Below are 137,906 nucleotides of genomic sequence, written 5' to 3'. Positions count from 1 at the left end.
TCTGCTCTTGCTTGCTCTTCTTTTATACCAATATGGAAGCCCTCCAAAACCTTTTCCTTCTTGTCTTCCTGATTGATACTTATCCCCTTTATGGTATATTTTATAAAGCTTTTTAGCATGTGTATCATCATAGTATGATGTTTGTATTAGAAATTGTCTATTTTTTTTTAGTGTACAGTATTTTTCCCTATAGCAGTTATTTTGCTGTAGTTTGAAAAATAAAAATATATGAGAAAGAACAGGCTAATATAAACAGTGTTTGTTTTACTCAGAGCTTAAATATGGCACCCTTGGAGAACCAGCCTTTCCCACCTGAGCACTGCATGCCTGGTATTGAGTTGGGCTATGGCTGTCTTTAGGCAAGGGGCTAGATCCTCAACTAGGGCTGAGGAGCACTTTGTGGAGTTGAACGGGAGGAGGGTACAGACATGCCCTTGGGGCGTCCCTGCATGAGGCTAGTCTAGCACAGGTTAGTATACCCCCAAAAGGTATAAAGAATGCTGAGGCAAAAAGCAGCCCTGGCTACCCTTGCCAGGCATGCCCCTGTTGGCAACCTGTACAGGGGTCACACAGGAGCCAATATGATGGTTCTACACCTCCAAGCATCCTGGTATTCAGGGAAAATCTCACACATGCTGGAGCCACCAAGCTTAAGGCTGCTTGTGCCAGTGGAGCATCAAAAGCACATGGCATATGGCCCCAAACTGGGGCCCAAGATGTCCTGTTCTGCTTTGCTATTGACTGAACACATAATTCCGTGTAACTGGTGAAGACAAGAATCCTATCACCTAACTTTTTTCAATATTTCTACTGTTAATTAAAGCACACACAGCATGAGATAAAAGTGCTTATTAAAACTTTCCTTGTTTTCTACATGTTTAGTCAAGATACATTAATTGTTTTTTGTTTTCACCTTTGCTTTCAAAATAATAGGCCAAAATCTGCCTTCTGTTACACACATGCACGCACTTACTTCAGTGGAACTGTATGTGTGCATAGTATCACAGAGTAGAAATTAGCTAATTTAGGGCCCAGCCCAATTACCATTGAATTTAACTGAAAGACTGTCACTGATTTTGATATGGATTGGATCAGGTCCTTAAGAATTTCAAATGGGATGTCTGACAGCGAAATGGGTCATTGGAAACAGCCTACTGTGAACATAGGCTTGATGATTCTCAATCAATGGGGGTGGGTGGGTGGTATTAAGGAAAAATCTATTCATAAGTAAATTATTCTTTGTTCTTTAAAGCACTCAATTTGGCTGGTTGATCTACACAGGAACATAAGACATAGGACCTGAAAGGATCTCCTGGGTCATCAACTTCAGCACCCTGCTATCATACCAACCCCATCATATAATCCCATTCATAGATTTAACAAGCTCCATTTTAAGACTACTTAGATTATTTGCCCCCACTTCCCCAACTCCTCTGATGGTTAGAAACCTTCTCATTCCCAGCCTAAGTGTAATCATGGCCAGTCTATACCCATTTGTTCTTGTGTCAACATTGTCCTTTAGCTTAAATAGCACAGCCCCCTCCCTGGTGTTTACCCCCTGATATATTTATTGAGAGCAACCGTATTCCCTCATAGCCTTCATTTTGCTAGGGTAATTAACCCAAGCTCTTCCACTGTCCTCTCATAAAATAGGCACTCCATTGTCCTGATCATCCTAGCAGTCATTCTCTGCACCTGATCCAGTTTGAATTCATCTTTCCTGAACACAGGTGACCAAAACTGTATATAGTATTCCAAATGAGTTCTTACCAGTGCTTTGTACAGTAATACTTCCCTACATCTACAGGAAATACTTCTCCTGATACATTCTAGGATTGCATTCGCTTGTCTATTTATTTATTTATTTATTTTAAACAGCTGCACCACACTGTTGCCTCACAGTCATTCTGAGTTCTACTAATACACCCAGGTCTTTGTGGTCCTCGGTTTTATAACTGAGTACCACTCTATTGTACTCAATGAGCCCCTGGCTTACAGCAGAAGTTCTTATTGTTAGTCCCTTAATGCATGACCTTGCAGTTTGGACTATTAAATTAAATTTAATTTCTATTACTCCAGTCCTATAGGTCATCAGATTTGACCTATATAATATTCTGCTCCTCCTCTGTATTGTCATCTTAACACTGCTCTTTATTTTAGTAAAGTTTCTCTGCAGTGATGAGCAGATTTTTTCTCCCTGAAAAGTCCAAACCAATAGCCCTAATACTATTTCACAAGTATGAACTGGTGTCAGTACTTATATATGAGTAGAGCCCTACCAAATTCACAGCCATGAAAAATGTGTCACAGACCATAAAATCTGGTCTCCTCCCCATGATATCTGGTCTTTTGTGTGCTTTTACCCTATACTATACAGATTTCATGGGGGTGACCAGCATTTCTCAAATTGGGGGTCCTGACTCAAAAAGGAGTTGCACGGGGGTTGCAACGTTATTTTAGAGTGGTCACAGTATTGCCACCTTCACTTCTACGCTGCCTTCAGTGCTTGGTGACAGGAAAGTGGTGGGCTGTTGGCCAGGGGCCCAGCTCTGAAGAAAGCACCTCGCCAGTAGCAGTGCAGAAATAAGGGTGGCAATACTACACCATGCCATCCTTACTTCTGTGCTGCTGCTGGCGGCAGCTCGGCCTTCAGAGCTGGGCTCCCAACCAGCAGCAGCCACCGCTCTCCAGCTGCCCAGCTCTGAAGGCAGCACTGCGGTCAGCAGCAATACAGAAGTAAGGATAGCAATACCGCAACCCCCCTTACAATAACCTTGCGACCCCCACACAAATCCTTTTTGGGTCAGGACCCTACTATCACAACACTGTGAAATTTCACATTTAAATAGCTGAAATCATGAAATGTAATTGACCAAAATGGACTGTGAATTTGGTAGAGCCCTACATATGAGGTACTTTTGCATCTCTGCATTTGAAACACAAGTACACTTCTAAATTAGCCAAAGAGTAGGAACACAGGCCTTTTGCACTGTTTCAATGGTGCTCCCCATAGACATTTGGTTATTCCTCTGTTGCCCTACACCATCCCCGCACGCCCAGTGAAAGGTATATTTGCAGCGTGGATGGACCATATTCTGCACCAATGATCCTGACCAGTAACAGTCCCTAAGAGGTCATTACAAGTTAATGGTCACCATGACTTTTGCCAGTGACTGAAATAACCCCCAGCTGCCTCTGGCTGAGCGCACGGGCTGCCCAAGGGATAAGGGAGCAAAACAGATTGGATGCAGGGATGGGGTTTATATTTATATTTCTATCAGTTCTGTGGTCTGTTGAAGCCATTATCTGATGCTTCAGATGTAGCTAAACATGTACTGCTATACAGTGGGGGAGGTAGGAAGTGGAGAACAGAGATTCCTTCCTGTCCCCTGTAGGTAATCAGATGGCACTGTGAAGCAGGAAATTTATTTACCCTTAGCTGGCAGAACTATATATCAGTAATTGGGCTAAAACTCTTAACCATGACAAGTGAAGCGTTCATAATAATGTGGCATTATATGCATTTTGAGGTACACTAACACTCCCATCATTTACTAATCTCTGGAAATGAATCTAATGCTGTAAACTTGGGAATGGGTGGGGGATCTTCTTCACCTTCTTCTTCTTTCAACTTCAAATCTTTTGTCCCTGCACTGGCATCGGATAATATCAAATTCTTCAGTGTTTGTGTGTGCACAAATGGCATTGAATCACAACGATAGATAATGCGAGTAAATCTTTTCTCCAGATGATTTACAGGTTACAGACATGCCTCCATCTTTATTATTAAAATTGAAAACAGATTAAACTGGGCTGATTAACTGAGACTTCAAACCCTGAGGCTCATTCTATCAAAAGGGGGTCCTTGACAAAGCCCTCCTCTTCGTAGCCTCCCACTGCATTCACTTGCAAATCAGTGTATGCCTGGCAAAGCCTGCACTCCCCCCAGCCCCAAACCTTCTCATGTTGAGCACTGCGGCTCCATCAGCAGCAATATCTCTCTGTGTGAGGGACGTTTCTTATTAATCATGGGCACTGAATGGAAACCAATCAGATAGAGAGTCCCTTTGGCTTCAGCTCCCTGCCTGCCTGAGTTAAAAGTGATTCTGGGAGAGAGGGAGCCCCAGTTAGATGCAAGTACATCCAGCAGTGGAGATACTGTAACAGGCAGCAGAGGGAAAGCAGGCAGAGAAGCAGCACTGAGCAGTGCATCACAGAGCCAAGCTAGATTCACTTTACATTGGTGAATAAGGTAAGAGGATGAACTTATTTTAGCCTTGGAATTACTGGCAGCTAAAAGTGGAAACTTTCCTTTAAAAGAAGTTGTTCAAAGCATTAGTAATCCTTGTTACCTTTTCTGTTCAGGTTTGGTTTATTTTATTTTCTGGAATAAGGGGGGAGGGGGTGGGATTTTAAGATGTTGTTATAAAAAAATATTGTAATAGACTACTGAAAGTTGAAACAAAAAACTTGCAATGCCTGGTTAATTTCCTTGAATATTATAATATATTCATAGAGACTGCTTTATGTATATTAGGAAGCTTTATGCTATTATACAGTGTCAACATACAGTAAGTTCTATTTTATTTGCATTTTAACAGTATATCCTAACATTTTTATGCAGGGTATTCTCTCTCCTGTTCTGAGTGTTAGCTGCAATCCCCTCTATCTTTGACTTCTATTTTTATTGAAAGGTTATAGTCAGAATTCACTGTAGATAAAAGGATAAACAAGTAGCAAATTTTAGCCATTGATTTGAGTGAGAAAAATCCCTATCTCTATAGAACAAAAAATCCATATTGTATGTGTAGTTGATACAGCAGAAAAAATGAGTCAGTTAAAATGACTGTTAGCATAAGGTTCAGGGACCTGGAGAGGTAAAGGTAATGCTCCTTGGGATATTCTGAGCAGCAAGTCAAAGACAGCCAGCTTAAAGTATAAGGCTACTTCCAGAAGTGCTAACTGCCTAGCCAACATGATATTTAGAAACAGCAAACTGGATAGAAACCAAGGCAGAAAGAATGAACGGCACAGTTGATATTTTGACTTCAAAGTAACCTGCAGAATGCAATTATCTAATAAACAACATTTTTTACACATACAAGAAACATGCAATCACATCAATTCAATTTCAGTGAGCATACAAGTCTCAAACAAAGAATGATGAATACTAATGTTAAGGAAATCAATATTCCTTGCAATAATGTAGTAGTGTGAATACTGTAGCAATGTGCATACTGTACCAATGTATCCTCTTGCAGACAGTTGAAAATAATGAGTCAGGATAATAGAATAGGAGCTCGGTTAGGGTAATTTCCTTTTGCAGCAGACAAGTTTACAACCAGGAGTCCAATCCTGCTCCTAGTAAAGTCAGTAGCAAAACTGCAGTTGACTTTAATATGAGCAAGTTCATGCCCCAGAGCAATGTACTTTAGTTCAAGTTTCTTATGACACAGGTAAGCCATGCACTTAAAATAGCTTAGCTAGTAGGGTCAAACATCTTCCTTATTAATGATACTGGTCATAATAGTGGAGTTTGTTGAGGACAGGTGGTGGGGTTTTTTCGCCCCTATAAAGGATATTAATTAAATTTTAAACATGAATAGATATACAATTAAACATTTAGACCTTGTGCTTTACATTTTGTTGTGGCTATTTAGAACCCCAGCAGGGGCACTATAGTAAATGTAATAAATGTGCATTTGCTGCTATACATGGAGATATGGCATTTCAATATATGGTACTGCCATGTGGATTTACAATCTAGTAGTTTGGATTCAAGGTGGGATTACATAACATATTGCCACCTACTGTAATGTTTTATTAGCAATAATATAAGACTTTTACATAAACAGGCATGTTATGCAGTCAAACAATTATAACAAAAGCATGTCCCTTAAAAGATGAATAATGTTAATCTTAAATGAAAAAGCATGTCTGTTTTATTTAGTATTGTAAACCACCAAAGTTATACCCATTATAGTTGTCACATCTCTGTTTTTCTCTTGATATGTTTGGACTAGACAAATATTATTTCAATAATCACAGTTAACTGTTATACATTTGGGTGCATGAAGGGATAACACCTATTATTATTTTGATAAAGGCTACAATAGGGATATTAATAAAATGCAATGTGTATTATATAGGTACAAAAAGAAGCAGAAAGACAAAATACAGTGTGGCAATATAATATCCTAGTCTCTGTACATTTTATGTTAAGACTCCTTCATGTTTTCTGTATAGAAGCTTTATAACTTGCATGGTGAATTGGCCATTATGAATAAAGACCAAAATTCCAGATATCCAGATTTCAGGATAACAGCTCATTTATAGAGGTGTGCATATTCTTTTCGTCTGAATGCTTGTCAACAAGGATGTTAGTTATGTTGGGCTGGCAGAAATACTCTGTGATAATTAGATCAACCAATGAGAATAATTTAGTTCCCCAATTTAGGTGCCAAATAGAAAGTAATTACTTAACTGAGACCACATTCATAAGGCTATGAATAAAACCAAACAACTTACTATTAACATCTGATTGTGTCTGGAAATCTTTGAAAATTGAAATGGTTTCTGAAAACCTAGCCAGCCACTAGGTCACAAGTATTCAGCTGGCAAAAACTGTATGATGTGGGTATGGTAAATAATATGGTTCAAAATTTCCTCTGAAGATCAGTTTGTTCAGGAGATGAAATGTGGTAGATTAATTTCAGTTCCATCTGATGAATACTGCCAACAACCTGGCATGATATGACCCTTAAAGGCACATTATTTCTGGTATTTTGCTTTGATTTTAGGAGGACACAAAAGATGTAGCAGCTGTTTTAAAATACAGAACGGCTATCCTGTCTTTATTTCTTCCTAATCAAGCTTCTGCCAAGTGCTCAGTGATGTGGCAGGTCCTTATTGGAAATGAACACTCTGTTATGTTCAAAGAGTCATCGTGTAAAAATTCTCACAGTTCATGAAGAAATCTTGTGCTCATGGAAAATCAGCTGAACAAGCCTGGAATTGGGATAGTATTGTATTAATTCCCCATTTCCTCAGTGTGTACTATTTAACTGTAGGATGCTACTGAAACAAAAACCTACACAAAGACGTTTCTACTCTCATCAGAGTGCCTTCTGAATTTCTAGGGCTTGCAGCAGGTGATATATGCAAAATAGTATCTCGAGTAGCACAAATATTTGAACATGAATAGGGATGTCTGAATGGAAGCCGACTGCATTTTGTGTGTGTGAGTTTATGAAAAGTAATTTTGGGAAACTAAAACCCAGATTCCCTCAAAAGGAAGAAATAAAGTGAAGGGAAATGACTCACAAATCTGAACAAACAGAATACCAGGAGAAGCAATCATTCCTTTCACATTTAAACAAATATCAAATTGATAGCAAATTTTGCTATAGGATAAAAATAACAGATTATTGTGTTGTCTTTCAGGGATTGATTGTGGTAAAAAGATCTATAACTTAAAGTCCTCTCACATTAGAAGCCCACTATATTTTTGTCTCGAGTGACTAAACAAGAAAGTACCATTTTGATCAGATGACTGTTCATGTCAATCCTAGTGGACCTAAGCTCTGCTCCTTGGAATTCCATGGAATTTAATGAGAATTTTATCGCTGACTTCAATAAAGGGAGGATAAGGACCATAGAAAATACTACGTATATATAGGTACAGCTTAGAAGAAAGTTCAAGACTGAGAAAGTGCTAGAGACAAATAATTGTTCAATCCTGTATGGAAAGGAGTGGCATGTCTCATTTGCTAATAATAATAGGGAGGAAGAATTATTCAGTGTTTATGACACTAGCCTAAGATTTGGGAAATCCAGGCTCAGTTCCCTGCTCTGCCACAGACTTCCTGTGACAGTTCGGGCAAGTTTCTGTGCCTCAATTCCCCATCTGTACAATGGGGATAGTGGCATTTTTCTACTCAAAGAGCTGTTGTGAGAATAAATACCTTACAGATTGTGACGTGCATTGAGATCTATTAGTGAAAAATACTTTATTATAGTGACTTAACTCTTATGTAGCACTTTTCATCCGTGTATCTCAAGGGGCCTGACAAAACAAGAGAAGTAGCGCTATCCCCATGTTGCAGGTGGGGAGACTGACACACCAGAAGCTAAACTGACTTGCTCAAGATTATACAGCAAGTCAGTGGCAGAGTTAGGAATACAAGCAGCATCTCCACTCCAATATCTTATCCATTACAACACTGCCTTTACATGATAAAAATCTGCTCTTTAATTATTATATTGTCTCTTATGAAATCTATTATTTCAAAACAATGTTTCTATAACAGCAATATGGGAATGCACAGCAACTTCCCATGCATGACACAGTATGTATTCTGAAACCCGTGGAATGCAGCTTCCTATTTAGATTTCATACATTTTGCTAACAGGGTATCTAGAATATAAGGGACAACTTGCATTTTAGACCCAATTTTCCCTGTCCCAAACATGGCATCATTGTGGCTTTGTTGTTATAAACGACTGTTTTCAAAAATGCCAAATCATAAAGACTCAAATGTGTGAGTGTACATTTGTTGGCTATTAAATGTTATCCACATTGTTCTGACCCCACAGATCTTACTCAAGGGAAGAAAAAAACCATATGTCATTGTACAGAGACCCAAATTTTCTCTCAGACACAGAAAATATTTGTAAATGGCTCATTTAAGCACCTGGAAGAAGAGCTGTTGAAGTCTGCACAGTGGTCTAACACCACTGAAAGCATCAGTGAAAGAGAAAAAAGTATGGATAATGTATCTATGTTTGTTAAAGGAAAATGAAGTCATCATTAACTATACCAGTAGACCTTCTCAATATTATTCTTAGGGGCAAATACTCAGCTGGTACAAATCATAATAGTTCCATTGAAGCCAACTGACATCAATTTACACCAGCTGAGAATCTGCCTCTCAGTATCTATGCCATCTGACAGTTTATACAGGCATATTTCATTTATCCCATTAGTTTTGGAAATTGAAAATCAATTTCACGGCTAATGAGTTGATCCAAAACCCCACATTTTCTGCTGATGAATAACACACTTTTTGGCATGTCTTAACAATAAAAAATCAGTGAGTGTGAGAGTATAAGTGTTCATAAACGCAAATTAAAAGGCATACCTTGTATCAGACTCTAAAATCTTCATATGAAATTATCAGCATGGTTAATATCTTCCATTTTCCCCCTTCCTCCATCATTCAATATGTTATTCACCTCTTGAGGAGGTGAAAGCCATTCATCCATTACATCTGATTTTAGATAAAAGACATAATGCCTAGATATTATGAAAGCAAATTGGATTATTTTAAAATCCAGCATTTTCATGTTATGATATGATCAGAAGGTGCTAGTAAACTGGTGACATATAAATTTAATGAATCAACATAATCCCAGGTCATGGGTGGAATTTGTCATTCTTATTGAGCCAAGCAATGTTCAGGCAACATCATGGGAGGAATGATTAAAAAAAAATCAAATTTAGGTGAAAGCAAGCACCAGACTAAAATGGATTTCCTTAGTATTTAACAATGCTACTTCTGTCAGACAGTGAATCTATTTACTTATTCATGCTGCTCTTCATCATAATTTGATAATGCAAATATCCCATTTGATATAATCAACACATGCTCACTTTCTTGCTTCCTTTCCTTCTCATCTACCTGTTTTGTCTGTTTATTTGAATGTGTCTTCAATGAAACCTGTGGAAATCAATCTGACCTTGCATTACCCAATAGCCTCTTGTAAAACCTGTTTTTTCAAAAGCAGGTTTCTATAATCTTATTTATCAGAAGGCAATATAGAGATTCTATCAGATTCTTCAGCACTTACTTGCAGTGAGTAGTATTTAGTAATCAGAGTAGTCCCATTGAAGACAATAGAATTACCTTTGTGAGTACACACCAGTCATTGTAAGAAAGAGTTGCAGAATCTGGCTGTTTAAAATGACCTCTGACTGATGATAATAATGCACGATCCTGTCACATGGAGTTATAATAAATATCATATTGTGGAAGATATTTCCCCCCTTTTTTTCAATGTCTGAAATAGGTCTAACCTTTATTTCCCTATGCAAAATAAAATAAATAAATAATCCACAAATTATATGGGCCTGAAGGAAATAATCAGTGTTAGACATTAATGTTTATTTCTGATCCTTTTTTTATTATATTCATTATTATTATTATTTAGAATCTATATTGTGGTAGTGCGTAGGAGCCCAAGTCAAGGAGCAAGACACTATTGTGCTAGGCACAAAGCCAAAAGATGGTCCTCTGTCCCAAAGAGTTTACAATCTATGTGACACACCTCATGTTTCATGTCTAAAACACATTTCTGGATGACATTTATATCTTTCTGTAGACGGCAGTGTGGCCCAGTGGATTCCCAACCTTGTCACTGCCTTACTCTAACCCCATCCCTGCAGTTAAATTTCCTCATCTGTAAAATGAAGGTAATGATATTTACTTCTTTTGTAAAACAATTTGAGCTCTATAGGCATAGCATGTTAGAAAGAGCTAGATATCTATTTATTATTATTATTATTATTAACAAGACAAGGAACATACATCACTTTAAAACAGTGGTTCTCAAACATTTTCATAGCATGATTCACATTTTAATACAGAGATTGCTTCAGGCATCACCTACCCTTTCATTCACAATCCCCCAGGTACCTCCTTCCTATCCATGGTATCATAACATCCCTGCGGCAAACATGCAACTGTCAACATGTCAAAGGAATATTAACAAAAGTATTAAATATACTTTTAGCTGACTTTTATTATAATTTAGAATCTAGAAATAAGGATAGGGAGCACCGGCCACATGTGAGCAGGCAACTTTCTGCAAAGCACCTGCAAGTGCTCCATGACCCACCAGAGAACAAGAGATCACAGTTTGAGAACTTCTGCTTTAATGTGATTATTCAGTAATGGCAAAAGTGTCCCTGGGGGTTGCAAGGTTGATGAGAAGGGGTTTGTCAACACCACACATTCATTATTTATTTGGAATTCAACACAATAAAAGGATGCTTGTCTCGGCTTCTAAGCACCCTTTGCCATTAATTAAAATATTAATGAACATTAGTGCAAATATGCCATTCAAGAATCATTACAAAACCTAACAAGCACTACATTCTGTCTTGCCTCACCATATACCAGGGTTTCTCAAACAGGGGTCGCCGCTTGTGTAGGAAAAGCCCTTGGCGGGCCGGGCCGGTGTATTTACCTGCCCCGTCCGCAGGTCCATCCGCGGCATCTCCGCTTCCAGCAGCTCCCATTGTCCCAGAGCAGCGATCGATCCGTGACCAGTGGGAGCTGCGATCGGCCGGACCTGCGGATGGGGCAGGTAAACACACCAGCCTGGCCTGCCAGGGGCTTTCCCTACACAAGCGGTGACCCCTGTTTGAGAAACCCTGCCATATACCCTACACCACATCATAATCACCAGTCTACACACACATTAGTGAATTATCCTTTCCCATCTGGAGATCAATGATTAAGCCCAAATTATGGCACATCCTAATAACTAGTGAGCATTAGCACATTATCAAAGTGCCACACAATTTGATGTAATTCTTAGAAAGATGAATCTAGGTAAATAATGGCTCATTAGTGGGCTATCAAAGTTGCTATAAATCAGGACTGAAATACCTTGGCATTCGAGTGCAAACCCTGCCAACATTGTCTCTAGTCACTGCTACTTTCCCCTTTTACAAAAAACGAATTAATGGCCACATTTGAATGCAAATATGTCCCAAATAAAAGCCTACACACTAGTTAGCAGCTCCATATTGCATATGCCACTCAATTTTTTTGTGGCTAGATGGACACACCAATTCTAGATAACAATAGTTTTCCCTGAAACCCATTGATTTTTAAATGATTTGTTTGAAAATTACTTGTAGGTTGAAATGTACCCAATGGCTCTCCAGATATTCCATTGTGCTCTAACACAGGTTATCGGCTATCTTTAACTCCTTGCAAAGCTGCTCAAAAATGGCTGATAGCACTATGTTAGTGTTGCTCTCAAGTTATAAAGACAAAATTTGTACTGTAATGACCCTAAACACTTCCTTGCAGATGGAAAACAGTGACAGAGGCATCTGCATGTTTTTTAAATTCTTAACCAAGAGCAGTATTTATGCTCAAAGTTTACATTTTGTCTGGGACTGAATTAAGGCATAGGCACTATAGGCCCAAGCCTAAAGTCCGATTTCTTATGATGAAAAATGAGAGTCTTGTCTTTCTTTCTTTCTTTTTTTGTAAATTACTTGCTTCATGGTTTTGAAGAAACACTTGAAAAATATGAAACAAGTGTAACCAATGCAGTAACATCTGCTTAGACTGCAGACAGCCTGATACAATAGCTCTGAGAAGCGTGAACTGACGCACATATCTCAATAGGGTGTTATCTCCAAGATCTACTGCCCTGGAGGGCCATGCCAGCACTGTCCCTGCAGGGAACTCTACACGGAGCAGGAGGAGAAGAGCGCATTGGTTATTTCTTCACCCACCGAAACATATACATCCAGGCTACTTCAGTAAATAATAAGAGGCCCACCTCTTCCATTCACAAGAGGAGGAAGGGGCCCTGGTACCTCTCCTAAAGAGACAGGAGAGTACCATGCCACTGTCTCCTTAGAGTACCTTCGCACTGCCACTCCGAGGGTATGAGAGCAGCTCTGCAGGGGTGAAGCCACAGGAGACCTCAAATTGTCATGTGCCTATGGTCCTGGATTACCTTAATCCAGCCCTGATTTCGGTGCAGTACTATGGAATGCTGCACCATTGCAGGGGCTAAGTGATCCACTGTTGAAAGCTTAACAGCTACACAGTTTGCCCACACAGTGTTTGCATCAGTAGTGCCTGAGCCTCTGCTTTGTAAAGTATGAAAGCTGCTATATAAAACATTCTATTAAGGGATATAAGTAGGGGGAGATTGCTGCAGTAATGGAAAATAAATGAGCCACATAAATTTTCTGCTCCCCTCACCTCAAGTTGATTAGCACAAATTAAATTTCATGCTAGTCAGCCAGAGCAGTTAGTAGGAAAGAAATCAATCCTGAACTTCCGGTGACTGTGGTAAAAATATGTTTGTAATGTATGCATGGCATGTAAACCATGCATGTACTTGCATCATAATCCACTGGCATGACAAAATCCCTATGGAATATATCCTAGCCAGGATCAGACTATGGTGAGATGGCTAGATGTTTTGGGCTAAGGGAAAAATCTGCTGGCTACCTCAGGTGTGCAGCCTTGAGCAGCAAGCCCAGACTAATAAATATCAAAGAGGAAATCCCAGGGGAATAGCTACTCTGCACACACTATCAGTGCAAAAGGAGAAAGTTTAAAAGATTAATAAAACAATTTGTTAGTAATAATACTTAATAATACTCTTATATAGCACTTTTTATCAGTAAATCTCAAAGCCCTTTACAAAGAAGGTCAGGATTATGATCCCCATTTCATACATGAGGAAATTGTGTCCCTAAGAGCACCTCAATGCCAGATGATACTGTTGTCATGATATTTACCCCAAAGATGGTATGTAATATATCATGTATAAATAATAACTCTCTGATTATTAATATTCTTGTGTGATGTATGTATGGTTAACCCATAAAAATCTTTACAGATGTGCTGGAAATATGAGACTAAAATGTTTTTAAACCTGGCACTTTGCGGGGGGGAGGGGGCTGATAGTCAGATTTTCTCCAGCCAAATAAAAGAGGCCAATACCTCAGAAGAATACATTTTAAAGGTTTACTGGACTAGAGAGAGAGAGAGAGATCACAAACCCCTAGAACAAGGGTTCCCAAATTTGGTTGACGGTTTGTTCAGAGAAAGCCCCTGGCAGGCTGCAAGACACGTTTTTTACCTGAGCATCCGCAGGTACGGCCGCTCGCAGCTCCCAGTGGCGCACGGTTTGCTGTTCCCGGCCAGACGGAGCTGTGGGAAGGGGCGTAGGCTGGGCCACTGCTTCCCGCAGTTCCTATTGGCCGGGAATGGTGAACTGCAGCCACTGGGAGCCACAAGCGGCCGTACCTGTGGGCACTCAGTTAAACAAAGCTTTTCGCGGCTTGACAGAGGCTTACCCAGAATAAGCCGTGAACCAAGTTTGGGAACCCCTACCCTAGAGTTAACTACCTCTTGAGGAAACAAAGAAATCAGCACTATCATTCTGTAAGGGTGGATCCTGGCTGGAATAGCCAGCCATGCTGGAGAAGCTGCTGTAAGTAGAGAAGCCATCTTGAACAAGAACTAGAGCCGATTAAGTTAAGTTTTAATCTTAGAAGCACATTTTAGTTTCGTTTGTTTGTAACCATTTTTATTTTTATTCTTTCTACATGGTATCACTTAATCCTATGCCCTTTTGTTAATAAACTTGTTTTACTTTTACGATAAACCACTTGGTGTTTTGTTTGAAGTGGAGGGTTTGTGAATCCCAGCTAATAAACTGCTGTGTACAGTCTCTTTAAGGGTGCTGCAAATTTGATAAAGTTTTGCGAGAGAGGCTGAGTACTGCAAACAGATGTCTGGGAAATTTGTGAATTAGAGTTCCCTGACTGTTACCTGCTAGGAAAGGTTTGGATGGGCAGAGTCCTGAAGAGTTTGCTGGCAAGGCAGACAAGATGGTGTCTTAGGGAACTGATACATAGTTTAGCAACAGCAAAGCTGGCACTTGCTGGGGTGGTAACACAGTGGCTCACAGATCTGGGAATCACTATCACAGAAACTGAGGCACAGAGAGGCAACTTGCCCCCCAAAATATAGTAGACCAAGTGCTAGAGCTAGGAATAGAACCCAGTCTTCTGGCAGTCCAGTGCTGTATCCATTATGCCATACTGCTTGGTCAATAATTGGATTGAATATACCCTGACTCATCACGGCCAGGACATCATCTACTCCAACCAATAGGTTAGTTCTGAATCTTCTATTTCTTGGAGAGGTACCAGTGACTCAGGCTCACTCTAAAGAACAATGATGCAGTATGGATATACCTGAAAAGTTTCAGAGATAAGCATCCATTAATTCTCCAATCTCATATCATCTCTGCCAAACAACAGGTGTTTGCTAAACCCCTATCTGAAGAAGAGTGAATTCCTTCCACTTCATTTCCTCGAGGGGCCAGTCAGGCAACCTGGTCTCTTCTTGGGGTGAATGACAAATCTACTGCCTACACCTTGGTGCACCCAGAGCCAGAAATGTCTGTGTTATTTTCTACTGAAATGCCCTTTTAAAATTTGAATGCAAGTGTTAGCAAATGACCAAGACAATCTCTAATATTTTGGTGGTCCTGGGCAGAAAGGAGGGAGTATAGTAACCCATGCAAAGTTGTTTTTTTTTATAATGTATTTTATTTTTCTCTGACTCCTCTCAATTAATTGCAATTAGATTTTTCTGTGTAATAAAAACAAGGCAGGTGACATTAATTGTGTTCCTATTTGGCAAACGTTTCCATCACAAAACACACCACTGGACTGTGGGAATATCAGCAGAGATCAATACACAAATAGACCTGCTAAAACTGGTCCACAGAGATCAAGATTGAGACATGATGAATAGTGTAGGAAGCTACGAAAGCTGGTATCTGTGCTATACTATATCTCATTCTCTGGGTAAATAGAGGATTATAGGCATTAATAATAAAAAGCTATTCACTACCATCTGCATTTACCAACAGTTATTTTCTTATGTGCAGCTAAAAGACAAACACACATTCCTCAGTCAAAGATACAAAAAATATTTGAATGAATACAGAAGGCAGAAACCCCCCTGAAAATGAGAATCCTTCATAAGTGGTAATTAGAATTGTGCACATATATGCACCCACCTCACACGTCCTCAAAGCCCCTTTTTTCTTGCACACGTGGAAAAACCAAAAGGGATGCCTTCAGTAGTTTCACAGAAAGTAAATTTGTTTATGATTCCACCCCAATTTTTCAGTCTTCTACACAAAAGAAGATTGTCATTTCTATAAGCAAATAAAAAGGAGCAATTTTTGCTTTGAAAAACAGTGACAATTCTGTAAATATGGCAAAAATTCTCCTTGGGGGAATTGTAGCATATATAAAACTCCATAATTATTTCAAAGGTAGAATCTCATTATTTCTTACTGTAAATCACTGTGCCTGATAGTGGAAATGATTTCACCTATTACCATATTCATGAAATCTAGCAAAAGCTCCTAAAGCCCTTGCTTATGTCTTTTAAAATTCAGTGAACAACAATTGTTGGTTTTCATTGCTCCATCGCTCATCACCTTTTTGTGAGCAGATGTTCATTGTTCATCTGCTTAATATTCTCTAAAACTACTTGTAAAACTAATCCAAACAAAATTCATACAAAAAAAATATGCACAGGTTAAACAGAAGTGCATCCATACATTAAAAAACCCATTAAATTAAAATGTCAAAGAGGAGAATAAATTGACATAAGAGTGAAGAGTAATGCTCCCTATAGACCATACACTGTACTCAGTTTCTCACAGGATGGGTCCTTTGTATACACTGGGAAGGGAACACATCACCCCAAAGAAGTGTTGAGGTCCAGGAACAATGTCATATCCCTGTCCTTCGGCTGACCCCACAGCAGTCCACATACACAATGAGGAGCAGTCTGCACCCCCCCACACACACACACATCCAGTCAATACATTTCCTAAATATTGTGCCATTTAGGAACAGGCACATATGAGTTATAAAGCCTAGTTTGTAAAAATAGTGACATGTTAGCAATGTAAAACATAACTACAGCATCTGCTATTAAATCTGTGCTGAGAGATGGAGGTGGGTGGGGTAGGACCACCAGGTGTTTTGTGCTGGTTATAAAGAGCATGGTTTGTCAAAGTGTAGATTAGCAAGCTTCTACCATGTTGCATTTATCCCCACTGAGAATAACTGGCTGGTGAAAAATAATATTACTCTAATCCTCTAATATCAAAAGCATTGCCCTTTCTTGAAATCAAAAGTAATTGACTTTTATACATTGGGAAATAAAGCCAGAGAGCCCTTTTCTGCTAGAATGGTGTAAATGGTGTAGAGAAAACAAAAGTAAAATTTTAGGAATTTGCATCAGAGAGAAACTGCTAGTAACTGGGATTATCATTATCAAGTGTTAAGTGAATATAAAAATGCACAGTGAGAACACTTGGTTTTACTGCTCAGAGTATGGTAACAGCCTGCATTAGGGATTAAAATTTGTGAAAAATTGTAGGTGATTAAATGTATACTGCAGGTCTTACCTCATATAATCAAAATATAAATAATAAACTAGAACAATTCAAAGATTTGTTTTACTAAATCAGTTGCACCAAAGACACACAGTAGATTTGTTTAAAACATGAGGAAATCCCAGGTATTACTCCCCAAAGGAGGAAAAAATAATCTAGTTACATCAAAAGACCAAATTCTTCAGTCGTAAGTATATTTGGTGAATTTAAAGTTATTAAGTCAGTCAGTGAAATAAATGACTAGGGTCATGTAACAGTGGATAATAGGGAAAAAAATTGTCTGCATACAAAGAAGCAAAATAGCACCAAAAAGCATTTGCAGCTTTCAACAGAGGAAAGCGTCCAAAAGTTTCAGGTAAAGCACATTTGCTATGCAATAAGAGTTACAATGTGAAGATAAACACTGATAAGCTATTGTTCAAAATGTATTTGCTTATTTCCTCCCCCAAAATGTGGAGAACTAGAATTTCTCAAAACGATGATACCTGAGGGATAGCTGGAGGTAAAGATAGAAATAAAAATTTCTAGTTATGATCAGCATCATTTCATATTAGCTTAATGGTTGTTGATAATGTAATTTTAAAAATAATTAAATTAACTTCCACGCAGCATATGGAAAGGAATGCACACCTCATCCATGAAGGTCATTTGGGTGTGGGCATATGCAAGAGAGAACCAGAGGAATACATTAATGAGTTCATATGAACAAACAGATTGCAGATATGTCTATGAAATATTCAGTATGTCACATATTGATCACAACAGTTTAAAGGACTTTTATATCTTCACCAAGTACCATAAAGCCTTTGTGTTGAGATTTTCTTAATGAAACAATGATTCATCATATGAAATGTATCTCTGTGATGCAGGATTTCTGATAAAGTGCTTTCAGATCATGATCCTCAAATAGATGATGCAGAAAAGCTATTACAACTGGACAGCAAACCCATTTGCCTCTTGGGATGTGAATAACCCAGTGAGAATATGACAAAGAGGCAAGCAGGGATCTTCACAAATACTGCTCAAAGAATATTCTTCTGGTCTGCAGATGAAAAGCAACCACCTAAAGGACATACAAGTCACTTTGACCATGTTACCCCTCTCTTTAAATTCCTCCACTGGCGCCTCCTTTTCTGCTGCATCAAACATAACCTAATTGTTTTCACTTTCAAGGCCCTTCAGTGTCATACTCCCTCTCACCTCTCGTTCACTATCCAGTTATCAACGATTGCCTCTGATTGTACCTATGATGTCAGCCTCCATTGCCACTTGTTAAATTTTCAAATAAGTACCTTGATGCTTTCTCCCATGATGTCTCACAAGTTTGGGACGTGTTTCCCATAAACATCCACAAAGCTACCTCATTAATGATCTTGAAATCCTTTCTCAAAACTCTCCTTTGCCATAAAGCCTACATAAGAACATAAGAACTGCCATGCTGGGTCAGACCAAAGGTCCATCTAGCCAAGTATCCTGTCTTCCGACAGCGGCCAATGCCAGGTACCCCAGAGGGAACGAACAAGTAATCATCAAGTGATCCATTTCCTGCTGCTCATTCCCATTTTCTGGAAAACAGAGGCTAGAGACACCATCCCTGCCCATCCTGGCTAATAGCCATTGATGGATCTATCTTCCATGAATTTATCTAGTTCTTATAGTCTTGGCCTTCACAACATCCTCTGGCAAAGAGGATCACAGGTTTACTGTGTGTTGTGTGAAGAAATAATTATTTTTGTTTGTTTTAAACCTGCTGTCTATTAATTCCATTTGGTGACCCCTAGTTCTTGCGTTATGAGAAGGAGTAAATAACACTTCCTTATTTACTTTGTACACACCAGTCATGATTTTATAGACCTCAATCATATCCCCACCTAACTCGTCTCTTTTCCAAGCTGAAAAGTCCCAGTCTTATTAATCTCTCCTCATACAGAAGTCGTTCCACACCCTTAAGCACTTTTGTTGTCCTTTTCTGAATCTTTTCCAATTCCAATATATCTTTTTGGAGATGGAGCAACCACATCTGCATGCAGTATTCAAGATGTGGGCGTACCACAGATTTATGTAGAGGCAATATGATATTTTCTGTCTTATTATCATTCCTTTCTTAATCATTCCCAACATTCTGTTCACTTTTTTGACTGCCACTGCACATTGAGTGGATGTTTTCAGAGAACTATCCACAATGACTTAAATATCTCTTTCTTGAGTAGGAACAGATAATTCAGACACCATCATTTTATATGTATAGTTGGGATTATGTTTTCCAATGTGCATTACTTTGCATTTATCAATATGGAATTTCATCTGCCATGTTGTTGCTCACTCACCCAGTATTGAGAGATCCTTTTATAGCTCTTTGCAGTCTTCTGGGGACTTAACTATCTTGAGAAGTTTTATATCATCTGCAAATTTTACCACCTCACTATTTACCCCTTATTCCAGATCATTTATGACTATGTTGAATAGGACTGGGCCCGGTACAGATCCTGCGGGACACCACTATTTACCTTTCTCCATTTTGAAAACTGACCGCTTATTCCTACCCTTTGTTTCCTATCTTTTAACCAGTTACCAATCCATGAGAAGAACTTCCTGCTTATCCCATGACAGCTTACTTTGCTTAAGAGCCTTTGGTGAGGGATCTGGTCAAGGGCTTTCTGAAAACCTAAGTACAGTATATCCACTGGATCCCCTTGTCCATGTGCTTGTTGACCACCTCAAAGAATTCTAGTATTTTAGTGAGGCGTGATTTCCCTTTACAAAAATCCTGTTGACTCTTCCCCAACAAATTATGTCCATCTATGTGTCTGACCATTTTGTTCTTTACAGTTAATTCAGTGATGTAATCCACTCTATAGTGGTAAAATAATCAGGAGACCTTCCACATGGAGGGTCAGATTGTCCCCTCTCAGGATAAAGGGCAGAGGAATGAGCCCAGTAAGGGAAATTTCTGTAAGTATTTCCTCATGGGGATCCCTCACATTGTCCTTTGGGGAAGAGGGGCACGAGTTCTGTCTTCACCTAAGAAAAGGGTGGGGGTCCCCAGCATAAACCTTGTGCATCTGTGGGAAGCCATGACCATCAATGTAAAGGCCATGTGTTTCTACACTGGTATGGGCTTCCAGCAGGGATCTCCCACCTCCCTGGCAGTGAAGCTCCACCTTCAGGGACTCTTCCTAGGCTGTAGAAACCTCCCCCTAAAAGTGAAACGTAGTAAAACTATGGGCGGGGGACGCTAATATCTTTTTTTTCAGGTGAGGTACACACATGACTAGAGGACTGACAACATGCGTCACCACTCCCAACCTCATCCCATCAACTCCTCCCCCTCCAACAATGCATATCCCAGACATTCATTAAGGGTTTCACTAGTTTCCACGTAAAAAGAAGATATGCATGTGAAGGCCCCCCTCTTCATATGGATCTAGTGGGGTATGAGCCAACTCAGAGAGATGAATGGCATTGATGGATGTGGTCAGCTTGCTCTTCTGATTTTTAAGAGGGGACTCAATATTGTATCATGTTAATATTAGAGTTGCTCATTCTGCAATAGTCTTTCTTCTGGTAACTTGGCCTTCTGGCCAGGTCCCCATTTAGCCCACCACTTCTGGGGTTAGAGAGTCCAACAAGACCACTGTCCAAATGCCATCTCCAGAAAGTGGTAAGCCAAACTCTGTGCCAGTGGCTGGTAGGGGAACCCAGGTCCACCTGCTGTACTTGATTCTGGCCCAGGAACCCAATGAGCCAGCAGTCCTCTTCTGCTCAGTGCCTGTCTCTCTTGTTGTGTCCCTGGGCTCCTGACTACCCAGAATCTCTCCTGAGAATGTAGTGTTGGTAGGAAGCTTCATAACTTCAAAAACAGACTCCAATATGAAGCTACAGAACTGGAATTAATTTGCAAACTGGATACCATCAGATTAGGCCTGAATAAAGACTGGGAATGTTTGGGTTATTACAAAACCTAAACCTAATTTCCCCAATACTAATTTATCCTTACTGTTACTCACACCTTCTTGTCAACTGTCTGTAATGGGCCACTCTCTTACCACTTCAAAAGTTATTTTTCCTCCCTTGGTATCCTGCTGTTAATTTATTTATCTTGTTAGATTGACTTCACACTTGGTAAAGCAACCCCCATCTTTTCATATATTTTTACTTGCTCCTGTATTTTCCACTCCATGCATCTGATGAAGTGGGTTCTAGCCCATGAAAGCTTATGCCCAAATAAATGTGTTAGTCTCTAAGCTGCAACACGGACTCCTCGTTGTTTGTCTGTGTACTGTTGTTTTTACCAAACACATGGTTCAGCACCACAGAAGACCTTTAAAATGATATGTAAATATATTGTAAGAGAATCAGGAATGGGTGATGTACAAACCAGCCAGAGTTTGCTTCTCAAATAAATTTTTAAACCAAACCTATATTGTAATTCATCAGTTTTCAGAAGGGGAAACCAAACGTCCAATTGACAACTCAGGGGTCCATCCTGTCACCACCCCCTCTTTTGTCAAAAGTTGCAAGATACCTCTTCTTATCTATAGGGGTATTCTGGAGGTCACTGAAAGTAGGAGTAGCTTTTGGAAGAGAACAAAGGGAATCTTCTGAAGAAGTTAGGAAAGTACTATACATCTATCTACTTCTCTATTGTATTCCTAAAAGGCAGACACCTTTGTTTACTGGCATCCCAACTGAAAGAACAATCCTGGCTCATGTTTGGTAAATTTCTCAGAGTGTGGGTAGAGATTTGTGGATACAATTTGCCTCAAAGTAAAGTCTCACTTTACAAATAATAATACTTGATACTTCTGTAGCACCTTCCCTCCAAAAAAATCTAACAGTGCTCTGGAAATATATATATATTATATATATATATATATATTTGGCCCACAAACACCACCACCTCTTGTATTATTTTTCTCCATTTCATAGAAGGGGAACTGAGGCAGAAAGAGACAAAGTGACTTTTTCAAAGTCACATAAGAGGAGTCTGGCAGAGTCCAGAAAACCAGAAAGAGCTCCTGACTCCCAGTCCTCTGTCTTATAACAAGATAACGGCTATTTTTTCCTTTCATTGAAGTGTGCTTGACATTCAATGTGACTTTTTCACACAATTCTAGTTAAAACCACTAGATCAATGAACTGGTTAAATTATTAGTACTGTGTTGTTTGTGTATATAAATACATAAGAACAAAAACTTCAAAGCAAAATGAATGTTTACACTGAAAATACAATGAAAACAGTATGCAAGTATACAGGCACAAAATTGAAAAATAAAGCATAATGCTATGGCTCCCCCTTTTGGATGGCAGATATCTAGTATTTATTTGTAAGAAAACTCCATATATTCTCAGCACCAAAACATTATACAAGCATCTAAGTTTTCCTGAGATACTATTTAACGACTGTGGAAGACAGAGTGAATAAAACGTGTTTTTTATAACAGTTTCTTGTAAAATGTAATCATAATGCACACAGAATTTGGGCACTGAATAAAAATAGACATGCTTTTGCCACTTAGTGTTTTGACTACATTTTCCATGAAATGTTTTAAAATATTAGTGCATGGTAGCAACTGTAAAAACTGAAAAGTAACAGATCCTATTTTTGCAACGAGGTCCGTGTTGTATTTCAAAATAAGAGTATCAAGGGAATATATATGGGGAAACATTTTTCACTAACTTACCTTTCAGACCAATATATATAAATCTATTAAAAAAGGCAAATTTTCTCCCTCTCTTAATATTTTGTCTTTATCTACATCACTAAAACATAAATCAACTGTAGATTTTTGGGGGTGACGGGAAGGGGGCGAATACAAGTTTGATAAAATGTGGCCAGATCCAAAGGCCCCTGAAAGTTTCAAAGAGTTTTGAGTCAGTCCCTTGAAGAATTACATTAAAAGACTGCTTGCTACTTAGCACGAATACTTATTATTGTAAAATAAATTGCCATTGAGATTGGAAAAAAAGTCAAAATGAAGTTAGAACTTAATAATTTAAACTAAGGGCCAATTTCTGGTCTCAGTGAAGTAAGAATCCAAGCTCCCATTTACCTCAAGTCTTCACCCTAATATTGTGACAGAACTACCAAAGCATGGAAATAAAAGGGCCTATATTTGATCCTTAACTTGCATTTTGGTTTCCTAGGCTTTGCAGCACACTACCAGACTCTTGCAATAAATATCTAAACACAGTTCTACATTTAAGATGGTTCACTAGATTCAGTTTTCTAAATTTCCAACTTTCTAGTGCTGTGTATCAACTAGGAATGTGAATTTTTTTGGCAAAAATTTTATATGAAAAATTTGACCTTGTTTCTCATCAAAAGTTTTAACCAGCCTGAGTGTCAACTAAAATATTGGTGTTACTTTCTCTTTGAACTTTTCCACTTCTGCTTTCGGATTATTCTTATAGAAAATGTGTGCATGTACATAAAAAGACACATTTTCTCTACAGCATGTTAAAAGGCTTGTGTAGCACCCTTTATTATCCAGACGTTAGACCATACTACTGCTCCACTGAACATTTAAAGGTCATATTATTAAAGAATGTTATAGATTTATATCTTTTACTTTTACAACATTACATCATTATGATTATGTCACTATATCATTACCTTCACTTTATTGCATTAATAATTCACGAAACGTTATCCAACAGGGCAATAACATTTCAATATACTTTATTATTTATTACTAATTATTTAATAGTAATATTTATTACAAAATGTCATGTTATCCACTATTGTGATCAGGCAGCTTAAGGTATTTTCTCTGCCATGAACAGCTGCCTTTAGTTAGTTCACTCAAGTCCTTAGCCCTCAGCCTGGAGACTCCTATTTAGGAACAATTAACGCTCTTTTGGGACAGCTGCAGTAAAAGCATTTCAATAGCTTCTACTGCTTAACCCCTGCCTGAAATCATTATATTCTATAGTGACATCACGATTTGATGCAGTAGAAATGGTTAGGATGTCAGACGATGGGGACATCAACCAGGTACTGCACATAAAAATATCCTTCCCACGGAAAGCAAGGAAAGAGATAATCTGCCTTAACATAATTGTCTCTAGTACTTACCTATGCATTCTCCTGATACTGCTATCTCTTTGTACAGGGCTAATTACTGTATGATGTTTTAGGCCTGGTCTACACTTAAAAACTCTAGCAACCTAGACACATTGGTCAGAGGTGTGAAAAATTTCACACTCAGATCGACCTACCCCCTGGCCTACCAAGCTATCATGTCTCAGAGAGGTCGCTTAACTACACTGATGGAAAAACCCTTCATGATGTAGGAAGAGTCCATGCTATGGTGCCACAGTGGCAGCATCATAGCTGTGCCACTGTAGCACTATAGCGTAGGCATGCCCTGAGAGTAGCTAAAGGGGCCAAAACCACAGCTGAGGATTAGTGTGATGGAGCAGGATTCTGACATGATGCCTTTAACCTGCTATGCTGGTGATCGGTGGATGTGTGAATGCTCGTAGCCTGGGGGGATGCTGTGTTGTGTAAGTGCTCTTCATCACTGGTAGATCACCCTGACTTTGATCCTCTCTGGGTGAATTAAGATGGTTTTGGGTTTCAGTCATGTTGGTGAGATGGAGCAAAGCAGCTGCACTGCACTGGGGAATGTGGCCCTATGTTTTCCAAAGTGTGTCAGAGAAACCAAACAGGGTTTAATGCAGTCATTGTCTTTGTTTTTTATTGTATTTGACTCTGGAGGGCAGTGAGAGGCAGGAAGACAGATAAATCTTGAGCGACACCACTAAACTAGTGGAGGTACTCTGGATTCGTTCGGGTAAAACAGATCAGAAGTTCTATAATAGCGTAGTGGATATCAGAACCTGAGCTGGGAGTTCAGACTGAAGTACGAGAACCTTCCTCCTCTAGGTCACCAGTTCAAATCTGGCCCAGGAGGGCAATGGCCAACATTTGTTTTCAGTTGTCATGTAAAGCCTATTTGGTGGTCTAGATGAAAGAGGTAGTGGTCTTAGTCCCACTGCTAGTGAACAAATGTCCAAATCATAAAAAAGATATCAGTGCAAGTAAATGCAGTCTCAGCAGCGAGGCCAAGGATTAAATGGATAAGAAGACTGATATATTGCCTCACCCCTAGAATTAATCCCACCTGGCCAGAGTTAGAGCATAACTCTCTATACAGGTTTTTATAAGGTCATCCATCACTGTGGCATATGAGAAATTGATGGGGCAGTGTAAGAAGCTTGCACTAGTGGGACCAGTGCTATACCTATGGCTAAATAGAGACCTTCATTGTTCAGAGTTACCAATTTGGCACTTTTAGTAGGAACTAGATTAAACAAACATCTGAACTTGTATAGCTGAATTATAAAAGCTGGCAGCAGGGAGTGTGAGAAAAGCTGAAACAACCTGTACCACAGGAGTACAAGCAGTACTATTATTAACACTGTGATAAGGATTTGCTGAGGTACTGTAATTTTCTTTTATGAACTACTGTCGGTGATAGTTGTAGGCTATTACAAGTTTTCCTCTTTATAACTCGCTTTTAACAAAGCAAAGAAAATGCACAAGTTATCAAAACAATTATTACGAAGATGATTTAATTCACATTTGAATATGGAAGGCAGTTATGATAAAGATTCATTCTGGACAAACATGAGGACACACAAAATCTCAACCTCATATTTATATTGACATTGCCTACACTATTGCTGTAAGTGTCAATAAGTGTGTTGGGTTCTTGGAACTATAGGGCCAAATCTTCCACTTTGGCAGATGTCTATTAGAATACATGAGGCAACTGGGGACAAAGGTAGCTTTAAACACATGGGACTGCCTGAGGCCAAGTCAGCTCCAGGCACAGCTTAGAGCAACCTCATGTAAGAATTTATGGACTATGAACAAGTCATCTCTTTAACAAGCTAAATATATTGAGCTCCTTACATCTTTCATAATAAGGCAAGATTTCCATCCTTTAATCATTCTCAGGGCTCTTTTCTGATGCTTCCCTAATTTATTAAAAATATTCTTGAATTGTGGACACCAGAACTGGACACACAATTTCGGTAAAGGTGACAACAGTGTGAAATACAGACGTAATATAACCTCCTTATTCCTGCTCAAGATTACCCTGTTTATACTTCCAATAATCACATTAGCCCCTTTGACCATAATGTTGCATCAGGAGCTCATGTTCAGCTGATGATCCAACAATGATCCCTGTGTCTTTTTCAGAGTCTCTTTTTCCCAAGATACAATCCACCATCCACTAAATGCAGCCTACATTCTTTGTTCCTAGATGTATGACTTTAAATTTGGTCATACTGACAAACACATTGCTTGCTTGGGCCCAGTTTACCAAGCAACCCAGATTGCTCACTCTATATCAATGACCTGACCTCCTCATTATTTACCACTGCCCCAATATTTGTGTCATCTGCAAACTTTATCAGTAAAGATTTATTTTTTTCCAAGTCATTAATAAAAATGTTAAACAGCATAGGACCAAGAACATTTCCCATCCCACAAAGAACACACCTATTTGATGATTCCTCGTTTACAATTAAATGTTTGAGACCTGTCATTTAGTCAGCTTTTAATCCATGTAATGTATACCATGTTGATTTTGTATTAATCTGGTTTCTCAATCAAAATGTTATGTGGTCCTAAGTCCAAATGCCTTAAAGAAGTGTAAGTATGTTACATCAGCACTATTATCAACTAAACATGTAATCTCAACCAAAAAAGATGTCAAGTGAGTTTGACAAGATCTATTTTCCCCAAACCCATGCTGATTGGCATTAATTATATTACTCTCCTTTAATTCTTTATTGATTGAGTCCTTTACCAGATGTTCCATTATTTTGCTTTGGATCAATGGCAGGGTGACAGCCTATAATTACCCAGCATTCTCTGGTCACACTATATGCCAGCGGAGAAGATGGCACAGAGCCAGCTTCACCAAATCTATATCCCAGACTGGAAGGCAGGAGATAGGGGAAATCTGAAGCTGCCCTGGTAGGGCTAATTTCCTGCACATTTGTATCACCAGAATGGTATAAAGGGACTAGACTAAGGTGGGGATGAACAGGTGTCAAGATCTGGAAAACACACACACAATGAAATAAATTTAGTAACATTTTAACAACACTTGAGCTCCGAACGTACAACATTGCCATAGATGACTCTTACTGCTTCATGCACACAGGCTGACTTGGACAGACAGATCTGGAAAATAGTGCTCTGTACCTCTAGATGCTGCTCTGTTTTGTGTTCTGGCAGATAGAATGTTATGATTAGATCACTGCACAGATACAAAATTTATATCCACAATTGATCTGTGATCCGCCAACATGATCTGTGGATATCTGTGGATATAAAGCAGATATCCACAGATTTGCAAGTCTCAAGCTATGCTGTTTGTTAGGCACAAAAATGTGTTACATAATGCAGGGTATTAATATCAAAGTGCAGACAACCAGCTTATGACTGATAAGACCTGTCATGTCAAGTAAAAGTTATATTTCTAAAGAGGAAGCAATAAGAAGAGGATGGGGGAGGGAACCTCTTCTGTTGATGCAACATTTCTTTTTCCTCTTCATTCTGAAGACTGTTCTGTAAACACCATAAAGCTGTTGAATTTGTAAATAAAGTATGGTATACAAATGTTGGGCTGCCTAATTATATGATAAGAGTGAAATGTGTTCCCTGTGGAGTTTATAATCGACACCGAAAGATCAAAGGAGGACAGTCAAAAGGCCTTGCTTTAAGGGTTTAAAAGTGGTACATTTCTTATTTCCCCTCAAGTTGATGAAAAGATGACCCTGTAAAAAGGATTGCTAATGGGAGTTAAGGGTCTTTTTTAAAGAAATGAGGGCCTCCCTTCTGTGATTCAGCAGGCTGCTGCCTCAAGAACAGTTACTTTAAATTATTCTTTTTAACTTAATGTAACCCCATCTCTCACACAGCAGATCTCTGCAAAGTCTGTGTCAGTAACTACTGTGGGTTTCATTCACTAACACTCTCAGAGTGGGGTAAAACTGTGCCCTCCCACTCCTCAAAAGAGATTCACTGTTGGGAAGGGAAGATGGTGTTTTCACCGCCACACTCTTCTAGGGATTATGCCAGTGAACAGCAAGCCCTTACCCATGGGAACTATTCAGATATGAATCAGCATATCCTCCTGCCATCTTTACTCACATATGGGGCTATAGTGGCTCAGTGGAGCAGGGATTGAACTGTTGCAAGTTTCCTCCAGGTGGAGGGTTTAGCAACAAGGGTCTGAAATCTTGGATAAGCAAAAAGAAGTCAGCATATTCTATGGCTGAACCTAGCCCAGTATCTCCACCTAGAGTGTCTCAAGGACTTGTGGTATTTTTAAATATAATGCTAACTCTATCTAATTTCAATAATAAGATAAATATTTATTTTAATAACCCATTCATTATGGATTTATTTACCTATAGATGTGAATATAGACATGAATTCAATAGACTTTCTAATATTTCAACACAGTGCTGCATTCACAATAGAGGGCAAATTTTTCAAAAAAGAGTTCATCTGCCATTTAAGTACCAAAGTAAGGGGACATCTATTTAAAACAGTTCAGCAGCACATTGAGTGCTGAACTCCTTTGAAAACCTGGCCCAAAGTGTCACAATTAAAGAGTGAGCGATTCTGCTCACCTCAGAACAACATAGCACAGGTAAGACCCAGTGTCATATCCCTGCTCTGCCTGATTTCGGGCAGGAGCTTGAACCACGGTCTACCATATCCCAGCTGAGTGTCCTAACCAGCAGACTATCAGGGTCAGGACTCTCAGTCTCCCCTGTTGAAGCTCTTCCACTTTATATAACTAATTAAATAGCCCCTGGGGCAGAGAGAAGGATTGGCTCTATAGCCCAAGTTCAAGTCCCTGCATCTCACAAGGAAGAACTTAGCTATCAGGGTAGGTCTCACACTCTTAAAACATTTTTGTTTTTTGATGAATTGGCATTTTCTGAATAAAAACTTTTTGTCAGAAAATTACTGACCAGCTCTTGTCACAAAGGGTGCTACTGATGCTGATTGTTCTTAAAAATCTGGCCCTTGTTGAGGTACCTAAATAGAACAGAGCTCTTCTGAAAAGCTGGCCTCAATTGTAGGTGCTGAGCACTTGAAAATCTGGTCTTTAATTATTTGGAATCATTTGTTCATTAATCCTCTTCCCACTGAAGTAAATGGCAATATTTCCACTAACCCCACTGGGTATAACACTAGCTCATTAATACTCACCGTCTATGATAACCACCATTAAATCTATTTAAATTCTACTTTTGTGTCTCCCTAAAGCCCCCAAAGAATTCTGCTAATGCCATTAGACTTGGCTCATGTCGGCTAGGCTTCTTAGTGCACACACTTTAATTGATTATTTTCCCCCCTTTTTGTTTTCATTAGTATTTTCCCCATTCTTTATATTTTGGAGAAAAGAAAAAAAAATATATGACACACACTCCACATGAAAGCTACAAATATCTTGCTCTTTAAAAGTCATACTGATCTCAGATCTAATTCTACAGCCTTTACTCATGTTAGTAGTTTCACTGAAGACAAAGCCAGAGACTACTCACATGAGTAAGGGCTACAAAATAAGGCCCACATTGCAGTGTATCCTGAATAAAATATGTGTCCCAGCTTTGTAGGTTCTTTGAACCTTTACGAACAAGAAGTGCATCATTTTTACGTAAAGACTTAGGAGAGACATGTCTAGTGCTTCTACTGCAGATAAACATGCACTACTTTTAGTCAGTTGAGATATGATGGACCATACTTATGCATCTATATTCCATTATTTTTATCTTTTCATTTGGAAATGGAACTTTATTTCAGTGTCAACAAATGAAACAAACTATTCTGCATGCTCTGTTGTAAAGTTGCCGAAGGTTAGAATAGACGCATATCATGCTTGTGAGTGACTGTGCAGCACTAATTAAATACATTACCATGGTGATTGCTATAGTAACATTTAAATTGGCATCATTGCTAACAAATCCCTGCTATTGATCCCAGCAGGCCTTATTTCACAGTATGCTTCAAGAATCTAAATAGAATGTTTTACATTCAAAAGGCTTTAAGAAATACCATTTTTTTCAATTGCTAATGTATTAAGGAGAATTATGTCTTTCATATGAAGGTAATTCATTTACCTGGAACTCCCTTAGGACTTGATATCAGACTCATTCACTGCAGTGGAAGATTTTAATGATTTCAGGTTACTTCCACAGACCTCTCAAACAGCAAAAAGCATTCATTTTCTACCATTCAAGATCATCAGATGTAACTGGTTTGCAACCTGAGGAAAGGATGCAGGTCACAATATGTGCATTCAAGTGTTTATATGAATAGTGTGTCCTAAATAATGTCTTTAACTCATATGTAACTAAGGAAATAATGTGTTTTCCATTGTGTAAAAGAAAGGCTAGATAGACTAGATTGACTAGATGGTGAAGAAGGCCCAAGCAACAGATGCTGGATATATGCTATAATATAGTATCTGACCCAACACATTTCACAAGTTAGAAAGAAAACAAACAAAACCTTTCCTTCCAGTCTCAGTCCATGCCTCAATGCTCCTATTGAAAATCAAAGAGGGTTTTTCCATTGTTTTCAGTGGGGACAGGATTGATCCCGTCATTATAACAAATTTAACTCTACAGACAATGCATACATCTACAGTATTATCACACACAATGGAAAAAGTTAGATCCATGGTTCATTAGCTCCCAAAACACAAGCCTCTGTACCGATTGTGATGAAAGAGTTTGGCTACAGTACAAGACCTATTGCCCAGTAAGCAAGCCCAGTGAACCACTCACTAGAGGGCAGCACCACGTAGAAAGCCAGTTCACTACAGTATTAACTCCTGCCCTGATTGGAATAAAATGTGGGAGCAGACAGTCTTTCCAGTATATCCTCTGTTAAAGAATTACTGCTTAGCAGGACAGAATTCCTCACTGCAAAAATCCCTAGAGCTGCTGCCTTTAACTTTGCTCCTGGGTAGAGCCTGCTGTTGACTTCAGCCTACACACTAGCTAGCTGAGTAGGTTAGACATGTCCATTGGCCCATGGTTCTGCCTTGGAGATAGTGTGTATTGGCTGATGCCCAGTTTCTAGTGTTTTCTTGAGCATATAGTATGTGGATTTGGGAGGAATGATTATGCAATTCTAGAAGCCTTGAACTTGCAAGCAGATTCTGTTGTCAGAGATGTGAATGTATGGGGGTTCAATTAACAACATGAAAAAGCCCATATATTCCACAAATATTAAAAAGTATATTGAGAAAGACATGAAAAAATAAAGAGACAAGGTGGATGAAGCAATACATTTTATTGGATCAACTTCTGGGCCAGCTTTCAAGCTAAACAGCTTTCTTCAGCTCTGGGAAAGCTGAAGAAGAGCTCTGTGTAGCTTAAAAGCTTGTCTCTTTCACTAAATTTTTCCATTAAAAGATATTTCTTCAGCCACCTTGTCTCCTTAATATTCTGGGAACAACGTTGCTACAACAACACTGCAAACAAATGAAAAAAAAATAATTAAGCATTGTAAGTAAGACATAGCAGAAGGTAAAATGTACTCCCTAGATTTTGTCAAGAACACTTTTGTTCAAAAGTTGATCAGAAATAAATTTAATGTTGTATATTGATGTTGTTGCTTAATGAAGATACATTCAAATATGTATTTTCACTGCAGGGTATTTGGAGTTGCTCACGGAGCTAGGTGGGAAACAATTTGCCCTTCCTGAAAACATTTTTGAGATTTCAATAAATGTCCTGCTGCACATCAGGATGAAACTGAGAACTTAAAAAAATAAAAAATTGTGAAAAACAAGAGAGACCCACTCCAGACTAGCAAATAATCTGGGGGACTCAGCTGTGATGTCAGAGACTCAGACTTAAGTCTCTGCTTCAAAACAGAAAGATGAATATGGATTGCCTAGGTGAGTGCCCTATGAACTGGCCTATTGGCTAAACTGGGCTCACTTGCTGTTGTTTTGATCCCCCAAAAAAGTGCATCCTGGACCTGAGAAACCCTCCCAATTAAAGTTTCAACAATGAAACACTTCTTGCAAAGTTTTGTGGTTTCAATAAATTGGGATTTTCTGATGAGAAACAGTTTATTTGAAAAAATTCAAACCGGCTCTAATTGCTGATAACTAAAACTAAACTTAGATGAGTTTGTCATTTAAAACAAAATAAATAAACTCCATTAGATTTGAGTCAGGTGAGTGTGAATTATAAGGTAACACACTATCTATTACAGGACACATTCTTCACTTAACAAGTTGGGAATTTGCAGGTGTTAAATTAACCACAGGAGAGCTCTTCCATGGTTCTCTGAACTCAACAGGAACATACTGAGAATAACAGGAGAAAAAATGAGATATTGAATATACTTAGAGAATTCAAACAAAATATGTTCTCTAATTTATGCCAAGATCTATGTACATGCATGGTTTTATGCAAATCAGAGTTCATTCACTGTGTGCTTTAATTCTTCAATTAAAAAGAGAAATGAAGAAAATTTGAATTTTCCTGCATTATAACTATTTCTGCATAAATTAGACACCTATTAAAATGTTTTATTTTTTGTTTTAAAAACATGATGCTAGAGAGTGATAAATATTCCAAACCTTCACATCTTTCTCAGATAAATCTCTGATTGAAGTTACTAAAATACACCAAAGCTTTGATCCTGCTTCAGGATCCCTGTGCCCATGCAGAGGCTCACTGACATAAACTGGACTCCCCACAGATGCAAGGATCTATACTAGCCAGGCATGGTGAAGAATCAAGTCTTAACTTTCTAATCATTAAAGTCTCCAAATTTTCAACTGAAACTGTTTGTTGACAGAAAGTTTGTTTTCAACTACATTCATTGTTTTGTGAAAAGTGTCTACTTCCTGCAGAACATTTTACACCTGAAAAACAAAACAAACAAACAAACAAAATTATAGCTGAAAACCACAACTTTGATTCAGAATTGGTGCCACTGTGCCTCACTGCAGTTCAGGTGACTCATTCTCCTCTTTGGGGCAGGGTCCCCATCCAGACCACATCTCCCATGATGCATCATTGTCATGGAACTCTCATAATGGAGTGCAGCTGTTCAGAAAAAATAAAAACCATATAGCTGCATGGGAGTTGTAGTCCAGCTAGGGAGCCCAGCCCATGGAAGAGAATGACGCCGTGGGTCATCTGAAGGAGAACTCCCATGAGACACCTCAGTGGCATTTGTAAATCAAACATTTTGGCCATCAACTGAAAAAATTCAGCTTTTGGCCAGATTTTCAGGGTTTTCTGTGGAAAAATTAAACTAAAGTGACTTTTTCCTCTTTTTTGATGTTTCTCCATGGAGGGTGTTGGGAGAGACATTTTCAGATCAGCTTTACTCCACGTGCAAAATGACTCCAGTGAGATTTTCGGGCATAGATATCTTATAGAATTAATCTAGTAAATTTAATTCATCCCAGTTCAGGGGACCTGCAGGAGGACCTTTGCTTTATTTAGGCTCTTCTGAACAAATCCTGCATGCAGCTCTATATCACAGTAAGTCCCTTGGCAGAGGATCTTTATAAGCAAAGGCAGGATTTAGGCAGTGGGTACACAGGAGTCATGTGTATCTGTCCACTGCAAATCTTAGCTTCTCTGAAACCACTGTGCAGAGGGGGAAGGTGAGGATAGTAGGTAGGAGCAGGTAGGGGCAAAGCCAAGGTGAGCCATGTGATTGAGTAAATTGAAATCTTTGTTTCTGTGTGGCTTCTCCCTCAGCATCATAGCAGCAGCTAGGGACTGGCTCTGTGATTTAGAACCCGGCTAAACATTGTACCTAAATAACCAGAGATTGATTAAGTTTTAAGATCAAGAAACATATCACCTAATTCAATAATTATTTGTGCATGAAATCATATACTGGGGAAAAAAGAGGGAGAGAAAGGAAGATGGAGAAGACTTCAAGAGCCTGATATTAAAATTAGATTAATTTGTATGTGTGATTACCTCAGTAACAAACTTAAATCCAGTGGTTGTACAAATGATTGGCCTGTTTGCTGTGCTGGCCTTTTGTGTGTGCAGTTTTCTGATTTGCAAGCGCAGATGTGGCAACCGCATGTGCAAGTTAGGAATGCAGTTTTAACAACCAGGCTGTAAATATACTCTAACACAGTATATTGACCTAGATATGATTACAATTCACCCAGAAAGTTTTGTCCATTTCACAGGTCCTTTAAAATAGGAATACAACCTTTCAAGAGTTTTGTTCTGGTGAAACAAGAGAGACGTCAACCCTGGCAGCATCCTTGCTAAAGCCGCAAACAATGAGGACTTGCTACTACTTGTCATTTCTGTTCTGGACCTGTATGCTTCATGTGGTTCACATGACACCATCCCCCAAAAGGACTATCAAGTATTCACAAAATGGAAGGATACTGGTGTCGTCACAGGATGATGGGAAAACCCTGCACCGCAGCAAACGTGGCTGGATGTGGAATCAGTTTTTCTTGCTGGAGGAGTACACAGGTTCAGATACTCAGTATGTGGGCAAGGTAAGCTTTGCATTTAAAAGACTCCAGACAGTTGACAAATCTGACAAGTGATGCTTTGCACAGTTCTTCTTACTTGATTTCTTATATAAAACAGGTGGTCTTATTTTCTCATTAGCACTAAAGCAAAGCACACGTAATGTATTATAGTTTGAGCAAGAAGGTTAGGAACTGGGAGGCGGGATGTCGTGATGAAATGGGAACACTTCAGCCTAAACATTACTAATTCCTGGTTAGACAAACACACATTTGTGGGGGTGTTTCAATCACTGTATCATTTCAAGTCCATGTTCAGTTGTCAAGGATAAATATTACAAGAGAGAATTTCTCAATGACCGCCAATCTTTTGTTATATTTGCAATTATGCAGAGATATATTCTCCACTAGATGAACACAAAATTCCATTTGTTAATAATGAAAATTTTATCCTTGCACAGTGGAGAAACTGTATTATTAAGAATGGTGGTTGAGAAAAGAAAAGATCTTCAGCCTTTTTCCAGCAAACAAACTCTAATCTTTACTTAACGGTCTGAAAAAAAAAGTGAGCCCTCTTCCAGCTGTTAGCTCCAACAGCATCCCTGAATTCTAACTGAATCTTTGTGACTCCGAGTTGGCCTCTTGCCTTTCCTAGTGATACTTACATCAAGGAGTCTCAGATTTACAGCCTTTGCTGTGCCTCACCATCTGCCCTGATGGTCCCTGTTTTCTGGCAAGGCCTTCACAAAAACAGAAATCTCTGTCTTGGAAAACCATTTAGAAAACCAGTAAGTAGGAAACTGCAGCAAAATCTGATGTCAGTCACACAGGTATGGATACAAAGTAATTTGATTGACTTTGATAGAGTTATGAAAGTATAAATCAAGAATATCTGAGATCAGAATGCGAATCTCTCCCTTTTTAAAAAAGAAAATGTATCTATAAAGGAAGGGACAACTTTGTTGAATCTACAGCAGATGGTATGCCCATCTCACCCAGTCATGCATTCCTTCAATGCCCAAAATTCCCACTGACTTTCAGGAATGCACTGCTGGACCCGTAAAGACACACCCCATACTATGTGTTAGCCTTAAGACCTGAGATTGTTTCATGATCTGACAATGTACATAATGGCCATGATTCTGCTCTCAGTGTAAAACAGGGGTAATTCCATTTCAGTCCGTTATGTTATAAAAATGGCGTGAGAGGTGTAGCAGGCCCAAAGTGTGATAAACAGGAAAATCATCTAACTTTTTTTGTTTGTTTGGTTTTTGTTTTGTTCTTTAAACAACTCAGAGAGCAGTATCTGTTTTGAGAAAAGCCTAAGTCTCAGTTTAGTATTCTCTATCTGAATCTGATGGCAGTTAGCGAATTGTGTTACATGTGAGGAGAGAACACTTTTATTCAGACTCATGGGGACGAGTGAGTAGCAAGCATTCCTAGCCAGCACTTCTTTAATATGGACAGACACAGACTGAAGGACTCTTAGAGTAATATAATAATGTTGTACTAGAAAGAGAATGAAATGAATTCAGAAACTCTTATTATAAGTACACTTGCTAGAGGATCTGATAGCTGACAAAAATGAGCATTTATTTTGCTCTATAGTGGATTCAGTATCCATGAGAAGGTGGAAGAGTTGGTCGTAATTGTGGGGGCAGGAGGAAATAAGCAATCATCCTTATCATTCCCTATCTCTAGCAGGAGCTTTGGCTTCCACAAGGTAGCAGGATCTATCTTCAGCTCTATCTTCAGAGAATGTGTGTGTGTGTGTATGCGCTGTGACAAAGTTCCTCCTCTACCTTGGTGTGTCCTGCACTTATTGGCGGATTTGCTTGCCTCAGATTCACCGTGTGGGTTGGGAAACAGCCGAGAGACCTTCCCCTCTGGTAGAAGCCACAGTCCAGGTCAATTCCTCCTGTGTTTGATCAGGAGTTGGGAGGTTTGGGGGGAACCTGGGCCCACCCTCTACTCCGGATTCCAGCCCGGGGCCCTGTGGACTGCAGCTGTTTAGAGTGCCTCCTGGTACAGTTGCGTGACAGCTACAACTCCCTCGGCTACTTCCCTATGGACTCCTCCCAACACCTTCTTTATCCTCACCACCGGACCTTCCTCCTGATGTCTGATAATGCTTGTACTTCTCAGTCCTCCAGCAGTATGCCTACTCACTCTCAGCTTTTTGCATGCCTCTTGCTCCCGGTTTCTCACGTGCACTTCTTCTCCCTGGATCCCCCCACCCCCCCTTGGCCTGACTGGAGTGAGCTCTTTTATAGCATAAGAGGGGCCTTAATTAGAGTCAGGTGCTTAACAGCCTCACCTGACTCTTAGCAGGTTAATTGGAGTCAGGTGTTCTCATTAGCCTGGAGCAGCCCCTGCTCTGGTCACTCAGGGAACAAAAAACTGCTTATCCAGTGGCCAGTATATCTCCCTTCTACTACTCTGCTGTTCCCAGCTGGCCTGGGTCTATCACAGCGCATACACACCCATGCACATTGTACACTGTGTAGCCTTTTATCTTATTTAAAGTGAGTTTTGTAATGTGGTGTTACACTACCATGGTTTCAGCTACAGTTTCAGGCTCAACAGAGTGAAAGTCACTCTGCTTCTTGCTTCAGATTTAGAGTCTCCAGGAACACATAAAGGCCAAGGGTGGTGACCATACATTTCACAGGTATAAGGTCTAGTCTGTTTTTACAAGTTTTATTAAAGTTACAGTTAAAGTTATGATTACTCATGCACATAGAAATCCTATAAAGCCCTATGAAAAAGTTACAAATATAGTTATGCTCACATCCATAATGATATTCTTAAGATCTGATGGATGTATTGCCAACTGATCATTTGTAGAGGGACGGTTCCTACTGGAATTTTTCATAGGGAGTTCAATTTTCCTAATCTGGGCACCTTCTTTTTATAATGTGGGTCTGACTATACCTCATTAGCATTTACGCACATATTGCACCCTGCAGTTAGGGCATGCATTAGAGAAAGGTGACTGCTGGGTTTCTTGTAAGCAAAAAATTACTCTCACTGTTTTTTCTTTCCCTCTCCCCCCCCCCCCAAATATTGCCCAAATATTCTTATCTGTAAGGCCTAAAATATATAAGCTAAAATTTTACAGGCTTCAGCTTACAGGTCTTGTGTTTAGCCTTCTTTACTTAGATACGTTCTACATAATTATCCCTTCTAACTAATGATCAATCTTATACTTCTATAATCTTACAATTTAACTCTATTTAGCACACGATTATATATGACATAACGTGAGTTAATCATAACATCACACAATAAATTAACAATAAACTAAAGTCATTGGCTACAACTGCTACACTAAAGCTAAATATAGTCAAACCCATCTCTTCACACAGGCACTGCAGTGAATATATGCAAGTTATGTAACAGAATCAGAAGCCGTATTATCTGCCACATCACGTAGAGGGCATCACATCATATCACACAAGAATCAAGCCTAATCCTTCACTCACTGAAGTTAATGGGAACGTTGCTATTGACTCCAGTACGTGAAAGATGGATCCCATATTATGCAATATCGTGTGAGAGGATTCAGGACAAGAACTCTGCCAAAAGCAACAGGAGCATTAGCAGCAATATGTCACTCATAGAAGCATGACAAAAACATATGAACCCTCCTCTCCACCATCCTGTGACTAGTCAAGAGCATTCACTGCATCCTCAGTATTCAAAATCCCCTCATCCCAATCCTGCTTTTACCACTCAAAATGTATTAATTATACTGATATTTCTGTACAGCACTGTGGTTTGCCACTACCCCATACAGTCACACAGAATCTGTGTTGGTGGTGTCCTTCTTATGTCTACTTCCTAGCAAATGCATGTGGCTTAATCATACATTCTTGGCTCATGCAGACCACTTGCTACTTCAGAGCTATGAGAACCTCTCTTGTTCACTGTGTACACTGGTAACCAGGAAATATAGTTATTAATGGAACACTGTTTAATATTAACACTGCAGGGGAATCCCAAGTCATTACAGAGATCTGACAATAACTTGGTGGTTAGAACCAAGCAAGAACACAATTACTACAAGCTGTTTGTAACAATAACTATGTTAAATCTTGACTGCAGTGACAGGAAACAGGTATGAGTCAATTCAATCAACATACTTGTTCTATGTAATGTTGTTTATAGGATGGATCACAAACATAACAGTTATCCAAATTTCCCTGTCCTTAAGCCTAGTCCTGAGGCTATTAAATAAGATAATGGGTATGCTAAAAGATCATGTATGTCCTACCAATTATTATTATATTGCTTTTGTCAATGACAATGGAAAATGGTGATATGTGATAGAAAAAGAAGATCAGTAAATTCAGTTAACACACTTGGCAGATATAGAAAATATTGTTGAAAAGGATACATATGTGTCATATTTAATACAGTTGGCCAAAACCAGAGCACTGGGTAAATTAACAAGATAGGAGACACAGGCCATAGTGTATCTTTCACAAGTAGAACACATATGCCACATGCAATTATTTTGTATCAATTGACAAGAGAAAACTGAATATAAATCTTCAGAACAGTCAATATATCTGCCATGTCTCTCTCTCCCCTTTCCCACACACTTGGTCAGAAAAGGATCCATGTATTTTTTTTCAATCTGGGATCTACATATTTAGCCAAATATAACACTTGTCCATTGACAAAAAAAGAAAAGTTTAAAATGTCCTTAAAATTCTCTAGGCTCACTCCTCTCTCACTTTCTCTCCTGAGCTTCCCGTTCCTTTGCCCTTGAAAGGATCAAAGGCAGACTAAACTAACCTTTCCCTTCTCTGTATTCTTCTTCATCTCAATTATATTACGGTAGTGCCTAGGGGCTGCTGCTGAGATCTGGGCCTCATTGTACTAGGCAGTGTACAAACATATAGGGAGAGGCAGCTTTTCCCCAAAAGAATTTACAATCTAAATAGGCAAAGGTAAGGCAAGCAGAGTCACAGAGCTGATTAAAGGCTAGGCCATCCAAACTGGGAATAGAAACTTTAACATGTCACTTAAAGTGACCAGTCACACAGAATGACTAACTAGTATCTAATACCAAAATGAATAATCTCATTATTCATCTGAGTAATCCACAATCTTAAATTTATTAAATACTTGTGAATAATGAGCAAAGCTGTCAAATTCATTTGACAATTCTCAAACACAATAGTAATGAATTGTTCACAATGAGTTATTCACCCATCTATGTGTATACTTGCGATAGATTTCCTTGTAAGAATCCTAACACAAACACCTTTTGAAGCAAGGGGGTCAATCATTTTTTGTGAGTTATTGTGGGGACAATAAAAATATTGACTACAAATCACACTCATTGGGTCCACAGGTCCCAAGGTCTCCTTTGCCCTCTACAAGGAAGGACCAAATATCCCCAGAACTCAGTTCCATACCCCCACACCCTATCTATATGCAAGGGTAGAGATAGAGCAGATCCCCTGACTTCTCTGCAGGGACTATGGAAATTGCACTGCAACTATTATGAAGTCCTATATAATTTAGCAAGGATCAAATTGATAGGGTTCTATAGAATTTACTCTGAAACCTACAGAATTTAATAGAGAATCAGATCTGTTCTATAGTGGATTTTTAACCATTCTATAGAATTCCATGAGACATAAGTCTTATAGGGTAAACAAAAAGGACCTAGAGAAAGAATCTCATTCTCTATTAAATTCTAAACAACTTGTTCATAAAGAAAGTGAAATAACCAGGAGGAGAGGTGAGGCATCACCATCCGGGAAAGACTTGAGGCCCATGCAGTTTCCTCCATAAACTGCTTTGTTTCAGTCCAATGTTCAGCCTCTGCAGAGAGTAAATCCCCACTGCAGATCTCTGGATTTCCACGAGATCATATAGCTCTCACCTCAATAATATTTTCAAGTGGCTAATTATCTCCCAATAAGTATTTTTCTCTTCCAGTCCAAAGGAATATTGAGTAGGTGCAGGCACGTCATTAAGCCTCTGAAATCTAGCTCTAATTTGTGCAGCTTGGACCGGGCTACCCAAAAGGTCTGTCGAGAGCAGTTTTCTATCATTCGGGCTCACACGTAGCCTAACAACATATTGATTATAAAATGATGTACTAGTTTCTATTCTTTCTTTCACTAACTCTTTCATGATCTCGGGTAGGTTCAATGTATCTGCTGCACATATTGCTGCCAAAAGCATTCATGTGAACTTTACCCACCACCCACTACTGCCTAAGAGAAGAAGAAGATGTCTAGATTTAGCCAAATCTTCCCAGAAAACATTAAAACAAACCCCAAAGCATGCATCCAATAAAAAAAATAAAGTGCCTGTAAGGACTATATTCTTTCAGAAAAGGCAAAGCTAAGGTAAATGAAACCAGGCTATGATGAGATAGCCCGTTAGTGATAATTACCTACATTTTCTACAGGCAATACTGAATTCAGGTTCCTCAGTTTTTGGGCCGCCAACTTTACAGCCCTTAAATGGGCCTGATTTTCATAAAATTATGGGGACCCAACCTCTTAAATATCAAGCCCCTAATTAAGGAGCCTCTAGGTGGCCAAACATTCCAACAATGAAAACCACTAGTAGTTCTCTAAATTTTGTCTATTATGACTCGCTGTAGCCAAGGCAGCTGCATCCTGAGCACCACCTTGTGGCTACAGGGCACTCTGCAGTGCCTTGCTAATAACTTCTCCCTCAGGATATGTCTACACTGCCATTAGACACCTGCAACTGACCTGTGCCAGCTGACTCAGGCTCCTGCAGCTCAGCCTAAGAGGCAGTTTAACGGTGGCATAGACATTTGGGCTCAGGCTGCAGCTTGAGCTCTGAGACTCTCCCACCTCACACGATCCTAGGCCCAGGCTCCAGCCTGAGCCCAAACATCTACACAGCAATTAAACAGCTTTTTAGCCCAAGTCAGCCAGCATGGGCCAGCCGTGGGTTTTTAATTTCAATGTAGACATACCCTCAAAGGGCTCCATACATAAAGTCAGTGCAGGCTTGTCTTGTGCATTCACCACCCTTTCTCAGAATTTATTCACATAAATAAAGCTATGAAATAGAACTCAAAGTCTCAAATCAAAATCCATCAGTTTTACCCTCTTGACGGGTCACTCATGTCTGTAGGGAAACCCCATGGTGCAGGTCTTCCTGCTGGAGCCTGTTTCCTTCCAGCAGTCTCCAAGTCACCCTATTTCCAGGCCTTGTTGCATTTGGCCTTTCCTGTTTTGGCAGGCCACTCCCTGGCTGGAATCTCAAGTTTCTCACCCTGACTTCTAGACCCTCTGGTATCACAGTCATCCCTGCAGAAGCCTTTCTTACTACCTGCAATTTCCTACATTTTCATGTTCATTTCCATTTCCCTTTCCTTCCCCTCTCTCCCCCACCCTCCTCTTACTGCAGTCACATGCTGCACTTCACAGGGAATTTCCTGACTCCGCTGGGTTAGCCCCAGGCTCTCCAGCCCAGAGGCATCTTCAGTACTGTGCACAGATATAAGTTCCCTAGAAGCTGCCTATTTCTTCCCCTGATATTGGTTACCAATGTGCCAGACTTCCAGGCCACTATTCAGTTGAGCCAACACCAACGTAATCACACTTATCAAGCTTATAGTTTGGAAAATGTTTAAAGATTTAAAAACACAATTCAATCTCATGAAGACTTCCTGGTGAAAGTTCATAACATGTTTAACCTAATATGCACTACAATCCAATGGAATCTTTTTACACAGAAGTTGTCAAAAAGTTTTTAAACAATGGTTTTGTCATTGAAAAATAGCCTTTTTTCATAAAACAAAATTTCACAATTCTAAGGAAATAATTCAGGGCTTTTTTAAATTAAACCAGAAATGAAAAAAGTTACTAGTCCCCCCAGTCCTCTTCCACTGCCATCCTCCATTTTCCCCCCACCTGCAACTGAATACAACAGAACTTTTGTTTTTTTGGGGGGGGGGGTTAATGTTTTATTATTACTTTGTTTTGTTTCTGCAGTTTTCCTTTTACAACTGTGCAACCTTTCACAAGTTCCAGAATGGCCAAACAAGCAAAGTATATAACAGGCTATATTGCATGCAGTGGCAAAACAGGAAAAAGAAATAGAAGGCATGAGTGAAAGAAAAAAAGTGGGGATAAGGCAGGGGAATAGGCACAGGGGAAAAGGATGAAAATGAAAATTGTCACTGTTTTTTCATAAAAAATAAAAATGAAAACATAGTTCTATTTAAAAAGCTGCAGTACAAATATGTCTTTAAAAGTATTTGCATTTTTTCTTTTCTTTTTCAACTTGTTCTGTTTTTAAGTGAGCAGTTAGCCTCACCATAACTAGCCAGATCAATAGCCTGCTGGTAATTACCTCCCAAATGGTGCTACGCTGGAACTTGGAAATATTTAGCTTAACAACTGATAAGGAAAAAGGTAGACCATGAACAAAGGAATGTTAGTTTGCAACATTCTCCTCCTCAATTACTTTATTAGCTAAACTCAAGAAACCATGAACAGGTTTGCTCATTCGAGAATCATGATTGCTCAAGAATCTTAGAGCATATGTATTTATTTATTGACAGAGAGCTGGGTTTTCTACAGACAATACTTCATTGAAACATTTCCTGGAAGCAAGGTCTTTAAAACCACAGCTGTGCTCCAAATCTTAGAGCTTTCATTCAAAAGTGGTGGCTTTCCCTGACTGCCAGAATGGCCAGGAGTTGAAAACTAAAATCCGGATAAGAGCTGGTTGATTTTTTTTTTAAATAGAACATTTTATAAAAATTCCAATCTCTTGATAAGCACATTAAAAACAAACAATTTTTCACAAAACCAAATAAATATTATTATTATTTTGCAAAAGTAATTTTATCTACATTTCAAAAAACCTGAAAATGTTTGAAGTGGTTTAGTCCCTACCATTCATGTATTTATGCACGTTCTTAACTTCATACTCATGAGTATTCTCATTGCCTCAAAGGGACGATTCACATGCATAAAGATGAACATGTCCATTGGCTAGGGAACCAGGCTAGAATTAGGGAGACTTGAGTTCAATTTCCCGCTCTGCCACAGACTTCCTAGGTGACCTTGGGTATGTAGTTTAGTCTCTCTGTGACTCAGTTCCCTATCTGTACAATGGGGTTAATAGTGCTTCCCTACATCATCAGGATACTGTGAGGATAAATATATTAAATAGCAGGAGATGTTCAATTACTGCAGTGTTGCAAAAGTATGTCATTTAGATAGATACTTATGTGTTTGCAAGATTGGAAGCAAAGTCCACTAAACCACACATGGGAAACAAAAGAAACCCCAAAAATATTACAAAAGAAAAAAAAATGTAATTAAACAAATGTACAGCAAAAGAAAAAGAAGAAAAGAAAAGAAAAGCAGAAGACAACTCAATTGTTGCTCAACGCAGCCTCCTTCTCAAACACTTTCATATTCCCAAACAAGAGAGGGATATTTTACTTAAATTGTAAGACCCAGGCAGACACCAACTTTTTCTTATCTGTTTGTACTGCACCTAGCACAATGAGTTCCTGATCCATGGCTGGGGCTCCTGGGTACTACTGCAATAGAAATAAGAAATGATAATAATGTAAAGGTATATGTGTCTGAGAGAAACCCAGGAATATGTGTCTGTATGCACAGTTGTATAGATATCTGGGTGGTGTGGGGAAGGAAGATGTGTGTCTGATCTGGTAAGTTTTCTTAAGAATTTTGCAAGACTGATATCACTGTCTTTATCCATGTACATGATATAAACTGCACATGTAACAAACAAATTTATCATGCAATTTTGATGTCCCTCCTGTCCTCTGCCCACCACTCCATCTCCCCTGGAGCTTATTCTAATAGCCCAGGTCCCTGGGGAGCTATAGCCAGCCACCTTTAAAGAAAAAAAATCAATAAATCCCAGAAAAGTTTCCCCCTTTCCACTCAAAAAATGGTGGATTTTCCCCTAAATAATTACACTCACCAGAGGCCTCATATGGGTCATAATCTGAATTAGACCAGATTTTCTTTCCATCAAAATGCCCCAGCTTTATCACTTATTCCTGCAAGTTTAAGCCACTGAAATGAGAGTTAGACTGCGGAAATTTCCAGATGTATCATTTGCCTCTTATCAGGCACTCATATGCCATGTATAAAAAAGGGGGGCAAAAGGCATTTCCTGAGATGCTTTCCACATTGCATTATATTTAATCACATTGATTACAACACCGTAGAGATGCTGAAAGGGGGAAGCATTTTGACTGTATTGTGGTTTCCTAGTATCTGCCAATCTAGTGATAAAATGAGTGCGAAACCTATCAGAGCAAATCAATATGTAACTACCTAGAAAGGGCAATTTAACTGTCTGTATCAGCTGGTGGTATTGTGCAACTTCTTCTCTCTCCCAGGAAGGCTTTATGTATAGTCACCTTGAAGGGAAAAAAGGGGAGCTGTCAACAAGCAACTGTCAAGAATATAAAATCTTTTTCTTTGCCTCCCTGTACACGTTTGATACATCAAATCCTGTCCATTGTATGAAGCAGTGCACTAAAAACAGAAATGTAGTGAGCCTCAAAGAGTGATATGATATGTCTAGCCAATTTAACACTATACTGTACACCAATCAGCAGAGCAATCTGTAATCTCTAATCAATTCTTATAGGTATGCATTGCTACAGTCAAAGGGTTGCTTTATATGTAGACTTGGCAGATTTTTTTTTAAATAATTTTAACAGATAATATTGATATTTATTTTTAAGCTTTTTTATTGATTTAAATTTTCACAGTTATGCAACATTGTGGATTTTAAGCTTTTTATTTTTTATTTTTATTGATGTAAATTTCCACAGTAGGGGAAATTATGGAGTGAATCAGACAACAGGGGAAGTGAGACAATAATTATTTAATGACAGTAGACAAAGCTTTATAGTCATTACAACACAAACTATCAACCACACACATATAAATATATACAAAGTAAACATCCTTAAATCCAAATATAATAAATTCTCAAGCAGCATTTTTCTTACTTTGCCTATCTGGTAATTTTCGATTATCACCAATGGAAAAAAAATGTCTTTTTTTAGTGGGGGAGGATTTACAGTGAAATTAACATTTACCAACATTTACCACAACAAATCTAATCCTCCCAAGCCTATTTATATGTATTGCAATGGCAAACAGATTTAGTGTGAACAAAATTATATTCTCAGTTACACCAGTCCAAATTGAAGAAAATGCTGAAGTCTCTCCTTTCTGTTTTCATACTACATAGTGGCAAAATGAGCTATATTTTTAACATTCCATGAGTTATGAGCCCCTCCCTTGATTAATTTACTTCAGATCTCATGGAAAAACTCAACCTCAAAATTAGAGCTCATATACTAATATGGAAGCAAAGATTCCTTTTTGTGTGTGTGTGTGATTTGAGAGAGGAGATTAATGTCAGGATTATAATGGAAACTGAGTTTCAGCCTTAACTGTGCATCAACTTTCTTTATGTGTTCTCTGTTTACATGCATGAATTTCAACTGTAGGGGGGATGGCATCAACTTATAGATTTACATTGTCTAACAATTTCCATTAAAAAAAAAAGAAAAAAAAAAGAAAAAACCTTATTTGGAAAAGCTCTTACAGATCCATAATTTTAAGGATGACTTTGAAATTTGGCATCAGGGTAGTCCTGGGGTCAAAGAGGTGCCTTTTGCTGGACTCCCGTAAATCCTCCGTTTGAGCTGAGTTACACAAAGTTAGTCCTTTAGTTCAAGCAGAGGCTTATGCTGCAGTGTTCAGATTTAGGGTTCAAACCCTTTAGGGTTCCTGATGCATATTGATTGGAAGGAGGGGTATATTAGTGTTGCACATAATCCAAGTTGGTTTTGACTTTTTTTCTTTTTCAGAAAAATAACCCTAAGAAATTACAAACAAAAATTATGTTAAAATAAAATTATTCAAATTGTAAAACTAAGCACTCAAAAGTTAGGAAATGAAGGATTTAAGGTTGTCTGTGAAATCTTATGTTGGTCTCTTTCTGCATATGCCTCATGATACATGATCACAAACGACTTTTTCCACAGGATCCTTCCCTCATTCAGTGCTTAGGAAATGAATCAAGTTTATGCAGTGAATGAAGCTGTTATCTTTAGGATCAATTCCTTATTCATGCTAGAAATTGAGGTAGCTATAAAGAAAGAAACTGCAGCAACAGCAGGGATGATCTTGTGGTTAAGGCAGGTGAATGCCACCGAAGATAATGCATTTCTATTCCTACCTGTATCACACAGTTCCTCTGTGATGCTGAACAAGTCACCAAAGTTTTCAACACAAATTGCATGTTCCTCATTTTCAAGGTGCCCAACTTGAGATCCCTGAGCCCTAAATTTTAGAAACTTGCAATGACAGCTGAAGGGAATGAGAGCTGTGAATGGATACTCAGCCCTTCTAGCAGTAAGTCAGTGTAGTCTGGAGAAATGTGCGCTGTCTTGGAGTCAAGATGTCCAGAGTTCTAATTCTAGCTCTATCACTGATTCAATGTCTGACATCAGACAAGTCACTATCTCTCTGTCTCAGTTTTCTCACCAGTAAACTGAGGATACTACTACTTACTCATCCGCCTCAATGGAATAGTAATGATGTGTGTACCTACAAGATGCTAAGTACTCAAGAAATCAGGCTCTAGGTTTCTCAACATGGGGCAAAATCAATAAATCACTGAAAATTAAAGTGTTCTTCCCCCAGTATTGCCCTTCATTCAGCTCTGAGCTGTCCTCCCTCTACCCCCACTACATCCACCCTCAATCCCAGGCTCTTACCCAGAGAGGTGGTCAGGCTGAAAAGCACCATCCCTGCCAGGGGCCAGGCAGTTCTGGGAGCCCCAGACCTCCTCCTCCTCCTGCATCTTCACTTCCCTAGGAAACATCATAAGCTTGGATCCAATCCTCCAACCCTTCCGGGGACTGGAGTTTTCTGGTGCCCCAGGCTTTGCTTCTCCCTGGAGTCTGGGGCTGCCCGGTTCTCATGGGCATCAGAAGGAATGCAAAGGTGTGGGGAGTAGAGGGGAGGCAAGCAAGTGCATGGGCTCACAACACCCATGACGGCGAGGCAGCTAGGCCAAATTTATAGCTCCACTCAAGCAGGGCTGGCTGCAGGGGTTTTGCCACCCCAAGCAGCTAAAAAAAAAAAAAGCTGCGATCGTGATCTGCGGCAATTCAGCGGGAGGTCCTTCGCTCCGAGTAGGAGTGAGGGACCCTCCGCCGAATTGCCGCCGAATATCTGAACGTGCCGCCCCGCTCCGGAGTGGCCACCCCAAGTACTTCCTTGCTAAGCTGGTGCCTGGAGCCGGCCCTGCACTCAGGGGCCAAGTGGGGTCCCCTACCTTCCCCACATTGTACCCCTGCTAATAGAGGCAGCAAGATATGCCTGATGTTCTCCTGAGTATTATGTCTTTATGAGATATTCCGAGACTATATATCCCTAAATACCAATCTGTCAAAGAATTCTTAAGTTGTTCCATATATTAACACTGCTCTGTGAAAGGCAAAGTCATCTAACAGAACCTGTTAAAGAAACTGAATCCCAGGCAAAAGTCATAATTAGCACACAGTTCTGGTTGAAAGAATCTGAGACTCGCTTCAGCTGGAAAATCCCTAAGAACATTGTAAATGTTTGAAAGACTGCAAATTCAACACACCAGTCTCCATGACATGTTCATGGCTTTAGATTTAGTGGGCTGTCTTGTCCAAGCTTCTAACGGTAGTCCAGCTAGAGAGGGGTTCTAGGAGGAGAATAAAGCAAGAGAGTGAATCTGAGATGGTGTGGCTGCAGTGTCTGATTCCCTCATCAGTGTGCTGAGAGCACTGAGGGAAAAAGTAGGTGAATCTTTTATTTGCAAAGCACTATTTAAAAAATCTTTAGTGAACAATACTTCAAAATGTTTTGTAAAAGCAGCAAAAAGTCCTGTGGCACCTTATAGACTAACAAACATATTGGAGCATGGACTTTCATGGGCGAATTTCCAGGGGCAGGTATATATATGCAAGCAAGAAGCAGGCTAGAGATAACGAGGTTTTGAGGGTTCAATAAAAAAAAAATCACACATCAAGTGCTCTCTCTCTCTCTCTTTTCCACTAGCACTGGTGAACTGTCCCAAATGTTATAGTGGAACTTTGTTTTGATTTGTTTTTTAAAGCAAACAACTCAGAATTTTTCACTCAGAAACTCTTGTACAATATATGATGTTCTGTTAACTAGGACTATATAAAAATGGCATATTCTTAACTATCGGGTCTGCTGCTGTTAAAGCAGTTTAATCTAGATTCTATTCCTCCTTATGCATCTTAGATGGAGCTGTTTACTGTGTTTCAATCAGTTATACCTGTGCAAAGCTATTATTGGCAGTCAGCTTACATGAGTGACACTGAAGGCCAGATATGACCTGCAGAACCTTTAGTACTGGTTATGAAGAACGGGGAGGAAAGAACTCAGTTTGGTTAGGCCTTCAGTGCCAATAATAGATTTGAAAAGTGAAACTCATTGAAACACAGTAAACAAGTCTGCTGATGATGCTCAAGAAAAAACAGAATCCAGTTCACTCTCTTGGGTGTTTTGGCTCTGCAGGGAAAATTGGATTAAACTATATTAAAAACTTATTTCCAGTTTGCAGAGCTAGCAGTTCAGGAAAAAAGAATCTCCTTGGTTATCAATTGAGCATGTTTGATATGGAAATCATTGAGAAACAATAAATATAGATCCCAATCGCATCACCTTTGGGGCCGGTTTTCAGGATAGAGCCACGCTGGAAGAAAAATACATTAAAAATATTTCATGATTGGCTAACTGCTAGAGCTCTGTGACATTTTCTAGATGACTAGTTTATTTGCCAAAAACTGCAGTTTGGTTGACCTGAAACTATTTGTGAAATAGATGCAAATTCACCAAATAGTTTCAACCATTTTTTCCTCAGCTAGATTCCAAGGGGATTTTGGCACTGTTCACATAATGGGGGGAAGAGGGAGTGGCCTCCTTATAACTTTTAGACAAGTGGTTAGAGCACTCACCCAAGATTTGGGAGACCTATGTTTAATTCTCACCTCTGCCTGCTGTGAAGAAGTGATTTGAACTTGAATCTCCCACCTGAAAGTGTCCTAACACCGGACTATATGACACTAATGTATGTAGTCTGGTGAGAGCTTCTCTCAATCTTCCACGCTATACAAAATGGTTGAATAATCATTGGATCAGAGAGTGAGAATGATTCGCTAGCCCTGTGCATTTGAGAGATGCAAATTCAAATCAGTGCTTCAATGAATATTTAATTTAGAGCATCTGTGGATCTTCTGGTCATTCATAGCAAAGTAGGAGTGGGTGGATGGTTTGGAAATAATCTGAATTAGAATCTTCTGGGCTAAATGTAAATATTATACATTTGGTTCAGAAGACATAGATTAATATTCATAGTCTCAGATTGTAAAATCAGAAGGGATCATCTAGTCTAACCTGCTGTATATCTCAGGCTATAGAATTTCACCCAGTTACGCATGTATTGAGCTCAATAACTTGTGTTTGACTAAACATATCTTCCAGAAAGACACCTAGTCTTGATCTGAAGACATAAAGTTACCCCTCCACCCCCCTGCCCCCACCCACATACACTTGTACAGTTTGCCCTCAGGAATGAAGTCCTTCATAGAACCCTTATGATTCATATATTTGAATGCCACTGTGGACTTTTAGTCTTGCCCCCAGAATAACACAGGCTGTAGAATTGCACCCAGTAATTCCTGCATTGAAGGGATCTTTTAGAAAGACATTTTAAATACTCTTAATTTAAAATGTCCATGTGATGATGAATTTACCACATCCCTTAGTTACCTGTTTCAATCATTGATTAAAGTGACTGTTTGATGCTGTGTCATGATGTGATTATTTCAGAACTGTGAAGATACCTGGGGATAATTCTGATGTCTGATAAGCCTGGATTCAAAGAATTGGGACAAGCAAATCAAAATCTATCCTGTCTCACAAAACACTGTGACGGGTTAGTACAGTAGGTTCAGGGACCACAGCCCAGGGATATATCCATGGAATAGATTAAAGAGGAGAAAACCCTGTGCTTTAGGATCTAATTCTCAGAGTGTAGAGAAAAGCAACGAGCCTGCCACATCGCCAGGGTTGGCCCAGAGGCCCTGCAACCTGGAGTGCAGGTGACAGGAGAGGGCCAGCTGAATGGGGAAGCTGGAGGCCAAGGAAAATCCTGATCTCCAGAATCCCATCCCCAGAGTGTAGAAAGGAGAAAGTGGCCTCAGCAAGTGAGTTCACCAAATGTTGTAGACAACAGAAGAACTCAGAAGTTACTGAGTAGGCCCTTCAGCCAGTCCTAACAGAATGGAAATTTACCCCTCCCCTAGCAGCACCACTGGCACCTTCAAGCAGGAATTGCCAGCACATTTCACAGTACAGTACAGTACTCTAGAGAATTTGTAAGAACCATATGCTGGAAAACAGAAGATAAGAAAAGTAAATGTCATTTCCTTTTTTTAATATACAGTCACTTAGGTTACCATCACACACAGACTAGAGATGTTTAATTAAGAAGTTAGTGCTGATGTCACAAATTCAGATCAGGTAAATATATTGCCATTTAGTACAGACATAAAACTTTTGCTTAAACACATAGGAATAGGAAATTAAACCAAACCAGATATTGCTGCTGTAATCCAGACTGAAGACATACTGCAGTTATTAAGCTGCCTTTAGACTTTTAAATTAGTTAAAATGTTAATGTAGTAGAATATTGGCTGCTGCTGCAGTATCATTGTCTGCTTTAAATTTCAAGGGCAGTTATAAAATCTTACAGTGGGAACATTGGCTTATTTCCTACCTGTCACTAGATCTCAAGCTATTTTCTGTGAGGTCTCTGGATTGGCTGTGGGATCACAAACTATTATTTCAACTGTATGTTATCTGTATTTGTGATGGCAATTGAATTAGTTTCTCATGATTTGTGGACCATGTCTCTCTCCTTTTCTATCACCACCTTCTCTGTCACGTTCATGTGCAGATTTACCCTGAAAATAAGAATGTGAACAACCAGAGAGGAGTATTGGGTAGTGGTTATGTCACAAGACTGAGAGTTGTGATCCTTGGGGACCACCTAGTCTCCCTACCAATGCAAAAATATATGAACTTGTTTGAAAATCTGTGCTAAGAAGCATTCACACTAAACTCATTGACCACACCACTTGATTGCAAACAATCCCTGTGTGGTTTGAATATGAAGATGCTATAGAGTCCATGGCTTTAGGGATATCCTGGACTGGTGAACACCAAATGCAGTCTGCTTAGCTGTCTTTTCCCCCCTACATCCACAACACTAAATGTCTTGGCTTTCAGATGATCTAATATAATTTCATATTAAGTGAATTTCTAAATCTTAACTGTACTAAACAAAGTTTTAAATCTGGAACTATATACTTATCATAACTCTTTTGCCCTAAACCACAAGGAAAGCAGCATTATAAAGGTAGACTAAGGGTATGCCTACACAATGGAGACTATACTGGCATAGCTAGATATGCATATCTATACCCGCTTAGCCATGCGATGCAGAAGGTTTTTTTTTCTCTCTCTCTCTCTGTGTGTAGGAACACCACATCCTTGAATGAAATTAGCTATGTGAAAGGAAACCCTCTTATGTTAACATAGCTGCATCTACACTGTGAGTTATGTTGACATAGTTACACGTCACACACAGAGATGTAGGTGGTGTGACCTAGTGATTAGAACAAGAGATTGGCCTAGCAGCAGAGCAAAATAAGAGGGCAGAACCAGAGGCACGGTCAGGAGAGAAGCCAGTGGTAGGAGTCAGAAGTTCTGAGGAAGGTAGGAATGATGGCTAGAGCACAGCAGACAAGGGTTGGAGCAAGAGCTGGTCAGGAGGCAGGTCTGACACAGCTATGGTCATAGGATGAATTAAGTAGCCACTGTTGCTACAATGCTTAAATGGTGATTTTATTTTGGCCCTTCTGTCAAATCAAGGAGCATAGCCTCATAGCAGGGATTTATTGGGACCACCTGAGTTCATTGTGTTGCTAGGCAACCAGACCTGGAGCCTACTGACTTCATGACATTACACTGGTCAGGAGCGTGTTTTTCACACTCCTGACTGACATAGCTATGCCAATATAATTGTTCAGTGTAGACCAAGCCTAAAACATCCTCCACAGCAATGCAGAAAAGTTTGTATGCTAAAAATTTGATTTATGGACTGAACTTTAAATGTACCGGGAGCTAGTAGGCTGAATACAATGAGTTTTGGGGGGGAAAGAAATAGTTTTTCATCTGAATTGCCTGGCCTCTTTCAAATACATAAATTGTACATGAAGTATAAATGAGCAGAGATGTGCTGAGATGACTGAGTTGAGGGTTCAGCAATACCTAAATTACTGGCATACTTTGTATGAAAAGACAAAACTAAATCCATCGTTGGTTTGGGCTTTAGCTTCATTTTTCACAGTCTATTTTTCAGTTTCCAAGTTTCCCCTACTGACGTGATAGATTCAACCCAAAATAATAATCTCCTTTTATGCTTCAATTATCTATTGCTTTGCTTCCATGACCAAGAAGAGAATAAAATAAACTGCATGCAAACCCCAAGCTCCTTTTCACAAATGATCTTATCAGAGCACACAATGAAACAAACCGAGAACTGCCAGAATTCATAAAAAGACCATCCAAGCCGGCCCGTATGTTAAACTATATGTCAGAACACACAAAATCTTACCCTCCGCATTGGGAAAATCATACCGCAAACCAGATTTTACAGTGGAACGTAACAGAGGTGAAAGTAATAAGGCTCCATTGCAATTACTCTACAAAACTAAGGAATTCAATAGGGAGTGATGCCCTCCTGAAAGGATCTCGTAATACTCCTGTAGAGCACTACAGAAGGGTTATAGTTCCCTCAATAATTTTGTATAATAAATAAAAACCATGGAAAAGTTGTAGCTTTCTATTACAAGCTATTGAATTTTTTTTCATAGGGAAGCCTCAAGCATTACTGTTATACATTGAGAAGCAGGTGGTAAAGGTAGACGAGCCCTAACCATTGCTGAAACACAAAAAGGAGCATCCAGGAAGTGTAGGATCACACAGAAAACCAGTCCACAGTACTAACAATATAAAGAGAGGAAAAGGTGATAAACCATCCGCCCATATTAACAAAAATGCATTTTTGGATATGTAGTAAACTGGCTTTATTTCTAGCTTATTTTTATATCACCCTGGATCCCTAAAAGCACCTTCACATCCACTCAGTTTTGTATCTAATCCAGTACTCTCTCCAGTTCAACCTAAGCCTAAGTATCTTCCCTCCCTGCCAACAAAGTTCCCCACACTGACTCACCACTCATCATCTTTGGAAAGAGAATCATGACGGTTTTCAATCTCTTGATCCCTCTTTGGCAGTTTCCTCCTACTGTATCATAGGGAGATGAAAGGGATCATACTCTTCCCCAACCATAAAGTTGAGCAGAGGGGCTCATAGGCTCCTCCTTTCCCCCTAAGGCAGTACAGTCTTCTGTCAGTTGCACCCATCACTGCTCTACAGTGAACATTGCTAAATAAATCAACAGGTTCATGAGAGAACCATATGGGTTCAGCAAATCCCACAGAGCCTGGGAGCATGGAGAGGGTGAAGGTCACCATAACACCTTCTAACAAGCATTTAATAGCAAATGGGGCAGAGTGTGAATGGAGTGGGACAGCCTGGGAGGTCGGGCAGTGGGGGAGAGCTGCATGGGTGCAAGCAAATGAGGTGGGGCCCAGAGGATCCAAAATTAGGGCCTGGGATTAAGACAATGCAAGAATAGTGTATTTTAAAATCATTACTGCATGCAGGCAGAGTGCAAAGCTTTCAGAACTAGTTGTATACTTTACTACAAATCTGCCACCGTGCAGGATATATCTACTGCTCTCTTTGTGCACCCTCCTCCCACTTCTCTCTTTCCTTTAGCAGCACCAAGATTTCTGCTTCTCACCTCATTTCACAGAAGAGCAGGTCTCTCTTCTAAACTCCCATGACTAAATCAAGGTTCTCTCTCTCTCTCTATTTGTCCATGACAATGTCTTTAGCCACAAGTGGCTCCTTTGGATGGGTTGGGTCCTTCTTTCCCTTTTCAGCTATGACAGGAGTTGAACAGAAATATATTGCAGATGACATGTTCAGATTCAGATGAAGTGTGGCAATTTTGGATTCAGGTAAGTATTTGTAAATCTAGCCATATAATTTGTCTGTGTCTAGTAGAAGCCTAGATCATGGTTCTCCTGTCACTTGCATTGATTTTATGCCAGCATAACTCCATGAGTTACTCCTCAGTTACACAGACATAAATGAGCTGATAATCAGGTCCTTACTGTACAGTTTAGATACATCTGAAATATGAAGGGTGAAATTTCAGTCAGGGGAAAACAGGCAGAATACCTCCTTGCTCTCCTCTAATTGTTTCCTCTTCAACAGCAACCTTCTGTAGCCATATTGCTGTCTTTTACTTTCTACACCCTGACTTCTTCTTCTGTCATATCATGCCTACAGCACATTAGGATTACTTCTCCTCCTTCAACACTGTCAACACCCTTTTTTATCCACCCATTGTAAGGAAAGTATTTTTTTAATTCTTGCATACTAATATTGCATACATAACCACAGATATTGCTGGTGTCTAGACTCTTAAAGGCCATATAACTAACGCAATTAGCAGTTGTTAAAGAGGGAATGTGGCATTAATATGAGGCCAACTGCTGAGATCTTTCTGCTCAATTTTATATTAGAAATAGTAATATCCCTAGTAAGATGATACTGACTAGGGTCAGCTACATATATGGATTTTTTTCTGGAAGCAACACCTTTTTTATATATATTAGAATGGCACATGAATTTCCCATGTTGCAGAAACAGATAGAATAGAAAATATAATTTGAAGTGTATGCTTATCCCATTTAAGTGGGAATGGGGTGTATTTTCAGGGGGGATTTCCATTTCCATATTTTCAAAGCATGCTCAATTATTCTCTCATCTAATTCCCACCACCACAAATGTTTTTGTGTCTAACAATCAGCAAGAGAAATCACATTGAGGATGCTTCCAAGTAGCCATGTAGCAGACCTGCAGAAAAATATTTGTATAAGAGTAAGAATAATATTAATAGAAACAGAACAGTATCCTTAAAGTGCATTGTCTGAGCTATGTCTTCATTTGGATATATTTCAAATTCAGACATATTTCAGACAGTGTGTTGCATATTACACAAATTGGTAAAGACATTTGGTATCAGGAGTGAATGTTATCTACCCTGCAATTTGACTTATCTGTTTTCTTTTTAAGTATTTCGAAGCTCCTTGCAGAACTGAAAGTTAAAGTTAGTCACAGAGATTCTAAAATCTACAGTTTATGACATTAAAAGTTTGACACCTGGCAATTAAATTATTAGTCAATATGTTTTTTTCAATTACTAAAAACACTGACAAGTGAAAAAGGAGCATGTAGAAGTAAATAAAGCTATATATTCCTACAGGGAGGAATTTCTACTGCTGATAAATGGCAGAGCTGAATATTTTATGAAATGTTAGTTACTTTAAATATAATATATAATATATATATAGTTTGTATGTATTAGGGGCTCTTTTTTGTTTGTTTTTTATGAACATCTCTCACACCCCCAAATTTGCAAAAGATTCTGAATTATACACATGTATATCTGGGATGACATTTGCCTTGAGCTCAACACTATTCTTGTTGACATAAATGGGAGCAGGATTGGGCTAATTATTTTCTTCTTATTATTATTACTTGGTTTTAGTAATAAATGCATATCTTAATAATAGCTTGACAATATATTGTGTCTGTAACACATATATATTTCAAATCATATTTGTATGTGACCCACTGTGGGCTTCCTTTGGTGTAACTGAATCTTGAAATGCTGTAGAAGTATTTCAAATTTTAAATATCTAAATACTTTTCTAGAAGAGAAGCAATAGTGTGATAGTAGATTAGTGAAAATTAAATTATAGGACATTGGTGTAATTGTATTTATAACTAGATTCATTTGGCTATAAAGATGTGCAATACTATATGCAACAACTCTAACAAAAATAATGCATTTAGATGATAATGGTGCCACTGCTCCATTTTACAAAGTAAGTATTTTATTTCAGTGAGGAGACCAGAAAACTGCTAAATAAAAACAACACAATGGCAATGTCTAAAACTATCATACAAGTTTCCTATGTATTATATCATAGGCAAATTAATTTTCCTGCAGTTTTTAATACAAGTAGAAAGATTTGTACATTTGCTAGAAAACAAGAATGCACTATGTTGTGATAGTGTTGCATATTATACTTCCAATAGTGTTATTGACAGAGCAATGACAACGGGATATGGAACCTTTTATCACTGGTTGCCAGTTCAAACATAGCTCACAATCAGTAATGTCTGGACATCAAATACTGCCTGGTAGTCAACATGAAATGAGCAGATTGTCTCCACACAATTCCTAGTGGGCAGGTGGTCTCTAAAACCAAAATCACTATTGAAACTGATTGACACCTTTGTGACCAGTTTCAGATGAGAGGTCAAGGATACTTAACTGTTATGGAGAGGTTAAAGTACATTGAAGAGGCAGCACGAGCAAACTTTAAAAGTCACTGTTAATTCTATAAGTGATAAAAGAACAGATAGAGGACTTTACCCTCCAGGATGGCCAAAACTTTCATGAACATTGTACTAGGCTTAAAAAGGAAAAAAAATATTGCAATGTTCCAGCTGTTGTTTTAAGATGGGCTTTGTGCAAAGGAATAGTTAATTTCATTTAATCTTTCCTTAAATAATGTATTTGACTATTGAAAAGTTTAGTTTGTTGTAAATACTTCCTGTGATATTTCCAAGAGCTGAATAATAAAATAAAAAGAGCTGGTTGAAATCTGGAATTTCTATTCTGTCGGAAATTCTGACATTTCCAAATTTGTTTTCATTTGCAATTATAATGAAAACAAAAATAAGCACAAACAAATAAACAAACAAAAAATCCTGCAAAATATATTGTTCAAATTGTGTGTCTGTTTGTTTCAGGTCAAAACATTATATTTCTGTAAAATCAAAATGTTTCATTCAGGTTTCAGATAGTATAATATAAAATAAAAAGTATTGATTATTCAACAATATTTTATAATATTCAAAATTAGAATGAAACATTTTGATTGCATTGAAATGCAACATTTAAATAAAAGATTTTAAAAAAATCTTATTTGAATGAAAATTCAAAACATTCCATTCTGATAAGGTTGAAATAGAACATTTTCATCTTATTCAAATTATTTTTTTCGAAACAAAATTGTTGAAGTTAACACATTCCCACAAAAGATATATTTTTCAAGAAAATGGCATTTTCCAATGGAAAAATATGTTGTTGGAAAACTATGGAACTACTATAAAAATAACGTAACAGCTCATAATTAGCGCTATAAGAAACATAAAAAAATAATATGTACAACCAGGTAAAACTATTTTGCTTTTGGGGCTTTGTATAAAACTATCTTACTGTTTACTAGAAATATTTCACTGAGTTTCTAAATTTTAGCATCAAGTTCCTATGCTCCATAAGAAAAGTGTAAAGAAGTGATGAGCATTCCTCAAAAATGTTCTCAGTTGAGGTGTAATGTAATCATCCCAGAGCCCATGGATTTTTATACAAAGTATATACAAACTATCTAAATTTCTTCCTTCTCTATAAGTAGGTGAGCATTCTCACAATAATGATCTATACAGAGCACATGAAGATTGAGAAACTAATATTTTGCCTGCATATTACCTTCTGCTGTGACCCTCTTTAGATTTTATCTACTAAGGAAGGTTCAAGAGTGGAATTGGAAACCCCTAAAAAATACTTTGTTGCTCCCTGATGTGGTGATACTGTTGCAGAGTCCAGTGTTACTGGATGTGCTGTATTTTATGTAAGTTGTAAGGCAGAGATTCAGATCTCATCGGGCCATTAAAAACTCCATGATACTTTTTATAAGAAGAGGAATATTAAATAAATAAAATCTGCAATTGGGTAATTACATTCTCTCTATTTAAATACCCCCATGCAGTCTCACAGGGATGTTTTATTTGTACAGCTGCCTGGGGAAGAGACTTCCAGGTCCACAAAAAAAGTCATGTTTTTGGAAAATTTGTTTTTCCAAATTGGTACAAATCTCTAAACACTTTTTTTGTGTGGACCTGTAAGTCCATAATATTTTATTTTAGGAAAACCAAAACCTTCCCACGGCGGAAACATTTTGATGTTTCCAAAATGACACATGCTCTCTGGGTTTCCAGGCTCCTCAGGATCCTAGTAACTGGAGCTCCCAGGCTTTTCAGCTTCTCAGTATCCTGCCAGGCAGGTAGCCAAGAAGATAAGGACCCTGGAAGCACAGGAACCACCAGCTCCCAACCTCCACACCACAAGGTCTACCAAGAAGCTAAATAGGTGGACTAGTGGATCAGAATCCATGCAGGTGTCCATCAGTTTCAATTTGGCAAATTGGCATTTATTGAGTGTGAACAATGTGTTGAGCTTTATGCAAACATACAGGAAGACAATCCCTTCTCCAGGGGCCTTACAGTCTCAATTAGATACAGGCAAAGCAGTGCAATATACCTTCTACAAAGACTGATGGTCAAAACATCAGGTGGGCTCTATGCACTGTCCCTGCTATTCTGTTTTCTGTTTTTAATTAAAAATTAATTTACTAATGGTGGATCATCAAAGAAAGGAGTCATGAAAGAAATGTATGTCAAGAAGGGATCTGAATGAGGAGAGGAAAGTCACATGGAGAACAGTGGGCCAAATCCAACTCTGACTTTCCATTGACTTTAGACGGAGTTGGATGGTGCCCCGGCAAAAGGAGTGGATTCTCAGGGCAGAAAACAACATAGAAGATATGAAGATGAAAGTGGGCATTCTCTAGTTCATATGCTGTTATACGGTGTCATTGTCCACTAATTTAACAGCTGCAGATATTCAGTGCAGGAGGTGGGTGAAGCAATCTTTCAGTATCAAGATTGTATATCACTTCCTGTTTGAAAAAGACTGTAATGAAAAGCATTTTGTAAATTTGAGTTTTTATTGTTATTAGCTTAACTTAAAACATTTACAAGGCAAGATACAGTACAAACTTTTTAATATGAATGATTTTAAAAGTGACTGAAAGCAGAGTTATTTGGCAAAACATACAAAGATAAAAAATGCTTAAGCCACACTGAAAGGACTCTTCAAATGAAGAGCATATACTGTGTCAAAAATCTTACTATTTAGATCTTTGAACAAGAATTAAAGCTTGCATTGACGTGGTTATATAATTGCCAGATGCAGCCAGGCAGCACAGAAGATTGAAATGACTTCAGTGACTTTATTGACTTCAGTGGGATTGCATTCACTTATATCAGGGTTGAATTTGGCCCTAAGGATCTTGAGGATTCATCAGTGATGTAATTAAAATAATTGTCCTTAACTAAAAAAATAACAGTGAAAAATAATATTTTGAAAAGCACAAAGCACATAAGCTTAATGAAAGCCTAGGGTGAAATACTTTCTCCACTGAATTCAGCAGCAAAACTTGCATTGACTTTAATAGGGCCAGGATTTCATCCCTGACTTGAAAGCCTTCCACAGGTAGAACTCCTTTTAAAGTCAGTGGGAGCTCCAGAGGTGAAATTAAGCTGGTCTGGTCCAACATACTGGCAGGAGCCGGTACGCCGTGCTGGACTAGAATGGCTTCTCCGGCGGTGATTTAAAGGTCCCAGGGCTACAACCACTGCGGGGAGCCCTGGGCCTGTTAAATCACCGCTGGAGCTCTGGCAGCTGGGCTCGCATGTAGATTTAAAGGGCCTGGAGTTCTGGCCCCTGCGGGGAGCTCTGGGTCCTTTAAAGCACTGCCCGAGCCCCACTGACCAGCAGCCAGAGCCTCTGGTCCTTTAAATCACTGTCAGAGCCCTGGGCCTTCTGCAGCCAGGCCTGGGTGGGGATTTAAAGGGCTCAGTGCTCCTGCAACTGCAGGGAGCCCCGGGCCCTTTAAATCACCACTGGAGCCCTGCTGCCACTGGGCTATGGCGGTGATTTAAAGGGCCCGGGGCTCCCTGCAGCAGCTGGAGCCCTGGGCCCTTTAAAGTGCCACCCAAGCCAGGCTGCCGGAGACCCATCAGGCAGGTTCCAGCAGGGATTTAAAGGACCTAGCACTCCCCGCAGCAGCTGGAGCCTCTGGCCCTTTAAATTGCTGCCAGAGCCCCGGGGCTCCTGCAGCTGGGCTCAAGCGGGGATTTAAAGGGCCCGGTGCTCCCCGCAGTGGCAGGAGCACTGGGCCCTTTAAATCCCCGCCTGACCCCTGCCGTCCTGGGCTCCTGCAGTGATTTAAAGGACCCAGAGCTCTGTGGCAGCTGGAGCCCCGGGCCCTTTAATTTGCTCCTGACACACGGGGCTCCCAGCTGCCTCTGCAGCTGGGAGCTCTGGGGTGATTTAAAGGCCCTGGGGCTCCCAGCCACAGCGGGAGCCCCAAGACCTTTAAATCCTGAAAGGTCCCGTCTCTTCCAGTTGAGGCCATGCCCCTGCTCAGGACTCCGGTGTACCAGTAAGTCCTTTAACTTACTTTCACCCCTGGGGAGCTCCACATACAGAACGCTTTTAGAATCAGGCCCAACATATGTATTGTATACAGTCAGATGCAAGATCAGGCCCCAGATAGATAGATAAGTAGTCCTATTAGGTCTGAACTAACATGTTCTATAGCCTGGGAATTCCAAACAAACCCAATTAAACACCTACCAGGAAAAACATCACTAAACAAGTTACATGGATTTAAGTCAGCCGTTATATACTTTGAACAGTGCACAGATACAAGAAAGAGAAGAAGAAACAAGGGACAATGACAGGAAATTATATCCAAAATATATAAAGTATGTTAATTTATTAATGCATGAAAACTGAGTGTGCAAGTTCCACATATGTAGCTGCGGTCAACATTACGGATAAAATAAGATGACAGTGCCCATGGAAATAGCACTTGATGACCTGTTCGTTATCAATGTTTCTGATTTATTTAACACCAACCTGCTTTACTTTAACCTAGGCATTCAGATAAATCCATTTCATTCTTGAAATGAAATTCATCACAACCAATTTTTTTTAATTATCTTTATGCACGGCATTTCTTTATACTCCACATGCTGTGGATACCAAAATACCAAAACAGCATTTGGACCTTGTGTGTGCGTGTGTGTGTACAAAGGAACAAATCCAAATACCACATCAGTATTTTGAGATACTGTATGTTGTGTATATATATAGGTTTCACCATTGAGCCAATGCTACATTTATACTATAGCTCATATCCTGCTTCATTTGCTCATGTAAGATGTTCCATTATACAGACCGAATCGTACTTCCCTTGATGTAATTGCAGGATCAGGCACTATGGGTGTAATCCTGGCCCCCTGGATGTCAATGGTAAAACTTCCATTGATTTTAGTTGGGTGAAGATTTCACTCTATCCCATGTAAACCTTAGGAATGTTAGTAGCCATTAACTACAGTAGTGCAACCAATGGTTTGAAGTATAGTATAGGTCAGATACAGGTGGCATTAGCATTGTCCTCACACCATAACTATTTCATCCAGTTGCCCTACAGTAAACAAGGCCACATGGATAGTATGAGTAACATGAACAGGTTTGGGCCCTTGGAAGAGGGGAAAAAAATAGGTACTTAATGCAGAATTCAGTACAGTGACCCTTTATATCAGTAACTCCATCTTTTAGCATTTTATTCCTCATTTTGGCAAGAACCCAGCCAGTAAGAGTATTAAGAAGCTGTAACAGCACAAGATGCAGAGACAGAAACTGTTAGAGCAAGAGTGGGAGCATGAACATATCAGCAGAAAAATAAATGGTATTGAGGAAATTTTCTGGAACTAGATCTTGAAGAACACCTACTTGAAGAACACCTACTTATAACATATAGTGGTTTTTTTAGGTTGATGAGTGCCTGTTTAAAAATGGACAGAAGGAATCTTTCTTTTAATGTGGCTTTGTCTAACCAAAATAATATCGTGGCACATCAAGTTATCAAATCCTGGTCAGATGCCAATAGGATGGGATTTCTTGATGATGAAAACTGTGCTGATTACACATCACAGATGTCCTTAAAAAGGAAATGTATTTCCATGTATTATGAGGATGAGAACAAGAAAAATAAAAACATTTAGCCATGTGGCGTCCCTTTAATTTTAACAGGAAGAGAGCTGCTAAACTCCATGCAATGCTCTGAAAGTTTACCCCCTAGTGTTCTTGAAAATTGTTTCTTGTAAACAGAGGGGACCAGAGGGCGTGGGAAGGGAGTAAATCATTAACTGAGATAGATGAACCTCAAGAAAAAATTGGAATAGAACTGTAAGGTTCTTCACTTAGAACTTTTACATGTGCTTTTAGGAATTTCAGAAAGCTCTAATCCTTAAAGCTGATCTGTTCATCACTGGTAAAAAGCAATTGGTTCTATTCTACACATAAATACTTATTTAATCTTACAAAAAGGACTTGAGATTTTTAGATGTCTCTTATCTTCAATAAGGAGACTTCTCTGGGTTTCTGGACAGAGTGTTGAAAGACACATCATTTTTATTATCATTGGGTTATTATAAATGTTACTGTATTATCTTCTACATCCCCTTGTGTCCTTATGAATTTGTTTAGAGATATTTTATGTGTGACTGAGTCTCAAATTTGTAATTTTTCCAACAGTGAGACAGAAGATAACCACTGCTGACCCCAATTACAGTCAAGATTTGTACAGACTTATTCATATATGCTGAATGATTTGGTCTGTAATAACAATACATATATTTATAGAATTCTTCTTTTCTACCTCCCTGAAGCTACACACTGACCAAGATAAAGGAGATGGAAATTTAAAATACATATTAACAGGAGATGGGGCTGGCAGTCTGTTCGTTATAGATGAAAATACAGGAGATATTCATGCTGCAAAGAAATTAGACCGAGAAGAAAAGTCCCTGTATGTGCTACGTGCCAAGGCTGTAGACAGAAAGACTGGAAGACAAGTGGAGCCGGAATCTGAATTTATCATTAAAATCCATGATATCAATGACAATGAACCAAAATTTACAAAGGACATGTACACTGCCAGTGTTCCTGAAATGTCTGGAGTTGGTAGGTATAACTTATCCTTATATAAACTATAAAAGGGCTTTTGGGGATTCAAGGACAAAAGTCACTCCTCCTGAGGAGAACTGAGAGATTATTATTTGGTGTATTTAAATAATAGTACAAGCTTCTGTGACTATCCATTCAATAACTCCTGTGGCCAGGAACATATCACTACTGATCAGAAACCTGGTTTTGCTTATTTGTTTCATTTTCATCTACTTGTTATGCCTTTTTCCACACCATGGGCTTCTGTATGGCTGTTTTAAACTCGTCACAGCCAAATGGGAATGTATACACAATGGTCTTATCAGTTACTACCAGCTACTTTTGCAACACTTCAAAATACCACTTCTGTAACATGTCCAACTAGTGTTTGTATAGGAATATTAGCATTCCAATCAATTGGACATTTCTGCATCTTTACACACAACAATCTGTAAATATATAAGTAAAGAAATCATTTATATATCAAAATATGTTCTTATTAATATCTCAACCTCATTTTGCTCATTCCCACCCCCACAAAAATATTCTATCTGGCTGTCTCTGTCGAGATATAAAACATATGGGGGGGGGAGGGAGAAAGGAAAGAATGACCATTTCAGTCTAAGGAGATTTTTCTAAATGCAATAAATGTTTTACAGCTATTCACAATGGCAGCATTGAAAAGCAAAACATGAAGTGCTTGTAAGTAGTAGGGTGAGGAATATGTTCTCAAAGGAAAATAATTCTCTGTTCTTTGTTTGTGTAATGTAATGCTTTAGCTATTATCGACCAGCATGCCACTATAAGTAGTCATCAGAAGCTGTCATAATTACCTAAGAGTCTAATTGTTTCTCAAATAGAGATGGTCTCTCCAACAGAGATGGGTGGATATAAAACACACATGCGAAGTGGGGCAACTGGTTGTTGTGGATTTGTCTGTTGCTTAATCACTGTGATTTAATGTTATGATCTGCTGTATCAGCTCTGCAAAATGGCATTGGTGAGAGTGACAATAAAGTACCAATATGCATTTCTGACAGATACATATGTTCTCAAAATAACTTCAAGAAACTCATCATTGTCCTTGGCAGCAGTAGCACAAGTATGAAAACATTACACCAAACTTCATTTTGTTGACATGAAAGGCAAATTCCTGCATTAGTTTATGAGCTATAAAGAACACAAATAATGGTTCTCTTAAAGAGATGGAAAATAGGGATTAAACAGAATTATTTAAAATTATGAGGTGAAGTTTATTTTGATAAAAGTCTGTAAAGAAAAAGGTTTTGAGAATGTATCTATAGTTTTTCATTTCAAATTTATTTCTAAAGAAAGAGCTGCACTGGAATAGTTCGGCATCAAAAACAAAGTGCCCAGTTCTGATCTCATGTACATCAGTACAGCCCCATTAGAGTCAGTAGGCAATGTTAGAGAACAGAATTGGATCCAGTTTCTTGGCAGTGGAGGCTACTGCCTATGAAATGTCCAGAGACTATGGTGGTGATGGTATTATAAATTTATATGGCTACAGTAGCTAGAGCTCAGAGAATGGCTCTGACAGAACGAGCACAGGGGAGTTTGGCAGTAAGGGTAGTAGGTTGCTTAATTAGTTGTTTGTAGACAGAAGTAAAATCAGTTGAAAACAGACAAACAGTTTATTGTGCAGAATGCCTGACCACTTGACTTGTGTCCGAATGACATACGTGTATGACTGGCGTAAGCAGACCCTGGCCCTTAGAGCCCCACTACTGTACGGCATCTTGAGGCCAGAGCTGATTGATGGGATGTACAGACAGAGGCCAGATTCTGAAGACACTAAACAGAAACACCCTAGGCAAGGCACAACTTAGAACAGTTTTCTCTATTCCTCTTGCTCAGAAAGCAGATGGCAGATTGAGAAAGGACCTGTGTGGGTTGAATGGGTAAACTTCCTTAGATGGGATATGCTTTCCAGGAGACTGGAGTACACTTGTGAGATTTAGACAGGCTGTGACAGTATGGAATTTAATAATTCAAAATACTGTCAACAGGCTATGTGGTGATCATGAAAACCATTCAGTGAATAGCATATTAGGTGTGAAAGTCATGGATCTTTTGAAAGAACTTGGGTTGTTTAGCTTAGCAAAAACAAGGCTGAAAGGGATGATGTTTGCTTTCCATAAAAAACGTCATGGGGGTAAGCACCAGGGAGGGAAAGGAACTATGTAAGCTAAAGGACTAAAATAGCATAAGAACAAATGAGTATAAACTGTCCATGAATACATTTAGGCTGGAAATTAGAAGGTTCTAACCATCAGAGGTGTGAGATTCTGGAACAGCCTCCCGGTAGCTGTAGTGGGGGCAAACAGCATAACTTGTTTTAAGATGGAGCTTAATAAGTTTATGAATGGGATTATATGATGTGGTTGTCTGAGATGGCAGGAGACTGATCTTGAGGACCCCAGAAGTCCCTCCCAGTCCTATGTTCCTATCTAGTTAAATCAAGTTACATAAATTTAAGCCAATTAATAGCTCACAGACAGAAAAGGCATACCAACATATAACATATATATAGTATTAAAATAATATATTTCATTTCTGTGGCACCTTTCTTCTTGTAGAACTTTACTAATTTTACATAAACATGAATCATTTCACTCACCATTGGATTGTAAGCATCTCTGATGTAGAAAGACAGCAACCATATGGAAAACTAGTACAGCAGAGGAGGGGGGATGGAACTTGGCTAGTAATATTGGAGTAAGCCCTCATCTCCCCAAAATAATATGGGAACTTTAATGTGCACACAAGTACAGGACCTTAGTTTTTATAATGTCTTATTTGAAGGAACACAGTGCACAGTGCACTCAGTGCCCATTCTATAGCCCTCAGAGAGATAAAGGGCCAAGCCAACACTCCTGAGATTCAAATCACTGGTTCTAATAATCCAAGTCATTCAGACCTGAAACTCAGAATCTCTAAGCCACCTGTAGGAGGGGACGCTAACAGCTTAGCAGGTGAGGGGACACAGGAGTTGAAGTATGGTAACTAATAACCAAGTGTCATTCCCATAAAGCAGGGTAGATTTCAAAGAAGAGCCGAGGGAGTTAGGTGCTCATCAGCACATCCCAGCTGATCCTAGTGAGAGGCACTTAGTTATATCACCTTGTGCCATGATGAAAACTTTCCCCTAATAACTTATTCCACGGAACCAGAAGGGATGTGAGAAAAATATAACTTTGTAACCTCCTTTCCAATGTGTTTAAATGGCATTTGTAATCTGTTCCAAAGGTCAGGGAACTAGCTTAGAACTTGGGAGACTAGAGTTCAAGTTCCTGCTTCACTACAGATGCACTTGGGCAAGTCACTTACCCTCTCTGTGCCTCAGCTTCTGATAGAACTTCCCTAACTCACAGCAGTGTTGTGAGGATTAATACATTGCAGACTGTGAGGTCCTCACATACTAAGATTCAATCCTAGCAAGTGTACACATTTCCGACCATGATTGATGACAAATGTGTGGTTTCTCTCCTTATCTCCCCCATATAATATATTGCAATACCATTTGTGTGGCTATCTTATGGGGTCCATTTTATTTCCAATTATTTCTGCATATAAAAGAGAAAGTGTTTCTGCAGCTGACTAGCTCAGATCTTTACATTCATGTTAAAAGTGCTTTTATCATACTTATACTCAGAAATTGTTTGATGTATCCATTTTCCTCCCTTTTACTTGAGTATTTGTTCAAATATAGAACTCTAACTTCTGGACAAAAATATGACTGGCTTGAAGTCCACACATCAGCACTTTTCACTCACACCTAATGATGACACTGCAGGGGAATACTAGGGGATACATTCTGCACTGTTAGCAATGCCGTCCTTTGGATAAGATGTTAAATCAAGGTTCCTTCTCTCCCTTTCTGATTGATACACAGGTAAAAATCCCATAGTTACTCTAAAAATAGTAAGGGACAGATTCATTGTTCTGGCCAATATTTTCTCTTGCACTATACACACGTTTTAAGGCCCAAGACTGTGACCTGTTATCAGCACCATAACAAATATTGTTTTCCTTATATAATAACTGCACTTCAATTAGCTAACCCATTGTTTCACAAGATGTTTCAAATAATGGCTCCAGTGAATCTTGTTCATGGGAAGATATATGCCAGAGGGGTGAGAGTGTAAGGAGCAATTTACCTACCCCCAATGCAATGTAACCATGCATGGAACAGCCATTACTGGGCTGCAGATGCAGGACATTGCAATTGTTGGGATCAGTTACCACTGCCTGCAGTGCTAATCACTCATGTCTGAGAGAGGCATATGTGAGTCATTCCCCATCCAACAGCAACAACAGGACCATTCAAGAAATACAACAGGATAGAAAGACACCATGCTGTCTAGGGGCACTTGGAAATATTACACCAATAACAAAATGTCTCCATCTCTGCTGCACTGGAGCACAGAGTCCTCCCCTTTCCTAGTACTCCACACCACATAAATTCATAATTTAGCCCTAGAGGACAGAAAAACACTTTATGAAACTAAATTCTAACCTGCTTCAGAGTTTACTTTGGAAACATTCCTTTCTGCATGGGGCTTCCTGCATTTTGGTTTAGCTGCAGTTGGTAGTAGGTTTCTGGCACAAACTGGAATTGATTAGTCCAATTTTAAATATATTTGAATACAAAAACTAATTCCAAAAAAAGATAAAAACACATTTATATTAGGTATACACACACACATACACATACACACATATGTGTATATATTCATTAATTATAGTTCATATTTTATTCTCCCTCCTTCAAAGCCTGGGACAAATCTTGCAGTCTTTACTTAGGCAAAACTTCCACTGGAGTCAAATGGAAACTAAAGTTGCTCAGCCATTTTGAAAAATAATGCCACTTATTTTGGGTGCCTGAGTATGAATTTCAGTGGCTAACTTTAGGTATCCACGTTTGAAAATGTCAGGCCTATTGTCTAACAGCATGTTAAAATGAAGCATATCAAATGTGTCTGTTTTGTAAGCAGAATACAAAGGCAATCTCCTTCCACCAGACTTCCCTTTCAATTAGAGTATTTCCAAAGTGTGCAAATAAGATCCGTTTTTTAGTGCAGTGCAAAACAATATGCTACAGCTTATTTGAATACAATATAAATTAACATAATGAAGCATCACACACAACACAGCATAGACAAAGATGCTTTGAACACAATGTTCAGTGATGATAAAGAACACATCATATAGACTAATCACAGTATAGAAACAAAGAGTCAAGATTCTGACATCCTCACTTAAGTTGAGTAGAATGTTTTTTTCCCAATAGCAGTCTCACTGATTGCTACTCAGAAAGTAAGATGTTATGTGGTTTTAGTGATGGTGTCAGAATCTGGCAGCAGGTCTGCTGCAACAAAACTGTGCTGACCTAACAGTAGTAAGCATCGGAAAGGAAAATCTCTCCTTATAGTCCATCTTGCTCTTTTTCCTAATGCAGACATTAAAATGGTTTTGAAAGTAAGGGGAAAATCTGAAAGTCTGTACATTGCTGGGTTTTCTGTTGCTAGATTAGCCTGTTTTCATTTTAAAAACAGTTTTAGTTTAGCACACTGTTTAATTTTATTTAATATAATAGTTTTCCACAATGAAGCGTGCAGAGACAAAACCAATATAGGAGTAAATTTAGTAAATAGACTGTAGGAACACAGCAAAATAATTATTGCACGAGTATGCTTCTATGGTCTGTTAGTGATGGTGATTCAGCATGCGTTCCATAAGACAATGAAATTTCCCCCTTGTCTGTAGTATGGTGCACTGTCTTCACAGAATCAGAGACAGAAAGGTAAAAAAGGGCTCACTTGGATCATCTGGTCTGACCCTCCCCCCCAGCTTATTTGAAGGAGTACTTGCTATATTATTCCCAATAATGTTTTATCTATCCTATTCCTGAGTATCTGCAGTAAGAGTGCTTCCGCCATTTCTTCTGGCAGTTTATTCAAGGGGCCTGTACCTTTCACACTTAACAGGGCAGTCACAGAGGTGCTGGGCATCTGAAACTCCCTATAAAATCTGTAATAAATTCAAGCGCTCAGTACTAAATCTGAGTAAAACTTTTTGCCCAAAACATTTTCCCCCCAAAAACCAGATTTGATTCATCTGAGTCACTTTTGCTGAATTTTACAATTAAAAAATGTCCTTCCCCCAAAAAATCTAAATGTTTTGTTTTGACATTTTCAAAATGAAACATTTGATTTTCTGACTCAAAGTGACTTTTCATTCCAAAATGTACTGCAAATCTATCTTGAAAATAAAAATGGAACATTTTGGTTTGGGTCAAACACAACATTTCATTCCACCTGAAATGCATTCCCCCCCCCCAGTTTTGGGGTCAACACAAAATATTTTTTTATATTATTATTATTTATTATTATTATTTGGAAAGGCCCACAATCCGAAAAATGCAATCTCTACCCAAAACGTCCCAGGATTTAGCCCAAGAACCACTTGTTTGCACAGCTTAATGTTCCCATCTCTTACAGCTCTGAATAAATTCTATTCCTTCATTTATATTGCTTACACTCTATAATCATGTTCTCCCTTGAGTTTTCTCTTTCTGAGACCATGCGTCAAATTCATCCCAACTCCACTGATATTTATATAGTCACATCAGGAATGAATCTGATCCTAAATAATTAGTGTCTGCAATTTCATCCTTGTATCTGCTTTGTTGGCAGAAATTTTATTGTCTTTAGTTTTTCTATACTGTTCTTATGACATGAGACTTAAATGGCTCATATTTTATAATAGCACTACATGACCAAAATTCCAACTGAGGTTGCATCAAGCCTATCTAGAGCAGCATTATTACTAGAGCTGATGGAAAAAATGTCAATGGGAATTTTTTTCTCTGTCAGAAAATGCTGATTCATTGAAATCAAAACATTCTGTGGGAACATAGAATCATAGAATAGAATCATAGAATCTCAGGGTTGGAAGGGACCTCAGGAGGTCATCTAGTCCAACCCCCTGCTCAAAGCAGGACCAAACCCAACTAAATCATCCCAGCCAGGTCTTTGTAAAGCCTGACCTTAAAAACCTCTAAGGAAGGAGATTCCACCACCTCCCTAGGTAACCCATTCCAGTTCTTCACCACCCTACTAGTGAAAAAGTTTTTCCTAATGTCCAACCTAAACCTCCCCTTCTGCAACTTGAGACCATTACTCCTTGTTCTGTCATCTTCTACCACTGAGAACAGTCTAGATCCATCCTCTTTCATCATGTTGATTTTGATGAAACGTCATTTAAAACAATCTAAACAAAATGTTCTGATATGGTCTAAATGTTCCATTCTGTTTCTGGTTAGAGCTTATCAGAACTTATTGCAACAAAACATTTGAATTTATGTATTGAAATAACTTTTTGTTTCAAAGTTTATTTTAGATTAGATTATTTATATTATATTATACATTATAACTGAAAATAAAAAAGTAAAAAACCTAACAAAACATTTTGATTTTCTCAAAACTAAATATTTCAATTGATCTAAAACAAACACAAAAAAATTAATTTTGCAGAAAATTTCAAAATTCTTTGATTTGTTCCAATTCAGAATTAACACAAATTTAAAAATTGTGGAAATCCTTCAAAATGGAAATTCCTGTTCCCATACAACTCTGATCGTGACATTGCTGGCTTTCATGTGCTCACCCTATCTCTGAATCCAAGAATAGTAGTGGCTTTTTTCACAACGATGGCAATCTCCAAGAGCATATTTAGTTTACTATATGACCTCATATCAAAATATTTCTCAAATCGATTTTCAGCCAGCTGTCTCTATTAACCTCCTATCTATATATATAAAAAGTGCTTTGAGATTAAGAACAAGTGTGATCAAGCCCTTTGGGAATAAGAATGTTGCTCATTGTACAATAGTTGTGTGTGTATTAAAACATTTAAAATACCTGCCACCCACATCTAATTAGTTTTGTCAAAATACCTGCCAACTTTAAGCATTCATGGATGCATGCAAATACAGTGCATAAAATATCAAGGTTGCCAGTAATTCACAGATTTTCAAGACCTTCTTGTCACAAGGCTGTCCCAATCATAACTACTTCAACTCAGCCACACGGCAAATGTTAAATAGTGCATGACAAATAGTGCAATGTACTGGAGAAGCAAATCAGAAGGTTTATTGCCTCATAACACCCATATAATAATCCAAACCTCTTTAATATAGCAGATTGGGTGAGGGCAGTGCAGCACAGGAAGAGTCTTTATAGTTCAAGTACAGGACTGGGAAACCAGGAACTCCTGAGCTCGTGGATGACATTTTCAAAAGAGCCTAAATGATTTAAGGGACTAAGTCTTATTTTCAAAGTGACTAAGGCACTAAGAGTAAAAGTCTCTTCAGACGTACAATGAGACTTACTGAGAGGCTACAATGAAGATTGAGGCCCTATCGTACAAGCTGCTTTTCAAACACATAGAAGGAGTCAACAATCTGTCAGTCTTCACAGTCTAAACAGAGCAATAAGACAAAGGATAAGAGGAGCAACAGGCATAGAGATGAAAACTGTCTTTCCCAAGGTCATACAACAGGAGCTGTAAGTGTAATTTCCAACTTGGGTAGACAGACCAGTGTTAGCTTTAACCAAGCAAATGTACTAAAAATAGCAGTGTAGCCCATTTGAAACCCTAGATATGTATTCAGGGCAGCTATTCTGTCCCTGCTGCCCATGCAGCCATGGCTATGCTGCAATTTTTAGCATGCTAGCTTGATTGGAGCTAGCTCTGGTATGTTTATCCAAGCTAGAAATTACACTTACAGCTCTAGTCTAGACATACTTTTAGACTATGTCTACAATATGAGTTGTGGTGTGATTCCCAGCTCTCGTACATACCCTTACATTAACTCAATGATAGCTAGCGCGAGTATGTGTACATGAGCTGGGCATCACATTCCTGCCTCATAGCACACACGTAGCATTAGACTCCTGAGTTTAAAAGTAACTGTTAAAAATTACATTTAGGCACTTTTGAAATATGTTATCCAGCTCTTGATTCTGACACTGATTCACTATGTGCCCTTTGTGGGTATTCACCCACGAAAGCTTAGGCTCCAATACTTCTGTTAGTCTACAAGGTGCCACAGGACTCTGTCACTTTTTATGTGCCCTTTGGTAAGTTTGTCAGACCCACATTTTCAAATGTTAGTACCTAAACAAGATTTTCATTATTTATAATATAGTAGTGCCTACCGGCCACAACGAATACTGGGCCCCTATTGTGCTAAACACCGTAGAAGCACAAAGGGAGAGAGAGATTTGCCTCAGAGAGCTTATAGCCTAAATAAACAAGACAGATGAATGGTGGGATGAGAAACAGAGATGAAATAACGTGTTCAAGCCCATTCAGCAGTTTTACAGCAGGATTGCCTGTCCCACAATCAATAGGTGGCTTGATTTAACTTATGTAATGAGTACCCCATCTCTTAGTGGGAGATAATATATGTGGACCATCAGCAGGACTGAACCCAAAGTTTGTAAAGACTTTTGATGATAAAATGTCTAAATCTAATAATAGAGTGAGTTCTTAGAGTGACTGCTTACTTAAAATTCTATTCCAATCATCTAGGCTCAATAATAGCTAAAGATTCTGTTCTTTTAAAAAAACAAACCTTAATGTGACTGGTGTAATTTCACAATGCATATGACCAGGATAAACCTGGAATTTGCTGGATCGCCTTCTGCTTCAGACTTTGGATTTCTCTTTCAAATTAAAGCTCTTTATTATCTTTTCCACAGACAAAGTCCACAGTATCTAACTACTACAGCAGCAAAATGCTTTCATGAATCACGCATTAAATTAATGTAAATTTTAGTTCCCAATAACATCTTTATTTACAGCAGTCACATAGAAAATGACTATTTGCCACAGTTATATTAATGTTTACAGAACCAGGCTTTATCAACACACAAACATGAGTTTTCTCAGCTGACTAAAATGTCCTCACATCAAACAAATGTAAGGTCAGTCTGGTGTCCTAATAATAGTGCACTATATTTGCACTGTCATGTTAGAGATTCAGGGCTGATTTCTGATTACAGTGTGTCGCATCCTGCTAAAGGCTTGGGGCACTGCAGAGATCATTATTTATTTTTATGATAGTAGAATCTAGAGGCTACAATGAAGATTGAGGCCCTATTGTACTAGCTGCTTTTCAAACACATAGAAGGAGTCGACAATCTGTCAGTCTTCACAGTCTAAACAGAGGAATAAGACAAAGGATAAGAGGAGCAACAGGCATAGAGACGAAAACCGTCTTTCCCAAGGTCATACAACAGGTCTGTGATAGAATCAGGAGTAGAACACAGTCCACGTCTAGGGCACAGTCCCAGCCTGCACTATGCTACTTTCCTTCTCAGGGACTAAGCATCCAAGCCCTGGGATGGAAAGGGTTTTCTGCAGCCTATTTCTCTCAACAGTGACCCTTTTTGTTGATGTAAGTGAAGGAACTATGGGTCACCAAAAAGCTTCCATCTTGTCTTTGTTAGTCAAACAAACTGGACCAGGGGCGGCTCCAGGCACCAGCGCAGCAAGCGCGTGCCTGGGGCAGCAAGCCACATGGGCGGGGCTGCCGGTCGCCGTGAAGGTGGCAGTCAGGCTGCCTTCAGTGGCGCATCTGTGGGAGGTCCGCTGGTCCCGCAGTTTCAACGGCAATTCAGCGGTGGGTACGCCAAAGGCACAGGACCGGTAGACCTCCTGCAGGCATGCTGCCAAAACCGCGTTACCAGAGGACCTCTCGCCGGCATGCCACCGAAAGCTGCCTGACTGCCATGCTTGAGGTAGCAAAATACATAGAGCCACCTCTGACTTCATGCCCCTCTGATGGTAGATTTTGGCAACAGACCATGAGTATCCCTATGGGCTCCACCACACACACCTCACTGCTGCCTGCACAGAAGGTGCAGCCAAAGTAAAGATGACATATGCAAGAAACCCATCATTGTGCTGATTGCCAGTTGCTATTTCAGTCCATTGGGACCATTGGCAGCTAGTGTAACTTAGAGCTGCATCTCGTCTGCTTGTAAATATTTACAGCACATTGAACAAAAATGAAAAAGAATTACTCATATAGTTATAGTTAATTTTTTATGGAAGACCCATCATTTTATATTGTCTCTCTTTAATTACTGAAAAAAAGGCCCAAATGCGATGCTTTAATTTGACTACTTTCCTTCTCTGATTGTCTCATCATTGGTATGGTATGGGTTATGCTAGAAGTGCTTCCTAGGCTGTACCTACTGGGAGGAGAGGGATGGGGAGCCAGTCTCCAGAAAGGATAAACACACATGGACGTGTACACACACCAATTCAAACTACATCACTCTGCTTTTGCAGCTCTTTGTTACCTCCATAATGTTTTTCAAATTCTCCAGCAGGGCATCAGATGCATAATTACCACCAAACAAAAACTAAAGTTATTTTACCAAAGTACTGAACAGCAGGAAGGCAGGGTTAGGAGTGTTATTCAGTTTTAGCCATTCTTTCTCAGTTAGACTTTATAGCATTATTTTACCATTGTAAATTTGTTATATTTAGTGGCAAGAGCATTTACTCCACACAGTATTTCAGACAGATTAAATATACAGCAGCTAAGTCATGTTACATCTGTCTATGTGGTAAGATTGCCTTATGGTCCTTCAGTACAAGTCCTAGTAATGCAATCAAGGATAGCATTTCATTTCACCATACAAAAGAAAGCTTTGGGGAGAAAAAAAGAAAAGTGAAAACACCTAGCATATGCTGGAAAGGACGAGAATTATATCATCCTTACATTTACAAAATATATGTATATATACACAATACTGCCTCCATAGTAGTGGTGGGAGATTTATGCTATTAGAATGGATTATAGGTTTTGCGGAGGAAAGTGGGTTGCTTTTGTGACAGGAGGCAGGGTTGTATTGTGCACTGGTTACTTATGTTTTGCATGTGGGTTCTGATTAGAGCTGACCCAAAAAAGGGGAATCCCTTTTTGCCACATAATGTGCACTTTGAATAAAAGAAATGTCCCAAAATGAGTCAAAATGTCAAAGATACAAAATTTTTCACAAGAAAGGTTTTATTCTGTTTGCTTTCTGGCTGCTGTAGAGGCCACTCAGCCCTCCAGTCTGGGATATTGTAACTCACTTTTCCTAATTAGACAATTAGTTCACAAGGAAGCAGCAGCTGATACATTGAGCAGCGGCCAGTTTGCACAATGGTACAAGTCAAAGAAAGCATATTTCACCAGTATTCCACAAACTGAACTAGAACCCCATTCTGTGTCAGATCCGAGTCAAGGTTCTGATACTGGTCTACAAAGCTCTGAGTAGAATAAGGTTACAGTTCCTTCTGCAACTTCCCCCTGTCTGGCTGTGACTGTCCCAATGACCAAGAGAGCAAAAATAAACTCAAAAGAGATATAAGGTCGAGGTTTCTCAACACAAGCCAGACCTCACCTCTGGATCACCTTCCCTAAGGAAATCATCTTCAAGCTATACTCCAAGGTTGATCTTTTCACCAAAGATTCCCCAATACCCAAATTTGATGAACAAGGTAAATATGTGTTTAAAGTTTCTGACTACAATTTAACACAAAGTACATCAGAGAGTTATTCATCCTCCTGAATAGGGTTTTTGTTTTCTACAGTTCTTATTTAACTCCTAGATGCCACAGTAGCAAGCATACAGGGATGCAAATCAGTTGATAGCTGGGAATGTGTTCTATACACACAGCCTGAACTGACATCTGGATCTTACCTTGTAACTGGGGCAGGAGGAGGTGGGTAGGGGTAAAGCACCAAACGTCCTTCAACAAAGGGTCATATTAGCTCCTGTGGCGGCAGAGGCCTTATTTTAGTAGTTCAATTCAGCATCTGATGAGATCAGTTACGTTCTACATATGTCTGCGAAAGACTATTGTTCACCTTGTGGATTACTTTATCCACAGACTGTTTGGATGCTATCATTATCTTCCGTCCTTTACTGATACGGTTATCCTTAAATGCCCCCTACCTCTGCATTATTCTTACAGCTCACCTTGGTTTACAGATGACCTTTGACAGATTAAGCAGGTAAAGAGAAATCTAAAGAGCGTGGGGCAGAAATTCTCAGAATTTCACTGATTGTGACATAAAGCATTTTTATAATTTTACTACTTGGTTTTGTTGCAGAGGAAGAAATATCCCGTCTTCTACCATGTCACCCACAATGCCCTAACCAGTAGGTAATGTTGCCAAATCACAAATGGTAAACAGAGTTGCACCTTACAAGACCAAGTAGTAGTATCTGTCCTGCTTGCCTTCCCATATGGGGGTACTATAGGGTTCTGCTCTGTCATTCCCTACGCTTAATGCATATGTGAAGCCCTGAAAGGAATTATAAAACACTTCTGTTCCATCAATCCCAGATAATGTGGACAATTGTTTTCCCTGTGTCTAGTCAAGACGGGTGCTTTGCTGGAAGATAGCTGACTAAAGCTCAATCTAGACGAGACAGAAGATGGGGAAAATCAGCTAAAGGAAATGAGAGAGGTGATATCTCCCCTTTTATGGATGGAGTGTGCCCGCACCTTTTCTTATTGAGGATCTGGAGACCATACAAAATATCCAGAAAAAAAATGTGGTCAAAAGGGTGTTTTTCTCCATCTGCAGTTGGCAAAGAGTTAAAGATTTACTTAATGATTTTGGACTCACTGCATTTATCCATGCATTTCTCACCACCACCACCCTTCCCACCCCCACACCCTGAACACCCAAAAGGATTACTGATCTGCTCAGAAACAACAACTAGTGCCAAACATTACTTCCCTTTTATAGTACTTAGTAGTGCTTTGCACAGAAGCCACTTTATACCTGGGTTTCACAGGCTTTTAAATCTTCATCTGTGTCCAATTCAATGTATTGGTTGTATAAAGCTATTTATGGCATGGGTCCTCTATATCACAGAGACCACCTCATCATTGTGGCCACCACTTGAGATCAGCTGAGATCTTCCATTTGAGAGTTGAGAGCAGAGTGTTTTCAGAAGACAATCCTCAGATTGTGGATTTGCTGCCCCCTTGATCAATAAACACATGATGTGTTGGTCTTTCAGATCATGCATCAAGGCCTATCTGTTTACCCAGGCTTTTTCTGAAGGATGGGCTTAAGGGAGGCTTATTTTGTTTTGTTTTAATTCTGAGTAAAATGTGTTGTTTTGAATTTTATTTTAATTTTGCATGGCGAAGGAATTATTTTACTGGCAATAGTAAATGGATTAGTCTGATGTATTCTGTGCAGGTTTTGACTGTTCTATGCACCTAGTCATTAAATATATTTTATAAATAGAAAAAAAATGTGTATATCAGTCTTATGATCTAAATTATCTCTTTTCAAATGATAGATTCTTTGTTTTGCTCCTATTCAGGAACTTCTGTTATCCAAGTGACAGCTACAGATGCTGATGATGCCAACTATGGAAACAGTGCCAAAGTAGTGTATAGCATCCTCCAGGGACAACCATATTTCTCAGTAGACCCAGAGACAGGTCAGCAACCCTTTCTGTCTTACTTGTCATAATTACAGAAATACACACAGAGATCAAGATCCTTCTCACTCAAGTATTTATACCCAGTTTTATAAAAATACTAATTAAATTGTTCAAGTACTGTTTAATATTTTCCAAAACTCAGAATGAACATGGACTATCTATCTGGTTTTAAGCAGAAGACCCCCTTGATTTCTGCTTGAAAACTGATGGCGTGATATGGCCCCATATTATTAAGGCAGTGAACCTGCAGCACCATAAAATGTAAGTTTTATTTTCTTGAAGTAGTAGGAATAGGGAGGTTATTTTATACCTGTTTTTGGCACGGGTGAGACCACTACTGGAATACTGTGTCCAGTTCTGGGGTCCATGTTGATACATTGCAGAGGGTTTAGAGAAGAGCCTTGCAAATGACTACAAGATTGGGAAACGTAACTTATAGTGAAAGACTCAAGGAGCTCAATGTATTTAGCTTAACAGAGAGAAGCTGAAGGGGTGACTTGAACACTATATACTAATCTACTTGGGTTCAGAAATCTGATAATACAGGGCTCGTCAATCTATCAGACAAAGGTATAATAGGATCCAGTGGCTGGAAGTTGAAGCTAAACAAATTCAGACTGGAAACATGGCACAAAAAATAATACTGAAGGTAATTTACTAACAGAACAATTTATCAAGAGTTAGTGGTGGGTTCTTCCTCAAAAAAAATCTTTAACTAGAAGATTCTAGAAGTTATGTTCTAGTTCTGCCACAGCTAGTGGACCTAAAATGGGAATTAATTTATAGAAATCCAGTGACCTGTGTTATGCAGGAGGTCAAACTAGATGACCTCAGTGGTCCCTTCTGAAGTTAAAACCTGTGAATCTATTGAAGTTTGAAATAGTGAATCCAGGATACCACAGAATTCTGCCCTGTTAATGAAAAAGTGGTATAATGCAGACACCACTCCAGGGTTGGAGCTAATAACCTTATCAAAATAATAGCCAGGGAAACTAGCTGAATAGCTTTCATTAATGTGACAAACCTAACTTTTTTTGTCATCAAAAGGATAATTATATGGATTTAGCACAGTCCAAACACTGAATCATTGCACTACTATATTTCTCTCTTTTCTTGCAATCACATTAAATCAGTTATGGACTAAAAGCCTTATTTGAATACACCTTCAATTTTATTTGTTTGCCTGGGATTAACATCTGTACAACATATTTTACATAAATCCATTTTAAAACTCAGGGATTAAAGTGTTTTTTTTTCTCCCCTCTTATTCTTTTATCCAAGGAATAATCAAAACTGCTTTACCAGACATGAGCAGAGAAAATAGGGAGCAGTACCAAGTGGTCATCCAGGCCAAGGACATGGGAGGCCAGATGGGAGGATTATCAGGGACCACTACGGTGAACATCACACTGACTGATGTCAACGACAATCCACCTCGATTCCCCCAGAGTATGAAGCCTTTAATAGTTCTGCTGTGTTTCAAAAAGCTTCTTTAAAATTGTTTAACCATCACCATCTGGGATACTTTTTTTTCACATCTACAGCTGCACTGCTTTGTCTGCTTATGCTGTGGCTTTGTCAAAGCACATGGGAGTCTACTTTAAAAAAATATATAAACTTCCTTAGCAGAATAAACTTTCTTTCCAAACTCTTAAAATAATTTCAACAGGAGCCAATAACTCAGTTGCAATGTTATACTTGAAACAATGTATAGTTACAGCAAATATATTGTAAAATACAAGGTCAGCTTTTCAGAATAGCTCAGTATCCAACCCACTTGGGCACCTAAATAAGTAAGTGACCTGGTCTGCCAATCTTCATAATGGACATTCCAAAAATCTGGCCCTACTACTTGTTTAAATCTGATCCCAAACTGATTAGCAATCAAAAGTTGTTAAAAGCAGCACTTGATGACTGCCTGGTAGGCTATATGAAAAGAATTCACATTTCAGTTCAGTATCTGCTAGGAAAATATCCACATCATTCAATTACTATTGCCTTTGGCTCTGATTGGGATCCTTGCTTGCACTCTCATCAGAGATACCAAAGACTGAACAAACATCAAGACTGATTTAGAGACCACCTTTCTGGATTTATGGAAACTTGTAAGACACTCAGATACCATGGTGATGAATACAAGCAAAATAACTAGTCACCCAATCCAGAATGGATTATTATCTTGTGAGTTTGCTTACCTAATGACCAGCTTTACAGAGCAAGCTCAGGCCACTTCTTTCTAAACAGAATGCTCCCATTTGACTTCAACAGGGAGTTCTGATTAAAAAAAACCCACACAATAGCATAATATGGTCCATGATGTTTGATCAGACTGGAGGTGTTGAACCCAAAGATGAGGTATAGTTCTTTTCACTGAATTACACACTTGGACATGGAGTTGCAATCTAAAAGTAAAGGCTACATAATAGTAAATAGCTGTAATGTAACTGGCATCTGAAATCCTGGAGCCTTTGTTCCTGCTGGTAGTCGGCAAGGTTAGTAAAGGACCAGTCTAAAGTCTATTGAAATCAGTAGGAGTCTTTATGCTTACTTGAATGGGCTTTGGATCAGGCTCTTAATTAGAATGAAAGTCAGACCAGTGAAGAGGCCACATACAAGGCCCTATGCAGTGCACTGCTTAAAGTTCACTGAAACACAGAAGGTGACATGGAAGGCCTTATCTGAGCTGGACACACTGGGGTGATTGTAACATTGCTAATGACCAGTCCCCTTTCTTGCCTTGCTTCCCAGGATGCTGGTTTCCTGCTCCTCCTACAAAGCAAGACATGAATGGAAAATCTACAGGTTTTCATTCCTCCTCACACAGTCATGAACTGCAGCACATTTCCAAGGAGACTGATTCTGAAAATCTGCTCCTCCTGTACCCAATTACCTCCCTTTATGTGAGGCTATAGGATACGGGGAAATTAGGCCCAAAGATGAGGAAGAAGTTGCATGTGAAAGAGACAGGAATGAACTCCAAAATATTGAAGAATAATTTGATTTATTGAAGGGGCTAGAAAGAAGGAAAACTGACAGACTCTAGCGGGAAGCCACTGTGACTTGGATTAAGTATGTAAGGATTGGTTTTTAAAAGGTACAGTGGCCCCCACACAACTAGTAGACCTGAGCCATGAACAATATAAATGATAGGAAGAGCAAGAGCTTTACAGAATTGTACCATGTGCTCATGAAAAAATGGACACTTCGGGAACTGAATATACCCTAAACCAAGCTGATTAGCTTATATGCTGACAATGTGCAGGTCACTGACATCATCTCAATTACAGTGACGGCTTTCAGAATAAAACTCACCCAAAGGAGGTGTTCCCCTGGTATTTCTGGACTTCCAACATCAGGGAAAAATTGAAGTGTCATGACGAAGTTTGTGCTTATAGGATTTCTGGCTCAATTGCCAGGATGAAAAGTTTAGATAAGCCTACAAACGGAAAAGGTCAGCCTTTGGAAGGCTGGTTGTCATAAGGTCTAACTTCTAAACAGTTTTCAGCCTGTTGTAAGAGAGTAACATGAATTTTGCAGCCTCACTTGTTTGCAGCCCACCACTAATTTTTCAATTATAGGGTTGACTTTCTAACAGCCAATACAATTCACCATCATACTATATCACCCATTTTTTTCACAAATCTCTAAAGATAAGACATTTCCATTAGTCAGAGACTGTGATTTAGGTGCACGACACTGGGCATAGAGACACACTCAACCTGCTTTAGCCCACACAAGGATCTGTTATGATCAGTGTACTTGGGAAAACTCAGAACCTGCACTCTCACTGTGCCCCAAAATGGATGAGAGGGTAGAGAAGGGCTGTGGACACATGAGGGAAGAACTAGTCACATCAAGTGACATAGGCTGTACCTGCTATAGACTGGTGTAGCTTATACAGTCTGTCTGTTCGTTAAACCACTCAAATAGGGATTGTACTTCTTCAGGCACACTGCCTTCCCCAAAGTTGTCTTGGTCAGGCATGGCTTCACAATATATCCTACATGGGTACCAGTTTATAATTGCTACAAGTGGCATGATGCTAGTAACTAAGTGAGCTGTACCAATGAGAGATGATAAATATTCAACAAATTGGCATGCAAAATGTCTGCAAACTTCTCAGACCTACTTCTTACTAGTAAGTATTTGCCAACACTGTTTTAAGAACTATTTTAACCCCGTATCTTGTGAATTGAAGTTCAAGTTATATTTCCTGATTGTGATTGGTCAAGAGACTCATGTAATATTATTCCTTTTCTTCAGGAGCACAACTTTATAGTTAGTCTTTTGGTGCACATGCTGGGAAAAGATAAAGTTAAAATTTACCTTCTGTACTAAGATGCGGAATGTTAAAATTCCTTTATCAATAGCATCCAGGCTAGTAAAACCTGATTCCACAAGCATTAACAGATATCAGGCATGAAAACAAATGTGTCCAAAGTGAATTAATTAAAAAATCTGAACACATTTGTACAACTTTCATACAGTTCAAGCAGTTAGTAGGAATATTAAATGTTACATATCTCAAATGCTTTTTGCAATATATTGTATTATGTGTTTCCATGAAAAAATTCTATCTCACATAAAACACACTTAAAGCTGTTCAAGGCAATTTCAAAATAGAAAACCTTGTCTATTGTATTTTAGTTTCTTCCTCAGATCTATTCTGTTTTATAAACTGTAGTTCCTAGAGAAAAAAGTAATAACTGTAGGTATTACTGAAAAAAATGTGTAGAAGACAGACAAAATAAATAAAGCCATTAACTACTCAGGGTCATAATCACTGCTGTATTATTGTGCTTCTATGTATGTTCCTTTCATCTGAAGTACAAAAGAAAAAGTTTATAAAGAATACAATACTAAGTGCCTTTGAAGTGTCACACTTTCATTAAAAAAAACCAGCAAAACTTTTCACTGACAGTCAAGTCGTCTTTGTTTTAAAGTTTACTCCTGATGACTAAGAGCACTTTTCTTAGAATGTTTCAACTTTCAAGGCAAGTTTAAAAAAGAATCTAGGGGAAACAAATGGCTTTTATTATTTAGAAAGATGAATGACTAAAAAAAGTGTGATATAACTTTTCCAGGTACTTACCAATTCAGCTCTCCTGAGTCCGCATCACTTGGGACTCCCCTCGGCAGAATAAAAGCCAATGACCTTGATGTGGGTGAAAATGCTGCGACTGAGTATAGCATTTCCAACGGGGATGGATCAGACATGTTTGATATCATCACTGACGAGGACACACAGGAAGGGATTATAACCATCAAAAAGGTTTATTTTTGCTCCCTCTCTTTTTACTACACTTAACACTCCAGGTGGTTTTTTGCTTTCCTCAAGCGGGAGGGCAAAGGAAAGTCTCACCTGGGGTCACCTGCTGAGAAGCTGTATTGGTTTGTTGTCCTCTTTCTTCATCAGCTATTGTTATTCCCAAGGCTTGGGGGAATATACTTGGCATGTCACTTCACATAAAGCAATATTCTCAACAGCTGCTGTCTATCAAAGACACACTCTCACAAACAATAGTTTTGAAGTAGAGCCATGAAAACCTGGAGGGGTTTATCATCTGAACTCTGCAGTGTGGTCCACAAGGGGTTGAGGTGAACAAGTTTGATGAACTCACACCTCTAAAGAGAACTAGCCCAGTATAGATAGCCTATTCTCCTGTAGCCTTCCTGTCCCTCCACTGGGGAGTATCTTTTCTAGAGCTGCAAGAAAGGTTCAACTCAAACCTCCAGCCAGGGCCGGCTCTAGGCACCAGCGCTCCAAGCATGTGCGGCGGTGGGGGGTGCAGGGAGGGTTGCAGGAAGTAAGTATGGGGAGGGGCAGAGGAACCACTCCCCCCCAGCTCACCTCCGTGCCACTGCCGCCTGCTCCCCCGAGCATGCCGCTGCTCCGCTTCTCCCGCCCCCCCCAGGCTTGCCGCACGAATCAGCTGTTTTGTGGCAAGCATGGGAGGGAGGGGGGAGAAGCAGAGCAGCGGTGGCACATTCAGGGGAACAGGTGGAGTGGAGGTGAGCTGTGGCAGGGGGAGGCATGGGGAGGGCCGCAGGAAGTAACCCGGGGGGGGAGGAACCGCTCCCCCCCAGCTCACCTCCGCCTTCTCCCCTGAGCGCGGCGCTGCTCCGCTTCTCAGGAGAGAGGGATAGGAGGGGAAATGCGGCATGCCCGGGGGAAGAGGCGGGGCCAGGGATTTGGGGAAGGGGTTGGAATGAGGCAGGGAAGGGACGGAGTTGGGGCAGTGCTGGGGGGACATTGGAATTTTTTTTTGCTTGGGGCAGCAAAAAACTTGGAGCCGGCTCTGCCTCCAGCCTACTTAAAATCTGCCCTGTTTCCATCATACCTTGACAGTTACATGACAAGTCAATAGGTGCCCTCGGATAAAAGGAATATACAAAACTTGAATTCATAGACAATCTGTGATTCTTTAGGGCTTAAAATTGGCCAGATAAGCATATTGAAAACTATTTTGATGTTATCTGAATACCCACTTTAGGCTACAGTTGACACTACTTTGGGTTTGTCCTTGAGACACATCATATGGGGTAACTCATGATACTTTCCATTACAGCCATTAGCCTCAATTATTTTTCTACTGAACATGTGAACCCCTACAAATATGAATAAAACTTTAAAACCCAAACCTTGCATGAACATAAATCCAAACTCATTTAAGCTTCATCAGCTGAGAACCTTTGCAAAGTGGTTCTGATAAAAAATTGGCAATCCCATTTTGAAAATAAAATCAGTTGAAAAAAATGGGAAAATTATAAGTTATTTTCACATTTTTATGAAAAACAGAGCTGAACGCATGTGGTCTGGGCTACTTTAATTCCAGTACTTCCTAAATGTTTTGAGTCCTTGACTTTGCAACCTTAACTTATTTTAATGTAATTTTTTTGAATATAACTATTATGTGATTCAAAGTTAAAACTAGAGCTAGAACAACTCATTCTTATTTTATTTTGATACAACAATATGCTGGATATCATAGTCAAGATCTATGAAAAACTCAGACCCAAATAATTCATTCTATTGCACTTCTGATTGAATAAGTACTAGATTATAAATACAGTTTTATAAATCATGATTATGGGGGATATTTGCATTAGAATCCTATAAAAATTATATACATCTTTGTAAGAGATGAAATACAGAATAGAATATAAATGGTAAAACCAAGCTAGCCACTGTCATACTTATGTAACTATTAATGGACACACTAGTTATTCTCCTAGCTAAACCAACCTAACGTTTGGCAAACAAACAAAACCTTTAATGAAAACCCACATCACCCATACTAAAACCGTTTCCCTTCTTTTTTCTGCCCTTCTTCCAAGTTTCATCTCAAATTTGATGTACCAGATTGCCATTAGACAAGCTTTTTCCCATGGTATTCTTAACACTGGCCATAATAAGGAAATTCAAAAATACACTCATGAGAAAGCTCTAGCTCTAATATTCCGGATTGATTGTTCCAAAAAAGAATTTTATATAAATTGAGGCTGAACATCCAAGACTTTGGAAGCTTATCCCAAATGATGATGCCTTTGAGATTTTCCCATCACTAGTATTAATCCCCTTAGCAAGATTTCAATATGGAAAATGTTCACTATTGTGTGTGTAGAGTATAGCAGATTTCAGTTGCTTTGAAACATAACAGTTTTCAAGTATGTCAAAGGTTGTTATAAGGAGGAGGAAGAAAAATTGTTTTTCTTAATCTCTGAGGATAGGACAAGAATCAATGGGCTTAAATTGCAGCATGCGACGTTTAGATTGGACATTAGGCAAAACTTCCTAACTGTCAGTGTGGTTAAGCACTGGAATAAATTGCCTACGGAGGTTGTGGAATATCCATCATTAGAGATTTTTAAGACCAGGTTAGACAAATACCTGTCAGGAATGGTCTAGATAATTGGTCCTGCAACGAGTGCAGGGGACAGGACTAGATGACGTCTCGAGGTCCCTTCCAGTTCTATGAAAGGAGAAAGTGACTTTACCAAGTACCTAATCACTATTACCAAGCTACATTTTGCATAATAAGATAAAGAATCCCCTGTCCTGTACCCTAGTCATCTATAATTGGCTTTATAGTGCTGTGACTGATGAATTGTGTATGTGCATGTAGGAACCCTGTGCGGTCTCTCAGATAGGATTAAGGCTGCTAATGCGGTCCCTGATAACTCCTGCCCCTGTTATTTTAGTGCTGTAATTTTTTTTTACATTTCTTGTAAACTGACCCCACTTTTTTATTCTTTGCTCTCTAGCAGTTGGATTTTGAGAACAGGATGCTGTACTCCTTAAGAGTGGAGGCAGCCAACACTCATCCTGACCCACGCTTTTTCCACTTGGGGCCATTTAAGGACACAGCTCTTGTCAAAGTTTCTGTAGAAGACGTAGATGAACCTCCAGTATTCAGCAGGAGCTCTTATATAATAGAAGTAGATGAAGATGCCAAGGAAGGAACTATCATTGGGCAAGTGATAGCTCAAGATCCAGATACCACCAAGAATGCAATAAAGTAAATATCAGTTCACGCACGGTCTAAAATGCATTAGATGTAGATGCTCATTTCATCTTTTTCTTAAAGTGTAGTAAAGCAAATGGTATATGGTCTGATCCTGAGAAGTAAATAGCAGCTTTAATTCCAAATGAGCTCAGTGACAGTAGAGGACACAAATGAGCTAAGTGACAGTTAAGGGCACTGAGCACATTACAGGATCTGACCTACAGTGATCAAGTGGAAATAAATTGAGCAATCAAATATCTGTGGAGAACTGGTGACGGCAAGCAGAATTAATACATCACAGTATGTCTTTTCAAATGGAAAAGTATGGGGGTCAGGCAAAAGGAAGTGTATAAGCCTGATTATAACAAACACACATTGCTTTGCAGAACTCTCACTTATATCATTCGCAGGACAATGCTATTTTACCTTCTTTGTCCCTATTGGCAAGCTTATATAAGATGTTCAAGACAGTGTATTTCTATTGGATGAATGTGCATCTCTGCTGGTCAATGGCACTCAGCATTCTGCATCACACCTTGCAAAGGCTCAATGAATGAAACAATCCCCTAGAGATACACTGTCTACCATGTTCTACTTCTTAAATATTTAATGCTCAACATTTGTACAGCATATTAAATAAGAAATTACTGTGAGAAAGTCATAACAATTAGGAGGTAAATGTTTGGTGCTGTGCTACTGCCGTAACTGTTAGCGCATCTGCTATTATTGTCTAAACTGAGATGCATAACACTGACCATTTGTACATTAGTGCACAGACCATGTAAGTGATTGTGAAACCTGCTCCAGCTACATTTCTGATTGAAGGTGAGATAACTCTGAATGATCTACTTTCTCAAAGTTCGCATTTTGGGGGGAAATAATATCATCAAGCAAACTGTGCATAGACTCTTCATTCAACTGGTTTGTGATTAATGGTCACTAGCTCAGAGGATGACTATAAATGCAAGTTATTCTTTTTTGGAAGGAAAAGAGAGATTAACAAATGCAATGCATCATTAATACTGGGTTATAGTCTTGTTGCATTTTCAGACGTAAAAGCCAAAATTTTAAAAAAATATTTTCTAGTGATTTTCTGCCCATCCTGAGAAAAATCAACGGTGCCTGGTCTTCAGCAAGTGGATGCTCAATGGTTACTGAAATTAAGTCCATGTGATGGTGTCTGAGGTTGAGCACCCAAAAAACTGAAGCATCCAAAATCTCTAATCATTCGTGAAAATCTTAACAAAGACAATTCAGTCCGAGTTAACTCGCTATCCTTCCAGAATTTATTATATTTCTGGGCTAAAATATATTTTGTAAAATGACTCATACTGAATAGCTTCCTATACAGGTGTGTTACCCTTCTATCCTATTTAAGACCAGTGCCATGAAACTGACATTGTATGGGCTATGCTAAGCATATGGAATTTACACCCCGTCTTTCAGAAAGAGCCAAAGTCTTAAATAACTTTAACTTGGTATTTACAGTACTCTGCACTAGTTATTCCCTATAGTAAGTACAGGGAACTTTACCATACTTCAAATTTTATGGCAGCCTTACCTAAGTTAAAACTGGAAGCATTTAATGGTGGTTAATAAGCAAAACTGGAAAATATAATAGAAGAAGGTGATACACACTTGTATTATATCTTGACAGATATTCTGTGGATCGACACACTGACCTCGACAGAATATTCAACATCCACTCAGGAAATGGGTCTATATTCATCTCAAAGCCACTTGATCGGGAAGAAACCCCCTGGCACAATATCACTGTTATAGCAACTGAAATCAGTGAGTTGGAGATGGCTTATCTGAAGAGAATGTTAGAACACAGAAATTTGGAAATTCTATAACAAATTTCCGTTTTAAATGTTTTTACCAGATTCACCCTTGTCTGTCTTTAAAAATTACAGCCAAGCACATCATTTGCTAACTACAAGCCAGAAAACTCAACAGGGGTAACTTTTAATAACAAACTTATTTCATGATTTACTTACTTTTTTCCCATAGTAAAAAAAAAAAATCCCAGCTCCACTTCAACTGTATAGAACAGGACAAAGCCAACATAACTGGCTTCCTGAGGATTTCCCTTGCATAAATTGGTACAGAGCTAACATAGTGATTCTGCATTGCTCCCTCAGGCTCTAGGAGAGGGGAAATTTATAAGAAAATGAGGGCATGGTTAGAGCATTCCAGCAATCCAAGACTGTCAGAATGGTCCTTTGGGGCCATGGGCAGACATTAGATTGGCCTTCAGGCTGCTCTAATTTATGCCAGGGATCAATCCAGCTGCAGTCACAACCAGAGGCCTGTAAAGTTAGTATATTGCACTTTCCCCCAGGCAGAAAAGAAAATTTGACCTTGTATCTTCCATAGGGGCATACCACAGTTGATTAACTGATGGGCTTTATGACACTATTTTTCTCCTCCTTACAACTTCTTCCTTTACTTTGGGAAGCAGTGAGATTGATATTGTGTGGGCTGTGATGAGCATATAGGATACCCAGACCATCTTTTAGAAAGAGCCACACCATTTTTTTTTAAGAAAGCTATTTTCTCCAAACACTGACCCAACTGCCAATATTTCCTTCACTTTATTCATCCCATTGGCTATGGTTTGGCCTAGGAGGTTACTTGCAGTGGCACATTAACGACGAAGGTGTCAGATACATTCTTCCTGCCTTTGTAGTTAGACAGGGCTTTGAATTGATCGAGAAAATGTATCTATCCCTCCTGGATTACCTTCAGCAACTCCATTTTAGGACACAGATTGAAGAAAATAAGCACATATACACTCACTGCTGATTGGAATACGTTGACAAACCAGACACCTTGGATAATTTAAAATTCTGTTTTCAACTGCAAATCAATTTAGACAGATAGTTTTGCCTTAATATAACATTTTTCTTTTTAAAATAATGTAATGGGTTAGGGTTAGGGTTAGGGTTATGAGTCTTAACTATATTAAATTATATACCAGTAGAAAACTGAACATAATTGTAAAGATATGAGCATTTCTTATATGTTTTGGCGGTGGAGGGGAAGTAGATAAAATATGCTTGATAATTTTACTTCTCTTACATGAACTGTAAATCTTTCCAGTCCTTATATTCCTTAGCTAAATTATAAATTATTTTCTTGTTCCAGATAATCCTAAACAAAGTAGCCAGATACCTGTCTTCATCAGGATTTTAGACATAAATGATCATGCACCAGAATTTGCCAAATATTATGAAACTTTTGTTTGTGAAAATGCAAAAGCAGGACAGGTAAATGCATATTTACTCTACTAGCAAATTTATGCCTGTGTCTTCTGTTGCTGTTTTTTATTTATTTCTAGAGTTACTCACAAGAGAGGCTAACATCTCCATGACAATCCTGATTTGCACGGCTGAAAAATAATACATAATAAATCCTCCTCTTATATTTCCAAATTCAGTAGATGTTTCAGGTGGACAAGGAATGCAAGATTTGGCTCTAATATAATAAATACACAATATTTTATTTTTAGGTAATGATTTAATAGTCTTCATCACAAAACTGTTTTTAAAGAAGGAGTCATGGATAAGTCACTAAAATTTCATGTTTATCTAATTCTTCTTGTTTGCATGCTTGCCAAAGCACTATATGATCTATTGATAACTTGAAATAGGCAAAAACCCAATTCTGGAAACCTCACATATTTCTGGTCCTTGCCAGAATCAAGAAATTGTGATATGGAACTATAATTTTAAAGCTATAAAGATATGTCAACTTTCTCAGACCTTGGTTAAGATTCAGTTTGGGTTAGTTTTGAATTTGTGCAAAGGTCCAGGATGGCTCTTGCTTTATGCAAACCGAATCCACACATCCTTTTGATAAACTAAAACAGATTTAAAGAGGAAGCAATTTAGTAGCTTGGAGAAAAGAGAAGAAAAGTTTCAGGTACATAGTGCAGCAAAACACACATATGGATATACTGAAATATTCTATTACTATTGTAAATATTACAATCTTTTATTTATTATGGATGTTTCCAGCATTGTTGTAGCTATGGTGGTCTCAGGATATGAGGAGAACGTGGGTGAGGTATCTTTTATTGCATCAACTTCTATGTTTATGTAGTGGTCAGAGAGTTATACATGTGAGTCCTTTGAGGATGATGTTTTGTTTCTTGCATTTACTCATGAAGTATATATCACTGTTAAGTTTTTCTTCCTTTATCCTCATGTTGCGGAGATTCCATTTCAGATGGCAAAATTCATTACCTTGAAGTGTTGTTGTAGTTGTGTTGCTCCCAAGACATTAGCGAGACAAGTTGAGTAAGGTACTATTTTTTATTGGACCAATTTCATCACAAAGTGCGTACTAGAAAGAAGAAAAAAAATCAGGAAACATACCCCATGATCATTCAAGTAAACTAAAACAATTTTCAAAATAGAAGTTGGTCCAATAAAAGATATTACCTCACCCTTGTCTCTCTATTTATCATGGGATCAGTTGACATTTCAGTTTTCACACTTTTGTTCACAGAGTTACGCCTTCACTAGAAATATTCACTCTGAGTGGAAACGTTGCATTAAAAGTATCTCAGTATGGAATGGATTTCTAAGGAATTAAAAGTTAAGGGCTAGACTGTATCCAGAAGCAGAAGCCCATGACAGAAAAAGTTTAGAGCTCTCTTGGGGAAGAACTGTATGTGTAGGTTTCCCCCTTATAAACTAGGGAACTCCAGGAAATACAGATCAAGTGTAAAGTAGCAATTGAAACAGAAAATACATTTCAATGTTATTTTGGAAAAGAAAAGAAAAAAAAAGAGGTGGCAGATGTGCAGCCAATGACTCACCTGAGTCACATTCTGTTCACGTTATTGACCCAGTGTCACCAATTGTACGAGTCAGTCCATGAGGTGGAAAGATAACATAACATACTTTGACTCGAATTGCCTTGGTTTGTATACAAGGTCCTCACTGCCAATATGATTCTTTTTCATACACATCTTTTCATTTCTTTTGATGCACATAATACAGTCAAATCATAGAATAATATCCTAGAATCATAGAATGTCAGGTTTGGAAGGGATCTCAGGAGGTCATCTAGTCCAATCCCCTGCTCAAAGCAGGACCAATCCCCAATTAAATCATCCCAGCCAGGGCTTTGTCAAGACTGACCTTAAACATCTCTAAGGAAGGAGATTCCACAACCTCTCTAGGTAACCCATTCTAGTGCTTCACCACCCTCCTAGTGAAAAAGTTTTTCCTAATATCCAACCTAAACCTTCCCCACTGCAACTTGAGACCATTACTCCTTGTTCTGTCATCTTCTACCACTGAGAACAGTCTAGATCCATCCTCTTTGGAACCCCCATTTGATACGTAGTTGAAAGCAGCTGTCAAATCCCCCCCCTCATTTTTCTCTTCTGCAGACTAAACAATCCCAGTTCCCTCAGCCTCTCCTCATAAGTAACATGCTCCAGCCCCCTAATCATTTTTGTTGCCCTCTGCTGGACTCTTTCCAATTTTTCCACATCCTTCTTGCAATGTGGGGCCCAAAACTGGACACAGTACTCCAAATGAGGCCTCACCAGTGCTGAGTAGAGGGGAATGATCACGTTCCTCGATCTGCTAGCAATGCCCCTACTTATGCAGCCCAAAATGCCGTTAGCCTTCTTGGCAACAAGGGCACACTGTCGACTCATATCCAGCTCCTCATCCACTGTAAACCCTAGGTCCTTTTCTGCAGAACTGCTGCCTAGCCATTCAGTCCCTAGTCTGTAGCAGTGCATGGGATTCTTCCATCCTAACCGCAGGACTCTGCGCTTGTCCTTGTTGAACCTCATCAGATTTCTTTTGGCCCAATCCTCTAATTTGTCAAGGTCCCTCTGTATCGTATTCCTACCCTCCAGCATATCTACCACTCCTCTCAGTTAGTCTCATCTGCAAACTTGATGAGGGTGCAGTCCATGCCATCCTCCAGATCATTAATGAAGATATTGAACAAAACTGGCCCCAGGACCGACCCTTAGGGCACTCCACTTGATACTAGCTGCCAACTAGACTATCCACTGTATAGTCCATTCATCCAGCCCATACTTCTTTAACTTGCCAGCAAGAATACTGTGGAAGACCGTATCGAAAGCTTTGCTAAAGTCAAGGAAGAACATGTCCACTGCTTTCCCCTCTCATCCTCAGAGCCAGTTATCTCATAATATATATCAGGGATCGGCAACCTTTCAGAAGTGGTGTGCCGAGTCTTCATTTAATCACTCTAATTTAAGGTTTTGTGTGCCAGTAATACATTAATGTTTTTAGAAGGTCTCTTTCTATAAGTGTATAATATATAACTAAACTATTGTTGTATATAAAGTAAATAAGGTTTTTAATTTTAAATGAAGCTTCTTAAATATTTTAAATTAAAATGCAGAGCCCCTCGGACTGGTGACCAGGACCCGGGCAGCGTGAGTGCCACTGAAAATCAGCTTGTGTGCCGCCTTCAGCATGCGTGCCATAGGTTGCCTTCCCCTGATATATATAGTAACAGCAATACTAAATGAAATGAAAATAGTGGTAGGAATTATAACAGATAATGAAATAAACACATGAAACACTCAGCCTAATGGAGCACCTTGTCACAAAATAATGTGATGTTTATAATTAAGATACAATGTCTTCACCTCTGTGACATAAATTTTCATGTGTGACTAAGGTCTGAGACCTATGTAATGAGCTTAGAAATTTCATCCAATTACTGTTTATTGTAGTTTTATTTTGGGGGTATTATCACAAACAAGTTCCACCCAGACTGGCGACTTGTCATGTCCTCTTAAATGATACCTTTCCAAATTCTGGGTAGTCCTATACATTTTGTGGAATTTCAAATATATGGAATACTCATTAATGCACAAATTACAATTTAGCTTCCCAACTAACTGTGTATGTATAATTCACAACACCTTCCCACTCTTTGGGTGTAAATTAGGGCTGGGATCTTCAAAGCGACCTATGGGTCTTAGGTGTCCAACTCCTATTGACTTTCCATGGGAGTAAGTTGACTAACTGCCTACATTTTCATTTGCCTTTTTGATTCTTCAAGTTCATATTCTGCAATAATACTTTAGAGACAAATATTTTGCATTTCTCTGTTGATTTATCTACTTGATCACTCCTCTTCAGAAACCTTAGATAAACTGGAGTAAAGGTTGAACATAATTTATCACTTAACAAAAAGTTTAAGCCTTCAAAGAGAAGGCTGTTTTTAAGTTGCTGTTGTGTCCACAAACACAAGTGTTAGAAAATCTAGATATTCTAATTTGAGACACTACTTACCTTGCTCCCCGCCCCAAAAATAATATGTTCAGTGAATTAGAAAGTACAATAAAGCTCATTTAATATCATTTGAACAATCTTAACTCTGCTCCTGCATCACCTGATTGACAACAATGAGAAACTTTGAGACAACGTGATTCTCAAGGAGCACAAAGGACTAAAGCAGTGTCACCCAAGATGTATCTACATAGATACTTTTATCCCTTGTATATACTTTTGTTTTATTATTTCATTATTTCCTCCATTTTGTTTTTGGCCCTCAGATCTTTCTATATTATTTATATTTAAGTGCTCAAAGATTTGACTTGGCTTTGGGTAACATCTGTGTGGATTCTAGTTAGTCAACATTCTTCCCATTACATCCCCACCAAATTTTACTTTGCTAAAAATTAAGAGAGCAGGTTTAGAGAAAACATGCATTTAAAAAAAGTAGCTGACAGAGGCCCATTAGTTAGTCGGGTATTTAGCTATTCAAATACTCCTTCCAAATAGCACGAGCTCAGCAATTATGATATAATTCCAGAAATTATTTTCCCCAAACGGCAAATTCAGTACTAATGCTACAGACATTATCTGAATCAAATATCATTCCCTGAAGTACTGCTTCCTACTCGTTACATATGCAGGGATGTGATATTTGCAGGTTTCCGTGGCTGCAGGCAAGTAGGAGATTCAAGTAGAAAATTTCAAACATAGATATCTAAAGCTTGGCACCCAAATTCATATTTAGGCACTTATGTAAAGTTGGCTTCATTGGGAGCTGCAAGTGCTCAACACCTTTAAAAATCAAGTCACCTTTAATTAGATGTCTGAATATAATTATGGATTTAAATGCACATATGTGAACATTTTGGACATATACTATTTATATTCCAAATATGCTCCAGTTTTGTCGCTTATTTTAATGTGCTGTACAATATTATTATTGTACAATAGTGCATAATATACAATATACTATTACTCATTTCATAATATTCCACCTTATTTTAGAGCTCACCGAAAGCAGCCAACCTGTTCGAATTATAATTGCTTCCCGTTGCGTCACATCAGTGCATTTAACGCTGATGATCACAGCATGAGGGCTAGACAGAGAAGATAAATATATTTAGTTAATTTTAAGATTTTCTTTTAATTGAGCTTAGCTATTAATCACACCACTTTCTAAATCTCATTCACATCAGGATGCAGCCAGAAATATCAATTATTCCTCCCCATTGCCAACTTACAATACCTGTGTTCAATGTCAGCCAATATTAAAGGGTAGATTGTGGCATTTATGATGCAGCTGTGTGGGGAGATGTGGAGAGCAGTACAGAGTTGCAACATCCCAGGGGTGGCAGTGATGAGAGAGTCTATTGAGGAAGGGCATCATCTCTATAAATGCTTTTTTCACATGGAAATATACCCTCTGCTTCATCATTAGGTTGGGTTCCAGATCTGTTCCACAGACTTGTAATGTGGGCTAAGGTGGGAGCAGCAGGGCCCTGGCCCCAACTCATCTTTGTCCTCTTTTAAGTGTCGCTTTCTCTGCGATGGAGCTCCAGAAGCACAAGGACTGCTACTGTGGAAGGCTCTTGTGCAAGGGTCTCTCCCAACTTTGTTCTATGAGCTCATTAAGAGCAGTGCATGATCCTGACCTGAACTAGGGGCAGAGTCAGGCAATTCTCTCCATGGAAGCCAGGGAGTTTTACCTTAATAGAACATGACTCAATGACTGCAATATTCAACTCTAGGATATCAACTCATCCAACTCCCTATATTTGCTGAGACCACATTAACAATAATGATCAACAGCTAGACTGTTTTGCTCATTGGTGCTATATTCTCTCTTGCCATTTATGAGCTCCCAAACATCAGAACATGGATAGAGCTTATCTTATTTGGGAAGATGATAATTTTTCCTTTCCTTTATCTGTATTTTCTCCACAGGCTGGGAAGGAGCAGGGAAAGGCATAATTGTCATGACAACATTGCTAAATATTGATCATGCATTGTTGTACAGACCTGTAGCTGAATTATGGGTAGGCATCCATTGACTTAGTCGAGTGATATATTAAAATTCTGCAATCCTTTTAAACAGAGGAAGAGGGGAAAGATTTTCTGACCTCTGACATGCTGGTAATTATCTCTGGGGTAAGAGCCAACTTCTGATGAGTAAACCATTTGCCTTCAGAATGCCTCAAACAGCAGATATTATAGAAAGATTTCCTAAGAAGGACAGTCCCTCCCAGATTCTTATACATCTTCATCTTTCCGACCTACCATTGTGATTGATCACTGATATACTCAGATTGTGTACTTTATATGTCACTGTAAGTATAAACATAGCCCTAGACTGAAGCAAATAAAAAATTGCTCAATCAGGGGACTAGTAACATTTTTGATGTTTGATATCTCACACACAGTCAATGAGTGAAACAAACAATAGTGCAGACATTTGAAAAGCCATCTAGCATTATGCAATATCTATGCTTATTTCAGGCAAGTCACAAATTACCAGATCTTAAAGCTCAAATCATTCATCTGAATTCAAGGCTACACTCCAATCAGCTTGTTCTGCAGCAGAACAAAAGCAAAATTCTGAAGCCATGACAGTTAAGCATCCCCAGGTTAACAATACATTATCATTATTGCAAAGTACAAAACCTATGCTGTAAGTTAATTGTGTTGTTTGAAAACTCCAAGGAAGGGACCGTTTAAACAAATTAGCCTCCCTGAACTCCTCAGGAATCTTCCTGGTTTAATAGCAAGTGACATTCTCTTATGCAAAGAGAATGAAAACTGCCATTTTCAAAGAAAGGTGTCATGTTTCATAATGACAATCAATATATACTGACAGTGACATATTGAAAAGGAGTGTGTGTGGTAGATTGCCATGGACGTGTTGGTTGTTTCAAGTTTTTGTTAAAATATCATGGTAAATATATCTTCCCCAAACATTTTGCAATATCTTCTGTTCCATCCTATTCCCTTCATGAAGATTCATACAAAAGACTTACTTGGATTTTTATAAAGAAACTTTCAGTTCTGTCTTTAAGAGAATCTTCTAAAGCATGCTGAGAGACTTACAAATCAGCAGTCTGGAGCAATGAGGAGAAAACACCATAGCATCCAAATCATCTGCAGTATCTGAGAAAGAGATGGCACTCTGTGAAAGATACATAAACAGGAGCTGAATGAACAGGGGTGCTGGAACAATCTGTACAGTTGGGGTGCTGAGAGCCATTGAACCAAACTCTAAATCCTGTATATAATGGAAACCACTTCAAGGCAGGGTGTGGTGCAGCACCCCCAGTACTCCTACTTCCAGCACCTACGCAACTCTGGAACCCCACCTCACGTCTGCGAGCATTTACTCATGGGGTGTCCCTCTGACTTCAGTGGGAGTAAGACCCAGATCCTCAAAGTTATGAAATCACATAGAGACCTAAATACCTTCAAGGATCTGGGCCTAAGTGCTCACCTACGTGAAGAAAGGTTGCACTGCTCGGCCTACATTGTTTAAACAGCTATAAAACTACTCTGTGTTGGATATAAAAGTGAAGTGTTTTTATGGACACTCCAGGTTTACATTATCAGCACTTGAAAAGCTGAGTGATCCCCTCAAGAATGGGAATTTATCCTATAAATCCCAATGAGCTATCTCACACTGATTCTCCTAAGAAAGGTAGAATTACTGACAGTAATGCTGAATTTTTCAATCCGAGTTCATTCACAAGGGCATCTAAACGAAAAGGAATGTATTTTTTCAATAAATCTGATATGCTTGAAATCACATTTGATTTGAGTAAAAGTCACTTTCTTGAAAAACAATCTCTTATACATCTTATGTCAGGCATCTCTCTGAAGTCTCTGTGAAGCGTGAGTACAACTCCAAATTCAGAACTGTTTCAAAATGGAAAAGCATGTATTTCATTTGACACCACAAACTTTAAATAGCAAAACATTGTGCCCTAGTTTTTACAGTATCCCTACCACACCAAAAATCAGAATGGCTAAGTCTCTTTAATTTCTACATCTAGGATTGACTTTAGTTTCTTTTATTAATGATTTTTAGATCTACAAAAGCTAACCTCATAATATTTCTATTTTTTTGTTTGTTTTTGTTTTGATTTATTCACCCTTTGGAAAACTTTGCCAGCATTTTTTCTCCCCTTTATTCTTCCATGTTTTCAAGAAGCCAATACCTTTAACAGTTGATATGATGCTCTGCTAGCCTTCCCCCATAAGGCATTTCTGTTATAATGGCACTGGAATTGTAGACTTTGACGACATGGGGCTTAAAATGTTGTAGCTATCTAAATCCATGCCTATACTATCACATCCACCGTTGCTACTGCCAGTAGCAGTGGTACCAACACTGGGAATATTTAGAGAAAAAAGTGCTAGTGGAATTACAAATTCAGTGACATGCTAACAGAGCTCCTTTGCAAAGAGTGTGAACTTGGCCAAATGTATTTTAAAAGTTCCCCAAGTGTCAGGATCCTACTTGCTTTCAAAATGTAGAGATCTTAATGTGTACTTGAGAGCCTCATTAATTTTAAGAAATATTGCATAATCCTGCTTTAACTATATTTTGTTCATCATGAAGGAAGATGACATTCATGAATTCCCTCACAGATTCTGCTCTGATGACAGGAAACCATAAAGACCCTGATTCTGATCTCCCCAACACTGGTGTAAATGAGGAATAATGCCAAGGAAGCTGATGAGCCAAATTCTCATTTACACCTAAATTAACCTACTGACTATAATTAAATTACTCCAGATCCAACTATTCATCTAGTGTTTTACTATATTTTGTTTCTGTATTGTCAGGAGTGTCTAAGATAGGTCCCAAACATGAGAGATGCAGAATAACTATATAGAATATTGAATGAGTATGTTCAATTCTCATTGAAATTAATATTCAGAAAGGTGTTTTAAGGGAACTGTCCTTAACTCAAGATAGTGTTGTTATTTAGCAGTTACTGCTTTTGCTTGGACAGTTAATGCTATGCATGTGCTCTGGAAATCTCAGGGAAACAAGCTGCATGCATAAACCTTTTGATAACAAACCCCTTTGAAGTCCGGGGAAGCGGAAGATACCCAGGACAGTGCAGACATTTAGCGCTTCAAATGAGGCACTCAGCACACCGCAATATCATAAAAAGCAGGTCCATCTTCACAGCAGGTGCTAGAGGAGCTCTCTGCTCATGAGTAAAGTGGTAAGGAGAGTTCTCTGCTGAGACTTATTCTGGATTCCAACCGCAAATCCTTTCTCTGGGAAACCCACCCACTCACTCGTGCCACTGAGCTATCCTGACACCTGATTAAGCCCAAAGCTTCTACTTTTGGATAGAGCCACAACTCTGGCAGCAGGACAGTGCAAAACATGCTGGATTTCTGTGGCACTACAATAGTTAGTGAATGTGAACAATCCAATAGTCATTTTTACTGTACATATGAATTATCACAGTTTATAGCATAGTAAATGTAATGACATCACTTTATAACTGCACAATGCTTAATATAGTATCGGTACTGAACTCACTCTTCCTTACTGTGTTTGCTTTCCCAGTTTTAGCAACTTTACCTTCTTTAGCCATATCAATGCAATCAACATCTTAAATTAGTCTGAAAAACACTAGAGTACTTACTTGTTTTTTTTTTTTAAATTAAGTTTAATGTGGCAGGGGAGCAGAGCCAGTGCTAGCCATAAACAGGCTAAGCAATTGTTTGGAGCCCCGAGCAGCTCAACGGGCTCCCATTTGATTTTTATTATAAGAACTTTCCTATTTTAGTATTGGAGGGGGAGGGGCAAAATATTCTTGTTTAGGGCCTCCAGTGCAATAGCACCAGCTCTGCAGGGGAGTCTTCTGCATTCCAGAAGGAACATTTTCCTCCCCTTTATGCATGCTGGCTCCCATGGCCCTATGACAGTGCTACTATCTTCCTCCTCACAACTGGACTTGACTGTCCTCCATTTTCCACCAGTGCCATTCCACAACCAGAGGTGTCCATTCAGGGTGATGCAAGGCATTTCTCCCCCTCTCCTGCCCTCCACCCCCAAAAGCTGAGAATTCTGCTTCTGCAATATTCTAACTGTACCTCCAGGAGAAAAAGATTCAGAGTAGGAACTGAACCCACGTTTCCCACTTGCAGAGCATAGTGTGTGAAGTAGCTGCTAATGTTGTGTAAGGGCATGGGAGGAGGTTGGATTGGTCAGGGGGTCACCCTTCACACAGCAACACAGGGCACTGAGAACTAATCAGAACAGAGAGCTGCCTGCAGCAGCCAGGAGCAAGCCCTTGTTTGTGTGTCATTAGCAGGGGCAGCTCTAGGCACCAGCAAAGCAAGCACCTGCTTGGGGCAGCCCATTTGCAGGGGTGGCAGAACCAACAGGGGCTCTGGGAGCTGTAGTTCCTTGGTTAGTTCCCTGCCTATAGAGCCAGCCCTGGAGCAGGGAAAGAACTACATTTCCCAGCATTCCCTTGGCCACTACCAACTGGAAAGGAAGGAGGGGACCTCATGTGGCAGTGTGCTGTGAGTGGTAGGGAGACCATATTTTAACATTCAAAAAACAGGACACTCCAGGGGGAGGGAAGCCCCACCCTGCCACCATCCACTCCCTCCGACTGCCCCCCACAGAAACCCCAACCCATCCAACCCCCCCCGCTCCCTGTCCCCTGATCACCCCCTCCCAGGACCCCTTCCCCTAACTGCCCCCCAGGACCCCACCCCCCTATCTAAGCCTCCTTTCTCCTTGTCCCCAACTGCCCCCAACTTCCCCCCTAGGACCCTACCTGTCCCCTGACAAACCCCTGGGACTCCCATGACTATCTAACCACTGCCTGTCCCCTGACTGCCCCCCCGAACCCCTGACCCATCTAACCACGCTTCTCCCTGCTCCTGACTGCCCCCCAGAACCTCCGCCCCATCCAACCCCCGCTCCTGTCCCTTGACTACCCCCGGAATCCCCTACCCCTTCTCCAACCCCCCAGTCCCCGTACCATGCCACTCAGACCAGCGTGTCTGGCTCCGCACAGAACCAGACACGCTGCTGCATACATGCTGCCGTGCTCCCCCCGCCCGCCCACCCCCTCCCCCAGCACCTGCCTTCCAGATTTGAATACCTCAAAATTCAGGAGTGCTCAAGCTCAGTTTCGGCAGCTGTTACTTCATTTCTCCCAAATCAAATATACTGATCCACTGTAACTTACTGTAGAAAAAGTAGGATAAAATTGAGCAAGAAAAGCTTCCCAGTGGTTATTAGGACTAGAATTGCTATTTTCAACAGCCATTGCCTTTTGTTTGTCTGTTTGTTTAAAAGGAAGACAATGATATTGCATTGGCAAATTCCCCATAGAAAGAAAGAATGGAACAAAAGAATAATAAAGGCACCTCAACTTTTCCTCATTTATGGAGGACAGTCTTATAATATGCATCCAGATATCCTCCAATCACACAAGCTGAAAATTGTTCCACTTTACTGCAGTTCTGTAACCATATGGGAACCAATCCCGTCTGTGTTTTGTGCACATCCAAAATTCCTGCTGAATGACCCGCCCTGAGAGCGAGTTACCAGTGACCCAGGGCTGCGGCGGAAGGAGGGTGCAGGTGGGGGTGGGGGAGAACCCAGGGCTGGTGCGGCAGGAGATGTGTGTGGGGGGACTGGTCGGGGGGGAAGGGGTGAGCCCAGCGCTGGGGCTGCAGGGTGTGTGTGTGTGTGGGGGGGGAAGAGCCCAGGGCTGGGGCAGCAAGAGGGTGCAGGGGGGGGAGCCCAGGGCTGGGATGGGGGGCAGCCAAAAATTTTTTTGCTTGGGGCAGCAAAACACCTAGAGCCAGCGCTGGTTATTAGGTGGATGTGAAGTTAAAAATGAAAGAGCTGATTTGTTTAACAGAAGCTCTTCTTGTGTTAACATGAGACCACCACATAGCACACTAACCCTTGGGCACTGGGTGGCTTCTTCAAATATAATTGCATTGGGTATTTTATAATATGTTATAAGAAAATGCTGTCATATTTTTTAAAAAAATAACAAAAAAACCACATTAAGAACATAATACTTCGTTTTCCTTGTAGCTGGTACAGACTGTTAGTGCTGTGGACAAAGATGAGCCTCCTCGAGGCCACAAATTCTTCTTTGAGTTGGTGCCAGAATTTGCAGTTCATCCCAACTTCTCTGTTGTCGACAACAAAGGTAAACAACTCTGCTCCTGCATGTCATAGGCTTGCCAACTTTGGTTGGATGAATTCCTGGAGGTTTCATCACATGATATTATCTTTAATTAAAGATTAATCTTTAATTCCCGGAGACTCCAGGGCAATCCTGGAGGGTTGGCAACTCTAGCATGCCATCTCACTGTTTTTCCCCCCCATGCCAGAGACCACATCACACTGTCACACACAGTTATTCTGCTCCTCCATTTCAGATAACACAGCAGGGATTCTGACTAGAAGAAATGGATATAGCCGCAGTAAAATGAGTACCTATCTCCTGCCAGTCTTAATATTCGACAATGACTATCCAATCCAGAGTAGCACCGGCACGCTGACAATTCGAGTGTGTGCCTGCGATAGCCGGGGGAATATGCAGTCCTGTAATGCTGAGGCTTTGCTCCTTTCAGCTGGCCTCAGCACAGGTGCTTTGATTGCCATTCTCCTCTGCATCATTATACTGTTAGGTAAGTGATCCTTGTGACCTATATGTAATTCAATACACATGTGCTAGTCACTGCTTTATTAACTGCTGTCACTCTACAAAGCCCTTGATTCAGGTGACTAGAGAAAAGCCTTAATATGGACATTTTCCACACTCACTACCTTGTAATGGGGGGGTTGAATGTGGACTGTAAGTCATTACAACTACTCAAAAGAAAGCTGAAAACCGGGATGAGAATGTCACTGTTTTACTAAGATGATATGAGGCAAATAGTAACATAGGACTAGATTCTGTTACCCTTACTCAGGCAGAGTATTATCTTACTTGACAAGTAGTCCCCATTTAATGAAATTGAGTAATGTACCACTCAACAGGAGTACAGATGACACAATCTGGCTCCTAATAATAAAAAATTAACAATTACACCAGTTATTAAGTCATTTATAGTTTCTATATTTTAAAAACATCTGGATAGAAAATATAACAGAGGAGCTATATATATCCTAACTTTTAAATGTTTGCAAGTGGAAGGGGGTGGGGCAGGTGACTGGTCGTGGGCATGGAAGGGGGAAGAAGAGGGAGAGAGCGAAGGGACAACCTCAAGGACATTGGGAGATATGCAGGGATTTAGGATGAAGACTGGTGAGGTGGGGTTGGGGAGATGAGATGAAGACGGCGGCTGCCAGGTTTGACAACTGGAGAAAGTGCTGAGGAAGCAGGCACAGGAAGCTGGTAAATCAGCATGAATGCCATGCACAGCTTACTGTGAAAGATCCTAATTCACGGCAGCCTTTGGAAGCATAACAATAAGGGGCCTGCCCTCATAAATGCATCTGGCTCTTTTAAGTGAAGTTCTTAAGCATACTTGAGTAAGCCAGTATTCCTGACTGACAACAAGGGAAAACTGAAAAAAAAATCTAAAAACGGCTGCTGCACACACAAAAACTATATAGAACAGAACTGTAGAACCGTCTCCATTCAGTGGATCACATTTAAGCATATAGCTCCTGTTCATGTTTTCTCTGTCCTCAGCATGCCCTCTCTTCCCTTTACTCACCAGTGCTCAGGTTATTGCTCACCAGTGCTCATGTATAAGTTGGCTCATATCGCTGAGCACAAGTGTAACCTACTTCTTAGCATGAGTTAGGCATCCATTTCTACATCTGATCCACAGATGACTTAACTGTGCTGTAACTCCTAGCTACTGGTCTCAGTCTTTTAGCTCCTGCTGTAGAGGCTCACACTTTAGCTTCCATCACGTCATCCAAAGATGAAAATTGATATACTAGTATTTCTTGCAGCAGGATCAGTTGTTTAAATAAGTGGCTGTTAGTACAGACTTAGATTCCAAGTCCTGAAGCCACTGAAGTCAATAAAAGTTTTGGTATTAATGACTGTAGGTTCTTAGGGCAATTTTTAAAAAAAAGTGTAAGTGACTTAGGCTCCTAAGTCCTATTTTCAAAAGTGAAATAGGCACCTAGGACCCTAAGGGCTGGTCTACCCTACAGCTGCAGGTCGATGTAAGCTATGCAATTTGAGTTACGTGAGCCTAAATCATATTGACGTAGCTCAGATCTACTTACTGTGGGGTCCACATTATGCTACATTGATGGGAAATGCTCTCCTGCCGACATTGCTTCACTGCGCAGGAGTACAGAAATCGATGGGAGAGTGCTCTCCCATCAATTGAGCATGTCTTCACTAGACCCTCTAAACTGATGCCATTCCATCAATTGCAGCAGCACCAATTTACCTCCATTGTGAAGACAAGCCCTAAGTCTCACTGAAAGTCAATGGGACTTAGGCCACGTATAAACTAGGAGAGCTTTGCTGGTATAGGTATACCAGCATACTATCCCAACAAAGAGCTCCTAGTGTGGCTACAGCTACACTAGAGTAACCCCACTTTTACTGGTGTAGCTTTTTTCAGTCTCCATCTCCCAAGTGAAATAAGCTATACCAGCAAAAAGTGTGATCTTTGCCAGTATAACAGCATTTTTGTGTCTTTTGTCAGCACAGCTATACCTACGGGGGATCACACCTATTCATGCCAACATAGCTATGGTGATTAGATATTGTTAGACACAGAGCATATGAACAAGAACCAGCCAATCAAGCATGTGAGAGAGAAAATGCTTGGTGCCACCTCAGAGCACTTCCCTCCACATCCAATGTTCCATCACTGGCAATGGGCATCTTTGATGCTTCAGAGGAAGGAGATTAAAATAAAATAAAATAAAACCTCCCAGAATATATTGGAGGAAAAAATCCCTTCCTGACCCCTGCAGATGGCTGGCTGAAACCCTGAAGCATGCGATTTTGGGAATGTAAGTCAAACTGGATGTGAGTCCCAGGGCTGTTGACCCTGACCCCTACCATCACAAGCAATCCATTATACAATCACACTCATAATTGTCCAGCTCTCACCTAAAACTAAATTAAGTTGTTTGCCCCCACAACTCCTATTGGGAGGTTGTTCCAGAAAATCACTCCTCTGATTGTTAGAAACTTTCTTCTAATTTCCATCCTGAATTTGTTCATGGCCAGTTTACATCCATTTGTTCTTCTTTCAACCTACCTACTGCCTCTCAAGGAGGTGCATTTACTACAGTGATTCCATTGCTGTAGCAAGTGTCTATAGTATAGTGCTACAGCAGCACAAGTGTAGCCATACCCTCACTTATTCAAATGTTACCCCTGATGTCTGCATGGCAAGCAGCACAGAACAGAAATGAAACAAACTAAACATTATTAGGGACTATGGTCAAAGAAACCTCCTCTCCAGTGTGGAACCACAAAATGACAAACATTAAAAGCAGGATTTTGCTTGACACTGAAAATGCAAATCCTAATCAATAATACAATTCCTTAACTTTAACCTAACTTTAAAATTAGGTATTTGTAATTCTTATATCTGAATCAAAATTCAGTTTATTATTGTTCAATAGTAGTTTTTCCCTATTTTCCAAATATCCTCTCTCAGTTATAAAATTATTTGTCCATTGCAAATGTGCATTAACTCCATTTCAGTGCTAACTATCTTGTCCATCTCATTATTTAGGCTACACTGCAGCTCATCATCTATTTGTTTTCAGTTTTAGTTGTGCTGTTTGCAGCACTGAAGAGGCAGAGAAAGAAAGAGCCCTTGATCATCTCAAAGGATGATGTCCGGGACAATATTGTGACTTACAACGATGAAGGAGGTGGGGAAGAGGATACCCAGGCTTTTGACATTGGAACACTAAGGAATCCAGAAGCAAGAGAAGAAAGTAAGATGAGAAGAGATGTTATCCCAGAAACTATATTTCAGATAAGGAGGACTGCACCTCTGTGGGAAAACATTGATGTCCAAGATTTTATTCAACGAAGGCTAAAGGAAAATGATTTAGACCCAACCGCACCCCCTTATGATTCACTAGCGACATACGCCTATGAAGGGAACGATTCTATAGCAAATTCACTTAGCTCTTTGGAATCACTTACTATGGATGGCAACCAAGATTATGATTACCTCAGTGACTGGGGACCTCGATTTAAAAAGCTGGCAGACATGTATGGTGGAGATGACAGTGACCGAGACTGAGAAAGTAATCTGTGACTTGGTCAGTGTTAGTGGAGGTAATGTCTATGTTACTAGATAAAGTGGCCTACACTCTCTTACTTGATAAAAAATACATAAAATAGGTGTTGTCTTAGTAAGAGTTTGCTTAATCAATAAGTCAACGTAAATTCATATGATTGATTTAAATATAAAAATAAAATCTATACTTCACCCTCCCTGCCTAAAAACCCCTGAAGGAAGATTCTCACCGACAATGAGAAGACACTAAAAAAAGGCTTTTTGTGCCTTTAATAATAAATAGATGGAAAACATACTTTTTTTTTTTAATTGCTTTGCATCACATTTATTACTAGCTGGGAGATTGTGCACCTGTGTTGTAACATAATCTGAAAAAAGTATACCTTAAAAAAATGAATTAATATTACTGCCATATTTATTGATTTAAAGAATGTCTATGTTGATTCATCATGATATTTTTATATATGTATATTATATTTTTGTATTTTTATTAAATAAATTAGTATTTATAAAAACATTATTTCATTTATTTTGCCAGTCATAAATTACTGAACAGGAGGAATCGTATGCTGTATGGATTTTTTTTCCTCAAAATAACCTCTTTACATCAGAATGGCTGTACTGTAAAATGAAGAGAAGAAAAAATACATGAATGGGTTTCTCTTTGACAGAGGTACAGTGTAGAAAAAAATAAAAAGCAAATTTTCTGGGTAAGTCCAAACACAGGCGATTATGATAAATGTAGTCTGCCTTCAGCCTGGGCTATTCAAAGGCATCAACATATAGTTTCACTGTTGATACCACCCCTCCCACATCCCTACTTACTGGCAGTTGGCCAATAAAAGGATTAAATGCATGAATTACAGAGGACTGAAGAAACCATGAAGGTTTGTTCCAGTAGATATGCTATTCGGCGGGGGGGGGGGGGGGAATTTACTGTACTTCTTATATTTTGATAAGAAAGCAAATGTCAGCAATCCAGGAAAGTCTGCTGCAAGCTCATCTTTTTTTCTTTTTTTTCCCCCTCCTCTCTCTCTCTTTCTCTTTTTTAAAGGCCATTTTAAGGCTAATAATGCTTTTTTTTAAAAAAAACTGAAGGGCAGTTAACAGGAAGAAAAAAAAACCCTTAATAGTTTTAAAAGATTTCAGTGTAGTTTTCCTTCAGATAAAATAGCCTAGCAAATTGCATGGAATATATTTTTACCACCTGGAACAGATTTACACATTTCATAAATCTATGGCTAACACTGTGCAATCACTTTTTAAGCAATGGAGATTTTTCATTGACATCACAGGATGACATGACCTTATATTAGGGTGGAACTGGTTGCAACACACTAATTAAGGTTGCAGCAAAGGTTTCAATTTAGAAGGAGTTTTAAACCTTCATTTCATTAAAAAAAATCATAAAATGGCAAAATGCAAAACAAAGAATGTAAACTTTGCGTAGCATTTGAATTTTTCAACATGATTTGATGATTAGTGAGTATATACAGAGAAAGTACTAAGAGTTCCAAAATCACTGTGTTTTTAAATTTTCAATGGAATGCCTCCATTTATTTTTGGATGTCTTTTCCAAGAAATCTGAAGCCCTCTGGGCTTTGCTTCACATGTGACAATTTCCAGAGTAGTAGCATTTTTGCATAGAGTTTATTCTGAACATTTGAAAATAGCTACAAATATATGCACCAAGACAAGCCTGCATTGAAGACAGAACTGCTGCTATCATACAGATTAACATGTGGAACTTTGACATGCCAGAGAACCTCACCAAATACTGCTGTCACTTCAGGGAAATTCTCTGGACTGTCAGACCAGAAGTTCAAATCTCTTTTCTCCCATTTATATTTCTGTGCACCTCACCACCCTCATACTGACCAAGACTATGAACCCCAACCTAGAAGACAGTCAAGTATGTGCCACTGCTGCATCTACCCACCTGTTACACAAGTATGTTAACAATAAGATTACACAGAGTCACTTCAGGAACAGCTGCAAATGGAATCCAGACCCAAATTTTATTTACTCAGCCATGTTGCTTTTCAGAGTCTTTGTTCCAAAATGTGCATGATTTGGTTATCATATCTGTAACCACTACACTGTACTCCCCTCCCATACCGAGGGATAGAATCCAGGATCCCTAATCTCCATTTTTCTGCTTCTATTTAGCAAATAACTGTGTAATCCACAGGGAAGTATGTGTCAAGTGCACATTAGTGGCTGTTCTACATTAAGGTTACTCCTGTGTCTCAAATGCTAAAGACGGGACTGGTAGATCAGAAATTGCAGGGTTCAAATCCTGCTGATGAATCATAGGGAGGGACTGTTATAGTTACATGTAGTAGCACTATATACTCCAAATTCATCAAACTTACATTTAGATGTAAAATTGTAAAGGCAACCACAGCAACATTAAGGCAGAAAAACTTTCCAAAGGCATGGAACAGGAGAACCACATCTGTTGGCATAAGAGGTCAGTGTTGAGGTTCATAGTCAATTTGATGAAGTTGGGTACACATCTACTAGAAAGGGAAATGGGAGCATAAAGTTGGAGTATAAGCAATATGGAATTAGCAAGGAATGTAGGATGTTTTCCCCTTAACTTCTGGTCTCCAGGATTTTAAAGATTTTGTGTTGGTGCTATGTATCCCAAAGCAAATTTAAGTCACTAGAGAAAGATTTTGTTTGTATCAAGTCTGAACACTTTGTTCAAGAAAAACTCCCATTGACTTTGAAGGAAATCTTACCTGTCAGTGGTTAAAGTAGATAAAAAATAAAAGGGAGAGCTCATCAGTTTTGTCTTACTGTAAGGGAGCAGGACATTGGCAGTATTGCCTAGTGGTCACAGCTGAGCTGGTGTCCATATGTCAGCGACAGTAGTCTCTGTGCAGGGCTTGGAGGAATCACTATAGCTGGGTTCAATAAGCAAGAGTTGGGATCAAAATCAGGCTTCGATCAGAGACCACAGATAGTAGCAGGCTAGAGTCAGAAAGTAAGAGTCAGGGTCATGCTGGGATCGGAGACCAGAGATTAGGAGATGAGGTGAGGTCTGGAGTCGCAGTAGGTGCAAAGTCTGTCTTGATGCCCAGACAACTTCTGGGGGCACCCTCCAACGTTAAATAGGATGGTTGGCCAATCAGAGGGCTGCAGGGTACTGTCAGTCTGGGTCCCTTGGACGATATTTCCTGTGTTGCTTATTCTCCCTGGCTGTCACTCTGCATGGCCTTCAGGTGGCACTGTGGGAAAGTTAGCCATCCCAAACTCTGCATACCCAGCTTCTAATCCCTAAATCCTTACATTACTCCCCTCTCTCCAAGCACATCCTTCCTCCTGGTGGGCACTGGAACTGGTTTATCCAGGTGTTGTTGATGAAACCTTGTTACCAGGTCGGGGCATGTACCTAGACATTAGCAGTGGGTTCCCAGGAATATTCTTCAGGCCTATAGCCCTCCCACTCAGTTAGGTAGTAGAGTCTCCCACTCTGCACTTTAGAGATGAGGATAGCAAGAACTATCTATACCTCATGCCCTTGGACCTGGACTGGCATGGGAGGCTGTTGGAACCAATCAGGAAAGGGGTCCTCTATGTAAGGCTTCAGGAGGGATACATGGAAAACAGGATGTACCTTAAGGGATCGAGGGAGCTGCAATTTAAAGCAAGGGTTGGTTTGCTGATAGGGTTGATTTGCTGACAAATCTGGAACTGCGCAAAGAACTGGTAGTCTAACTTGAGGGACAGCCCGTTTGTACGGAGGTGTTTTGCTGCAGTGTAGACCTTTTGACCTACAGTGAGAGTGTGGACTTCCAGGCATTGACAGTCTGCATATCACTTGCAGTCCCAATTCGTGTCTTAAGTTCCTCCTGTATATGGTGAATTCATTGGATCCAGTCAGCAGCTGCTGGGTTCAGGGATGCTGCGGACAAGGCTGGGTGGAAGTGAGAGTGGACTCCATAATTTGTGAAGAAGGGACTGTGCCCCACGTAGGTGTGGTCGGCATTATTGTATGATAACTTGGCATACGGAAAGAGGGGAAACCAGTTATCTTGGTGATAGCTGACAAAAGCACCATAGGTATTGCTCTAATACTTGGTTCACTCTCTGCCCATCTACCTGGTGGTGGTACATGGAGGAGATAAAAGCACAAACAATTAGCCAGAGTAGTTCATGCCAGAACTGCTGGCCTTGGTCTGAGGTGATATGGGGTCTGGAAGCCCATGAAGACAGATCACATGAACCACTAGAAGTTGAGCTATTGTTGCAGCAGAGGGCAGGCTGTGTTTTGGTCAGTTGGTTTACAACATTCAAGACTACTGCGTAGCCATCAGACTCAAAGAGTTCCGGTACAAAGGCCAGGGTGATAGAGGCGAAGGGTCCAGGTGGGATCTTCAGGGATACTAAGACTTTGGGGAGCTTAGCACGGGGTGTGCATGCATGCACACAGGTTTCAAGAGTCAATGTGGATTTTGGCTCAGATACAGGGCCACTGAAGAAACAGGAAGCCCTGCAAAAAAGTATTAAGGCAGCCAAAGTGACCTGCAACTAAGTGCCAAGGCAGAGATGAAGCACTTCTAGCAAGGGGTGCCTTGGTGGAACATATATGCAACCAACAAGGTAGGAATCCCATCCTGTGTGGAACAGTCTATTTTTATTCTGGATCTTGTTTACTCAGGCTCTTCCATTATCTCCTGCACTAACTGGTCACCCCACAAAGTGGATGGGATTAGATCAAGCAGGAGTTGGTGTATTCTAGCACTAAGGAAGTTTTGACATTTTAGGAGACAGGGTGGTTCTTAGTTAGGTCTCATCACCCTCTTGATAGTATTCTCTCTTCTGGAATAGGGCATCTCCTTTCCCACTCCCAGTTCACGGACAATAGGTGATGACAAACTCAAACCAAGAGAAGAATAATGCCCACTTGAGCTGTTTTTGATTCAAGACTTGAGCCTCACTCAGATATTCAAGGCTCTTATGGTCAGAAAAGACTTTACCTGGGTGTCAGGCCCCCTCAAGATGATGGGCCACTCTTCAAAGGCTGGTTTAATTATGAGTAGTTCCTTATCTAACATCTCATAATTCTATTTGGCAGAGCTAAGTTTTCAGCAGTAGTAGACACAAGGGTGCAACACTTTGACCATGCTTCTGAGATACTATGGCTCCAATAGCTACATAAAAGGCATTGCCTGTGCTAGGGCCAGATGTGCTACAATGGGAGCGGTGAACTTCAGGTATCCAAACAAATTTGACAGCTTCATGGAGGAGGTTGTTCACCAAGGTTATATGCCCTGAAAAGCCTGGAATGAACTGCTGGTAAAAATTCACAAAGCCCAGAGGCGTTCTATAACTCTCAGGGGGTCCTGGGCACTGCCCAGCTGCAGATGGGCTCTGCCTTCTGGGGTTCATCTTGACACCCTTTGGGGAAAGAATGCAACCCAAGAATTCTATGAAGGACAGGTCAAAGGCACCTTTTCTTTCCAATTTCATGAACACAACATACTTCCTTAGTCTTTCCAGATAGAACAAATTTGAAAACAATGGTGCTCAGGATTATCTGAAAACTCAAATATGTCATAAAGATAGAGGACTACATACAGATCCAGAATATGTCTAAATACATTGTTCACAAAGTGTTGAAAGGTCCCAGGAGCTTTGGTCAGCCTGAATGGCATCACTAAATATTCAAAGTGTCCATAGCAGGTTCAAAAGGCAGCCTTCCATTCCTCTCCTGCCCGGATGTACCCTGTAAGTACTCTGAAGGTCCAGTTTGATTAAAATTCTGGTAGACCGCATACAATCTAGTAATTCTGAGATTAAGGGTGGGGGATATTGATTTTGGACTGTCACCTGGTTTACGGCCTGACTGTCTATGCAACAGTGAAGCTTTCAGTCCTTCTTAATGAAAAGGACCAGAGAGGGAAGATGGAGTGCTGGATGAAGCCCTTGGCCAGGTTTCCCTGGATGTACGCAAAAAGGGCTGCTAATTCTGGCTCAGATATCACGTAAATACATCCATATGGACCATCAGTCTCAGTTGCAGGTCTATGGGCCAGTCGTAGTCATGCTGTAGTGTGTCTGCATTTTTCATTTAAAAAAATGCCTGCATATTTCCAGTACTCTCCAGGGAGATGGGGACTCGGCGTGGGAGTGATTCCTTTTAGCTAGCCATCACCATCTGATGTTCCCCCACAGGCACTGTTGCTTCTGATTTGCTGCAAGAGCCAGCACCAGAGGGATGGGACCAGCTGCACACATGCAGACCAGCTGCACACACGCAGACCAAATGGCAATGTTCAGAAGGGAAGATGATCCTCTTTTCACTGCAGGAGATGCAAGAATCATGCTGCTCCAGCCAAGTGATTCTGAGAATTAGGGGGAAGTGTGGAGAATGGATCACACTGAACTGTAACACTTCCCTGGATTACAGCCTTTAGGAGTTCTTTTTCCTACGTTACTGGCCTCAAGATCAGGAGGGACCCATGTATTGTTTCCATGTGAACTGATTTAGGCTTTCAATGGAGGGAGATGTGTAGCATTTGAGCAGCTTTAGCATCTATGAAGTTATCTGTAGTCCTAGAATTAACCAGTGCCCACTGAGGGGGAATCATCTTGGTCCCATCCATGGAACATAACTTTTTTCATACTTGTAAGTGTGGGAGGACCTGTATCTCCTAGATCAAATTTCTTTCCAGGGCTGGGGGGAAGTTCCATAGTGTAGTGCCCTGATGCTGCTCTGACTGCCCCCCTTCCCGCCCAAGTCTGGGCTTATACATTTCCCAATTCCTTGTGGGTCAAGGTCCACAACCGCCAAGAGCAGTGTTTCTCAAACTGGGGCCGCGGCTTGTGTAGGGAAAGCCCCTGGCAGGCCGGGCTGGTTTGTTTACCTGCCCCGTCTGCAGGTCCAGCCGATCGCGGCTCCCACTGGCTGCGGTTTGCTGCTGCAGGCCAATGGGAGCTGCTGGAAGTTGCGGCCAGTACGTCCCTTGGCCTGTGCCGCTTCCAGCAGCCCCCGTTGGCCTGGAGCGGTGAATTGCGGCCAGTGGGAGCCGCAATCGGCCGGACCTGTGGATGGAGCAGGTAAACAAACTGGCCTGGCTCACCAGGGGCTTTCCCTACACAAACGGTTGCCCCCGTTTGAGAAACACGGGGCAAGAGCAATGGCACGTCCCGGTGCTACACAATAAAAGCATGGGTTATTGTGCTCTTGCCACTCCTTTTCTTCCAGGGTCAAGCATCAGTGGCCCAAATTAACCTGCATTGGTTCATGGTGTGGCCCTGCGGGTCTTGGTATAGAGTATGAGTGAAACGGTGGCAGGATGCCCCTCCCCTCCTCCTTTCACTCACACAGACGGTTGTCCGTGCAGAAGAGAAATTAGTAAAAGCATCCAAGTGGGTCAGGGTCTCAGTGAGGGTTAGCTGATCCCTTACTTCCTCACTGAGTCCACATCAAAAATGATGCAGTTAGGCTGCCTCATTCCACTCAATGTCATCCGCGAGTCAACAGAACTGGGCAGCGTATGAGGCAGCTGGTCCTTGTCCTTGCTGGAGCCTTCGTAATGTGGCTTCCACTGAACAAGCACAATGAGGGTCATAAAAATTTGTGGAAAATGCTTTCAGGAAGACATTCGAGTCCACTAACGCTGGGCTGTCCTAGTCCAGCCCAGGGGAGGCCCAGGCCAGCTCTTCTTCTTCAGCTAGCAAACTGCTCACTAGTTCCACCATGGAGCCTGGTCGGTGGGATACATTTGAGGGCAGAGCAGGAAAAGGAGATTGGTTCAGGAACCCCTGAACTTCTGGTGGTTCTCATCAAAACATTCAGATTGTGAGGGTACTATGAGGCCCTGTTCAGAGGACAGTGGCCAACTCAATCCTGGAGTGTGGAATACTCTTCCTGGGACCACGGTAGCTGCAAGCTGAGTATCTGGTTTTCCATTAGGAGTTGTGACATTTGGGACCTCAGCACATGACTCTTGGTTTGGAGTTGTTCAATCCACTCCTACAAATCTGGTACCCCATTGGGTCCAGTGGGTGACGGTAGACACTTCTTTTCCATATCTCTGTTAAGCTGTGCCCGAGGAGGGGCTCAGAATTGGAGCTGTGCAAACTGCAAGGGACTGGGGAGTGGGCAGTCTGGCCTAGCAGTCACAGCTGGATTGGGGTCCACACATCAGGGACAGCAGTCTTTGAGCAGGGGTCTGAGGAATTGCTAGACACTGATTAAATAAGAAAGGGTCGGGGTCAAAATCAAGCCGGGGTCAGAGACTGGAGATAAGAGGTAGTACCAGGCTGGAATAAGGGTCAGAGTCATTCGAGAGGTAGAGACTGGAGATAAGGCAAGATTCAGGCTAGGATCGGAGATCAAAGCTCAGGACACAAGGTGAGGTCTGGAGTCACAGCAGACTCAAAGTCTGTTGTTGGCCAGGAAACTTCCTGGGGTTTCCTCCAGGGTTAAATAGGATGGTTGGCCTCAGGGTACTGTCACTCTGAGTTCCTGAGGAAGTGTTTCCTCCTGTGGGAAATATCAGCTGGTCCAGGCTCTGAAGATACAGGTTTTAATCCCCACGTCCGTACATAGATGTTGTCACTTATTTAAATTGAGGGGAAGGGAATTGGTGAAGGAGACAGATTGATTGTCTGTTAGAGGAGAAGACTGGATCAGATAACTCTGGTAAGACATCTCTTCTTACATGATAGGTGCTGCTGCCCCACCTACTATATCTTGTGAAAACTAGGAACCCCATAAGCTCCTAAATCAGGCACCAGCTTTTCCTCTTGTATCTTTAGATTCCATTGCCTCATATGTCCTCACCATATCAGCCAAGGAGAGGGAGCTCTACACTCCATTTTTACCAGAGGAGCGAAGCTGTGTTGTCCCATGCTTTCCCCTTATTTTAACCTCCGACTTCAGGATGCATCCTAACCAACACAGGACTTGGCTGTATGGGCCCAATCCTGTGTCACTGAAATCAATGGGGGGTTTTAACATTGACCTGAACAGCACAAAACTGAGACCTACAAGAACTACATAAAGAAGCTTCTCTTAGCAGTTTTCTTCTCCTTTGGGGGTGTGGGGAGAGAACTGAGAGAATGTACTAAAGGGTGCGTGTGTATATGTGTGGAAATCAGAAACAATTCAATTTCCCCCCTTTTCTTTACATGTTAAAGTATGAAATAATTCAGATAACTCTTAGAAGAAGAAGAAGAAGAAGAAGAAGATAGTTGTGTATTCTGGATAGGAGGGTGGCACCAGCGATTTTTCAGAGAATAAAGCAAGTACGGTAAGTAGTTTGTGTGTATGTGTGTGGTTTTGCATCTTATATACAATGGTTAATCAAAAGGAAATATTGGGGTCACTTCCACCCATGTAAAGATGATTTCTAGTCCAAAAGGAACAGCAAAACACAACATATATTCAGCTAAGTACATACTAGAGATGACAGGAAGGGAGGTGGTTCCATGTTTGGTTACTGAATAATGGCCTGTCAGTATATGGAATATATTACACTCTCCAAGTTTCCGCTGATTAATTGTGTCTTAAACTAGAGATGGGTCTGAAACCAGAACCTCCAGCTATGGGCAAGTTGGGATTTGCATCTTCACTATAATTTCACAAAAATCCAAAGAGGGAAAAAGCTTCTTATCCAGCTTCAATTATGTTTCTGCAGATGTGCCACTCTTCAGCAGCAAATAGATTTTCATGATAGCCCCATGGACTCAAAAATAGGTACATTCCCAGTTATTGTTCATTTTGCCTTGAAATTCTGCACAGCTCTAGTCATAACATATTAATTTACTCTATTCATGCTTTGAATATACATAGTTCCAAATGCACTTGCTTTTAGAGCTGATGTGCCAAGTATTTCTTCCTTTTCCTCTTATGGCAGAATTACAAGCTATGTAAAGTGAGCCTGCATGAACCCTGATTTGCAGATTTTCTGGTGGGTGTAAAATGACAATAGTGCCGTTCATTAGGGTTTTGTCATTCAATTTTCTGTTAGATTTACTTGTAGCCACTTAGATTGCATTAGAATCTGTTTATTATCCCTTACAGCAGATCAAGAATTGCTATTGACCAGTACAGGATCCAATTATTTAAAATATATATATATATATATGTTGTCAAGGACCACAACCAAAAATAAGATTAGAGGAGGAATCGGAAGTGGGAGGATTTTCATGGAGAATGCAGTCAATGGTTTTGGTAGCTAGAAGTATGGTTTTGGTAGCTAGAAGTATGGTGTTAGAGGCTTTTAGTGGAAAAGACTGCAGTGGAGAATATGGCAAGTGAAAGAGGCAAGTGTTGGGGAGTCATGTTAGTCATTTTTGTCACTGAGGGGCATGGAACATTATTTCAGCTGTTGGGAGGGGGGCACAGACTGCTTGTTGCTAGGCCCAAGCATGATAGTTTGGTATCTGGGAAAGTGTTAGTTTGGGGATGCCCATCCCTTCCTCCTCTAACTGCTAACTTTACTTCCAGCCAATCTCTAGTTGCCCTACAGCATCCAGACATCCCACAGCTACATCCATCAGCGCCATGATGCTTCTGAGTTTAGCCTTATTTTGATGCCTTGCAACTGAATTGATATGTGTTCTAATGCCCATCCAGAAACTTTTAATTCCAGAGAGAATGTGTGAGAGACAGAGATGGGCAGTTTTTCAGATATATCTCAGAATATAGCAACTCAGCAGCAATGATGAGGCACTATGCTGCAACTCACTCAGAAGCAGCTTGGTCCCGAGTTAAGCTTTAAGACGGAGAGGATGACATTGGGGCAGAAGGGGAACATAATGGAACAATACCAGGTTGTGGAACTCCACATCAGCTGGTCCTCAATCCTTGTAAAAATAGTCATTTTTGTTAAGATTTCTTCCCTCTCTTTTCATTTAACTTCCAGATGAGAAATTATCTTCCCATTGTAGAACAAATACTAAGTTCCCAAGGGTACCAAGCTGGTAATTTTATAACGAACCTACAGGACTAAACCCCATCCACTGTTGTGTGGATGTACAGAGAGAAAACAGCACATGAAGAGGCTTCCTCCCATTTCTCCCATACAACTGAAAGGCCCTGTTTCAACTCAGTACTCAAGAAGGAGTATACAATGTGCATCTTTCAGTGTACCATCATCCTCAGGGGCTGGCCTGCCAGCTAAAGGGCAAGAACAAGCTCCTTCACCTAGTAGTGCATATACTGTCCTCTACAACATACTAAGAAGGAAATTTGATCTCTTCCAAAGGAATAGCTGTGTGCTTTTTTCTGCATTGTGCGGCTGACTGCTCTCAGCTATTCTGTCCTGTGGTGCCAGAATACTTGACACTGCAACCAGCACTGCACCGTTTTACAGACAATCTTTATGTAGCGCTGCCAGTAAAAGGGAGATTTTACCTACAGTAATTCACTTCCAAGTTCACTGACTTGCTGATGTAGCCCGTCATACCAAACCAGAGCATTATGTGATTTTGTCATAAAATTGTGCAATGCAATTTGTTACAGGAAACAATAATGTCCTTCTAACACAATAATTCCCCCCCCCCACTCTTGCCAATCCCCAGTTTGTATAAACCCTCTTTCAGAAAGGTCTTAAGTTTGGTTGTAAATATTAACTCAGGTCTGGAAATTTGGTATAAGGTTTCTTAATTCACTTTAGGTATGTATTATACCATATTAAAAAAAATAAGGTTTGGGGGTATTTAAACTGGATGGACATATACAAATTAGAAGTTGATTTCATCAGTCCTATATGGAAGATTTCTATAAAATTGAGTGGGTTCTACATATACTTAATAGTATTCTGTATTCTATAGAAATTTTGTTACAGAATTTAAGCAAGCGATCCTTTTTATAGTTTTTATATGATTGTATCAGAGTACTATGCTTCTATATTAAATTATATAAGCTAATTCAAAGCACCTATGGAAAGTTTATACATTTCTACAAAGTATTCTTTGTAGAATTCTTTTCCATACAGGACATAATGTACTTTTAGGTCCAAGTGTCAGTATAATTCAAAAATATTTTGATATTTAATATAAATATAAAATATTATAAGTATTTAATAAATACATAAAAATGTAAAATAGTCTATATCTTCATTTAGAAACTGAATCTCTCATTCACCTTTACTATGAAAGCCACAGAGGAAAATAATTTCATTTAGGAGAAAGCACTCTTGTTTTGAAACTGATCTCCATCGGGGCAAGAAGGTGCACACAAACTATGCTGGTGGTGGAAACCATAAATGTACATGGAAAAATAGAAATAATTAAATCTAATCAAAGTGGTGGCTGCTAAATGAAGAGATAAGGTATTTTACACCAAAAAGAGGCTAATACATATTTATTAAACCTATAATGTATATCTATTCTAAATATACTTTATTATTTAATTGAGTGATACTTAACCTGTGGCTCTAATGTCATGCTCAGTTCTTTAGAGCACCACACTTAGCTCTTGTGAAGTCAGTAGGTTTGATCATAGCAACCTGATGTCTTATCACAGGAGAACTCTCATCACTATATGGCAAGGAAGAAGAGAAGGGAATCTTGAATTTACAGGCCTGTTCCCCCAGGCATCCAAAGAGAAAGGGAGAGGGCAAGAACCTTCCCCTCTGCGACCAATAAGTAAGAAAGAGGTAAGAAGAAACATACATTCCCCACTGAGGCAAAGTCAAGGTGCAAACTTCACCATTATAGAAGTGCCTGACCTGAAGTGTTTGAGCCTGTATCTACACTGTCCCAAAGTTAAGTTTAATTCAGATCTTGGATTTCTGTCCAGCTATCAGGAAAGCTGGGATGTGAATCCAGACTCATGACTTTTCAAAGTTCAGAGATGCTCAGATCTGGAGTCCTGGTGTGGGCAATTTTCTAATTATAGCCATGTCAAGCAATAATGCCAGAATGATCATGTAGCTCTCTGCAGCTCCATTCAATAACAATATAATTATTTAGCATTATAAGGTAGAGTATGGCGCAACTGAACAATATTAATATGAATATGAATTTTTCCCAGAATAAAAACTCCTTGATATAACCTACTTAGTTTCTATTATAAGAAAAGTGATGGTCCAGTAGTTAGGCACTAGCTTGAGACTTGGTAGATCCACGTTCAACTCCCGGCTCCACCACAGACTTCCTGTGGAACTTTGGGCAAGTTGTTTAGCCTCTCAGTTCCCCATCTGTAAAGTGAGTGAGAATAGTAGCACTGCACTACCTCACTGGGGCTGGTTGAAGAGAAATACATTATACATTATAAGGTGCTCAGATACTATGAGGCCACACAAGTATCTAAGATAAATAATTTTTATTTCTAAAAGGTCAACATATTATTGTACGTAAAACATTTAACACTCTCATGGGGTATCTATGTAGCACCATAGTATCACATCTGAGCAACATTGTCACCTTTCTGCCCACGCCTTCAAAGCTGGCAATTATGCCTGAAATCTCTGAATGTACAGGATGTGATTCATCATCAGTGTACCTTGTGCAGTCATTTACATATGTATAAAGCAGGTGCAAAGTGCTATTGTTCTGATTTGGTAGTACATTACTCTTGCTTTTCACAGGATTCAGGGTGATGGGCTGTCAAGCCTACAGTCATGTTGTGGTAGCACCCTGAAGCTTGTTGCTTGTGGACTTTGCTACTGCTTTTGCTTTTAATCCTTCTTTATTCAAGTGAATAACAAATGATGTATACATTAGACTAGGCAAGCAAATGTCCTCTCATTTCTTTCCTGACATGGAAATAGTGTACTCTGGCAGTCCAAACTTTTCTGCTTTGCTTAGAAGTCAGGGCAGTATTATGCTATATAAAGGCTAGGTCTACACTGGGGGAGGGCGGGGGTTGACCTAAGATATGCAACTTCAGCTATGTGAAGCTACCGCCTCTCGCCGTGGTGGAGTTCCGGAGTCAACAGCAGAGCGACTGGGAATCGATTTTATCACGTCTACACTAGACACAATAAATTGATCCTCGATAGATCAATCATTACCCGCCGATTTGGCGGGTAGTGTAGTCATACCCAAAGTATCACCGTAGGATACTCCATGACAATTACATTATCTCATTACTTGATACCACAGAATGTAACATTGCACTCTCATTAAATGTGTAACAGTCCTATTTATTGCTCTTGTTCTTATACAATTAGTCCAATTTGCTTCTGTGTAAAACCTGCAAGAAGTAATTCCACTGAGGTCTAGGGTGTCATGTTAATATATGTGACAGGAGAGCCAAGCCCAATACTTTTTAATACATATATGTACATTACTACACTTTTCTAACTCAAACACATTGCTCTTTTTATTTTAGAATAAAATTGAGCTCAGGAACAGCTGGCATGGAAGTGGAAAGAGCAACGTGTCTTACAGCAAATATTCCCCAGGAAACAGAACATGTAACTCCTCTGGAGAGGCTCTTTCTCCAGCTGTGGAATTAACATGGCCTGCCAGAGAGTTGCCTAGCTGCACATAACTTAGCAGGTAAACAGAATAGGACTCCCTCTAGTGAATTTCACATGTCTAAGGAGCCTGGGGATTGGAGTCTGTGGGAAAGAAGGCAGTAGACAGGAAAGGTATAGTGGGAGCTGGATTGAGGGGCTGGCTGGGGAAATCTAGTTATTGATTGGAGCTATGAAAACAGGCTAGATAGCCTCCCCACCCCTCTCTTTATCTGCAGTTCTATCTATACATACAAGTTTATGATAGACTAAAAAAATTGATGATAATGATGATGATAATAGAGTAGAACAAGTGGACATGTTTTAAATTAAAAAAAAACTAGTGAAAAATAAAGAATTAACTAGGTGTAGATATTGCACATTATTAGTATCTGGGTAACATGCACAATATACACCATTACAGTAAAAGCAGAAAGGTTTGCTCAGTCAAAGGTATTCCCAATGTGTTTAATATATGGTATCTTATACTTCCCTCATTACTTTGGAGGGTTAACAAGGGAAGTGGTGGATTCTCCATCTCTTGAAGTCTTCATTTCAAAAATATCATGTCTTTCTGGAAGATATGCTTTATCCAAACACAGGTCAGACTAGATGAGCAAATTATTCCATCTGGCCCCAAAATCTAGAAAAAACAAACAGATTTTTTCCCCTGATATGGATGCTTTATTCGTTTGTATTTTTAATTGACCCATGTCTCTATAGTCAGAGAGACAAATGTTTCAACCAAAGGGACGCATTTATTAAATTAATTAGGGGGTGCAATTTAACCTAAGAACTCTCATTGATCTTGCTAATGTAAAGTAACCCAGTAAATATATCTGATCTATGTGGAAGTTATATAATTCAGAATCCACTAACATAGTTTATTTGGTTGTTAATGTAGCCCTTGAATGAGATGAGAGGAGCAGAGGAAGGAATTATTGCAAACCTAATAAAACAGTCCACAAGTATATAGCCTGGCTTCTTGGACTGTCTACTAGTTCCAGGATTTGGCCCCTTGAAATTCCCTTAGGGTCAGATTCTGCCTGATCCTTTCATGGGTGCAGTGTATGTGCATGTGGGGAGATGGAAGGAGATGTGGAGAAGATTGAAAGAAACACCTTCTCTTCACCTTCCTTTCAAGGCTTGCAAAAGGGCCAAGCAGAACTGCAGGCCCTACACTTGGGAATGTTAAAGACCGCTGTGTCTCTGCTCCACCAGGGACCCACAGCACCTCAAAGGGTTGGGAAGGAGAGAAAATCATGTCCCTTCTCTCCTCTCTGCACAGACCCACAAAGCAGAACAGTGCACAGTGGGGCTGAAGCTGCAGTGACTACTACAAAAGGAAGCAGTACTAGGCAAGCTTCCTCTAAATGTCAAGGAACTCAATGGTGCTTTCTTTTTGGCAGTGCACAGTACCTTTTAACACTCGATTTTGCCTGAACCTAATTATTAGTTAGCAGCAGAGGCAAATTCCTTAATGAATATATCTAGATCATTTGCAGAGGCAAGCAGAAATTCTGAACCTTTGAGCAGTTGGCAAATTATTATTAAGTGTACTTTGGTGAGCTGATTATTTTGATAGCCAGGTGGAGATCTGTTTAGAAGTTTTCTTGGGAAGCTGGGGATGAGGAAGGAACTAAGTTATCTGCTGGTGGTTTGTGAGTGAGAGAAAAGGAAGTGGTGGAGCTGAGGCAGGTATAATAGCCAAGGTTCAGCAATCCCAGCACAGAAAGACTAAGAGCAGAGAGCTAGCAAAATACCCAGAACAAGACACAGAGCAGCTACTGGTTAAACCACAGCATAGCTGAGTGATCATCTATATGTTGCATTTTGCCTTTTTCTCCAAATAGCTCATGAATACTTAATTGCAAATATTCAATATTTGAACTTCTACATTAGTGCTGTGTTGGGCACTTACCATAACCGACATGGTATTATTTCTGATTGGATGACTTACTCAATGGTATTTCAGTTTCCTGAAAACCTTCATATGCCCATTTTAGATAATAAAGTATCCCTGTGCATGTGCGCAGAATTCATTTCCCCTGAAGATTTCTTTGCTCCCCCACAGAAAAAATGACTTCTGATGGGGAAGAAATGGAAGCCACAAAAGCAGTTGTGCATGTCTCCAGCACCTCAGGCAGGTCAGTTCAGCCGCCCAGAGCAGACAGTAGAGACATAAATCGTGGCTGGGGGAGGAAGCTGGGCAGTCATGCGTGTGAGAGAGAGAGAGACACTCTATCCCTCTCACTCACTGTGGCGGCATGCTAGGCGTGGAGGGGCAGGGTTTCGGGGTGTTTCTGAGGAGGTATGAGTGGGGCAGGCTCTGTTCCCTTAGACAGAGCAGAATGTAGCAGCCTGCCTGCTTAGTAAATTGTTCCCATTGTCTTTGTGAATTCCCCCAGGAGTATAAAACAGGTGTAAAAGTTTTAAGGCTCCTTTACATTGCCAGAGTGGTATAAAGGACAGTATGGCCTTATAAATACTTATAAATAGGTGCTTTAGTGATTAGAACTGGTCTAAATGTTTGGACTGAAAAAAATTTACTATAAAAATGTGCTCCATGCCCTGTCTGCTACTAACCTTTCTGGAGATAGTCAGTAGCCAATATAAATTGTGAGTTTGATTCCCCAGCCCTCATTTGCTCTTCAGTTGCCTCTGAAGTAACACTGAGCATATGGATACATATATTTGTTGACTAATAACTAGAAATAAAGGGTCAAATCTAGGTATGATATATTAGGCAAGAGGTTTGGGGATTTTCTCCAATGCTCCCCACTCCCATTCTCCATCTACTGTACTGTAGTTTCAATAAATTACCAAAATAATTGAAACCAGGGTGATTATACTGATTATTCTGACAATTAAAAATGCGGAATTGTGCAGAATTTTAAAATATTGTCATAAGAATTTTTATTTTTTTGGCACAGAATTCCCTCAGGAATATATATTGCATTTAAATGTTTTTATACAATAAGTTGGCACTTGCAGAAGCAGCTGTTAATAAGAGCCAGTATCATATGACATGCCAGCTCTCTACAAACCTTCAAGTAGCACTCATCACTGTTCTGTAGGCCTGTGACAGCGTGCTGGCTAGGAAACCCTAAGCCAGACATCTGTCATGTCAGCTCCAATCAGAAAAGGGGTATTGGAGCTGGCTGAGTAAGCCCAGGCCTAAGCGGCAAATGGGGAACAGCTGCCAGCCTCATTAGCCAGGGGCTACCTAAAGGCTGGCAGGAAGGAGGCCAAGGTGAGAGAAAAGGGAGGAGCCAGGGAGTTAGAGGCCACTCTCCCCTGCTGGATGCAGAAGCTAGCAGTCCCTGAGGCTGTAAGCCTGATGCTGTCTGTAGCTACAAAGTGGTGGGAATTTCCATTGTAAATAAAAAGCATTGGTGATTGCACCACAGTAGAGGTCTGTCTGTTTTGTGGGCGCAGAAGTGGAAGAAGATCGAGAGGCCCACCTGCGCCCTGTTACAAGACCACACATTAGAAACCATTGGAATAAATCACAAAGGGAGACAAAAATGGAAGGATCAAATGGACAAGATATTGATAAGGATGAAAAGATAATAGAAGAAGCTGGCAACAGAAAAAAGGGAAGAAATGAAACATTTATCAGACTGTAAATGAATATTGTGGCCTTCAGGAGAGAGGATGATCAGACTGAGGAAAAGGGTAAAGATAGACAATTATCTGTCCAATCAAAAGCAGATCCTTGTATCTGAATCCCTCCCAATGATTTAGTTCCAGGTAGGATCTAAAAACTGAAAGGGACAGATTTCAAGATCTGGTTTCACGGCTCACAAGATGGTAGAAGTTTCATAAAACCAACTAATCTTGGAAGAACCTGAACACTCTTTTTGACTAGCTTATACATTTAAAAAAATCCCTTATTAGAATCACACCAAGCTACTTTTTGGTATAATTCCTTCTCTCCAAATGTTGATCTTATTATATTGTTGTCACTACTGGAAATTCATTCTAAGGCTGATATGTAACTGTAAAAAATGGTGGTTCTATATTTCTAATCTGTCAATAACTTCAAGTTCATATCAATTCGGTTTATTAGTAAAAGGATTATTTTGATTTTTACCAGTGCTCAAACTCAGCATGGAATCAGAAAGTCAAGCTGTGTTGTTGGGTGGTGGTTGTTGTTTTTTTTTGGGGGGGGGGGGTCATTCATTCATTCATTCATGCCCGTCACCCCAACCGGGGTATGGGCCGCCAACAACAGATCTCCATAGTCTTCTATCCTGGGCCATTCGCTCTAGCTGGTTCCAGGTATAGCCCATTTTTTTGCTATCAACCTGAAGGTCGCGTCGCCAGGTATTTCTTGGGCGGCCTCTTTTCCGCTTGCCTTGGGGGTTCCACTGCAGTGCCTGTCTGGTGATGTTGGTTGGCTTCCTCGCGGCTTTCACCACCCAGTGTCATGCATCTTCGAGTTGAAGACCCTTCTTTTTCCAGGCTAAAAGTCTGTGTTAACTCTATTGTTGGCGTTTCTGTAGCAAGCTGATTTTTACAGGGTGGTGAGGGGTAATTGTTTGATTTTTTTTTGCTCATGCATTGCCAACAGTATTTCTGAAATTAGAATTTAGTTTCATTTATTTATTCTTTACTTCAATGTATTAAAAAGTTTAAAAATAAAACTCATAGAACTTCAGTTCATTGTGTGAACTGAAAAATAATCTAGTCCATGCTCTCTGTATGCGCTCTGAAATGCTAAGAGTGGTAAAAACAAGTATCTTTTTTAAAGAGTCACTTTTCACAGTAGAACCGTATTTTCAAGTGCATTAAGAAACGTTACAAAAGACCAGAGGAAGAGACTCCAAATAAAAGAGTAGGTCTTCGAGAGGTATCCCATCAAAATTTGTGAAAGATGTAGGATTATCAATTAATGCAATGATATTAAGAAAGGGAAAACTTCAATTAAGTATGAGGGAAAAAACAACATCTTATCAGTGAGATCTGTTAGACAGTAGAATAGTCTCTAAGGAACAAAAGTGGAAATCCTATTACAATTAAACTAGGGAATCCCTAATGCAATTAAAACTAAATTGGACAGAGCACTAGCAACCACATAGTACAGAACAGTCCTGATAAGGCAGGAGGGGAATACAGAGCTCCCAGAAGGTCTTTTCAACAACTAATATTAATGATACCAATAGTTCTAAAAGGAGATTCTTTTTAGGAAATGCTATTGAGGGACATGGCCCTGATCCTGCCTGGATTCTGTGCAGACAGATGCCTACACTTGTATGAAGCCACAGTGAATTTCTCATTGCAGAGCCCAAGTTTACTACTAATACTACATAAGCAAAAGCCGTGTGTGTAAATGGCAGATTTACAATCCTGCTGTGCTTTTTATGCATTTGTTTTCAAAAAGAAATGTTTATGCTAATATAGTGAATCAGCCTAGCATGTGGTATTTGTATGTTTTCCTGCATTTCCAAGAAACATAAAAATATGGTATTTCATAGGCCCTAATTTCAGCATTATGCTGCAGAAATTACAAGAAAATTTGATTATCTTTGACCATTATTAGACATGGCGTTCAATGAATCAACTGTTAGTGTACTTTTAATGTGGTGTTTATCTGGATGTAATAAAAGGAAAACAAATCACTGATATGTCAGATACGGAAATTTAAATCTCAGTGTACACAATCTGTCTTATGCACACATATATCAATATTAGCATGCCCTGGGGGACCTTCACTTTATTCATTCTGAATTTCTTTATATCATGAACTTTTGATGTATTTTGATATGTTGCTATTATTGTACCAGGAAACTTAGATAAAAACAAAAATAATATGAAAAAATAGCACTTTGTACTATGTAGGCAAAGAGCTATTAGGGTATTGGCCCCTATGACTGGCTTCCAGCACTTTGGCTTGCTCTGGTTCCCTGAGTGTGACCTCTGCCATCTTGCCCAACACATTGAACAGGGGACCTCCAGAGCTAAAAGTCTGTGAACTGCTACAGCTTGAGGTAAAGAGTCATGGCTCCCTAACTAGGGCTGTAGCAGATTCATATCCTCTGTTAACTGGGAATAGTGCGAGAACTGTAACACACACTCACCAGTAGGTTATACAGGCATAGGTCTTGTCTCCTCTGCCACCCAGTAATGGTCCCATACTGAAAACTGGCAGGGGAAGGGATAAGATAACATCTATAGGATCATTTATAAAAGCTCCATGAGAATGTGGGATAAAATTCTTCCTCTGTTGCCTTCACCCTGGTTACATCCTTTAGCTGCTCCTTCCTTACTTGTAAATCCCCAAATTCATAATGTCACCACCTTCCATAGTGTAGGAAAGAAGGAGAAACAGGTATGGCCCTATGTTGTTTGCTGGTCAGGGCAGAAAATGTTTTCAGCACCCCATGAGTGGATCGGGGGCGGAGGGGGATGACTAGCTAATCAGCAGAGAGAAAAAAAAAAACAAAAAATTATGGTTGAGCAACTCAGCAGCACAAGCATGTGTCCTCCTGCCCCAATAACAGGCCCAGAGGAAGCAGCAATTTCCAGCAGTTTCCTCTTCTAACCAACCTAGGGCATAGATCAGCTGGATACTAACCCTCTTGCTCACTAAAGAGGAGGGTCTGATCTGACTTTTGACATTTTATCAGAAGTCTCATGATACTTGATTTTTTTTAAATCCTCATCTCTTGTAGAGCTGTGATTATGTCTTAGCTTTGTGTGTAAGAGAGAGATTAAATTTTTATTGACATTCATAAAAAATTGACAATAAAAGTACAGAAAGATAAATAACTTACAGTTTGTATATATTTCCAAATAACTCATGCTTCACAGAATCAATAGAATTTAAGGAAAGCGTAAATATCTAGGTTTCATGGTGCACAAGACAGCTTGAAAATACAAACCCATAAAGGCTCAAAAATTAAAAGGCAAATAAAAAACTCAAATTTTATTGTTTTAAAATTCTCATAATGTCTATGCTAAACACATGATCTGGGGGGCAAACTCAAGATTTTGAAAGCTGAGAGAGGCAGTAATCAGTAAGCATAAATAATAAAGTTGTAAGACGAGCTAATTTCAGAAAATTGTATTTTGTCAAAATCTCAATTTTTGAAGGAACATGTCAATTTTGATAAAATTTCATTTAGAAACAAATCAAAATAAAGAATTGTTGATAATATTTGTAATGTCAAAACAACATCTTTGGAGTGGAGTGTTTGGATTTTTCATTCAGAAATGACTTCTCACTGCAAAATTTATTTCATATGATAAAAATATTTACATTAAGTCAAAATTAAAATGAAACATTTTTCCTTTAAACAAAACATTTAATGGACCCCAACTGATTTTTATTTTCAAAAAAACATTTTGTTTCATTGGAAATTTCCATATTGGCATTTTGTTCTAATTTGGAGCTATTTTTTTTTAAAGTCAGAATTTTCCATGGAATTGAAATTCTGGTTCCCAACCAGCTCTAGTTATAAGTAAAACTAAGATTTTGTCATGGATATTTTTAGTAAAAGTCACGGACAGATCATGGGCAAAAAAGAGAAATTAATGGAAGCTGTGACCTGTCCGTAACTTTTACTAAAGATATCCATGACAAAATGGGGATCTGCAGATTCCCACACCATCTGAGGCAGGACAGCTGCACCTGGGCTAGGAGCCACCTGCAGCAACTGGGAGCTGGTGAGGTACCTCTGCTACCTGCAGCTCCAGGGGTCCCACTGCTGCCTCAGGAGGCTGGGAGTTGTGGGGTGCCTGTGGTGGCTTAGAGCTCTGGGGGCAGCTAGAGGCAGCTGGGGTACCCCACAGCTTCCTGCTCCCACAGGCGGCTGGGAATCCTGCAGCTCCCGACCACCACAGGCTGAAGTCATGGAGGTCTCATAGACTCATAGACTTTAAGGTCAGAAGGGACCATTATGATCATCTAGTCTGACCTCCTGAACAAAGCAGGCCACAGAATTTTACCCATCCACTTCTATAACAAACCCCTAACCTATGTCTGAGTTATTGAAGTCTTCAAATTGTGGTTTGAAGACCTCAAGCTGCAGAGAATCCTCCAGCAAGTGACCCATGCCCCATGCTGCAGAGGAAGGTGAAAAACCTCCAGGGCCTCTGCCAATCTGCCCCGGAGGAAAATTCCTTCCCGACCCCAAATATGGCGATCAGTTAAACCCTGAGCATGTGGGCAAGACTCACCCGACAGCACGCAGGAAAGAATTCTCTGCAGTAACTCAGATCCCATCCCATCTAACATCCCATCACAGACCAAAATTAATTGCCAACATTAGGCTATCCCATCATACCATCCCTTCCATAAACTTATCAAGCTTAGTCTTAAAGCCAGATATGTCTTTTGCCCCCACTACTCCCCTTGGAAGGCTGTTCCAGAACTTCACTCCTCTAATGGTTAGAAACCTTCGTCTAATTTCAAGTCTAAACTTCCTAGTGTCCAGTTTATACCCATTTGTTCTTGTGTCTACATTGGTACTAAGCTTAAATAATTCCTCTCCCTCCCTAATATTAATCCCTCAGATATTTATAAAGGGCAAGCATATCCCCCCTCAACCTTCTTTTGGTTAGGCTAAACAAGCCAAGCTTTTTGAGTCTCCTTTCATAAGACAGGTTTTCCATTCCTCGGATCATCCTAGTAGCCCGTCTCTGAACCTGTTCCAGTTTGAATTCATCCTTCTTAAACATGGGAGACCAGAACTGCACACAGTATACCAGATGAGGTCTCACCAGTGCGTTATATAACGGTACTAACACCTCCTTATCTTTGCTGGAAATACCTCGCCTGATGCATCCTAAAACTGCATTAGCTTTTTTAACGGCCATATCACATTGGCGGCTCATAATCATCCTGTGATCAACCAATACTCCGAGGTCCTTCTCCTTCTCTGTTACTTCCAACTGATGTGTCCCCAATTTATAACTAAAATTCTTACTATTAATCCCTAAATGCATGACCTTGCACTTTTCACTATTGAATTTCATCCTATTACTATTACTCCAGTTTACAAGGTCATCCAGATCTTCCTGTATGATACCCCGGTCCTTCTCTGTGTTAGCAATACCTCCCAGCTTTGTCTCATCTGCAAACTTTATTAGCACATTCCCGCTTTTTGTGCCAAGGTCAGTAATAAAAAGGTTAAATAAGATTGGTCCCAAAACTGATCCCTGAGGAACTCCACTAGTAACCTCCTTCCAGCCTGACAGTTCACCCTTCAGTACGACCCGTTGTAGTCTCCGCTTTAACCAGTTCCTTATCCACCTTTCAATTTTCATATTGATCCCCATCTTTTCCAATTTAACTAATAATTCCCCATGTGGAACCGAGTCAAATGCCTTACTGAAATCGAGGTAAATTAGATCTACTGCATTTCCTTTGTCTAAATAATCTGTTACCTTCTCAAAGAAGGAGATCAGGTTGGTTTGGCACGATCTACCTTTTGTAAAACCATGTTGTAATTTGTCCCAATTACCATTGACCTCAATATCCTTAACTACTTTCTCCTTCAAAATTTTTTCCAAGACCTTACATACTACAGATGTCAAACTAACAGACCTATAGTTACTCGGATCACTTTTTTTTCCCTTTCTTAAAAACAGGAACTATGTTAGCAATTCTCCAGTCGTACGGTACAACCCCTGAGTTTACCGATTCATTAAAAATTCTTGCTAATGGGCTTGCAATTTCATGTGCCAGTTCCTTTAATATTCTTGGATGAAGATTATCTGGGCCCTCCGATTTTGTCCCATTAGGCTGTTCGAGTTTGGCTTCTACCTCAGATGTGGTAATATCTACCTCCATATCCTCACTCCCATTTGTCATCCGTCCATTATCCCTAAGCTCCTCATTAGCCTCATTAAAGACTGAGGAAAAGTATTTATTTAGATATTGGGCCATGCCTAGGTTTATCCTTAGCCTCCATTCCATCCTCAGTGTTTTGCGGTCCCACTTCTTCTTTCTTTGTTTTTTTCTTATTTATATGGCTATAGAACCTTTTATTATTGGTTTTAATTCCCTTTACAAGGTCCAACTATGCATGGCTTTTAGCCTTTCTCACTTCATCCCTACATGTTCTGACCTCAATAAGGTAGCTTTCCTTGCTAATCCCGCCCATCTTCCACACCTTGTAGGCCTTCTGCTTTTTCTTAATCACCTCTCTGACATGCTTGCTCATCCAGCTTGGTCTACAACTCCTGCCTATGGTTTTTTTCCCCCTTTCTTGGGATGCAGGCTTCTGATAGTTTCTGCAGCTTTGACTTAAAGTAATTCCAGGCCTCCTCCACCTTTAGATCCACAAGTTCTTCAGTCCAATCCACTTCCCTAACTAATTTCCTTAATTCTTTAAAGTTAGCCCTTTTGAAGTCAAAAACCCTAGTCCCAGATCTATTTTTGTTTATCCTTCCATCTAGTTTGAACTGAATTAGCTCATGATCACTCGAACCAAGGTTGTCCCCTACAACCATTTCTTCTATGAGGTCCTCACTATTCATCAAAACCAAATCTAAAATGGCATCCCCTCTTGTTGGTTCTTCAATTACTTGGTGAAGAAATCCATCAGCTATCACATCCAGAAAAATCTGAGCCCTATTATTGTTACTAGCACTTGTCCTCCAGTCTATATCTGGGAAATTAAAGTCTCCCATGATCACACAATTCCCAATAGTGTTTACTTCATTAAAAACATTAAAGAGGTCTCTATCCATACCCAAATCAGATCCCAGCTTCTCTCCCAGCACCGGGGTGGCTCTAGGAATTTGGCCGCCCCAAGCACGGCAGCACGCCGCGGGGGACGCGCTGGCGGTCGCCGGTCCTGCGGCTCTGGGGGACCTCTTGCAGACGTGCCTGTGGAGGGTCCGCTGACCCTGTGGCTCCGGTGGACCTCCCGCAGGCATGACTGCGGAAGGTCCGCCGGAGCCGCCTGCCGCCCTCCCGGAAAAATGCCGCCCCAAGCGCGCGCTTGGCGCGCTGGGGTCTGGAGCCGGCCCTGCCCAGCACACTGCCCCTAGCAGCCTCCACACATACAAACTACAATACACAAAATACAAAAACCTGCTCCTCCAACAGAACTCCCTCTGAAACTCCCCTGTTTACAGCTCTGTTTGCTGGCTGCTGTGCCGCTGCAGCTGTCACGGATTCTGTGACTTCTGCAACCTCTGTGACTAAATTGTAACCTTAGTTATAAGTAACTGGGAAATCATTTTCAAGCATTATTTTTTTTAGTTGAGTGTAATGAAGCTGGGTCCCGTTTTTTACATCCCAGTGCAAAATCCATCTGTTCATCTGAATGACATGGGATACTGCTGGAAAAACTTGTATGGAGGAGATTATATGGTCTCATTGAAATATAGGGCATATTTCTTTAAGAAAGAAATATTGTACTTATATCAGGAACAGGGCAAAAATGTGGGTGGTTTCATTTTATGATTTCATCATTTTTCCCACAATTTTTACTACATTCTGCAAATTGTAACCTGTTATTAAAAAAACCCACCCTAAGGAAGAAATACATATCAACATTTTAAAAAATGCTACTGCCCTGTTACCTTGGCCTGCCAGTAAACTCTGTAGCCAAACAATAAAAATAGTAAATAGGAATTTGCCCCTCCTAACCCATGTCATTCCAAAAAGAACTTCAAAGCTACCTGAACTTTGGATCATTGCTAAGAGAATACTAGAACAACTACTTGTCACCTGACATCAATGGAAAACGAGAGTGCTGTTTTTCACACGTGAGAAAGACAGAGAAAAAATCAGGAAGAATATATTCTTGCAAACTTGTTTTTACCAATTAGATCAACAAAACAGGCTGCTAGAAAGATAACAAAAGGGGCATTATTTCTGACATCATTAGCAAAGGGAAATGGAGACATAGTGAACATATTGACCAGTTGTTCCTAGGAAAAGGTTCAGAAATAAAAGAGGAATTGAAATGTTAGTTGATATCATTACTAAAAAAGAAAATTGCTATCCTTCTTTACTGAACTAGTGATGATAATACCAATGGCTGTGTTAATGCAGAAACTTAATTTAATAATGGCAGGATGACAATAAAAAAAATCTATAAAGGTAAATGAAGTAGTGGAGGAAGAGACAGCTTCTGTTCCTGACAGCCACTTTTGAACAAACTAAAATCGCAGAGCATTCCAAAATTGAGATGTATCACTTAAAAGTTACAGGGGAGCTTGTGGTGTATGGAGCTTTAAAAAAATGTTGATTGTGTGCGGTAGCTGCACCCCTAAGGTTTAGAACCTTCTGTGTGACCGAATTAAAAGGACTTAGAAGCTAATGCAGCTAGATTTGGAAGTTGGAGAGTGAACATAGGACTGGGAGAGGAAGGCTGGATGCAACTTGTAATAAAAAAAGACTCTCAAGGTGCTAACATGATGCACTTTTGCAGTTACTTCATTTCTCTTGTTGTTCTAAACCAAATAAAGTCACTGTACTTTGTTATAAAGGCATATGCGGCTTGTGGATTTTGGAAGATATAACAGTCTTCCTTCCACATGGCCCTGTAGGGAATAGGGAGTGGCAACTTCCATACTGCCACATCATATTGCAGCAAACTGAGTGATCAGTTCTCAACTCTTTTTAGAAGTGAAGCACAGAATAGGCCCCATTATCCTCTCATATTGGTGTAAATCAGAAGTAGCTGTATTGGATCCAATGGAGGAAATCTTAGGAGCATTAGTTCCAACATTTGAGTGCTGATACAATGCAGTTAATTTGCCTTGGTTAGCATGTGGTAGATGGACAAAGTAGGGAAATAGTCCTCTGAGGGGGCATCATGCCAGTTGAGGGTAAAATTCCACAGCTGTGGAAATGGCTGTATAATTATGGGAGGTTTAGTGAAAATGAGATGGGCAGATTGTCTGTGGTCTGGCTCTGAAAGTGATTTATATTTGCCCATGCACAGTTGATGCAGTATAAATTTTGACTCAAATAGATTAATTGGGGTAAGATTTTGAATGGGCACATATGAATGCAATGAATTGGATCGTCATAAGATTTTGTAAGCTTACTTTGCTTTCCAGTAAATATGAACCATGGTTGTGTGCCCCTGCAGGTACTAGCATCTTTTCTAAAATAGAACAAATTGAACCTTAACATTTTTAAGTCCGTTACTTTAGACCAGGAGACAAAGTGTATACATTTCTAAATCTTAACTGTCTGTACATCTCTAGTAATATAGATAATGTAATGTGGTAACACTAATTCAATGTTTAATTGTTAGAATAAGATTATTCATGCTAACATCATTTAATATCAATCTGGGTATTGTATTTTCACAGTCGTTAGATGACAGTAATTGTAGTTTGAAAAACTTGGGTTGATCTCACTATTGGTCTTCTGAAGAGCTGTTTTTATTTCTCAGTCTCTAAAATTTCTTCACAACTATAAAGTAAGATGATAATCTACATTTTTTCTTTATTAATCTCATTTCTCATTTTTAAATTACATTAAAATATGCACAACTTTTGTCATTAAAACATCAGTGTAATGATTATCAGTTGTGCTCACTGAATAACTAATTATTTAGAAATAATGTTAAAAGATATTTAAATGTAAATATATATCATCTGGAGGGGTTATCTGAATCTCTGCAAAACTTTACTATAAAATTCTGCCATCATTCAGCTAGAATTAATTGTGCTACATAGCTTGTTGTTCATTCATATGTGAGAAATATAATGAATTAGTGTAAAGTTTCCACTTTTGCATTAGTGAAGGAAGATTTATTAAATATGTGTTCAGTGAAGTCTTCATACTGTCATTTGAGATGAATATAAATGTGTTACTAAAACTATTTTCTTTTATACACGTGTTCTATAATGTCAAAACGCTATGCAATAAAGGTCAGTGTTTATATTAACAGTTAATGGTAGACAAATCTGAATTCAAGCACTCAGTGAAAAGGATTCTGGTACCTTTGGATGTTGGAAAAGGCTTGTAGGCTGCGAGATGGAACAGTAACTTTGTTAGCTTTTTAGGCACAATCATAATTCTTTCATCCTTTCTGTATCAGTGCCAAAAGCTGTTCATTAAAGCATTGAAAATAATGATTCTGGATCAGTGCAATGTCACTCTCAGCTATAGCTCATTCTAGAGGCAGTATTTCCAGTAAATATATTGTCTGTCACAGAGCATCAGAGTAGTGATGGATAACATATGTAGAGGGAAATACATATGGAAGGATATTTACAACTGTTAGTTAAATATAGTTAAGAGTAAAACTACCTTTTGCAGTTACAGTCCTTTAAGAAATTAATATAAGCACTCTACAACCACTGTATGTTCACTTGCCAGGATCTTAAACCTCTTTGGTATGCTTACTTTAACAACATTTTTAATATCAGTGGTCACATCCTTTTTCTTCATTAAAATGAATGACTGAAACGATCTGATTTATTATTATAACACATTTGGGCCCCACCCAGAGTGGGAAAAGGAGTCATTCAAGGTGTTGAAAGTTTTATAAAACTGAGTAACACCAATATAAATGTGAGTTATTATTAAACCAGAGTAAAGATGACGAGAAGGAAGACAGACACGGAAACATGGAAGATCGTGAATTAAGCTTTGCTTGATGCCAGAGAGGAGCAATCTTAGCACAAAAGGAGGATCCAAAACTGGAAATGGAGAATAAAAAGGTTAGATTACTAGGAAACATAATCATGTAATGGATTGCTATGCAGGCAGTGCAGGAGGATGGAGTCATCAATATTGTCAAACAGTGGAAAGAGGTCAAAGAGTCTTCATTAGCAGAAAGTGAGATGTCATCAACCACATTGGGGAAATTTCCATGGTAGCCACAGCAAATTCCAAACTGAACTGGATCAAGAACACCCTTTTGAGAAGTAATTGGACACATTAGAGGTAGTTTCTCTTCAATGAGAAAGGAAAAGATATAACGACTGCACCACACCTGAATCGGGGGGGGGAACACGTTGTCGACTGACTCATTCCCTGGGAATGTAAGGGTGGAAGGTTTTAAAAGGTGCAAGACCTGGAATTAGGAGCCCCTTCTCCAGGCAGCAAGCAAGGCAGCATTCACCCTTCCTCCCCTCACATGCAAATATCAGGTTGTGTTAGGACCTGTTGTGGACATTGCACTAGTCTCTCCTTTTTAAAGGGTCTGGGGAGGAATTTTTCCTTCGCAACCATATTGGCTTAGGTGGAATGGGTTTTTTTCACCTTCCTCACAGCAAGTGCCAAGGAGGACCTATTATAGTAAGGAGGAAAGGGGGTTATGCTGTATGTCGCAACTTATTTTGTAAGTGTGGGGTGGATGTCCAGTGCAAGTACTCCATAGGGACGGCATCCAGTGACCAAATAAATGGCCTGCTAAAGGACATAAAAGGAAATGCTGGTTAAAGGAATGGAATGGGGGGTGAGGAGGAGGGTCAGGGCTCCTATGATTGGTATGGCAGTAAGCCCCCCTTTCTTATAGTCCACCTTAATCCTTGTATGAAGGTGGGGATGGTAAGGTCCAAACCATGGATTGGCTGGGGGACCTGGATGGAAGATGAAGGGGAGCTAGTGGAATCCCTATGTAGTTATTTGAATGAAGTGCCTGCACTGTACACTTTTATCCAACAGGTAGTCCAAGACATCTAATAATAAAAGTTGCAGACTGATTACATCCATATCACGTGTCTCCTGTCCTTTTGGTATAGCTGGACAATGTTTTAATGTCAAGAAAGAGCTTTTAAGTATATGATAAACAATAGCTGATTTTACAGAACTGGGGGAGTGCCAGAGAATCAGCTTTGTAGAGAATGGTGACTCTGTTTAGGAAGTAAAAATGGGCAACCAGGACCAAACAATGAGAGTGAAGGATATTAAGAGAAGAGGTAATTATCTTATTTTGGGGGATTTTAGGAATTTCACAGCAGGCCAAGGAAAGTGAAGAAGAAAAGAGCAGTGGATGCACATTGGGAATGGTGTTTGTGGAGAAAACGTCATTCTAAATTAAAGAAATCCTAAATTGAAGCAAACACCTTGTCCTAGACTGTAAGGATACTATCTGCTGGGTTAGGGATCGGCAACCTTTGGCACGCAGCCAGCTTGGGTAAGCACCCTGGTGGGCTGGGCCAGTTTGTTTACCTGTTGCGTCCGCAGGTTCAGCTGATCGTGGCTCCCACTGGCCATGATTTGCCGCTCCAGGCCAATGGGGACTGCGGGAAGCGGTGTGGGCCGAGGGATGTGCTGGCTGCTGCTTCCCACAGCCCCCATTGGCCTGAAGTGGTGAACCACGGCCAGTGGGAGCCACGATCGGACAAACCTGCAGACGTGGCAGGTAAACAAACTGGCCTGGCCCACTAGGGTGCTTACTCAAGCTGGCCGCATGCCAAAGGTTGCCAATCCCTGTGCTAGGTCAATGGTGATGGGAATTGTATATGGAATTTCATGGAAGAGGAAGTGAGGATCACCAGTATTTGGAAAAGAAGAAAAAGTATGAACTGGGTTTTGCAGTCTAGAAGGAATCCCGGTGATTATTCTGATAACATTTGCCATAGCGGATATGTGATGGCAGTACTTTCATGATGTCAAATTACTCCAGGTTACTGGAAATGTGGGCATTAATGGGTACTGGTAATTTATGAGTCAGTAGGGATAGTTAAAAATAGCTAATTTGAATTTCACCCTATAATTAGCACACTGTTCTAAAGTATTAATGTACAGCAAATTTAATATTTACTTTCAAAAGGGCTTCAAAAGTTCAAAGTCAAAAACATGCCTTAGGTGTCACATTCAAGTAGGTTCATTATGCCCTTAATTAAAAGCAGTAGTATATAGGAAATGCAGGATTATTAGTAAAATATCATGGGAATGCTTTCAAATATGTAAGAACATAATTA

At 39.7% G+C, this 137,906-nt stretch overlaps 1 protein-coding gene across 2 annotated transcripts; it reads left to right on the top strand.

The window, feature by feature from the left end:
• Nucleotides 1-34,566: 34,566 nt before the first annotated feature.
• On the top strand, nucleotides 34,567-106,949 carry CDH9 (cadherin 9). 2 transcript variants are annotated; one of them, XM_039526253.1, is made up of 11 exons: nucleotides 34,567-34,814; nucleotides 63,741-64,035; nucleotides 78,456-78,575; nucleotides 79,860-80,027; nucleotides 83,663-83,850; nucleotides 86,844-87,097; nucleotides 88,743-88,879; nucleotides 90,236-90,357; nucleotides 102,458-102,575; nucleotides 102,808-103,059; nucleotides 106,139-106,949. In XM_039526253.1, the coding sequence occupies exons 1-11, from the start codon at nucleotides 34,587-34,589 to the stop codon at nucleotides 106,618-106,620; spliced, it is 2,364 nt and encodes a 787-aa protein (XP_039382187.1). In that variant the 5' UTR covers nucleotides 34,567-34,586; the 3' UTR covers nucleotides 106,621-106,949. The 2 variants fall into 2 exon arrangements, with proteins under 2 accessions (XP_039382187.1, XP_039382186.1); XM_039526252.1 differs by lacking the exons at nucleotides 34,567-34,814; nucleotides 63,741-64,035; nucleotides 78,456-78,575; ... (3 more) ...; nucleotides 88,743-88,879; nucleotides 90,236-90,357 and having other exon boundaries at nucleotides 102,463-102,575; nucleotides 106,133-106,949.
• The last annotated feature ends 30,957 nt before the right edge of the window (nucleotides 106,950-137,906 follow it).

This window comes from Mauremys reevesii, linkage group 2 (genome assembly GCF_016161935.1).
Source record: "Mauremys reevesii isolate NIE-2019 linkage group 2, ASM1616193v1, whole genome shotgun sequence".
In the NCBI taxonomy this organism is placed as follows: domain Eukaryota; kingdom Metazoa; phylum Chordata; order Testudines; family Geoemydidae; genus Mauremys; species Mauremys reevesii.
The sequence above is the reverse complement of the archived record's forward strand: the minus strand, read 5'-3'. Positions and strand labels throughout refer to the sequence as shown.

Excerpts from the sequence above, each read along its gene's own strand:
- CDH9 (XM_039526253.1), top strand. The coding sequence starts at position 34,587 with ATGAGGACTTGCTACTACTTGTCATTTCTGTTCTGGACCTGTATGCTT. Across the intron at positions 78,576-79,859 it reads CTCAGTAGACCCAGAGACAG|GAATAATCAAAACTGCTTTA; the intron begins GTCAGCAACCCT and ends CTTTTATCCAAG. Across the intron at positions 80,028-83,662 it reads TCCACCTCGATTCCCCCAGA|GTACTTACCAATTCAGCTCT; the intron begins GTATGAAGCCTT and ends TAACTTTTCCAG.